The sequence below is a fragment of the Dasypus novemcinctus genome, chromosome 22, assembly GCF_030445035.2.
Source record: "Dasypus novemcinctus isolate mDasNov1 chromosome 22, mDasNov1.1.hap2, whole genome shotgun sequence".
NCBI classification, from domain to species: Eukaryota; Metazoa; Chordata; class Mammalia; order Cingulata; family Dasypodidae; genus Dasypus; species Dasypus novemcinctus.
In genome coordinates this window covers 54543247-54687425 of record NC_080694.1, presented here as the reverse complement: position 1 = coordinate 54687425, position 144179 = coordinate 54543247, and the positions used below count along the sequence as shown (strand labels likewise).

The 144179-nt window shown below is 39.4% G+C and overlaps 1 protein-coding gene and 1 long non-coding RNA gene across 2 annotated transcripts; one reads left to right on the top strand and one right to left on the bottom strand.

Moving 5' to 3' along the window:
- Positions 1 to 63398: 63398 nt before the first annotated feature.
- On the bottom strand, positions 63399 to 137080 carry LOC111765012 (uncharacterized). The gene is made up of 7 exons (XR_011647061.1): positions 136946 to 137080; positions 136707 to 136806; positions 136103 to 136230; positions 133925 to 135677; positions 132921 to 133082; positions 64565 to 65645; positions 63399 to 64165 (listed from the first exon to the last, which is right to left on the bottom strand). It is a non-coding gene; the product is annotated as an uncharacterized lncRNA (long non-coding RNA).
- Positions 85908 to 95035, top strand: PRL (prolactin). The gene is made up of 5 exons (XM_004462053.1): positions 85908 to 85932; positions 88166 to 88341; positions 91142 to 91249; positions 92614 to 92793; positions 94844 to 95035. Exons 1-5 carry the CDS (start codon positions 85908 to 85910, stop codon positions 95033 to 95035), a joined length of 681 nt encoding a protein of 226 aa, XP_004462110.1.
- Positions 137081 to 144179: the final 7099 nt, after the last annotated feature.

The following is a 144179-nucleotide window of genomic DNA, read 5'->3' as shown; positions in this document are numbered from 1 at the left end:
TCCCCCTCTTGCTACATTCTCTACCTTTACCCTTATTTGGGAATACAGTATTTGCTTTCATCATAATGTTTCTTTAGGGCTTCGAGAATTAACTTGAGTGTGTGTGTGTGTGTGTGTGTGTGTGTTGGAGCTATTGTGGTTAAGAACAGCATCAAATTCAATAACTTCAGTTTAAGCAAGCTTATAAGTCTTAAAAAGACCATTCAAACTGCTACTTTAACAGGAAAGGCTAAGAAAGAGAGGGCAAGCGAAGGTTTTTCACGTGCCTTCCTTCGCCTTCCCTTCCTGCTGTCAGGCAGAGGGACTGAGGTGAGAGAGCAGCATACCCCAAGGCCAGGGCTGTGTCCCAGCTGCCACATCCCCCCAGGGCCAGTGAGCAGGCACACACCTCACTCCCATCGGAACCAGGAGAAGGCAAGTCCCTGGGGGAACATGCGCTCCCAGTAGCTTCTGTCCTGTGCCCTGCTCTAGGTGACTCATAGTCAGCTAGGGAAAAGAAAGGGAAGTTTCCAACTCTTCACTTCCCCAGAGAAACCAGAGCATCATTTCCAGGGGTAGTACGCCGCATTAAATAGACAGCTAAGTTTGGTTTATTGGACTTACCCAGGCCAGCTACCAGGGAGGTGAAGAAGGTCAACCACCACACCAGGGAGCCAAGACTGCCTACAACTGCAAACAGAACTGCATCCATCATCCATGTGGAATCTAAGGCCCCTCTCGATAGAGAGGTAGAGTGGACATCACCATCCCAGGGTCCACAGGATGGAGGAATAGAGTATGGATTAGAGTGGACTTACTGATAATTCTACTATGGAACTATTGTGATTAGTAATGGAAGAAACTGTAGCATTGATGTGGAGAAAGTGGCCGTGGTAGCTGCTGAGGGCAGGGAGAGGGAAGAAGAGATGTGATGTGGGGCATTTTCAGGACTTGGAGTTGTCCCAGGTGGTACTACAGGGACAGATGCTAGACAATTGTATGTCCTGCCATGGCCCACTGGGTCGACTGGGGGAGAGCATAAACTACAATGTAAACCATTATCTATGCTGTGCAGCAGTGCTCCAAAATGTATTCACCAAATGCAATGAATGTCCCACGATGATGACAGAGATTGTTGATGTGGGATGAGTGGGGTGAGGGGGGTGGGGGGGTATATGGGGACCTCATATTTTTTTCTGTCTTTATTTTTTTAACATTACATTAAAAAAATGAGGTTCCCACTTCTCACCCCACTTCTCCCCCAATAACAACAATCTCCTACATCATCATTAGACATTCATTGCATTTCGTGAATACATCTCTGAGCACCGCTGCACCTCATGGACAATGGTCCACACCATAGCCCACACTCTCCCACAGTCCACCCAGTGGGCCATGGGAGGACATACAATGTCTGGTAACTGTCCCTGCAGCACCACCCAGGACACCTCCAAGTCCCAAAAATGCCCCCACATCACATCTCTTCCTCCCACTCCCTACCCCCAGCAGCCACCATGGCCACTTTCTCCACACCAATGCCACATTTTCTTTGATTACTAATCACAATAGCTCACAAATAGAATATCAGTAAGTCCACTCTAATCCATACTCTATTCCTCCATCCTGTGGACCTTAGAATGGTTGTGTCCACTCCACCTCTATATCGAGAAGGGGCTTAGATTCCACATGGATGCTGGATGCGATCCTCCTGCTTTCAGTTGTAGGCAGTCTTGGCTCCCTGGTGTGGTGGTTGACCTTCTTCACCTCCATGTTAGCTGAGTGGGGAAAATCCAATAAACCAGAGTGTAAGAGCTGAAGTCTGTTGAGGCTCAGGGCCTGGCTATCACATGGTCAGTCCAGAGATTCAGGTCCCCTGGGTATACATTAAACACCAGCAACAACTACAGTTCTGGTAAAAGTAACAGGAGAGGCTTGTGAACAAAGATCAGATCTGAGTCCAGCTCCATCACACAGAAACACAAACTCCAAAGTAGGGCCAACTGAAATGGCACTGAACTCCATCTGCCATGACCACAGAACCTGTGGGTCTCTGTCACCCTCAGAAGAACCAATGCCTGGGGTTGGGACCTCATATTTTTTGAATGTAACTTAAAAAAAAAAAATAGATGGTAATCAGATCTAGCCCGGGAGACAGGGTGCTTTCAGGAGCTTTCTGTTGGGTGCGTCTGAATTCTATTGCTAAAGCTTCCACAGAACTATCCAAAAGAAAGGCTATGGTGTGAATGTGCATCACCTCCAGATGCTGTACACAATTCAGAGCCTCCCCTGCCAGGCCCTGCCCTCCCTTCCAGTCCACCGTTTGCATGGAGCTCTGCCCCGCTGTACGCCTATGAACCATAGTCACTGAAAAAACTGAAGCCCAAAGAAACAGCCAATAAAAACAGAAACAGCTGTCATAATTTTACACAGCATGGTCTTGATTTCCATGACTTTTGTAATTTTGCCTCTTTTTTCTCGTTTTCTCTCATTCTCTCTCCAGCTCCCTTTTCCATACACAACACCTTCAGGATTGTGACCTGGAATGGAGCAAGAAATACTTTCCCCTCTGCAAAGGCTTGTAATTCCAAAAGAAATGTGCAGTCAGCTTTGAATAACCTGCTCCAAAACAAGCAAAGCAAAGGGGGCAGAACCAGAGCTTGAATTGAGAATCTTGCCACCAAAGACAGGTGCAAAGATTTTTTTTAAACAAAAATAATGGATCCAGCTCCCCAATTTGTTCCTTCTCAGGCTGCTGCTGCCAGCGGGCATGCCTGTTGTTGGCTGGGCCCACAGCAGTGATTATTTGCATTTCAGCTATGTGTGTTTGCCCTTGCCTCGCTACCTAGGACCTGTTCTGAAGTTTTTACTGGACTGCTATTTACAGTAGCCACACTTTAGGTCCATCACAGCAAAACTTAGGCAATACGAAGGGCGCTTGTAAATGCAAAAATCTACAGGGTAGTGATATCGGAGGTCTCAGAGAAGAAAAAGAACAAGGGCTACTCAAAGCACTAACAAGCATAAAAAGGAAGACTCACAGTCGATTGTGATTGCTACTCTTTCCTGTCAGTGCAAGTTCTAGAACCCAGGGAATGTTTCTCTTCTTTCAAATGTATAAAGAATCACAGATTCGTTCATTTTGGTCCTATCTTCAGTAGGTGCTGTGTCCCAAACCCACATTCTTTTTAAAATCTCTCAGTGGGTGGCACTGATCTCTAGAATTTACAAAAGCCCTCTTTAAACTTTCATATATTTTTTTAATGTTATCGGGTGGTGTATGTTGTTTTGGTTTGTTTTACTCCAGCTGCTTCCTTCCTTAACCCGTGCTCTGGGACTAAAGAGCAGCCTGGTTTAGGCTTAGCTTAATGGAAACCCGTTGAAATAAATCAGCTCTGTGGCTTATTATTAATAACAGCCCCTTCCTGGTACCACATCTTCAAAGGGCTGTGCAAACATTAATTCTTCTGTTATGTGCAAATAACAGCAGCAATATCTTCTTAAATGAGTATCCCAGTCTTTTGGAGAAAGGCTAGAAAACGTAATTCTATGTAGAGATGTAGACCCACACCCTGGAAGTCTAGGGTCTGGGTCCAATTGAAGAATACTTTGAAAAAAATCCTGATTTTTTTCTGAACTATAGCATGTTCCAAATCCTACACTCTTTCAATCTCACATGGAAGTCTTTTGAAGACAGGTGTGGTGTCCACAGTCCAGACATAAACAGAATAAAAGAGAAAAAGTAGAGCAGAATCAACATGAGTTTTCTACATTGTTGAGATTTGATCCGAGGTCTCTGGAAGAGAGAGAGAGAATTATTTTTGCCAGTTTGACAAAGCCTGCCCTTTAGATTCTTTTAATAAATGCTTTCCTTATCAAAGTCACCCTTTTTATTAGAGAGTGCCCATTAATATCCCACTTTGCAGAACCTGGAAAAAAAACTGGAGGTCACATCTACATTGTATTTCCCAAATTGACCGTGCAGTTTTTCTTACATTTTAAGTTTGTCCCCAGTATTTTTTTTTACCATACAGCATTTCTTATTTATAAAAGAATGTATGGAATATGTATGTGAGTTATAAACATAATTATAAAATGAAACTAATGGAACTGCTACCCTCCTAAAAACTAAAGCATTACTGATAACCTGGTGTGCACTTGTACATTCCTTCTCTATTCTGCCACCCTCTGTCTCTGCAGACAGGGGTAGTGGTGATCCTGAATTCTATGATTAGTCTCCCTGTGTTGGAGTGATTGCATTGATAGTTCTGGTTAAGGACCTCCCCGTATCCATGGCCTCTGGTCTATAATTTAATCATCCCCTCCCACTCTAATTTCAGGCTTGATCATGTAACTTGATGTTTTAAGGTTCCTAGGATGCTCAAGCAAATACCATGCAAAGGCATGGTTTAAACGGCAGGAATGTAATAGCTTATGGTTCGGAGGGGAGGGAAAAGTCCACATCAAGGCACTGTCAGGGCAACGCTTTCTCCCTGAAGACTGGCATTCTGGGACTGGCTACCGGCCATCCTTGGTCTCCAGCTTATCATGTCGCAGGGCATATGGCGGCATCTCCTTGTCTCTCCCTTCTCTTCTGGTCCCACTGATATTCAGCTTCTGGCTGCTCCCTCTGTGGCTTTCTCTCTCTATGTCTGTCCAAATTTTATTCTGTTTATAAAGGACTCCAGTACTAAAATTATGACCCATTTCGATGGAGGTGGGACATACTTTAACTGAAGTCACCGCATCGAAAGGTCCTGCTTACAAGGGGAATGGATTGACTTTAAGAACATATTTGGAAAGCGGATGTGGCTCAAGCGATCGGGCTCTTGTCTACCATATGGGAAGTCCAGGGTTCGATTCTTGAAGGCCTCCTCGTGAAGGCAAGCTGGCCCAAGCAAAGTGCTGGCCCATGCAGGCGTGCTGGCCTGAGTGGAGAGCTGGCACAGCAAGATGACGCTACGAAAAAGAGAGATGCAGAGGAGAGGTGATGAGAGACAAAGCAGACCAGGGAACTGAGGTGGCACAAGAGATGGAGCTCCTCTCTCCCACTCTGGAAGAAGCAGAAACAGAAGAACACACAGTGAATTGACACTGAGAGCAGCCAAAGCGGGGGAAAGAATGAATAAATCTTTTTTAAAAAGAACGTGTTTTTCTGGGATACATACAGCCTCACACTTGCTTTTGCCAATAGGATGTACGCAAATGCGATGCAAGCCTAGCCTTTGAAAGAACATGCATCTCCTTGCTTGCCCTAGTGTAGGACTGAGCATGCATGCTCTTTGTCCTCTGTGCTCTGCAATGAGAATGCCGTCAGACTAGCCCACTGAAAAATGACAGACACGTGGAGGAGAGTTAGGTCACACTACACCACGGCCATCCTAGGTCAGCTGGTAATCATCCCAGCCCTGAACTGGTGTCAGCCACGATGAGCACAAACACCTAGCCAGCCCGCAGAATGAACCCAACACTTTCCAGATCAGAAGAACCCAGCAGACTTGTAAGCTAGATAAATAATGCTTGTTTCCTTTCCACAGCCACTGAGTTTTGGGGTGGTTGTTTGTGGCATTGCTGTGAAAGGAAATTACTTTAGCAATTCCTTTCCTCTTAAAAAAAATAAAATGAATGCATCCATCCCTAAAAATATGTACTACTTTGTCCTACCTTTTGTTTTTTTTGTTTTTTTAGTGTTATAAAATTTCATCACAATGCCTATTTTCTTTCGTGACTTATGTTTTTTTCACTTGCCATCATGGTTCTTACATTCACCTATGTAGTCGCATGTAGTTAGAGAAATTTTCATGGTCCTTTACTCATTTCCATGTGAATCTAAATTGGCTTCCCCATCCACTGATGGGCACTTAGCTTACCTATTAATGGACATTGGGATGGATTTCATTTGGGGATTTTATAAACAATGTCACTACTCATACATGTCTCCTTATGCACACATGCATATTTCTCAAGAGTGTACGTATACCATGGAGTAGAATGGCAGGGTGTTGGAATTTGAGATTATTCTGATTTTCAAGCAAATGCCAAATTATTCTCCAATTTTTCTCCAAACTGGCAGTAACAACTGTCAGGCCATGGACGGATCTCTTTCCAAGTCCCCATGGCCATTTCTGTTGAGCCAGCAAAGGGAAGAAGCGCATAGGAGGCCCCAGTGAGAAATTCCCAGGGTTGAGCCCCAGAAGGCGCCTACATCACCTCGGGTCATGTCACCAGCTCACACTCAGCCATGTGGCCACCAGACTGCAAGCACGCCGGGAAGTGGTGTCCAAGAGGAAAAGGAAACGAGGTCTCAGACATGGTATCTAATTCTTCTAGTATTAAAGTATTACATTCTCTTAGATAAGCACTTTACAGCCTATACAGCAAATGCATGCAGAGTTTCTTATTTTCATACTCTTACTAACCCTCTAGGGAAATTAGATCAAATATCATTATCCTCATTTTATATATGAGGAAACGAGGGCTCAGAGTGGTTAAATGACTTGCCCAAGGTCACAAAGGTAGCAATTTGCTGGAGCCAGAGTATAATCTCAACTCTTTTTCCCCAAAGACTTGTCCTATTTCTACTTTAATTAGTCTTTCTTTCTCCAAATATTCATTCAACAATTGAAATTAATTCTTATACAACTATTACATGACTACTATTGCGCTATGCTTCCTTTTAAATAGGAAGAAATGAGTGCCGCAAGGTCCCTACCCCAAGAAGTTTTGAGTTTGTAACTTTTCTATCTCCATTTCCTCACCTCCTCACCAGCGTCGTCCAGTTCACCAGATACTGTGGCTAGAGTTCAGTCCTCACCTTGTCTGAATGCTGGCCAGTCATTCAAGACTGTGACCCTTCTCTCCTTGCAATGCTGTCTTGCCTGGCTCTCACAATCCTACGCGCTCCCGGGGTTCCTATTTCTCCTTTCATTCTTCTTGGCCGCCTGGTCCTCCTCTAACCAGTCTTGTGTCCTGAGGACATCCTACCTCTGCCTGTCAAAACCAGCTATTTCTTTAAAGAGCCACTGAATGGTTGTCTTCAAGGTGAATCTTGACCGAATCCCCAGGCAGAAGGAAAGAACTGCTTCCACAGGCTGCAAGGCTTTATTCTTCCCTCTTTCCTGGCACTGACCACATTTCACCTACTATGAGTTGTCTTACCAGAGGAACTAAATTCCTTTGAGGCTCAATCCAGGCATCTCTACGCATCTCACCCTAATTCTCATTCTTGGCCAATGGCCTTTACATGTGCCCTTTCTTCTACCTGGAATGCTCTCTCTCTGTTTTATCAGATTAATTCTTAGTTGTCTTTTTCACATCTCAGTGAAAATCACTTCGTCAAAGAAGCCTTCTCTGATCCCAGGGAGATCAGGCCCCTTGCTATTGTTTATCTATATCTGACACCCTATATTTTTCCTTCTCAGCACTTGTCAAAACAGTAGTTTAACATTTAACTGTGAAATTCTTTGATTTCTATTTATCGTTAAAATTTAAGAACAGAGATTATTGTGAGTCCTTTTCACTACTGTATATTCTCTATATATAGCAAGTCCACATTAGATATTTGTTGAGTGAAATAACGTGATTAGTACAGAATAAAATCTCAGGAACTTTTTGGATGCTACCTCAAACATTATCATAGAGACAACTAAAACCACTGAGGTTTTGTGTTTGTTTGTTTGTTTTCACCACAACTGTTGTTAAGAATGGAGCAGGTGTAGCTCAGTGGCTGGGTGCTTGCTTCACATGTACGAGGTCCAGGGTTCAACTCCTTGTACCTCCTAAAAAAATAAAAAACTGTTATTAAGGTCCTTAGGGTATGCATGACTATTTTGACCTAATTACAGAACTTGTAATTTAGTTTTGTTTTTTTTTAAGGAAGATGCAGATGTATTATTTGGAAAAACACCGTCACAGGAAACAAAACTATGCAAATTGTCTTTTCTGAGCACTTCAAGACCCATTTTCAAACTGGTAAACTTTTTCAAGGTGATGTACTGACATTGTGAAATAATTTCTTTCACTAGTGTATGGTGACCTCAAATTCAAATTTTTATTTGGAAGAGCAATGAGTCTAAAATAGTATTCCAGAACAGTTGAGTGATTATTTCTACCCAGGTGTTTTTTTCTCTACAACTATGTAGACAAATACACTCTGAGGTAGAGCAGAGAGTAAGGAGTACAAGTTATTCAATCGAGGAACCCCTACAAAAGATCTATATATTTTTTCTGTTTGAGAAAGCCACAAACAAAATTGCTGCTTGTGGTCATGTTTTACACAGAGATTTGCACATACTGCAGAAAAGTAAATGATTTTCTAAACTGATTTCCTTTTATGGATGAGAAAAGTTAGTCCTAAAAAAGTGAAAATGACTTTCCCAAATCAAAGAACAGTTAGCATTAGAATTCAGGCTAGAGCCCAAAGTCTGGCCTCAGAGTCAAGTTGCTCATCTTTGCTGCTCTGTCTCGCTCTTGCTCATGGTACCCACAAGTCACGACTTACATATATGTCACTCTAGGCATGACAAACTGGACTCTGAGGGGAGCTTATGTCATGACTGGTCTGTGACATGTTTTCCTGTTACATGGCAATCCTACTTCACTTGTCAAGACAAAGCTTCTTCAGGGTAGGAGCCACGTTTTGCCATCTGTGCTTACCACATAATCGTGAGCCAATCACTCTTCTCTTCAGCAAGATTTGACTAGAGAGAGACTTTTAACAGGAGAATCAGCATGACACGGTGGGCAGGGAAGAGAATGGGCTTTGGAATCAGATAATCTGTCAGTCTTGCTTCTGTTTGTAATATTTGCACAAAAGTCGTAATTTCTTAAGCTAAGCCTGATTCCTCATCTTTAAAATGGGAGAAATAATCGCTAAAGTGCATTGCTGTCATGGGGTCTAAATGAGATAATGTGTGAAGACTGTTTATCACATGGAACATGTTCACCAACTTGTAGTAGTTTGCTGTTATTGTCTTAATTTTTGACTAGACATTCCCACCAGGTTTTTTGAGTTGTCATTTTCAGTGATGCTGTTATTAGATATAGCCTTCCCATGAGATTGGGAAACAATAAATTCCTAAATCATCTCCATACATGCAGAATGACAGAAACAGAAAAGCATTCTATACAGTGTCACCACCCATGATGCTTTGTTTTGTTTCCTTGATTCCAGGAGGCTCAGATCCAGCTCACAGTCAACCATAAGCTTGAGGTTTTTCTTAGGTACCTCCACCCGCAACTTAGAGCCCTCGTTAACGTACCAGGTGTGGGAGGATGAGTGTGTAGACACATGTACAGAGCAAATTACAGAATCAGAAAGAGAATTTTGCAGCTATGTGGGTTACGTTACCATCCGTGTGGCACTTAATTGCTGTCTGGACCTCCTTCACCTCTAAGGGTGGAAAGGAAAACTACAAACTTCTCCCCACTGAAACATGCCCTGTGAGGAGACTGATTTGTCTAAGGTAACCCTGTTCCACATCCACATCAGGTACCCAGTCAAGCTACCTGCCAGCCCAGGTACTTAAAGCAGCTGTGAAGGTCCACTGGCCATGGAACTCTTCTTAGACTGGAACCTCCTTAATGGTCTCCACAACAGTGTACGAGATTCCCAGGTTCTTTCTTGGTTATCAATCAGGCTAAGTAATTCTCCTCTCTATGTGCCCAGTTTTTGTCAGTTTAGAGTTAATACGTGAGTTCCTCAGCAAATTACTGCGAAATCCAAACTGATCAATACAAAATCCTCAAGCCCTACGAGGTTTCCTGAATAGTTGGCCTTGCCTGGGGTTCCCCTCCTATTGAAACTTCACCCTAAAGACTCCTCTAAGTGTGGTTCCACATGAAAACAACATTTGTTAAGCACCGGCTCTGTGCTCATCCATGCTTATCTAAGCATCCGGAAAGGCTTTTCCAGCACTGCCTCCATTCATCTTGACTGAAGCCCTTTCAGATGAGTACTATTTTTAATGGCATTCCATAGATGAAGAAATCAAGGCTTACCCAGAGTTACAGAGCTCGTGAACAGTGGAGTTGGGATATACACAAGAGCTATTCCAGAATCTATGCTCATAACTGCTCTGCTGCATGCACACTACCTCTTCCATATGAAATGGATAGGTACAAGCATGTGCGTAGCCAGGGAAGGCGAAGTTGTTAAAATTGGGCAAGCCCTGCCATCCTGTACCACAATACACAAGAATTCAGAATGTCACAACATGCAACACTTCTCTCTTAACAGCAATAAATAGACGGCATATGACACAAACACTTAACCATGGGCTCACAGTGCCTTGATCCCAGAAGACTTAGTGATCTTTATGTCCCAGATATCTGGGACATGGCACAACAATAAGATTCAGGATGAACGAAAGGCAGGCCTTTCTTCACAAAATGGGATAAGGGCAATTGTGAAGGGGAGCTGGGAAAGAAGACCTGCCTGCATCTTCAAACATGACTAAAGCTTTAGAAAAGTGAACATATGGGTCTAAAAAGTGTTTCCCTTAAAACTCTCCATGCAAGCAGATTCTTTGGAAATGGAATCTTCATGCCCTTCCAGGATATCTTGGTTTGATAACTACCGGCCTGAATCATCCAATTTCTTAAATTAACTTTTCAATTATTGCTAACAATTTCAATTATTTTCTGCATGACCAATGGGGTTATTATAAATAAATAAATAAATAAGTTGTGGTTGGAATCCTACAATGGAGAAGGGAGATGTAAGGAATTTAATTTGCTGTCCATCTGACAAGAGTTTGAAACAGAAAGTGAAAATTTGGTGTTTCTGAGGAATGCTGATTGGTGAGATGTGGCCCTAATGATGCTGTGAGAAAGAAAACCCTAACACACGCCCCCAAACCATGGGAAATGATGTAGCCTAACCTCAGGTAGCATGATGGAGGACTGTTGCAGCCCACAGCGCTTCCTGAAGTGGATGACAGGGTAGCATCTCCTCCATAGCCCAGAGATATGCAAATGCTGATCGCAGTAGTAGCATTAATGACACAGCTCGGGAGGAGGCTCCAGCAATGAGCAACACAGACCAGTGTTACATAGCCAAAGGAGCTGTCCATGGGAAAATGCTGGTGAGCTCCTTCTTTCTAAGTTCTGCCTATGTCTGAGTGTGAAATTTCTGGAAGAAGGTAGAAGAAAGCTCAAGTTTCAGGGATCAATCAGTGGGGAGAAGCCATAGAATGACCATTTGTGTCTAGAACCATTTTTATGACCCTACTGTAGCCCTTACCCCTCAGGTGGGTGGTCTTGGAAACATGATGGTCCCTCATTTTACTGCCTTTAAATTTTGTAAACAGGTAATTTTAATATTTAATACACAAAACTGGCTCACATAGAGGATTATTTTTCCAGGATTTGAAAATAAGTTCTTTTTCAAGAAATTTGCCCAAAATATTATCTGTGCTTCATTGTGCCTAGATTCCAAAAATACCCCCAACTCTGTATTTTTAGCGAGGCATCAAATTCACATCAACATAATGGGTTGAAAAGTGAAAACTTTAGTTAATCAGCTGCACTATCTCCATAAAAATAAATGAAAGCAGGAAGAGGCTCAATCAACTGGGCTCCCGTCTACCATATGGGAGGCCCTGGGTTTGCATCCCAGGTCCTCTTTGTAAAGGCAAGCTGGCCCGTGCCCACAGAGAGCTGTCAGCCCATGTCTGTGGAGAGCTGGCACAGCAAGACGATGAAACAAAGGGAGATAAGCAGACCCAGAAGAACGCACAGTTGAATGGACACAGAGAGCAGACAGCAATCAAGCTGCAAGGGCAGAGGGGGGGGGGATAAATAAATAAATAAATAAATGAAAGCATACTGGGTTTGGGGGATATTCGTTTTGATTTGGGGTTGGTTTATCCCACGGGATTGATGAAGTCACCTTGGTTTTGTGTAGCTGTTGTCTATGCAACTTAATATATCAAATGTTGTGGGGCCATGCTACATTAAGTTCAAATTCAAAATGTATGCTCTAGAAGGAGAACATACACACTTTTCTGGCACTGCTATATAAAGCAACTTTCCAAACTTTCAGTTTATAGAGAGTGTGCACTCCATATTCCCAGAATAGGAGGCTCCATGGCCCAGAAAAGGGACACCTGCATCAGCAGGTAACTTTGGGTGACGTAGAACAAAAATAAAACAAAAACAGAGTTGACTTTCAGCATTTCCCTCAACGAAAGGGGTGTATATTTACCTTCTTTTTTGTTGAGGCTTATTTGACCCCTTGACCAAAGCATGTTGATTTCTTTTTACCTGTAGGGGTCAGGTGGTACAGGGTGGGAGAAGAGGCCTTCAGGCTTTGGATAGGGGAGCTGGAGAAAGGGACAATGGGAAAATGTTTCAGGCTGTGGTTGAAAGAATTTGCCCTTGTTCCCAATTCCAAAGGCTTCTTTAACTATGGCACAGCAGAAACAGAAGACTGAACTTTTACAAAATAAATAAATAAAAGAAGGCAGGATGGTTTCGTTTCTGCAAGTGCCTTGAACAAAGCATGTGTTTCTGTTTAATACTGGATAAGATCCAATTGATGTCTAGATGCTTGTCAGAGTGTTTACTTTTCTGTGGGAATTTTTTTTCTGTGGGGCATTATGAAGCCAAGGCTACATGCTGCACTTCAAAGATGCTGCCAGCCTTCCTTGAAAAGCCATTGTTCCACCATGCCCCACCCCCAACCCACTCAAATGATTTCTTTAAAATCATTTCGTGCCTGAAAATGATCAGTCTTTGTACAACACCAGAAGAAAACTTAAGAAGGAAATCCACCAAACCAAAGTAAAAGGTAACATACAGATGCCATGCATTATGTAGAGATAATAAATGAATAAACTTAGTTTTATCTTACATTTTTACCAGAAAATTTAACCACATAATAAAAGCCACATACTATAATGCAAGAGACTACGGAACAAATATACAAGCAGAAAAGTGTGTCTGTGGGTAACACCTGTTTAGGTAAAAGGATAAAGGAATTCTAGGGGGAAAAAAACTCTAAAAATAACAGCTAATGTAAATGGGTTTGAATTCTCTTTTTAATCTATGTAATGCTTTAGGTCAATTTTTCTGTACATCTGAGTAAAGTACCTACTTTTTCACTCCACAGTGAAGTGCTTAAATTGGTTCACAAAGAGCTGGGTTCTAGGTCTGCCTCTATACCAGCTGACTCTAGGTTTTTTAAGTTAGTTTGCTGCTGCTTAACAAATCACCCCAAAACACAGTGACTTAAAACAAGAATCGAAGACTAGTTCAGAATTCTGTGGCTCTTCCATCTTGGCTGGCTTGGCCAGGGCTGGCTAGTACATCAGGGCTGGTTAGTACACCAGGGCTGGCTAGTACACCAGGGCTGGCTAGGATACCAGGGCTAGTTAGTACAACAGGGTTGGTTAGTATACCAGGGCTGGTTAGTACATCAGGGCTGGCTAGTACACCAGGACTGCTAGGATACCAGGGCTGGTTAGTATACCAGGGCTGGCTAGGACACTAGGGCTGGCTAGGACACCAGGGCTGGTTAGGATACCAGGGCTGGCTAGGACACCAGGGCTGGCTAGTACACCAGGGCTGGCTAGGATACCAGGGCTGGTTAGTACAACAGGGCCGGTTAGTATACCAGGGCCGGCTAGTACATCAGGGCCGGCTAGTACACCAGGGCTGGCTAGGATACCAGGTCTGGCTAGGACACCAGGGCTGGCTAGGACACCAGGGCTGGTTCGTACAACAGGGCTGGTTAGCACACCAGGGCTGGCTAATATACCAGGGCTGACAAGGACATCAGGGCTGGTTAGTACACCAGGGCTGGTTAGCACACCAGGGCTGGTTAGCACACCAGGGCTGGCTAGGACACCAGGGCTGGCTAGGACACCAGGGCTGGCTAGAACACCAGGGCTGGCTAGAAGAGGACGACCTCATCCCCGTGTCTGAGGCCTCAGCTGGTCACCTCCGGCCTCTCTTCTTACAGCCTCTCACCATCCACACAGCCAGGCCAGGCTTGTTCATATGGTGGTCTTAGGGTTCTTAGTTCTTAGGAAGAAAAGGCAAGACCTAAGGCCCAAGTACTTCAGAAGCCTCTGTCTGTACCACATTTGCTATTCCCCACTGGAAAGTCACACGGCCAAGCTCAGATTCAGTTTGGGATGGGTCTACTTCAGGGAAGATACTGGAAGATGCAAACAATTTGGGGGATGTTATTGTAACAATCTGCCACTCTAGGCTAGGCAATTAACCTCTTTAAGACTCATTTTCTTCGTCTCTAAGAAATAACAATAATTTCTCAAAAATTTATTTGGAGAATTAAATGAGAAAATATGTATGAAAACTTTTGAAAAATGTAAAGTACTATATAATTGAGAAATACTATTCCAATGGAGAGAACTAACCTTGTTGTTCTGGAGAGTAGTACTTTTTTCCACTAAGAGTGTTTTTAACTTTTGACATAATATCTGACAGCTAATTCAAAAAATATTTACCCCTATAGAAAATATTTTTGTGTTTTATAAGCCAAATCACTACTGTTTAACTGGATTTTTACTGTTTCAGTCAGTCATTGTGAGTTGTATTAATCAGTTTAGCAGAAAACATTGATATTGTCTAGTAATATGACCTTTATAAAACCTAAGATTTTATCTACACCATGCCAAAATACTCAATCAATTTAACAAAGTTGACTTTTCTAAAGCATCTGTATGTTTTGTCTACCTAACATGAACAATTTAGAAATGCTTCTGAGTGGCTGGACTATTCTATTTCATTTTGTTTTTCTAGGGTGTTGCAGCTCCTTCTTTTACAGCCTTGATTATGTTAGAATATGTCCTGAGATTAAAATGTCATTTGCTGAGAAGAGTGACATTCTATGCCATCCCCAATGCACCTCATCTATATTAAGTTTCCTCTACCAAAATAAGTGAGTTCCATTTGTAAGAAACAAAAGAATATAAAGATAATGAATTATAAAGATTTTTATAGAATATAAAGAATATAAATAGAATATTTATAGAATATAAAGAATATAAAGATTTTGAGTTAATCGCCATAGGAACATAGTTCCTTTCATTTTTTTCACTCTTTAGGACATACAAAATGAGCACTTGCTGGTATAGTATTGGAGTATTCCACTGTCATAATTATCTGAGATTAAAGAGAAAGGAACTTGGAAAATCATTGTTTGATTAGTCCCAATTAAGAGTTGAGAGCTCAGTATTATGCTCACAATTGGGTTCTGAAGCTCAAGGGAGCAGTAGAAGTTTTGGTTTGGTTCTTTTTTGGGTTTTTTTTTTTAATCCATTTTAAAAATTGTACCTATCTATATGCTACTATTTGTTAATTTCTTGACAGCACATCCCATTACCCCCAAGTAGTAGTTTTATAGCAAAATTGGTACCCCGGCCTTCGATATTCTGCCCATCTGTAGACTGCAGTTTCCTATTAGAGGTACATGCCTGTGGTGACGGTTTCACTCAGAGGGAAGTGGAGCAGGTATTACCTTAGGATGCCACACTCTACCCATGGCTTACAACTCTTTCATCTCTCGCCTTTCTAGTGTCTTTTTTTTAAATCCTTTCTTCTGTTTCTCCAGTTCCTGCTTTTAACCACTTCCACACCATTTCTTAGCAAGTCTAGTAGAAACAAGTCGTATCTATCATGTTATATGATGAAGAGTAATCTGAATCATAAATCAGAATTACTAGAACTCACTGCAAATGGGGGAAAATTAAGATAGAAACTCTTGGAAGGTGGTTGTCTTGAGGCTCTACAGCTCTTTAACTGAAGCTCTCTACCTTGGTGGAGATTACCACCTAGGTATATGCTAAGCCACCAAAGTAGAAATTATTGTCTTGCCTCACGCCCGCAGTGCTCTTTGTGGTTTAAATGTCTTTGAATAGGTTCTTCTCCATGCATGAAGTTCCCTCCTCCTTCCTCTCCAAGAGATTACCAGGAGGGAATTCGATGTCCTTTTTGGAAATTTCCGTGACTGCTCCAGGCAAATTAGTTGCTCTTTTCTTTGGGTTAGGGTAACATGATTTACCAACATCTTCCGGAGAATGCAATATACATGACTATAATCATTTATTTACATATTTATCACCTCATGAACAACATGAGGCTGGAAAGACTTAACTTCATATAATAGTTAATATTGCAAACATTTAATAAGCGTTTGTTAATTAAATAGACTAAATATATCATTTATTTACAAAAGTATTTCTCAAGCTAATTTTCCATGCTTAAAATTCTTAAGGCTGGATCTTAGCATGATACTACATATTTATTAATGTAAAGGAATAAAATGGTCAACTAAAATCTGTTTCAAATGTTTTCTGTATGTAAATAGTTCTAAAATTAGTGACTATAAATACAAATACTTGACATGTAATTTAGTTCCTTGATAAAAGCTGAGAGTTATAGTTAGTACAGCTTAAAATGGCCAGATACACATAATCAAAAAGATGACCAAAAAATATGCCATACTCATACACTGCATGTATGAAATCAACTATTACCAAGGGCTTTAGGGTCAAAACAGGAGGTCCACCCAGAGAAATTCAACGTGGTTTATTTATTGTAGGCTGATTCTCTGAAATCCATGGGAAATACGGAGGAATTTCAGTATCATTATTATTTAAAGCACTTAGGTATGTGCTTTTTATGTGGAATTTAATTATGTGGCATAGAGTATAAAAAAGGGCCTCTTTTTATTACTCAAGATTTCAACAAATATGTAAAAGCTTATATTTTTAATACCTTTACTAGGTGCTAAGTACACTTCTGAGCAGTTTTTATGTATCAAATAATTTAACCCCCACAAGAACAACTGTGGGGTAGAAACTGAGGACTTGGGAAAGAAAATTTACTAAGGTCACACAGCTAGACTGGGAACAGAACTATGTCCGTCTGGGAGCAGAAAAAAAATAGAAATTTGGGAGTCACTAAAATATACATGCTAACTGGAGCTGTGAGGGAAAATGATGAGCAGGGCCACATGGTCCATTAGAAAGGAAGAAAAGTGGGTCTCTAAGGGGACCCAGGCTGAAGGGACTGGACAAAGAGAGGAGCCAATGCAGGAGACAGAGCAGGTGGCATCAGGAAAGCTGGGGGAGAAACCAAAGAAGGGATGTCCAGAAACCAAGAAGGGAAGGAAAGGTAAATAATATTGCACCTCATACAAATTGAGATCCCTAAATTTTGCATTAGAGAGTCTTTGCCAAACAATTTAGACACAGATTAAAGCAAGATTTGGTGAGCTGATGAAGGAAGACTGTGACACAGGAGTCTTTCAGAGGGTTTGTTTCAAGGTACCTTGTTTTTAACAAGTCACTCGTTCTTACATTCACAGAAGTAGAAAATACACAAGTAAAGCCATTTGAAGTAAAGGTAAAGTTTTATTTACTTGGATCATTTGCTTCCTAAAACTCCATACAGCAGAATCTAAGTTGTTCCAGGCCCTTGGTGCTCAAAGTTTGTTCATCAGCATCTCTTGGGAGCTAGTTAGAAACACAGAATCTCAGCCTCCGATCCAGAGCTACTGCATCAAAACCTGTTTTATTATAACAAAACCCCCAAGAGACAAATGAGCATTTTAAAGTTTGAAAGTGCTGATCTAGATTCCACTATAGGTAACAATCCAAGGAAAAAGCTTATGCACTGAGGGTATTTAAAATTGCTTTATTTTGCATTATAGTCACACCAAAGTCATATCTAATTTATTTGTAAATATCATTCTGTTCTTTCTTAAGCCCATTAATAAACCATTTTGGAGTTATACTTTCTATCTCAAGTAATGGATATTTTCTTTTTAATTGGAATGCTATCACATTAACAGATGACAGAGGTTTCAGATTATAGAGGCTGGGTGTGTCCTAACCACTGCAGGGTTGTAGCATGTTCTCTCATTTAGTATAAGAGCCAACTTCCAGAGGTAGAAGTTTTATGGCCTTCTCCCAACAGTGATGCTTATTTTCTTCAAACCTGCCCCATGATGTCATTGACACATTACAGAAGAGGAAAGAAAGGGCTTTCCCGGGGGTTCATTCCATTTATATGGAACATAGCAGAAGAACAGATAGCAAAGAGTGGGAAATTTCCTATGGGCTAGAAAGAGAAGCAGACCCTATAGAAGGCAAAATACAAACACACAGATTCCTTGTTTGCACACATTTCACTTAGCATAATTTATTTAAATAACACCAGTTCCAAACAAAATTGCTAAAATTTCAGTTACTACAGTATCTTTCCTGTGAGCCCTCACATGAAGTGAATATTTTACTGTTGGCTCTTCAGTCCACAAATCACTGGGTTAAGAATAGATGCACATGATGCGCCTCATATTTACTGACCAATCACATCACTTCTTTCAAAGTCAGGTGGGGACTGGTCATTTGTTATTCAGTACACGCACAGTCAGCAAAGCATGGGGTTGTGTTGCCTCCATGTCACGCAGCAACAATCCCACATGATATTTTGCAAAAGCATAATAAAAAAGAGGCAACTGACCAATGAAGATAAAAGCACAGCAAAGAAATAAAATATCCTAACATTTAAATAGCTGACCATAGGAATGCTGGCTGCTATTGTCCAAGAGACTCTGGATAATGCAGCCAGAAAAACTTAGTAAAGAACTTACCAAGATAAATGAGGAAAGTGATTGAGATGAAAAAGATGAAGATGGCCCAGAGGAAGGGACACCAGCAAAAAGCTTCACATTAAAAGAACAAACGCTTGGAGATATTTCATGACATTGGATGCACAAAGGACAAAACGCTGGAAGGGGATCCAAACTTAGAAAAGGGTCTGACCATTTCCCAAGGCATAGAAAAGATATTCATTCCATGTAGTAAGTTATATGACAAGAAGGCAAACATCGCTGAAACTACTCTTGATAAGTTATTACAAAGAAATAAAACAATTTTAATTCTCGATATTTCTAATATTTCACATTACAATGTACTAAAAATATCCTTTTTACTTTTTTGAATTTTCTAATACATTAATAGCTGAAAGTAAGAGAATGCTTCTGTCTTGACAAAAAAAAATTTAAAGATCATAGAGAAATTGTAATTTTCTCCATTGATTTATTAAGGTTGCTTTTCAGTTTCAGCTTGCAAGATCATTTTACAGCCCTGCACTTCTGTGCAAAGTGAGGAGGTTTAGAGATGCCTTTGTGGGTGTAACTTTTAGAGAAAGAAAGAGAAAGGGAGGTAGGAAAGGTGGAAGGGAGAGAGTGAGAAGAAAATGCTTAAAACAAACCTAAAAGGAACAGTGATAGCCTTAAAGTACCATTTTGGGCTCCCAAGTGCCAAGGTCAATAAGGGAAATGTGCTTGCATGTGTATCCATAGTGGTATACCATACACACAAGCATATAGGACCCAGGCTTTGGATATGGATCATCCGGGGTTTATATTTAAACTTTCAAGTGGATTTACAAAAGAGACAATTCTATAAAAATTACATTTTTGTATGTAATAGAGGACAGTTTTTTGCAAGTATACTCCCAGATTATTCGTTTATTCCTAATTTTATATAAATTCTATCCTTTTCAATTAGATCATACCTAAATATACAATCAAAGTTTCTAGAAACAAATAATATTGCTATTTCTTATATAAAAACCTATAAAAATTCATCATTATCTTTCCTTAAATTTCCCATGATTCTATAATTTTGTATATAAGGATGAGTAAAACTGAGGTTTCTTTATTGGATATTTTTTTTAAGATTTGTTTTACTTTTTTATTTCTGATTCTCGCCACCCCGCCCCCCCCCCGCCCCCCGCCTCCGCTCAAATTGTTGTTTGTGCTTGCTGTCTTCTCTCTGTATCTATTCGTCTTCTTTTTAGGAGGAACCAGGAACTGAAACCAGGGCCTCCCATTTGGGAGGGAGGTGCCCATTGGTTTGAGCCACCTCCACTTTTTGCTTGGTGTGTCTCTCATTGTGTTTCCTCATTGTGTCTCTTCGTTGCATCATCTTATTGCATCAGCTCTCTGTCTTGCTTGTCTTCTTTAGGAGGCACCGGAAACAAAACCCAGGACCTCCCAGGTGGCAGGCAGGCACCCAACTGCTTGAGCCACATATGCTTTCCTGGATTATTCTCAATTGGGAAAAAAAAATTTCAGTGTATAAGAACACTGAGATAATATTAATAGTTCCATAGAGATTATCAAACTACAGTGTGAGAGCCAATTCCGTAAGAACAAACAATAATGTACGTATGACAAAGATGAAATAATGCAATTACGTGACAAATAAAATTATCCCTTGATCATTAATTGCAATTCCACATAAAATACATGTTAATTTTGCAGAATTTCTCAAATACTGAGAAAATATATTTGGCTTCTCCTTCCATAAGATAGGGCTAGTAGGAAATAGTGCATCTAGAAAGAACAAATGACTGGTTCTTTTTTGTTTGTTTTTTCCTATTAGAGATGTGTGTTTACAGAACAATCATGTATAAAATACAGGATTCTCATATACCACCCCACCACCAGTACCTTGCACTGGTGTGGAACATTTGTTAACAATTGATGTTAGCTCATTTTTATAATTGTACTATTAATTAGAGTACATGGTTTAACTAAGGGTTCACTGTGTAGTGTAGTTACATGGATTTTTTAAAAATTTTATTGTTACTATATACAAAATCTAACATTTCCCCTCTTATACTCAATATATATATATTTCAGTGCTGTTAATTGCATTCATAGTGTTGTGCTACCATCACCACCAACCACTACCAAAACATTTCCATCATGCCAAATAGGAACCCCAAACTTAAATTTTAAGCCTTAACGTCCCATTCCCTATCCCCAACCCATCCCCTGGTAACATATATTCTAGATTATGACTCTGAGTTTGCTGATTCCAATTATTTCAAATCAGTGAACTCATACAAAAATTCTCCTTTTCTGTCTGGCTTATTTGTCTCAATATGATATATTCAAGGTTCATCCATATTGTTGCATATATCAGGATTTCATTCCTTTTCACGGATGAATAATATTCCACTGTATGAATATTTAACACATTTTATTTATCCATTCATCTTTTGGCAATGTGAATAATGCTGCTATGAACATGGGTGTGTAAATAGCTGAGTGCCAGCTTTTATCTCTTTTAGGAATATACCTAGTAGTGGGTTTGCCCAATCCTATAATAGTGCTGTACTTTGCTTTCTGAGGAATCGACAAACTGACCTTACAGCCGCTGCACCAGTTTACACTGCAACGAGCATGGAATGAGTGTTCCTACTTCTCGGCATCCCCTTGAGCACTTGGTATTTTCCAATTTTTAAATAGCAACCATTTGAATAGGTGTGAAATAGTATCTCATTGTGATTTTGATTTGCATTTCTCTGATGACTAATGATAATGGGCACCTTTTCATTTGCTTTCTGATCATTTGTATATCTTCTTGGAGAGATGTCTGCTCAAATCTTTTGCCCATTTTTTAATTGGGTTATTTGTCTTTTTGTTAAATTGAAGGATTTCTTGGTATTTATTGGATATTAATGCTTTATTGGATATGTGATTTCCAAATAATTTCTCCCATCATGTAGGTTGTCTTTTTACTGTAATGATAACGTTTCTTGAGGAACAAAAGTTTTTAATTTTTATGAGATCCCTAGAGGATATTTTCTTCCTTTTTTTTAAAGATTTATTTATTTCTCTCCCCTTCCTCCCTCCCCCCCTTTGTCTGCCCTCTGTGTCCATTCGCTGTGTGTTCTTCTGTGACTGCTTCTATCCTTATCAGCAGCACCGGGAATCTGTGTTTCTTTTTATTGCGTCACCTTGTTGTGTCAGCTCTCCGTGTGTGCAGCACCATTCTTGGGCAGGCTGCACTTTCTTTCGCACCGGGCAGCTCTCCTTACGGGGCACACTCCTTGCGCGCGGGGTTCCCTTACACAGGGGACACCCCTGCGTGGCAGGGCACTCCTTGTGGGCATCAGCACGGCACATGGGCCAGTTCCACATGGGTCAAGGAGGCTGGGGGTTTGAACCATGGACCTCTCATGTGGTAGGCAGACACCCTATCCATTGGGCCAAGTCCGCTTCCCTATTTTCTTCTTTCGTTGCTCGTACTTTGGGTAAAAAGTCTAAGAAACTATTGCCTAACATAAAGTTCTGAAGCAATTTGCTAGATTTTCTTCTGGACCTTTGATAGCCGTAGCTCTTATATTTAGGATTTTACCCATTTTTAGTTGATTTTTGTATATGGTGTGAGGTAGGTGTCCTCTTCCTTTCTTTTCTTTTCTTTTTCTTTTTTTTTACAAATGGAGAACCAGTTTTCCCAGCACCATTTCTTGAAGAGAGTGTTCTTTCTAAAGTGACTGACCTTTCCCACCTTGTTAAAAATCACTTGGCTATATATATGAGGGTTGATTTCTGAGCTCTCAATTCTATTCCATTGGTTTATATGCCTATCTTTGTGTCAGTATCATGTTATGTTGATTACTGAGACTTGTAATAAGTTTTAAGATTGGAAAGTAAGAGTTCTTTAACATCAGTCTTCTTTATCAGGACAGTTTTGGCTATTCAGGGCCCTTTACTCTTCTATAAATTCTGATGACCGGCTTTTCCATTTCTGCCAAGAAGGCTGTTGGAATTTTGATTGGGAAGGTATTGAATCTAAATTGTAGTTCTCTGTATATAAAAGTCCTTTACATCTTTAACTATGCTGTTGAATTCGGTTGGTTAGTATTTTGTTGAGGATTTTGCATCTACATACATAAGAGTTATTAGTCTATTTTTTTTTTCACATTGTATCTTTATCCAGCTTTGGTATGAGGATGATATTGGCCTCATAGAATGAAATGAGGAGTGTTCTTTCCTCTTAAGTTTTGTGAAAGAGTTTGAGTAAAACTGCAGTTAATTCTTAGAACGTTTGATAGAATCCCCTCTGAGGCATATGGTCCAGGACTTTTTTTTGTTGGGAGCATTTTGATTACAGGTTCAGTATCTGTACTAGTAAAAGGTTTGTTGAGATCTTCTATTTCTTCTTGAGTTAATGTAGATAGTGTGTTTCTAAGAATTTATTCATTTCATCTAGGTTTTCTAATTGACCAGCATATAGGTGTTCATAATATCCATTTATTGTCCTTCTTATTTCAGCCAGATCAGAAGTAATGTCCCCGTTTTCATTTCCACTTTCTATTACTTGTATCCTCTCTCTTTTTTTGTCAGTCTAGTTAAAGGTTTATCAATTTTATTGAACTTTTCAAAGAACTAACTTTTGGTTTTGTTGAGTCTATTGTTTTTTACAATATTATTGTTTAATCTCCTCTCTAATCTATTATTTCCTTCCTTCAGCTCACTTTGGCTTTACTTTTCTTTTCTAGTTCTTCCAGTTTTGAGGTTAGGTCTCTGATTTGAAGTCTTTCTTCAATATTAGTGTAAGCATTTCAAGCTACAAATTTCTCCCTCCGCACTCACTGCCTTTGATGTATCTCACAAATTTTGGTATTTTGTATTTTTATTTTTATTCACCTCAAGATTTTCCCTAATTTTGCTTCTCATTTCCACTTTTTTTCTTTTAATTTTTAATGATCTTTTTTTAGAGTTAGTAGATTATACAAAACATTACAATAAAAAACATAAGAGGTTCCCATATACACCACTCCCCATCTCCATCAATTTTTTAAATTGTATTTTTTTGAAATTACATAGACCACAAAAAAATGTTACATGGAAAAAATATAAGAGGTTCCCATATATTCCCCACCCCCCTCACCCCAGTCCTCCCACATCAACAGCCTCTTTCATCATTGTGGCACATTCATTGCATTTGATCAATACATTTTGGAGCACTGCTGCACCACATGGATAATAGTATACATTGTAGTTTATACTCTCCCCCAGGTGATTCAGTTTAGGACATTTAGGACATCATTTAGGACAACTCCAACTCCCCAAAACGCCCCCACATCACATCTCTTCTTCCCTTTCCCTGCCCTTGGCAACTACCATGGCCACTTTCTCTACATCAGTGCTACAATTTCTTCCATTACTAGTCACAATAGTTCTACAGTAGAATATCAGTAAGTCCACTCTAACCCATATTTAATTCCACCATCCTGTGGACCCTGGGATGGTGATGTCCCCTCCACCTCTATATCAAGAGGGGGCTTAGATTCCACATGAATGATGGATGCAATTTTCCTGCTTGCAGGTGTAGGCACTTGAGGTGAGGCAGGCTGAAGTCTGGCTGGCAAGCATAGCCGCGCCCAGTGGGGGATATGCGCAGCCCACCACTCGGGTGTAGGGCGGCTGGAATGGGTGAACTGCCCTCAGCCATGGAATGGGCGCACTGCCCTCGGCCCCGCCCAGGCAACCGACACTAGCTTGCTGATAGCCAGCAGGAGCTGCCTACGCTCACATCCCCCCTCCCACACTGTCAAGCCACAGCACAAGCCGCACCATAAAAGGCAAGGAACTAGTCCCTACCAATCACTCCCAGCCCCGTTCCCCTTTCCTGCTGGTGCCGCCCCTTCACCAACCTAGAATCTGCCTCTTCCCCCCACCAACTGCTCACCACCGCCAATCCAATCCCCCTTTGGCCACAGCCAATCAGTCCCCTGCTCACTCCCCCATAACCCTATATAAACACATGTACTTCCCTTAATAAATTAGACCTGCGTGCTCACCTCGTCTCCGTGGTGGTTTTTCCGCCACGCGCCTTCCGTGCCTGCGAGCCCCCGCAGGAGCCTAGGCCTCTCCTGCCCCATCGTCCACCGGACAGGACGTACTGACCGCAGGCACTCTCGGTTCCCTGGTGTGGTGGTTGACCATCTTCACCTCCCTGTTAGCTGACCTGGGTAAGTCCAATGAACCAGAGAGTAGGAGTTACAACTCTGCTGAGGCTCAGGGTCCAGCTGGCACATAGATAGTCCAGAGATTCAAGTCTCCTGAGTATATACCAACCCTAACACCAACCACAGGTTCAGTAATAGTGACAGAAGAGGCATGTGTAGAAAGGTCACATCTGAGTCCAACTCCATCACACTTAGGAACACAAATTCCAAAGGAGGGCCAAGTGACACAGCACTGAATTCCAGAGCCATCTGCCATGACCATAGAACCTGTGCATCTCTGTAGCCCTCAGGAGACCCAGTACCTTGGTTTGTATCAACTTTGGCTGTCCTTGGGATTCTGCTGAGGTGTACACAAGCGCAACCCCTCTGATGACCTCACAACTCTTTTTGGAAGACTCTTAACCATATAAACTCATTTGTCTTTGCCATTTCCCTCTTTTATTCAAGGTAAAAGAGCAGTTTTTAACACATGGTCTTACATGTAGGCTGAGATATTCTGCTGGTCTGAGTTGACCTTTTTATTAAAGGTCTCTTTCTAGTTCCATCACCAGTTAGTGATAGGTAGTAATCCCTTGGGAGCTCTATCACATTCCCCAGCGGAACAGCAACAATCCCTCAAGTGCAACGGCAAAGACTAATGAAGAAGGATGGTCGAACGATGAGCCCTTGATACTGATGACTATACTTACGAGCCTGTGTCCCTGAAATATGAACTAGGCTTAGAGCTGCAGGGTGCCCAAGAGTTACCTCCTGAGAGCTTCCGTATTGCTCAAATGTGGCCACTCTCTACATCAACTTAGCATGTAAATGTATTACCTTCCCCCCAATGTGGGACATGACTCCCAGGGGTTAGTCTCCCTGGTGCCGAGGGATTACTACCAATCACTAACTGATTTCCTTTTTAACCCATTGGTTGTTGAAGAATATATTGGGGGAAGCAGATTTGGCCCAACAGATAGGGTGTCCTCCTACCACATGGGAGGTCCAAGGTTCAAACCCAGGGCCTCCTGACCCATGTGAAGAGCTGGCCCACATGCAATGCTGATGCACACAAGGAGTGCCCTGCCACAAAGGAGTGTCCCCCACATAGGGGTGTCCCCCATATAGAGGAGTCAAACGCACAAGGAGTGCATCCTGCAAGGAGAGCTGCCCAGTGTGAAAAAAGCACAGCCTACCCAGGAATGGCACCGCACACATGGAGAGCTGATGCAGCAAGATGATGCAACAAAAGGAGACAAGGATTCCAGGTGCCACTGACAAGAATGCATGCAGACACAGAACACACTGTGAATGGACAGAGAGAGCAGACAACTGGGGGGGGCGGGGTAGGGAAGGGGTAAAAAGAAAGAAAGAAATAATAAATTTTGAAAAGAATGTATTGGTTAATTTCCACATATTTGTGAATTTTCCTTTTCTCCTTATGTAAATGATTTTGCACTTCATTCCATCATGGTTGGAGAATATACATTGTATAATTTCAATGTTTTAATTAATTGGGACTCATTTTGTGAACTAAGATATGGTCTAACCTGGAGAATAATCCAGTGCACTTGAGAAGAAATGTGCATTCTATTTCTGTTGGATGCAGTGTTCTATATATGACTGTTAGGTCTAGTTGATTTAGTGTATCATTCACATCCTGTGTACTTTTTTATTTTATTTTTTTATTAAATTGTCTTTTTATTTAAAGATACATAGATCACAAAATCACATCAACAACTTCTTTCATCATTGTGACACATTCATTGCATTTGGTGAATTCATTTTGGAGCAGTGCTCCACTGCATGGATTATAGTTTACCTTGTAGTTTACTCTCCTCCAGTACATTCAGTGAGTTATGGCAGGATATATAATGTCCAGCATCTGTCCCTGTAATATCACTTAGGACAACTCCAAGTCCCCAAAATTCCCCCACATATTAGTGTTAATAAATCACAAAGATCGTTACATTAGAAAACATAAAAAATGTAAGAGGTCCCCATATAACCCACTACCCACCCCCCACCCCATCATTTTTGTAAACAGTATTTTTTGAAGATATATACATCACCAAAAAAATGTTACATTAAAAAATAAAAGAGGTTCTCGTATATCTCCCACTCCTCCCACACCACCAACCTCCCCCATCGTTGTGGCACACTCATTGCCTCAGTGAACACATTTTGGGGCACTGCTGCACTACACAGATAATAGTTTACCCTGTAGTTCACGCTCTCCCCCAGTATATTCAGTGGGTTATGGCAGGATATATAAAGTCCAGCATCTGACCCTGAAATATCATTTAGAACAACTCAAAATCCCAAAAATGCCCCCACATCACATCTTTTCTTCCCTCTCCCTGCCCTCAGCAACTACTGTGGCCACTTTCTCCACCTCGATGTTAAAATTTCTTCTATTACTGGTCACAATATTTTTATAGTAGAACATCTATAAGTTCACTCTAATTCATATTTTATTCCTTCATTCTGTGGACCCTGGTATGGTGATACCCTCTCTACCTCCAAATAAAGAGGGGGCTTAGATTCCACATAGGTGATGGATGCAATTCCTCTGCTTGCACTTGTAGACACTCTTGATTCCCTGATGTGGAGGTTGACCATCTTCATCTCCCTGTTAGCTGACCTGGGTAAGACCACTGAACCAGAGAGTAGGAGTTGCCACTCTGCTGAAGCTCAGGGCCCAACTGGCACGTGAACAGTCCAGAGATTCAAGTCTCCTGAGTATGCACCATCCCTAGTGTCAACCACAAGTTCAATAAAAGTGACAGAAGATGCATGTATAGAAAAATCATATCTGAGTCCTGCTCCATCACACTCAGGAGCACAGATTCCAAAGTAGGGCCCTCTACCATGGCACAGAGCTCCAAATCCATCTGCTATGACCATATACCCTGTGAACCTCTGTAGCCTTCAGGACAACCAGTACCTAGGGTTGTAACTTCTTTGGCTTTTTCTGGGGTCCTGCTGAGGTGTGCATAAGCGTGACCCCTCTGATGACCTCCCGACTCTTTTTGGAAGACTCTTACCCATATAAACTCATTTGTCTTTGCCATTTCCCCCTTTTATTCAAGGTCAAAGAGCAGTTTTTAACACTTAATCCAACATGTAGGCTGAGATGTTCTGCTGGTCTGAGTTGACCCTTTTACTTGAGGTCTCTTTCCAGTTGCTTTACCAGGTACTGGTTGGTAGTAATTCCTCAGCACCAGGGAGGCTCATCCCAAGGAGTCATGTCCCATGCTGGGGGGCAGGTAATGCATTTATATGCTGAGTTTGGCTTAGAGAGTGGCCACATTTGAGCAACATGGAGGTTCTCAGGAGGTAACTCTTAGACACCCTGCAGCTCTAGGCCTACTTCATATTTCAGGCACACAGGCTCCTAAGCACAGGCATCAGTATCAAGGGCTCATTAGTGGACGATGCTTCCTTGTTGATCTTTGCTGTTGCACTTGGGGGATTACTGTTGTTCCATTGGGGAATGTGACAGAGCTCCCCTGGGTAGGAACTCAGCACTCCCTCAGATGACGTTTATAACTGTAACTACTATAAAGATACCCAACATGTATCATAACATATTTATGTCCCCTATATACATGCCCTGGAGAACCCGCCACCCATGTGCACCCCATCAGTAACACCCCACACCAGGTGTTTCTCCCCTGCCATAGTTGAACCTCTCTGTGGTCCGAAACTTCTTTGAGAATGAATCCTAATATATTGCCAAATTCAAATTAATAGGAAATTGAAATATAGTGATGGGTTTAAAGTTTAGAAATAGAACACATAGCAAATTAGAAATACTAAAATAAAGTGAAAATAAATTGGTGCATTAATAAAAGGAAAAATATTATAAAACTTTGTTTCTAACATTTTGCCTTTTGTCACTGTAATAGGTGTTGCCCTGTATGTACAGTAGCAAGGAACTTTTTTTCATTTCTTCCTCAGTGTCTACATCTTTTTCTTTCTAATTTTTAATTTTGTCTTCAAAAAGTTTTAAATCACAGTAATTCACATACACAATATAGGGGACTTCCAGATATACAACATCAAACCCTTTTCCCCTTCCCCCAGCAATGATCCTTTTACATGTTCATGTTATACTTGGCTGCAGATTTTGAAACATAGCTATCAAACATGGTTCCATTTTGGTTTACATTATCGTTTATATTTTACACTGTACAAATTTCTAGATTTTTCATTTCCTTATGTTTTACATTATGGTTTACATTTTAGTTTATAGACTTTTATACACTTTAGTTGTAAGTTAACATGTCCTATATCCATCATTGCATTATCTTGTGGAGCACTTCCACTGACCCCCAGTCGCCCTGCTTCCATCTATGCTATACCTCTCTCCCCCTCCCCTCAAGGCACACTGTGACAACCAATCTTCACTACTTGAGGGACCATATTTACAGATACTGCAACAATGTTAAGGGCTTGATGTACTAGACTGCCCTAACTAATTGGGAGCCAGCAATTCTCTCGAGAGACACAATGCCCTCTATTTGGGAAATCAGGTCACCCCAGGATGTGGGTACACTTTCATACTCAATGTATGGGTCTCCACTTAAATATATAACACACTATGACAAAATGAGAACTCACATACTCCCTGGAAGCTTGCCCTTGTACCAGATGCCCCCCCTTAAGCACCTTAAACACATGATCCCTCATTAGATTTTCTAAAGAGTTTTCACAACAGTATAGCTTCAAGCATATACCTGACATCCTCCAATTTTCAATTGTTCTCCCCAGCCCTCCCTGCAATTCCTTGGGTCATCTGACCCATCCTCTCAACCCTAGCCCCCTCAAGCCCAAAATGCCCACCCAAAGGTATCACTATAGTCTCATCTTATCCCTTCCCTGTACAGATACTTACCTCCAGCTTATCGCTTCACCCATGTAGACCTCAGCTCACAACCTTCCTCTCCCCCCCAAAATCCTATAAGCCTATCTTCGAGTATTTAGCTCTCTGTGACAGCTCTGTTTGCTTGTTTCATATCAGAGAGGTCATGTAGTATTTGTCCTTCAATGCCTGGCTTGCTTCACTCAACATAAGGTCCTCTAGATTCATCCATGTTATCACATGTGTTTGTACTTTATTCCTTCTTATAGCTGAGGAGTATTCCATTGTATGCATATACCACATTTTATTTATCCATTCATCTGTTGATGGGCATTTGGATTGATTCCAACTTTTGGTAATAGTGTGCAATGCTGCTATGAACATTAGTGTGCATATATCAGTTTGTGTCCTTATTTTCAGATCTTCTGGGTATATACCTAGCAGTGGAATTGCTGGGTCATATGGCAAATCTATAGCTAACTTTTTGAGAAACCACCAAACTGTCCTCCAGAATGGCTGGATCCTTCTGCGTTCCCACCAGCAGTGGATGAGTGTTCCCACTCCTCCACCTGCTCTCCCGCACTTGTAGTCTTCTGTTTTTTTGATAGCTGCCAGTCTAATGGGAGTAAGACAGTATCTCATTGTAGTTTTAATTTACATTTCCCTAGTAGTTAGTGATTTTGAGCATTTTTTCATGTGCTTTTTAGCCATTTGTATTTCTTCTTTGGAGAAGTGTCTATTCAAATCTTTTCCCCATTTTTAAAATGGGTTGTTTGTCTTTTTATTTTCAAGATATAGGAGTTCTTTATATATGCAGGATATAAGTCTCCTATCAGATATATGGTTACCAAATATTTTCTCCCATTGGATAGGTTCTCTTTTCACTTTCATGACAAATTCCTTTGAGGTGCAAAAGGCTTTAATTTTGAGGAAGTCCCATTTACCTATTTGTTCTTTTGCTGCTCATGTTTTGGGTGTGAAGTTCATGGAGCCATTTCCTATTACAAGATCCTGTAGATATTTCCCTACATTGTTTTCCAAGGTCTTTTCTGTCTTGGCTCTTGTATTTAGGTCTTTGATCCATCTTGAGTTGATTTTTGTATAAGGTGTGAGATGGTAATCCTCTTTCCTTCTTTTGCATATGGATATCCAATTCTCTAGGCACAGTTTGTGACGAGGCCATTATCTCTCAGTTGAGTGTGCTTGGTGGTCTTGTCAAATATCAGATTATGAGGATCTATATCAGAACTCTCAATTCATTTCCATTGTTCAGTGTGTATATCCTTGTGCCAATACCATGACATTTTCATTACTGTAACTTACTGTACTGTATGTTTTAAAGTCTGGAACTGTGATTCCTCCTATTTCATTTTTCTTTTTCAGTATGTCTTTGGCTATTTGGGGCCTCTTTCCTTTCCAAATAAATATCATAGATAGTTTTTCTAGTTCATTAAAAAATGCTGTGTTGATTTTTATTGGGATTGATTGAATCTGTAGATCAGTTTTGGTAGTATAGACATCTTAATAATATTTAGTCTTCCTATCCATGAACAGGGAATATTTTAACACTTCAGGGAATATTTTTCCATTTATTTAGATCTTCTTTGATTTCCTTGAACAGTTTTGTGTAGTTTCTGTGTGTAAGTCTTTTACATCTTTGGTTAAATTTATTCCTAGGTATTTGACTTTTTAATTTACTATTGTAAATGGTATTTGTTTCTTGATTTCTCCTCAGATTTTTTAGAAATGCTACTGATTTTTGTGCATTGATCTTATACCCTGTGACCTTACTGAACTCATTTATAAATTCTAGAAGCTTTGCTGTAGACTTCTCAGGACTTTCTATGTATAGGATCATGTCATCTGCAAATAGTGAAATTTTGACTTCTTCCTTTCCTATTTGGATCCCTTTTATATCTGGGTCTTGCCTCAGTGCTTCAGCAATGTGTCTATGTGTCTAATACAATGTGTCTAACACAATGTTAAATAGAAGGGGTGATAGTGGGCATCCTTGTCTTTTTCCTGATCTTAGGGGGTAAGATTTTAGGATTTCACCATTGTAAATTATGTTAACTGTGGGTTTTTCATATATAGCCTTTATCATGTTCAGAAAGTTTCTTCTATTCCTCTCTTTTGCAGTGTTTTTATCAAGAAAGGGTACTGTATTTTGTCACATGCTTTTTCTGCATCGATAGATATGATCATGTGATTTTTTCCTTTCAAACTGTTTATGTGGTGTATTACATTCATGGATTTTCTTATGTTGAACCATCCTTGGATACGAGGAATGAAACCCACTTGGTCATGGTGTATAATTTGATTAATGTGTTGTTGAATAAGATTAGCTAGTATTTTGTTGTGGATTTTCACATCTAGGTTCATTAGAGATATTGGTCTGTAATTTTCCTTTCTTGTGGTGTCTTTGTTTGGCTTTGGTATTAGAGTAATGTTGGCATCATAGAATGAGTTAGGCAATGTTCCTTCTATTTCAATTTTTTTTGAAGAGTTTAAGCAAGAATGGTGTTATTTCTTTCCAGAATGTTTGGTAGAATTCACCTGTGAAACCATCTGGCCCAGGGCTCTTCTTAGTTAGGTGGTTTTTAGTGACTGATTCTATCTCTTTACCTGACATTGGTTTGTTGAGATCATCAATTTCCTCTTTTGTCAATGTAAGCTGCTTATGTGTTTCTAGGAATTTGTCCATTTCCTCTAAATTGTCTTTTTTGTTGGAATATAATTTTTCAAAGTATCCTCTTATGATAGTCTTTATTTCAGTGGGGTCAGTGGTGATATCACCCTTCTCATTTCTTACTTTGTGTATTGCATCTTCTCTTTTTTTTTCTTTGTTAGTCTAGCTAAGGGTTTGTCAATTTTATTGATCTTCTCAAAGAGCCAGCTCTTTGTTTTATTTTTATTTTTATTTTTTTTTAGTGCTTTCCTATTTTCTATTTCATTTAGTTCTACTCTGATCTTTGTTATTTCTTTCTTCTTTCTCTGGGGTTAGTTTGTTGATTTTTTACTAATTCCTCCAATTGTGCAGATAGTTCTTCAATTTTAGCTCTTTCTTTTTTTTGATATATGAATTTATGGGTATGAATTTCCTTTTCAGTACAGCTTTTGCTGCATCCCATAAGTTTTGATATGTTGTGTTATCATTTTCATTAGTTTCAAGGTAGTTATTGATTTCTGTTGAGATTTCCTCCTTGACCCACTGTTTTTCTAAGAGTGTGTTGTTTAACTTCCATATCTTGGTGCCAAATCTGGGCCTCTGAACCTTGCAGATTTCCAGCTTCATTCCACTGTGGTCAGAGAAATTGTTTTGTATGATTTCAATCTTTCTGCATTCATTGAGACTTTCTTTGTGGCCTAGCATGTGGTCCTTCTTGAAGAATGACCCATGTGCACTTGAGAAGAATGTATATCCTGCTGTATTTGGGTGTAATGTTCTGTATATGTCTATTAGGTCCAGATCCTCTAGTATATTGTTCAAAGTCTTTATTTCCTTATTGATTCTCTTTTGGGTTGTTCTGTTCAATGGTGATAGTGATGTGTTAAAGTCCCCCACTATAATTTAGAGGCATCTATTCCTTCACTTAGTTTCTCCAGTGTTTGCCTCACGTATTTGGATGCACCCTTTTTTTAAAAAAAAAGATTTATTTATTTAATTCCCTCCTCCCCCGGTTGTCTGTTCTCTGTGTCTATTTGCTGCATCTTGTTTCTTTTGTCCGCTTCTGTTGTCGTCAGTGGCATGGGAAGTGTGGGTGGCACCATTCCTGGGCAGGCTGTACTTTCTTTCATGCTGGGTGGCTCTCCTTATGGGAGCACTCCTTGCGCGTGGGGCTCCCCTACGCAGGGGACACCCCTGCGTGGCACAGCACTCCTTGCACGCATCAGCACTGCGCATGGGCCAGCTCCACATGGGTCAAGGAGGCCTGGGGTTTGAACCACAGACCTCCCATGTGGTAATCGGATGCCCTAACCACTGGGCCAAGTCCGTTTCCCTGGACACATCCTTGTTAGGAGCATAAATGTTTATGGTTATTCTTTCTTCTTGAAAGATTATCCCTTTCACTAATAATAGTGTCCATCTTTGTCTCTCATAATAGTTTTGCATTTCAAGTCTATTCTGTTTGATATTAATATGGCTACACCTGTCCTTTTTGGGTTATTGTTTCCTTGTAAGATTGTTTTCCAGCCATTCACTTTCAATCTCCTTGAATCCCTGGGTCTAAAAAGTGTTTCTTGTAGACTACATATAGATGGGTCATGTTTCCTTATCCAATCTTCCAATCTGTGTCTCTTAACAGGTGAGTTTAATCCATTGACATTCAGTGTTATTACTTTCAAGCAATTACTTATATTAGCCTTATTTTCTGTGGATTTGTGTTTGTCATATGTTGTTTGGTTTTTTTCTCTTTTTGTAGTTATAGTTGTTCTTACACTCTCCTCCAACTCTGTCTCTCCTGTTTTTTTCTTTCCTCCTGCAGAACTCCCTTTAGTATTTCTTAAAGGGCAGGTTTCTTGTTGGCATACTCTCTTAGTTTCTGTTTATCTGTGAATATTTTGAACTGTCCCATCATTTTTGAATGCTAGCTTTGCTGGATAGAGTATTCTTGGTTGGAAATTCTTTTCTTTTTCCTCCCCCCCCCCCCCCAGTTGTCTGCTGTGTCCATTCACTATGTGTTCTTCTGTGGGAATCTGTGCCTCATTTTGATGCATCATCTGGCTGCATCAGCTCTCTGTGTGCACAGTGCCATTCCTGGGCAGGCTGCACTTTTTTCACATTGGGTGGCTCTCCTTATGGGGTGCACTCCTTGCACATGGGGCTCCCCTACACAGGGGACACCCTGCATGGCAGGGCACTCCTTGTGTGCATCAGCACTGCACATGGGCAAGCTCATCACATGGGTCAGGAGGCCCTGGGTTTGAACCTTGGACCTCCCATGTGGTAGACAGACACCCTATCCATTGGGCCAAAATACACTTCCCAGTACTTAATCTTATGGAGCTTTCCTTGTATGTGATGGTTCTCCTTTCTCTTGCTGCTTTTAATATTTTCTCTTTGTTTTGTGCATTGGATAGTTTGACAAGTATATGTCTTGGGGTAGGCTTGTTGGGATTTATGCTGTTTGGGATGTGATGTGCTTCCTGGATATGTACATGCATCTCCTCATAGGTTTGGGAAGTTTTCAGCCATTATTTCCTCAAACACCCCTTCTGTCCCTCTTCCCTTCTCTTCTCCTTCTGGGATGCCTATAATGTGTATGTTTGTGCATTTTGCATTGTCCTTCAGGTTCCTAAGTCCCTGATGGATTTTTTTTCTATCTTTTTATTGATCAATTCCACTATCTGTTTGATTTCAGATGTACTGTCTTCCACATCACTAATTCTTTCCTCTGCCTCTTCAAATCTGCTGTTATTTGCTGACAGTGTATTTTTTATTTCTTTGATTGTGCTATTGCTCCCCATCATATCTGTTATCTTTTTGTACATGATCACAGTTTCTGCTGTATGTTCTCCAAGTGTTTTTTTAATATGCTTAATCTCTTCCTTCACTTCATTGAATTGATCCATGATACATGTTTTGGGAGCTTTAATTACTTGTTCAATGTTCCACTTCTCTTCCTGGTTTTTAGTTTGCTCTTGGATTGGGCCATATTTTCCTAATTATTGGTATGGTCGGTAGTTTTTTGTTGCTGTCTGGTCATCATTTTATCATGTTAGTTTTATTCTGTTATCTTCTTCATCTAGTCTTGGGGTTTAATTAGTTGTTTTTGTATGTGTGTTAAGTCTTTTCTTTGTCACTTTGTTCTTTTTATTCTATTTCCTTGTTGTTGGCTAAGTTCCCTTGAAGGAAATTGTTAGATCCAGAGAAAGTAAAAGGGGTAAGAAAAGAAAAATATAATAGTAGTATTGATAGTGAATGCTAGCAGAAGAACCATGTGAGATCTAGGAGAATGGATATTTAACTCATTAAGTTGTGTATAGTTATAACCATAAAAAAATGGGGTACCTATAATGAGATAGAAAACTGAATATGGGGAGGAATATATATGAATTAAAAGGCCATTGTGGTCAGAAGAGATGGAAAAAGAAAAGAAAGGACAATAATATAAAGAGTGAATAAATTATAGAAAACAGATTAGAGGTATTTGAGATAAAAAGTCAGAAATATTAGGGGCTAAACAAAGAGAAGTGGAATGTAACAGAAACAATAAATGATGGAGGAAAAATGATGTAAAGGACAGGGTATGGCTTTGGTAGCCAAAATCAGGACAGACAGAAGAGAAGAAATTGAGGATGAGGAAGCACAGCAAATAAGAAATGTTGCCTGCTGCACTACATATAATGAAAGGGGGAAAAAAGGAAAAAGAAAGAGAGAAGAGGAAAAAAAAAAACAAGAAAAAGAGAACAAAAAAAAAAAAAGGAAAAGAAGGGCAGTGGGGGGATAAAGAGGAAGGAAAACAAGAATACAAACCAACAAAAAAGACCAGACAAGGCCTCAGGCAAGGAATTTTCTTTGCAATTTAATAAACTGCTTAGGAGTATGACCTTCCCCCTTTCTCCCTTCCTCACTTCCCTCTCTCACAAGGCAGCAGGAAGGCTGCATGAGGGTTCCTGTAGGAATTTCAAATGGGTCCCTGATAAGACAACCCACCTCAGAAAATAATGTCTCAATTTCTTGAGAGCACCCACCCCTTGCCAGGAACCCTAAATATGCTATTGGAAGCCTGTAAACATGTCCTTCTGTCCTTTCCCTTGAGTGTCCTACAGGGGGGCTCATTAATTTTCTGACTCCACCTTCTCCCAGACCTAGTTTCCTATGCCAGGGCACTTAGGTAAATTGGCTTTCTCAGCAGATTTGCCTCTCCTCTCTTCCTAGGCTCTCCCCAAGTCAGTTGATATGCTCCTCCAAACTCAATAAAAGGGGGGGACCAGAAAACTGAACCTGCACTCCTGGGCCCCTCTGCACCTCTTGCCTAAACCTTCTCACTCCCAGAGTTACTCCAAGACTGGAGGGGTAGGGCAATGCCACATTTCCAGGAATGCTGGGCTTGGGAGACAGAGGCCCGGGAGAATGTGGACTTGGGGTACGTAGGTCTGTAAAACATGGGCCGTGGGGGTTCAGGGAACATAGGCTTGGGGTTCATGCATTTGAGGAACACAGGGTTTGGAAACTCCACCCCATGATGGGCAGTTCTCAGTGAACACCATGGCTCTTGGCCCTAGGGGGAAGGGATTTACCTTTCCACGCCTTCCAAGTTCAGTGTTATAAATCCGCAGTTCTACCCTGAGCAAGCACCAATTCTGCTGGAGTCTCTCCAGATTGACATCCAGATACCTCCTGCCCTGCAGGTTCCTGAAACAGCCTGCCTGCTCTGGCAAGACTCCATCACCACACAGCCGGTCCTTTGTAGGAGAGATGGCAACGGTGTACTTACTCAGATGCCATCTTCTCAGTAAGTTCTATTTTATTTTTAAAGAAGCTTTGATTACATAAATGTTACATTGAAAATAGAGGGGATTTCCATAGACCTCACCCCCTCCACGTCCCACACATTTCCCCATTAACATCTTCAATTAATGTGGTACATTTATTACAATTAATGAACACATATTGAAGTATTGCTACTAACCATGGTCTATAGTTTACATTATGGTTTACACTTTGCACCACACAGTTTTATAGAGCCTGACAAAATGTATAATGGCCTGTATCCATCATTGCAATGCCTTGCAGAAAAATTGCCATGTCCCAATAATGCCTTATGTTACACCTATTCTTCCCTCTCCTTCCCCTCAGAACTTCTAGTGATCACTGTCTTTATATCAATTTTACAAGTTCTTCCATCACTAAAATAAAAATAAGTCTACTTTAGTTCATAGTTGCACTCCCTCTTAGATATATTCATTCTTCAGTCTTGACGATTTGGGGATAATGATACCCACTCTGGTTCTGATTGAGAGGGGAATTAGATCCCATGGGGCAGATGGGTGGAACTCTCTTACTTGCAATTGTAGATACTCTCTGTTTTGGGGGATGGGTGTTGTCCATCATCATCCTTTGATCAGTTGTCCTGGGCAAGTCCAATAAACTGGAGAGTAGGATATTGGCCGCCAACTGTGCTGAGATTCAGGGCTCAACCAATATATGAATGGCTAGAAGATTTAAGTCTCTGGGACACATATTTAATGGTCATAGTACTAATTATAGGTTCAAATAAAAGGGGCATAAGAATGATGTGTGGGAAAATTATGAGTCTAACTCTCATACAGTGGGGGAGATAGGTTATCATCTTTTCCAAGGTGAGGTCCACTAGCAGGGTGAAGAATTCCTGGAGTTGTCAGCCCTGTCTAGTGTCCAGATGTCTCTGGAGCCCTCAGGATCCCCCCTGCTTGAGGCATTGTTTACTGCAGCAGTCAGTAAGATCTGCTTATGATGAGCATAAGTATAACCTGTGGCATGACCTTCTGACTCACTTTGAAATCTCTTAGCAATAAAAAGTCATTTGTAATATTTCCCCCTTTTGAAGGTCTTATTCTAATGCATCACTAGTTGGCACTTGATAATAATCCCTTGGTGCCAGGGTGGCTCATCCCCAAAAGTCATGTGCCATACGAGGGTGAGGGAGGGAAAGGCATGAGTGTATATGCTGGGTGTGGCTCAGAAGAAGTCCACATTTGAGCAATAAGGATGGTTTCATGAGGCAACTCTTATGTAATATATATAATAGGCTAAGTTTGAATTTCACAAGAGCAAGGTTCCTAATACAAGCATCAATATCAAGGGTCTGTCCTCCTTTCCTAGGCACTCCCCATGTACTCTAGAGATTCTTGCCACTCTATGACAGAATGTAGCAGGACTCTCCAGGACCTCCTGTACTTCTTTATTGGTCTTCTAACTAGACTGTCTATCTTATTGAGAGTGATGTGTTAAAGTTTCCTACTACTACTGCAGAACCCTCAATTTCACCCGTGAAATCTGTCAGGATTTGCTTCATATATTTTGGTGCTCTGTTGTTAGGTGCATATATAATTGTAATTGTTACATCTTCCTGTTGAATTGTCCCCTTAATCAGTATGTAATGACCATCTTTGTCCCTAATAACTGTTTTTTACCTAAAGTTTATTTTATCTAATATTAGCTCCCTTTTAGTTACTATTTGCATGGTGTTTTTTTCCATGCTTTTACCCCCAACCTACTTGTACCTTTGACTTTAAGGTGAAAATTTGCAGACAGCATATAATTGGGTCATGCTTTTTTATCCATTCTGCCAATCTCTGCCTTTTAACTGAAGAGTTTAATTCATTTACATTTGAAGTTACTACTGATAATACAGAACTTTTTTTCTTAGATTCTTTTTATTTCTACCACCCCCCAAGTTGTCTGTTCTTTGTGTCCATTCACTGTGTTCTGTGGTTCTATGTCCACTTACATTCTTGTCATCAGCACCAGGAATCTGTGTCTCTTTCTGTTGCATCATCTTGCTGCATCAGCTCTCTGTGTGTGCAGCACTACTTCTGGGCACGATGCACTTTTTATGTGTGGGGCGACTCTCCTTGCAGGGTGTACTCCTTGTGTGTGGGGTTCCCCTACACAGGGACACCCTTGTGTGACACAGCACTCCTTGCACATATCAGCACTGCTCATGGGCCAGCTCACCGCACAGGTCAGGAGGTCCTGGGTTTGAACACTGGATCTCCCATATGGTAGACAGATGCTCTATCAGTTGAGCCAAAACCACTTCCCAATACAGAACTTTCTTATCCCATTCTGCTATTTAGCCTTTGTCAGTCTTATATTTTTATAGTTCCTCACTTCCATTAAAGCCTTCTTTTATATTTATTTGCTTTCTTGTGTTGTATCATATTGGGTGTTTTCTCATTTCTATCTGGATAAATTTTTCATCTGTTTTCTTTGCAGTTACCATTGAGTTAAAATTTAACATCCTAAATATACAAGTTATATTTGGTTTGATACCAACTTAAATTCAATGGCATTCACATATACTTTTCCTATACTCCTCTGTCCCCCCACCACTTTTTTCATTTGTTACCATTTATATATTTTACATTGTATGCCCCAAAATCTAGATTATTATTTTATGCATTTGCATTTCAGCACCTTTAATAAGTATAAAGTGGAGTTACATACAAAACAATACAATACAATTATATTGGCATGTGTAGTTCCCCAAATGGTTACATTTACTGAAGGTCTTTATTGATTATGCAGCTTTGAAGCACTGCCTAGTGTCCATTCATTTCACTCTGAAGAACTTTTAGTACTGCTTGTAGAGCAGGTCTAGTGCTGTTGTACTCTCTCAGCATTTGTTTATCTGAGTATGTCTTAACCTCTCCCTCTTTTTTAAAGTAGAGTCACACCAGATATAAAATTCTTGGCTGGCAGGCAGTTTCCTTCAGCACTTCAAGTATTTCAACCCACTGCTTTCTTGCTTTCACCATTTCTGATGAGGTTATCAGCACTCAACCTAATTGGGAATCCCTTGTCTATAACATGCCAATTTTTCCTTGCAGCTTTCAAAACTCTCTCCTTGTTCTTCATATATGATAATGTAATCAGTAAATGACACAGTGTGTTTTTCTTCTTGTTTATCCTGTTTGATGTTCTCTGAGCTTCTTGGATGTAGATATTCATGTCTTTTGCTAAGTTTGGGAAGTTCTCTGTCATTATTTCTTTGACTATTCTTTCTGCTCCTTTCTCTCTTTCTTCACTTCTTGGACTCCCATAATGCATATATTGGTGCACTTGATGGTGTCCCATAGCTGTCTTTGGCTACTTTCACCTTTCATTTTTTCTTATGCTCCTAAACCTGACTCGTTTCAAGTTCACTGATTCTTTCTTCTGCCAATGCCAATCTGCTCTGAAACTCAGTTGTTGTGGTATTCCACTCCAGTAGTTCTCTCTGGTTCCTTTTTAAAATTTCAATCTCTTCATTTGGATTCTCATGATTTCTCTCTTTGTTTTCCTGAAATCCATTCATTCTTTTTCTATACTTTTCTTCTTCTTGAGTAGTTTTAAGATTTTTAAAGGTTTTGTTCAGTATGTCCACGTTCTCATCTTCTTTGTTGGTGTTTTCTGTATTTTATCATCTTCCTTTGGATGGGCCACCATTTCCTGTTTCTTTGTCTTGTACCCTTAAGTTGCACACTGTACATTTTAATATTTTAAAATGTTAACTCTGGGATTTATGCTGTAGGATGTCTGTTTCTTAGTTTTGAAAGCAGCTTGTTATAAGACAGATTCTCTTGAGATTCAGCCCTCCTATCAGGAAGGTCTTCCCAAGGCAAATGCAGTGTGCAGAGTTTCCTTGTCTTTCTGGGGCTCTGTCTCATCCTGAACATTTGCTTATTTGTTTTGGAGTTCCCCTGTTTACAGAGTTTGGTTTCCCCTCTTTCGCTGGGAACAAATCTCCCTCTCCTGGGTTTATGAAGCCAGCAGGTCTTTGTCTCAGAATGTCCACCTCTGCAGTTTTTTACACTCCTTTCCTTGTCTAACACTGCTTTTGTCTGGAGGGCACATCCTGAGAGGTGTGTCACCCCTGGGGAACATTCCCAAGTCAGCCTTTTTCCAACCAAAAAAGGGCCAGGGAGCCATGAAGAAGGGACAGATTAGCTCCAAAGTGCACTGTGGAGGGGTTCAGAAAGGGTGCCTAAAACTTCCCCAATGACTTCCCAAAGCTGAGCTTTCCTGGCCTTCCCACAACTGCAGCCCTTCCATTAACTTAATTTAACTTAAAAAATTAATTTAAAGGGCTGTCTTTAGATCTCCACCACCAACATCTTTAGATCTCCACCACCTCTGCTCCTATCAGGGTTGGGGTAAAACAACAGCTGCCCTCAGAGCCGGGACCCAGTGACCCAAATTTGCTAACCAAGAGCCATGATCAGTGATCAGCCAGGATCATCACTGTTCTTGGAAGAGAGGATTTTTATGTCTCTTTCTGTCACTAGCAGCTATCCAGAGACTGGACCCCATGGCGGCCTGGCATGAGAATGGAAGGTGGGGATGCTAGCCTCTGCACTCTGAGAGAACAATTTACAGTTCTTCACCATACTTTATCAGCCTCTTCTTACTGCTCTTCCCTGGAGGTTGTACAGTGTTCTTCTGGCCTCTTGAATTTCAAAATAGTTATTTCAGATAGTTCCTGTCTGTTTAATAGTTTTTTTGGTGAAAGGACTGAGTCCTGGAGCTCCTTACTCCATCATCTTCCCCAGAAGTTCTAAACTGTTTTAATTCAAATGACTGCTTCGTAGTAGTGTAGTAGGCAGAGAGTTTATTACTTTCAGGACAAGATGTAAAATACTATTTTCTAGGCAGCATAACCATATACTTTCTAATCTACTGTAGTCCAATTCTTTTTTTAATTATTATTTTCAAATGATAAAGGTGTCTATAATGATGAAAATGTTCCTGCACTGTCTAATATGGAAGCCATGAGCAAGGACTGAATTTCCTATTTTACTTAATTTAAATTAAGTTATGCTGATTTTAAATAACCACATGTGACTATTGATTCTAATCTTCAGTAATAACACTATGATTTTTTAACATTAAAGAAAGAATACAAGACTTATTTTAGCATAACTTCCTACCTACTGGCATTCTGTGGTCCTGACTCTTGAAAAGTCTGACAAGAGTGAGTAGGAATTTTGGTTAATTAAATTAACTTCTATAAAAGTAAAGGGAAAAGGTAACAATTATCCACATCTATTTTCTCTAAAACAGATTTTATTCCCCTTTGCGGGTATATCTGAAGGTAAATTTCACTGTTAACCATTAGAACAAAGGGCAGAAATTTCATCAGGAAAGTCTGGAAAATCCTGTATTATGCTAGTCAGGGTCTAAATGCCTGTTGAACAGATAGTACAACATATAAATGATCCCTCTTCAAAGCCTCATGATGGCAGTAATGTCTCAAGCCATCAAATTAACCAGAGCTACATGGGCATAGATTATTACGTCAAGTAATATGGGCAAAACATGAATTTGAATGACCAAAGAAATCCATATGGCCAAAGTCTCCCTCTACCTTTTAATGGTTATTTCCATAACCAATACACAGGGAGAACACATGTGTAATCCTGGAGTACAATGAGCACACTGCTTATAGTGCTTTGATGTACTCATCATTCCATGTTTGGCCAACACATACCAAAGAACTTGAGAATGTTCTTGCTCACTGTAGACTTGCCCACCATTTTGCCTCACTCCCACCCATCCCCAAGGTGCAGTGCAACAGGCAGCATCACTTCCCCCAGTGTGAATGTTCAGACATGAAACAATTTCGCTACCCTGGCAAAGACTATTACTATAGAGAGAAGTCTGGATGAAACAAATCAAATTTCCTCTAGAGACACACTCATAAAATAGCAGTATTTGAATCAAATGATTAATAACATATGTAAATTCTGCTGATTTTAATGCTTCATAATTCCTTACTATTTTTTTTTCCTGGTAATTTCAGATGTGAAAAATTATTTTAAGAAAATATTGTTTATAAAAGTATATCACAAACAAATCTAACCAACATGCTATCCAAAAAGGGGCAAAAATAGATGAGACCTTTTCCAATTTTTATCAGCAAAGTGAAAAATATATTAATGAAATTTAATTAAACCATTAAACATTTAAAATGCATTTCTAACTCAAGCTTATTGAATGAATCTTTTTGTGTATTTGAAACCCTATTATGAAGTCTGTACATAAAGCAAAATCAAATGTAAAACCAAACAATTTAATGTATTCACCTCAATCAGAAATTCTACTTCATTTATCCTTCTGAAATTTCAATCACCTCAGAACACTGTATCACAATTTATATTTCCTTCACATCAGGAAACACATAATAAAACACTGCTGCAAATACATTGCCCACAAAGTGGTCCCACCTTATAAAATATAACTCATTCATTTTACATGTTTCATTTCATTTCAATAATAATATATAATAATATTGTCCAATTTACAATAAATGTCAAATTTCTGGGAAAAAATATAATCATATTTATTAATTTCATTTTTATAGCACTCACAACCAACTATCCAGACATATATACATCTTCAAATTCCCTCAGACAAATATTTCTTATAGTAAGGAATAGGTATTTGCCAATATAAGACAGGCAGAGATACATTATTACTTTCTTTGGTAAAAATGCAATATATCAGCTTGTTACATGGATTTGAATATAACTATTGGGAAACTACATATCCTTTTACATAGCACTATATATATATTAAAAACTTAGCATAATGATGTTAGGGTACCAAAGCAATAAATAATCAAAGACATTTCAAAAACTCACAAGTATATTTCTGGGTGGTTTCACTTTGGCCAAATCAGAGTGGAAAAGTACATATTCACTTTCTGGTTGTACACACACTAAAGCTTTAGCAAGAAGGCAGCTTTAGCAAGAAGCTAGAATCCTAGCCCTTGATGGAGACATAATTTTGGCAAGTACAGAGATCTTTTGATTTTACCTTTGACCCTATGACTAGAATTATTTAGACTCCATAGTCTGTAAGAGAAATCCAAGCAATCAACTTCCAAGTTACTTTTTCCCTTCTCTCTGATCTAACTTGTATTCCTCTCTCACCATTCAATTTGTTGTCCAGATCACAAACTGGACTACTTATTTATTTCACTGTCTCCTAGGGTCATCCAAATCAGCCAATCCTACCAAAACTTCTTTTGAACCTGGGCACTTTATGTCCATTTAGCAACTTCTTTAAATACAGCTCACCATGATCCCATATCTGGATTTCATCCTGATTTCTCAGATCCTTTGGTTTCTCCTTCTCCAGGTCCCATTATGCTTTCAACTGACTTATGGCCCTGTTTAAAACGTACCTTTTCTCAATATTCTCAATATTCTCTTTGTCTCTCATGAAAGGAAGGCAATGTGGATCTCTATGAGGAGGAAGACTGTCTAAAAGGACAAAAATCTGCTTCCATGCCATCACTGCCCTACGAATATACCATTTAAAGCAGCAAATTTACCTTTAAAATAAACAATTAAAATACAAGAAAAACAAGATGAATTTTCTTTCCTTCTTTTATATACTTAGCAGGCAAAGTAGTTACACATAAAGAATGGTAAAAGTTTAGATGTCTAGATTACAACTAAGAAAATTCATAGTCTGCAGTCAACATATGAGATGTGCTTGTCTGTCAAAAATATTTTCCTTTCATGTTCCTCCTAAAGTTTTCTCTAACTTCAAACCTCCTTCAGAGTTCAACATCCCTTAAGGATACAATCCAAATTCGACATGTCACACTAGTCCCTTCGCAATCTGGTCCTCAATTATTTTACACAGGCTAACCAACATGCCTGTGCTCTGAGCAAGATCTACTGGTAGAACATTCAACTTGCAGCTACTCTCCAGACAAGTCTTACTCACTTATGCTTTGTACATGCCATTTCTACTAATTCCAAACTGCTTAGTTATTCAGGCATTCCTCAGACTTCACTTCCCTTCAAGGAAATAAGGAATATGCTTAAAGCTCTCGGATTGTATTTTAAAATCAAACAGATTTTCAAAATATAAAGAAGCATTATGACATTAATAGAAGGCTTAAAGTAAAAATCATGAAATAATGAAAAATCCAACTGTGATGCTTCAAGATTTGAAGGCTTCATATTCTCCAATTTTATAAACTGAAAATATTGATTTTAAATGTACATTATGTTTGCCCTTAAAATATCTATATAGAAACAAGACAGCATCTGCTGCAAATAACATTTTAGGTATGAATATTTTTCTTAAATCATTCTTTCTCTAGCAAGAAACTTTTACCACAGTGAGGAAAAAAAATAAAATATTATACTGTGACTTTTATAAGTTCATTGTTAAAGAATAGCCATTTCAATAAATAACCATTATAAGTTGTCTAAGAATAACCATTTCAATAAAAAATAATCCCTAAATATAGGCAGATAGATCACTTTAAAATTATCTATATTCTCTTCTCTGTTCTTTTAGTCTAGTAAACTAGAACAAACTGGCTTTCCAGAAATACTTTTTTCAATAAGAGACCACCTGTTCTACTCCTAGATATATCAGACATGGAAAATGAGCCTTCCATTGTCTTAGCCACACATAGTTTTCTATATATTTCAGTAAAACCTCAATACATGCCAGCTACCTTGGGGAAGGGAGGGAGTGGATATCCATCCCAGGGCTGCAGGGTGGGGGAGGAGTTTGGACATCTTATTGATGAATATTGCTAAAAGATATATATATATATATCAGTTACTTTTTTAAAAAAATATTTTTTTATTTTTAAAAAGATTACACAGAGCATCACATTAAAAAATATATATGCTCCATTCCCTATACCCCCCACCTTTTCTCACATCAACAACTTCCTTCATTAGTGTGGTACATTCATTGTAACTGAGGAATGCATTTTGGAGCACTGTTACACAGCATGGATTATAGTTTACATTGTAGGTTATACTCTCTCCCAGTACATTCAGTGGGTTATGGCAGGATATATAATGTCCTGCATCTGTCCCTGCAATATCATTCAGGACAACTCCACAAAGCAAAATCAGGAATTTGAGTCAGTGATAAAAAGTATTTTTAAAATTCAACTCGGAGTTAAAATTAACTAATTTACCTGAAAACTATGGAAGCTTCCAGCATATTTCTTAGCATTTATGGATCTATTTTATACTATATACTTTAGGTCAAACTGAAAAGAACATTAGACTAGGCATCAAAAGTATCAGGATTCTAATTCATGCTACAACTCCCAACTTTGACTAAAATACTTAAAACCTCTGTGCATCCATTTTACTTACAAGTAAAATCAAGATATTTGTGTCTATGTTACCACATTTGTATCTGCCTTAGTATAATACAATTAATTATGAATGTGTGTGTTTTCCAAATTGGATAGTAAACTCCTTGCCAGTTAAGGTTTTGCCTGAATCATCTTTGTCTTCTCCACAGGTCATAGCATAGTTTTAACACTGCTGATATTTCACAATTAGTACAAAATTCAGATTTTTACTTTGGAATTATAATTCCCCAAAATATGCATCAGAAAAGAGTTGTGAAGTCCAAAAAGTCTAGGAAACACTAAGTCAAAGTTGAGTTTGTGTGTGTGTGTGTTAACATACATATAACATGAAATTTCCCACTTCAACCATTTGTATGTGCACACTTTGTGATTAATTATATTTACAACATTGTACTCCTATTACCATTATGCATTACCAAGACTTTTCCATGACCTAAACAGAAGCTCTATACCTAGTAAGCAGTAACTCCCTATTACCTCTTCCCCCGGTCTCTGGTAACCTCTAATTTAATATCTGCCTCTATGAATTTGCTTATTCATACTTTAAGTGGAATCATACTATTTGTGTTTTCATGCCCAGCTCATTTAATTCAGCAAAATGCTTCCAAGGTACATCCATGTTGCAGCGTGTTTAAGAACTTTGTTCCTTTTTACAGCTGAGTAACACTCCATTCCATACTGCACTGGTATCAAAAACATCAAGCAGCAACTTCTAACAGCTTCTGACACCAACTGTAAAAAGTAATTTAATCCAATTCAGTTCCAACTATAACTACCTGGAGCTAGGCCAGACTCCACAAACGAATCTTTTCTAAGATTGCCCTTTTGACTCCAGCAGCAACACTGGGGGCCCAGGCCACCCACACTTCGGACCAACTGATTACAAGTTTGGGGATTCCCACCACCGCCTCCGAGGTGATAATTTGCTAGAACAACTCACAGAACTCTCCGAAAGTGCTTTACTTACAATTATAATTTTATACAGTAAAAGGACAGAAACGAGAAGCAGCTGAAAGAAGAGACGCGCGCAGGGGTTCTGGGAAGTCTCACAGGCATCACACTCCTGGCAAAGCAAGGCCACTTTCAACCATTCAGAGCTTCGAGGTCCCCAGTTTCTGTGGGGTCTCATTACATAGGCAGCAAAGACGGACTCAGTGCCCTTGCAGTTTGATTTGGGCTGCAGCTTCCTCCCCTCCCCTCCCAGAAGTCAAGGAGGTAGGCTGGTGAGATTTGGCCCAATGCCCCAACCCCTCATCACTTGGCTGCTCTTGCTGGTATGGCCAACTGCCCCACCCTATAGCTGCAGGCTGGTCCCCATCAGGTGTGGTCCTTGGCCCACCAAGGAGAAGAGAGGACGCTCCTACCAGAGCAGATTCCAAAGATTCAGAGGTTGCTTCTGATTAGGAACTGGGGACAAAGTCCAGCCAAGTTTTTCAGTATATCCATTTATCTGTGGATGGACACTTGGGCTCTTTCCACATTTTGGCTGTTGTGAAGAAGGCTGCTATGAACAGTGGTAGACAAGTATCTGCTTGAGTCTCTGCTTTCAATTCTTTTGGGTATATGCCTTGGAGTAGAATTACCAAGTTATATGGTAATCCTATATTTAACATTTCGGGGATCCCCCAAACTGTTTTCCATGGTGGTTGTACCACTTTATATTCCTACCAGCAATCTATGAGGGATTCAATTTCCCCAAATATTTGCCAATGCTTATTTTCTTTTTTTTTTTTTAAGTAATAGCCATCCTAGTAAGTGTGAAGACTTACCTCATTGTGGTTTTGATTTACATTTTGCTAATGATTAATGAACATCTTCTCATGTGCTTCTTGGCCATCTGTATATCTTCTTTGCAGAAATTTCTATTGAAGTCATTTGCCCTTTTTTTAATCGGGTTGTCTTTCTGTTGTTGAGCTGCAGGAGTTCTTTATGTATTCTGGATATTAAACCATCTAAGGTGTACGATTGTAACTATTTTCTCCCATTCTGTAGGTTGTCTTATCACTTCCCTGATAAAGTTCTTTGATGCACAAAAGTTTTTTAAGTTTTATGAAGTCCAGTTTATCTATGTTTTATTGCTCACAATTCTAGCATCATATCTAAGAAATCATCACCAAATTCAAGATTATGAAGATTATCTATGTTTTTTCTAAGAGTTTTATGGTTTATGCACTTGTGTTAAGGCCCTTGATCCATTTTGGTTATTTTTTGTATATAATATGAGATAGGGATCTTGAATTTCTTTACTGCAGAAGTTATCAGAACCTTAACGATGCAAATGTACATGATGATTAGCCAAGAGGAAGCAACAGCTAACAGTAGAATCCCTCTGTATCAAAGTGACCAGTACCAGCAGCTTTATTGTTAACTGATAAAGTCCTTCAAAAACAGTAATCCTAGCCACAAAAAGAAGGAAACGCTTCCTTGTTATGTGGCTATGGTCTCTACTCTGAATATGTCTCCAGTGAGTGGAGATTCCAACCCCTTCTTTTTTCGCAAAAATAACACATTACACATCACCTATGATTTCTAGATTCAGCTTCTTTAAAGTAGAATATAAAGACACTGGACGAGAAATCCTAGTACAGACCCTAGGTTGTCGGGGTTTTTTAAATTGTTTATAGTTGGCAGAACATTCCTAATTTGATAGTAATATTTTTAGACCCAAGGGTCTTACCAAAAGCATTCCTGGATCTTATCAGTGCATTTAAGTTTATTTTATTTTTTAGATTTATTATTTATTTATTTCTCTCCCTCTCCCTCCTCCTCCCTCCCCCATTGCCTGCTCTCTGTGTCCATTCGCTGTGTGTTCTTCTGTGTCTGCTTGCATTCTTGTCAGTGGCACCAGGAATCTGCGTCTCTTTTTTTTGCGTCATCTTGCTGTGTCAGCTCTCCGTGTGTGGCACCACTCCTGGGCAGGCTGCGCTTTTTTTGCGTAGATGGCTCTCCTTACAGGGCATGCTCCTTGCACGTGGGGCATCCCTACGCAGGGGACACCCATGTGGCATGGTATTCCTTGCACGCATCAGCACTGAGCATGGGCCAGCTCATCACATGGGTCAGGAGGCCCTGGGTTTGAACCCTGGATCTCCCATACGGTAGGCAGATGCTTTATCCATTGAGCCAAATCTGCTTCTCTAGGTTTATTTTAAAAAACAATTCTTTTCATATCAGATGTCTGATTTACAATACACCATTACATTACATGATAACAGTAGGCACAATGGGCCTACTACAAAGCCAGTATGAGGACAAACTCACCTGGAGGGAGGAGTGCACGACAAGCTTCAGAGTGCACCACAGTGGTGGCGATTTGGCCCATGGTAAGCTGTGGGCAGCATTGGTATATATGTTTTAGAGAAGGAACAGAAGGCATCCCTATATTTGCAGGTTAAATGGGGGCCATTTAAATGATTGCGGGAAACCTTGATGTGAAATGTCATAAAGATCCTTCCAAATCTAAAGTCATCTGTGACCACCCAGGAGAAAGTCTGTGAAATTTCTTTCACCATATGTCTCGTTTTTCCAAGAAGACTATAAAGCACATTAGTGTAGAAAACAGGCTTTCTGCTTATTTTACATCCCATGGAGAAACAAGATATGCTGTATAAAGGAAAGGTATTTACAATATGTATTTACACTTTAAATTTGAACAAATTGGTATATTACAGTATAAATGATGGAAAGTTGTCTTCAACATAAGATGATCCTGACCACAATCCAGTATTTTCTCAGTGTCCACCTGAGTCATACAAAAGTTTTCCTCAGATAACCCAAACTCATTTTGCCTTTTACCAAATAAGATGTAATAGAATAGTTTGGGAAAGGCATGGCCCCATTCACAATGAAATACAAGCTGACTGTTAGGGTTTGTTAAGAGTACTACTTGTGATTTATCCATAAAGGGGCCACTTTCATGGGTTACCTGAAAGCATGTAAGTAGGTATAGATGACTTATTGATAGACATCTGTTTTTGGTCCAAAATAAAATTTGCCGTTCCTGAGGCATTTATAGAGCTATGCCAGGATCTAAATAATGGTCACGAATCTCATGGTGACTTTTCATGCCACTCATCCCAAGATCTTTAGGGCTTTTTTTCCTAATAACGACAGTAGGCAATAAGGCATTTCAAGAGGTGTGATGACATACAAACTCCTCATTTCTAAATCCAAGAGAGAGGAGACAAAGAGAAGTGTTTATACTGGCTGCCATAAAGATGAGAAACCACATAACGTTATTGCTGCAATCAGTCTTTTCCCTGTCAACTCACACACCCCCCTTGTTCTTCTGCCTCTTATTACCATATTTGCACAAGATGGCAGGCCTGGTTTAAAAAAAGTTGTCTATTGCAGATAGCATTTATCAGATTAGTATTAGAATCATTGTTTCTACAGGACATATTAATGATGTCTAGAAACTCCATGCAATATATACACAGTTGGGGTTTTTTCCAGGAAATTCAGATGTACTTAGAACTTTCACTTTGCTTCGTTACAAAATAGTGTTTCATTTATTTGAGAACTGATTTGTGAAACATACCAAGAGACTCTGTGAAGAGCATCACAGGCAGCACTTTTATTTATTTGAAAGCAAATAGTATCTCAAGTTCTTAGGAAAAATGTCATTTCCAGTGATTATTTTCCTAAAAAAAAATTCCTTTTAGTTCTAAAATTGGAAAAGACAAAAATTAGTTAAAGAAATGTAAATATTAAAGGTTATTTTACTTTAGAGCACCTGGTAGATAAAAGTTAAATACTGTATTGCAAATATTCAAAGCCAAGTTCAACTTTGAGTTGAACTACAACAGCAAATTTTCTTCTACAAGCATGAGTCATTTGAAGAGCTGCTGTAGTTTCCCAAATGTCTAGCTCTGCAGTCATTACCTAGTAATATTTCATATGGATTGGGAGAGTCTGAAGACGGCTCTAGCTCATATAAGTTTATAAAATAAATGCCACCATAACTGGTCCATTATATAAATTAACTAAGGGGGGGTGGCACAGTTGGGCTACATATTCTTAAATCTCAAACAACAAACAAAACCCTCAAAGACTGTCACTATTTCTACTACACAGCAGACACCACAAATGGTTCTCACATCTGCCTCATTCAATTTGGACACAAAGGAATGTCTATGGAAAGTTACCAAATGTACACAGGCAACAAGATAGCCAGAAAAAAGATAAATTCCACTTGCATTCAAGTAGTACTGGAAAGCAAATCTCTCCTCAACTGTTTCTCAAGCCTTCTCCATTAACAAAGCTGGTTTCACTGGATTCCAGAAAGCCTTTCTGTCCCAAAACTTCTATCTTGCACTGGACTGACACCAGCCTGAAGTAGGTCACCGCTGGGCAGCACACACCAAACATCAATTACTACTGCATGATAAAAATTAAAACAAACTAAATGCCTACTCTCCCACCACTAGCCATGCATAGATATTTGTTTCAATGTCTTCAGATACTCTGACCCCATTAGAAATGCTGGAAAAATAAAGGTCTGAAAACAGGAATGAAGGCTGTGTCTATATGGTTTTAGGCAATGTGTAATCTTTGTAGGTTGCTAACTAAAGAGGTATTTATAAATATCAGTAGAAATAAGGTAAACAAAGCCAGGGCCAACATTTACACTTCTATCACTCACTACAATTTGGACTGAGAATTCACAAATTTAACAGCTAGCTAACTACTGACAAACACAACTAACTAGTGACCTTCCACCTGCCAAATGCTTACTAACAAATTAATTTCTCCACTTTTCTTAACTGATATAAACAGTTACACAGCACCAATTTACCTTTCCTTACCTGTTAATACATACAGAATGTAAATACCCAAGCAGTATTTTGATTTTAATGTAAAAGCAATCTTTCAGGATAATTTTATGAAAAACTAACATAAATTTTAACAAAAAAATTATAAATTAGTCTATGATAATTTTTGGAGGAAAGGGTTGTAGATTGTATAACTTTTCAGAGCATGCAGATATAACCCTAAGGCGTCAACTATATTTTTCAAAAAGCTACTTTAAAATATGCATTCTTTTGTGAAAAACCTAGAGAGTTCAACCAGTCCCAATATATCACATTCACTTCCATTGTCGGCAAAGCGACATTAACGCAGGCTATGCCTTGACTTTCCTTGTTGAAAACCGAGTCCAAATGACTTTTCCTAATGAAGAAAACATGAAAACAATATAAATGAATGTTCTCAGCCACACAGCGCTCTTCCACTGGCAGCAGCAAAATGGAGAGAAAGATCTGGGGTGATACTGACCAACACACCAGGGTTCTAAGCCAAGGGATGCCACATTAACTTGTGTGACCTTGGGCAAGTGATTTAAACTCTCCCTGTAACTGTTTCCTTTTTTTAAAAAAAAAACAAAAACCTTTTTTAATTCAACAAATGTTTACTGAATATTTACTCTGCTCTATTCTGCATTGTAAGATGAAAATGGCCTCTTAAACAAGGCAAGTAAGGTCACTGATTTCATTAAGAAGACAGGACAGGTATTTGGACAATAGTTGCAATCATGAAGAGTACCTTGAGAGGGGAAAGTAGGGGAGCTGCAGGAGCATATAACAAGGGAACCTCATCTGAGGGGTCAGGAGCGAGGGCCAGAAATCGGACATGTAATGTAAAACCGGGGGGTAAATGGGAGGAAGCTGCTGAAATTAAAGGGGATAGTGTTCTAGACACAGGGAAAATAAAAGGGGGCAAGGCAGTTGAGGCTCATGGTGTGCTCAAGGAGCACAGGGTGTGCAGACTGGAGAAGGGCAGTGGCAAGACCAAGGCTAGAGCCACAGGTAAGGGTCCCACCCAGCAGAGACCTACAACCGAGTTAGGGGAACTTGGACTTTATTGGAAGGACAAGATGAAGCCATCCGAAGATTTAAACACAATTATTAGAGTTGTATTCTTGAAGGGAAGTCTAGCTGAAGAGTAAAGCATGCCTTAGAGGAGGTAAACTGGATGCAGGGACATTAGTTAGGGGACTGCAGATTATCCAAACAAGACATAGATCAGGCCTGTGGCTGAGAGACAATTAAGAAGGGGGGAGATCTGTGAGAGATTAAGGAGAAAAGGACTGGAAAAATTTATAACAGATTATGTATGAGGGGATAAGGAAAGCAAGAGAAAAAGATTCTCCAGCTGTAAAGCAAGGATATTAATGTCTACCAGGTATTGTGTGACTAACAAGGTAAAAGTGACAACATATATTGAACACCTCTGATACCGCCTGGTTCAAAATAAACATTCCACAAGAGAAAATGGCTGTTTTTATAGTGCCACCAAACTTCATGCTTCTCCTGAATAATATAAGCTGGATTTTTTTTTCTGGGTCAAATCCAGATATTCTTGGACAGACAATAAAATATTTTTATTGGAGAATATATCTAATTCAGTTTGGCATGAGTTCTAATTTAAGTTTTAAGAACAATGAAGGCCATAAGTCTGCATTCTTGTCCAAGAAGTCTGTTTTTACTGCGATGGACTGAATTCACAGTGGAACACTCTGGAACTAAGTAAAATCTCCAGGCTTTGCCTCCGAAAGTGGTCAGGACAGAGTTCTCAGGGGCTACAGAACTGGGGTAGAACCATGCACAAGAGGCACACTGAGTAGGCACTTCTTCTGATGGTCACAAATGACATTTCTGGAGGGCAGCACAGGGAAAAGGGCAGCAGTGCTGCACTGACACAGGAGAGCCTGGCCGGTTTGTTTTGTGAGGGATACAGATCCTCAGACCACCAAGAACGAGGGTGGACCTTGCTGCACGTTGACACCCTTACTTTATGCTTCACATCCACAAGGACACTGTGAATCAAAGAACAGGCATTGAATAGGCATTTTCTAAATGAATAAGATCTGCATATTATTATACAAAATTGTTATTTTCTCTCTGAATATTCTATGGCACCATACAATTGAGTCACCTCTTACTCAACAATTATGTTAGTGGGGGGAAAAATTGCACGGTGTCAAAGTTCCTTTTGAACATTCCTTAAAATGCCCCTGAAGAACAGTATACAGTTTGTACATATTTTACTGTCTTGCAATAAGGCTCACACAGTCATCTTTTCTCCCAGCATTGGAACAAACTGCTGTTTCTCCAGTTGAGAAATCAAATGAAACACCAGGTCTGCATTTAGCCACTGTAGGGTAAAAACATATTTTTTTGTTTATTTTCTGCTTTTTCTTTTAAGCACCTGTAGTTAAGTTAAAGGCATACAACTCCACTGTTCACAACAGAAAATTACTCTTTTACTCAATTTTCAAAACTGAAATTTACTTAAAGTTCTACTCTGATTATTGAAACTTTCAAGAACAATTGGAACGTGCATTATCTAAATTAAATAGTGAATTAGGTAGTCTTTTCCACCCGTATTTTTAGAAACAATAAAGTAACATTAACCAAAACTACTTATGTTTTAATGAACTGGAATCCTAAATGTGCAGGAGACAAAAAAACTTTCCTCACCTATAATGTACATATAAATCCAAATTGTTCATGAAGTCACCTCATTACAATTCCCTCACAGATTCCCATTTAATTTTAGAACTGGAAGTTCAAGATTACATAGCATGCCAGCTATCTTCTCTTCATCCTCCAGATCCACTCTCCAGCCACCCTATTCTCTCTCCCCTGAGGCTAAGGAGAAGGGGCCATGGCAACAGGGCCCCTTGTCCTCTGCCTTTGATTGGGTTTGGTCCAATGAGGAGCCTTAGTATGACAGAAGAGAAGAGAATTTGGTCAATGCATTTATTCCCACTCCCTCCTATGAAGTGTGCCCCAAGCACAAATCACTGTTCCTTCAAGATTTCCTCATCTACAAAACTCACTCTCTTCAGGCACTAGATTCTTCTTCCCTCTCACCCCTTTGGACATAGGGTGGTAATAGCTGATCTAATACTGTCCCATTCCCACATTTCTGTAAACACACACTCTTGAAACACTGGATTTTGAGTGTGACATCTGTTTTCTGTTTGGACCCTGAATGATACAATTTAATTTTTCAGATGAAAAAACTGAAACTAAGAAAAGTTTAGTGGCTTGCCCAAGGTAGCACAACTACCTAGCCAGTAAACAAATGGCAGAGTAGGAGTACACCAAAACATTTGGATGTAAGAGAAACTTCTCTGAAATTAGACAAAATGGTAGAGCTACTCATTGGATCACATAATTGGGATGTTCAAGAAGAGATGAGATGTGGAGGCATTTTGGGACTTGGAGTTGTCCTAAATGATATTGCAGGGACAGATGCTAAACATTATATATTCTGCCATAACCCACTGAACAGACTGGCGGAGAGTGTAAAATACAATGTAAACCATAATCCACACAGTGTAGCAGTACTCCAAAATGTATTCATCAAATGCAATGAATGTGCCACAATGATGAAAGAGGTTGTTGATGTGGGAGGAGGGGGGGTGGTATGTGGGAACCGCTTGTATTTTTTAATGTAACGTTTTTTGTAATCTATGTACCTTATAAAAAAGACAATTTAATTTTTTAAAAAAGTGATTTTGAGCATGGGTAGATGCAAGAGCCTGTCCTTCTTTTCATCAAGAATGTGTCTTTCCTCTATCCCTCCACTTTGCTTTACTCTCCATTGTTGACTAATTCATTTTCAGGTAGTCTGTCCCTACATGATAGAGAACATAACTACTAGAAGTTTGTAAGATTTACTCTTCCAACTGATTCTAGCAAGACTTTTAAGATGATTATAACTGAGTTGGCATTAGTCATATGACTACCCATCAACTAATGACCGAATTCTAACTGGTCAGATTAAGAACACTGGCCATCCCTGGAGTTGGATAATAGGGCCAGCCCCCTCCAAACGACATGGGCAGAGGTAGGGCCTCAATGACTTCTGAAAGAAAAAGAGAGGAACTTTTCTCAGCAGTAGGGACAATGGAAATGTTGGACAGGCAGAGAGAACCAGGGCAGTGTAACACAGAAGCAAAAATGGATACAATTACTGTGAGCCTGTGAAACACACCCAAACCAAATAACACTCACCAAGGCCAACCTTGTTTCACAGAAGCAAAATAAAATGATCAAACTACACACATCCACAATTGACATCTGTGTGGTTGTTATAAATTACAGAGCCTGTTCATGTACATTATCTCATTTAACTTAGTTTTTTCAGTTAGGAATTCTGAATCCCTTGCCTCTGGCTTCTTTTCCAAGATCAAATGTTTATGAATTTCAAGACTCCAGAGAATATTTTTAAATGTTTCAATTGTGTTCACATGTAGTTAAGAAAATATAGTAGAAACAGAAAAAAAGATCCCATGGTTATCAGTTTTATTGTGCTGAGACTCTTTGGAAATTCAGCCAGAAACCCATCAAGATATATTTCTGGGCCAAAGGCCAAAGTTCCTCTATTGGTCATGTCTTCTTTTCTCCAATCTGCATTTTACCCAGGACCCAGGGGTCACTTCACTACTAAAAATACAGCTTCCCACCCCCTTTAAAAACAACAGAACCAAGACTTTTACCACAATGTTGCAGAAAAGCATGGGATAAGTGTGCTCACTTATTCATAAATGTGGGTTTACTATAAAATCTCAAACAAATGATCAAGGAGGCAAGGCTGGCAAACTCTTTTTCCAGCTTTGAAGCAAACGGTGGGTTTGCACAGGTGGAAGTCAGTGATCACCCAGCACAGGAAGAAGCCCCATGATGAAGCATTTAGCAAGGCAGGGAACAGTAACAAACTGTGTGTGTGTGTGTGTGTGTGTGTGTGTATGTGTGTGTACACAATTTCGGGACTTTAAAAAAATCTGTGAGCTAGGACAATGATGACTATTTTAAAATTTCCTTCAACTAACAAATGATTTAAGAGGAAGAAGCACTGAGTCAACTCTCTGTAATTCAGAGTCATATCACAGGATTTTTAAAAATATGCTTTCTAAAAAGCAGTGGCATCTACTTTTTTAAGTCTGCCCAGCAGACTTCAGGGCAGACAGGGTTTATGTGGTGCTGTAAATAAGAAAAACTGAAGTTATTTCTGTCAAAACTCAAAAATACTTTGATAGCATTTGACGTGAGAGTCAAGTGAAAATACCTACTCTCTGGAGGAAAAGTCTGCAAGGACTAGAGATGAACACCCTCTTGGGCCAAAAAAGGAGGAGCAAGTGAAAAGTGACTTTCGGGTCAGGGGTTTCTGTCTGAACATCACCTCAACAATGCTTAAGGGCATCTTTCTTTCTTTCCTACCAATTGCAAAATGGTAGAAAAGAAAGCGGCCCAAGTCTCTGCCTATTTACACCAATCAGTTACTGAGTCTTATAAGAAGAAACCAACCCAGGGAATATAATTTCATTTTGTAAAGAGCTGGATTTTTGTAGTTTATAAGCTGCATTTGGGGGATTTCTCTGAGATAAAGTCAGAGGAAACTGACAAAAATCTTTGATGCATTCCTGGAGTTTACATTGAATGAGATGCAGTCTGGTTATCAAGATTCAAATCAAAGAGGAGTCAGATCTTGGATCAGTTTGAACAAATATCTGAGTGCATCACAACAGGTCAACCTGGTGTTCCCCAGTTTTCTAAACAAATAACTGTTGAGTATCATTTAAAATCCACTGCTCAAATAGTGTTAATCTCAGTCTCACATATGAACTTTGACATGTTAACACTAGATTTGGAAAAGGTTTCAACTGAATAAGTTTAACAGAGATTAATAAGCAAAATAAGAGCTAGTTTTATGAAAGGGTCAACACTGCCTCGCCTAACCTTGGACATGACATCCAACAGGCTAAAGCAAGGTTAAAAAACAGGGCAGATGTCAAGATTCAATCTCTGGATCTCTTTTGTATTTTACATTCTGAACCAATGGAATGCCATGATAATTTAGCTATTACAGTTCACCATCACCATTTCAGGAAAGAAACACAGAGGGGGAAAAGGCTTTTTTATAAAGCCTTCTATCACAATATGGTTAATATTTACTTTTCAGCATATCAGGTAACACATACATGATACAGGCGTCAACAAAGTATTAATATTATACAGTAAATAGTTACATGCAAAAATGCATAAATAACACTACTTATCCTAATGATATCATACAACGTGTTTAACATGGAGGGAAAAAAAGTCCTACCCCAAAATGGTTGTGTAACGTAAACTAGGGACATATCCAAATTATAACTAGAAGAGTGACCGACAGCCATACAATGCATCCTTAACAAATACTGCAACTACTAACAATGGAAAATACCTACAGTACGTACCAATTTTCTGGGCAAAAAAAATAACCTAAAGGTTAATTCATGTTAGCTCTGTGTTTCTCATTTTATGGTCTCTCCTAAAACGCTACTGCTCCGATAAAGTGTCAATAATTTGCATTCCAAAAGGGTGGGGTGGAAAAAAGCCTGCACTCTGGTAACCTAAGTGAACAAGATTATCACAGGTGCAGGCAATTAATAAGCAGATTGCCCTGCGCCCCAGGGCCCTTGGGGACCCGTCAAAAGGCAGAAAAGAGACATTCGAGATCTCAACTCAGTTACAAGCAGAATTAAGTAGAGAAAACTTATGCACCCTGTTCTCATTTTCTCAATTTTCTTTTGAAATTGAGAACACACATAGGATTCACTTTGAAGTTAGGGTTGCCTGAATATGATATTATTGATTTCCATAACATGTTTTTTGCTCTGCAATGCGGATGTGCATTTTTCAAACATATTACACAAGGCTTTGATCTAATTTGTTCCACCAGAACACTGTATAGAGGCTGAAAACCATTTCTATATAAGGGTTTGCTGTGCTGAGGGGAAGACTGCTCTGGCTTGAAAGAGGTTGGAAATACCCCATCTGAAAGCTCTTTTCAGTCCTCCCCAGCCTAAACATTTTACTGAGAGGGGTCAAAGGTCACCAACTGTCAAAACAAAACCAAAATTGCACAGTGCTCCTGCAAGGAAGCTAAGCAGAAGGGAAACTCAGAGTTCACCAACCGGGCTCCTTAAGGCAGCATGGAACAAACAGTAAAACTGCCATTAAAAAGTAACAGGTATATTCTTCTAAATCCTACGAGTTTTACAACTTGTCCGGTAAGTTTGAAAGACTAGCCACTTAGGTATCAATACAGAGACTGAGTTGAACTAATCTAGAGAGGGGAATGGGGGGACCCGTCCAAATTTAGCTGTCAAAGCAACCAGCCTGCAAACTCCAAAGCACCAGATGGTTTCATAAACATGAAGGTTCATAAATCTTCCTTTAAAGTTTCCAATTTCAAAAAGAGCTTGTTTTCATTGTGGGATGGGGACTGGTGGAAATTTTTGCCATTGGGTATCTGACCCAGAAACCCTAAGAGTCTTTTAAGCTTTCTTGATGGAAACACCCCAGAACAATCTAGCAAGCTCAAAGCATCATATCATCAACCAGCCCAGTCACTGTAGAGAAAAGACCTGAGCTTCTATATTTTCATCTTGACTGTCTTGTCACAGCTTAAAGAAGTTCTGAGAGGTAAAACCTTGCAGGACAGAGCCCATTACAAGTTTTTTTGTTGTTGTTCATTTCTTTGTTTGTTTTTGAGGTACCAGGCCCGGGGATTGAACCTGGGACCTTGTATGCAGGAGGCTGGCACTCAACCACTAAGCTATATCAGCTTCCCTGAGTTGCTCCCTTGTGTGTTTGTTCATTGTTTTTTCTTTGCTGTTTGCTTGTAGTTTTGCTTGTTGTTGTGCTCATTGTTTTTTGCTAGTTGTTTTACTTACTGTTTTGCTTGTTCTTTGTTTACTTTAGCGGGCACTAGGAACTGAACACAAGACCTCCTATGTGGGAGGTAGATGCCCATCTGCTCCCATCATTTTGTTTTTAACAAAACACAACACTTCAAGATTGTATATCATACTTAGCAGTGATCAGAAAAATGGGGGGAAATGACTTCTCTGTGGCCTACGTGAATGTTACATCTTCAACTTTTTGTGAACCAATTTGTCCCTACATTCTCAATAAAGCTGAGTGTTTGAGCTCACATCCTTCCACACTTACACAGTGGAAGAGGGTCTACACTTCAGTGGAGGAGCACAGAGAGTTGGAAATAAGGGAGAAGAGCAAAGAGCAAATGGCAGCCACAATGATTTTGGGAAAATGGCTCATTTGGTTTATAAGGGCCTGAGTGTGCACTCAGCATGCTATACATTTGTATATCAACAGTCACAATGGGATTTGCTATCTATCCAACCAGCAAAGAATCTGCAAAAAAAACCCAGGATGCTTGATGCTGATATGCAAATCAGTGAAACAGAAAAAGGAATCTCTTCTAGGCAGATACATTGCTTTGCAGTGGAAATATATAAAAATTGCATTATTTTATGCTCTTCTTCTCTGACTCTTCTTCATCTCCTGTCAGAATACCTTCACCCTGCTCCCAGAACTACTCCCTCCTTGCCTCAGAGTATAAACACGCCATCTCCCAGGTTATCACAAGGTTCTGGGAAGGACCAAATAAAAGGCAATCTGGATATGAAAGTGCTTTGTACATAAGGAAGCATTATATTAACATTAGTTGAGCATTAATGTAAATACTGAAATGTACAGAAGATAGAGTAAAAGGAAAGATACCTGAGAAATATTAATGCTTAAGATGGTTTTTCTTAAGGAAATTGAGGTTCGAGGTCACTTAATAAACTACCTTTAAGCTTAGTAAAGTTTACTACAGTAAGGAGGTTCTCAAGCTATGTGGAGAATAGGAGAAAAAAAAATACATGAGGTGAGTTCAAGATTCAAGGTCTATGTAATGAGAAATTCCAGCAATCTGGATTTATTAAGCATGGAGATGGATGAATCACTGAAAGAGACTGTCTTCTGAGCTTCCCAGGGATTGTAGAAGGGGCCGAATGGTCACTGTCTGACACGGCTCATTCTTTGTCCAAAAAAAGGAATGAGAGATTAGGTCACCGCAAGCATCTTTTCCACCTCCAAAATACTCAAAGTATTATTTTCTTTAAAAAACCATGTGAAGGGAAATGGACTTTGGCCCAGTGGTTAGGGCGTCCATCTACTACATGGGAGGCCCGCGGTTCAAGCCCCGGGCCTCCTTGACCCATGTGGAGCTGGCCCATGCGCAGTGCTGATGCGTGCAAGGAGTGCCATGCCACACAGGGGTGTCCCCCGCGTAGGGGAGCCCCACGCGCAAGAAGTGCACCCCGTAAGGAAAGCCGCCCAGCCCGAAAGAAAGTGCAGCCTGCCCAGGAATGGCACTGCCCACACTTCCCATGCCGCTGACGACAACAGAAGCAGACAAAGAAACAAGACGCAGCAAATGGACACAGAGAACAGACAACCGGGAGAGGGGAGGGGAATTAAATAAATAAAAATAAATCTTTAAAAAAAATAAAAATAAAAAAAATTAAAAACCATGTGGAGTCCTTATAACTTTAAAAAATATATAAAATAAAACCTCCTAATGGGAAAAGCCACTTTAAAAGTCCATCCATTGTGCTGACATACGATAAAGATATTTGAAAAATAAAACGTGCTCCCAAGCTGATGCTTTAGCAGCAGCCATTTCAGACTAGACTCCTGTTAGCCAGACCCTCCAAGGGGTACACATGGAGGTGGAGAGAGCAACATGACAGCAAGGATGGCTGTGTTTGCAGCACCTTCAGCACCTGAGGTGTCCAGGAAGGCCCTTTCACCCACATGAAAAATGCCTGTCCTTTGGGGCCCAGTGGCCATCAACATAGCCGCAGGTCTATCAGGCTCAAGCTCATGGCGTGCTTGTCAGAAGATCCCTCAATGACACTTCATGTGTCTTTTCACTTCTTTCTTTACATATATATATATATATATTTTTTTTTTTTTTCCTCTTAACTTCAAGGTTTTGTGGTATGGTGGTTTCACTTTTCTCATTCGTATTTTACTCTGAAAAGATGGGAATGAAGGCAGCAACAAAATTTAACTGGAGTCTCCAGGCAAAACCGTCGGGCCATATTTAGTTCTGTGCCGAGACCTATAACTACCCAGCTCCACCGTGGGATCTGAGGTCGGTACCAAGACCAAGTGTGCGCGCATATGTACGTACGTGGTATGCACAGACGCACGCACAACTTCCACTGCTGCTCAAGCAGCTTGAAAAATCCCGTATACATGCCCTCTACTCCTGACAGGAAACCAAGCCCCTCCCTCAACACCTCCACAGTCTTTTTGCTGAGGGAGGGTGGCTCTTTTCTACACAAGCTGCTTCAAACGATAAGGGACCTGACACCTCCGAGGACCAGGCACCCAATTACACGGATGACCATTACTGTGGAGGCGGCCTTTGACTGCTCCTAAAAGGGATGGCGCCGACAAAGATATTAGAAAAGCGGAAAGCAGAATCCCCCCAAAACTGAAGCAAATTGCCAGGGACAGACTTTTCACCCACGGTAAACTACTTAAATCATTTACGCTTTTGCTTATGTGGTACTTAAACCATTGAATAACTTTCCAGTTCTGCCTCTCTCAGAAAATACTGCCAAAAACGCGTTTCTTTTTTCCCTCCCCAAATGCCAACACAAAAATACCTAAAGTCAAAAATCACAACTAGTAGGAAGATCAAGAGTGTTGATAAGTCTGAAGTTTCACCTGCAGATGACAGGCATGGCCAGCTCCTCCTTCCAAAGCAACAAAGGACCTTCAGGCCTGCCTGGCGCTGCTTTCTCTAATCTCCTGCCATCTGCTCAGTGCTTGCCGTCCATGGTGTACGCCCTCCACTCAGCAGCAATCGGCCCACAGTGAGCTATAGCGTTTGACCACAAAATAGCCCCAAAGTAGGCAAAAAAACCATTCACATAGTCATGAATGAGGCATTTGAAGAAAAAAAAAAAAAAAAGAATAAGAATTTCAAAATTTAATAATCCATTTGTTACCTAAAGTCTATTTCAAAACTGAACACTATCGTCAGGAAAAACAAGCTGGGGGACCTCAACAACGTGTGGATAGATAACTCTGTGGAGGGACTTTATTATTACTGTTAAATATTTTTCTTTCAATTCTCAGACACATCAGGTTAATGATACATTGTGAGGATTAACACCAAGGTAGAAACACATGGTATCGCAATTATAGTGGGCAGAGAAAGACAAAAACAGACAGGAAAAGAGAGACAGGAAATGGAGCTACAGAGCAGTAGCAGTGGGGTCAAGGCGAGGAGCGGCAGAGACTAGAGGCAAAGCAGAAATGGGAAAAGCTTCCAACAAGCTGGAACTGAGGCACCAGTTTAGGCTATACTCCAAAAACGGCACCGTAGGGAAGCTAGGTTGACAAAAGGTCTGATGAAGTCACCAGGTGAAATTTAGATGAGAAAGAGAAGCACAGTAGGGTATAATAAATACTGAAATTCAGAAGTAGAAGCATTCGAAACCAAGGACGCTAATGCAAATCAGGAAAATCAAAGAGCAAATAGGCCTGAAAAGTCAACCATTGAGAGCAGCTTGGTAGTCAGACTAGAATGTGAAAGAATAGAGAAACCAGAGAGGAAAGCCAAAACACAAAGGTTTATGCAAACCATAGGAACCAAAAGTTGCCCAGGAGCGAGGGTTCCAGACTCAGTAAACCAGAGAACGAAAGAGAGGCCCCAGCAGCCAAAAGCAAGAGACTCTGAGGCAGGTTTCATTTCTGTGGGCTTCTTCCGGGAGCGACACCGAATGTGAGGCTTGGGCACTGCAGCACACGCCAAGGGAAAGCAGACAGGTTATATCCTATTAACACAAAGAAAATAGTGTCTGTCATCTAGGTTTCTCACTACCTATGAAGATAACGCATAATTATCCACTGATTTTTGAGGCCTTCCATTTATAGTTTAGATATATATATAGTTTATATATAAACTATACCTAAAGACCCTCTTAGGTAATACACTGGATATACGTATACTTCATTTGATCACAAAATAACATTTTAATAGAACAAAATCATACATTTCCTGATCTACCCAGGAATGATTGATGACACTAGGACTTAGGATATTCTGCTACATATAAAACCTAACTCAGTTAAGGCACAAAGTGCTATGTAGAGAAATAAATGTATATTTATGCACAGCAGAAATATATATGCACAAACATATCTATGCTCTATACACTATCACACCCTTTTACCTGCTACGATGCTCTCAGTGGAGAAATAGAGTCACACACTTCTCCAATTCGTTCCTTCTTGTGGTGCAGAAGTCGAGAGAGGTTCAATTATTTACGTATAGGAAGGCCGGGACTCAGGAATAATTTTGGGCAAGGAAAAATGATTTATTTATGACATGCCTAGCTCAGAGCTTCTCATTCCAAAATCTGAGCCCAAACAAGATATTTTAGTTCTTTTTATACAGAGGAAGGGCCAAATGGTTCTTTGTTTCAGTGCTCAGTAGGCTTGAATTAGCATATATCTTCCACATCCTGTAGCAGTGGGCTTCATACATTCTAGCATGTACTTTTATACATGGACTTCATAAATTCTAGATAAGCTTTTAGCACATTGGTTTGCATTTTCCCTGCATATTTAAAGTTCATCAAGTTTGCATTGCTTAACTGTTTCTCCAGGACTGGAGTTGTTGTCATAGTTACCGAGGGCAGGGCTGCAGTTCTCACTGTCCCAAGTGCACAGCTCAGAAAACATACTGCTCAGGTTATCTACGAAAATATGATATGAACAGCCCCCCACCCATAGCCTGCATCATTTCTCCCCTTATGCCGAGGCTGAACTTGCTAAGCTTTAGCATAATTACTATTGGAGGTATGAGGTGGGTGGCTGTTTGATTGATTACTCCACTTATCAATTTTCAGTGAGGACCTCAAGACAAAGTTCCTGGGTAGCATCCAGGGTTTATCCTGGGTAGCATCCAGGGTTTATCCTGTTTTTAGAAGAAATTTTCGTCCTGGACAGTAGAATCCTGGGGCGGGACCCCCTGCAGTCATCCTGGGGCCACCGGCGCTCACCTGGATTTCCAGTCAGGCTCCACATCCATCTATTAATTTTATTTTACCCTTAAAGAGTTTGCACCTTTAATCTTAAAGGGGTGCTGAAGGGAGATGATCTCTTTTCTGCAACTACTTCCTGCTGGCCATGAGTTGTAGTCATTACTTAACAAGGTGTAAAAACTTTATTTTATTTTGACTGGAGGAAGATGGATCTCGCATTCTGTACGAAGCTTGATGACGTTTTCATATGGTTAATAAGATGTTCGTTCTGAAAGAAACAAACTTAATTAAAATTTTGGAATACCTGCTTTTAAAAGAGGATATTGGATTAAAGAGGTAGACAAGGTAAGGTGCCTATAAAGATGGCATCTTTTTTTTAAAGTTGGTAGGAACTATATATATATATATATATTTTTTAAGTTATTTACTTTCAGAGAGAAATTAAAACAGATACTTAGCTTTGTTTTGAAGATGCATTTAAGGCTGTTTAATGATTGGCACTCATGTGCTCTGTCAGATGCTCCTGGTGAACTGGCAACTTTTGGGTTGGTTTCATTCAAGATTAGTGCACCAAGTTGGAAATTTTCTTAGTTTTAGCTATGGGAGCTATCACAACCACAGAATAAAGTTTTTTTTACACTTCGGTTTTAATTGTACAATTTCTGGTAATTTTGACTGTTCAATAGGTGACCTATTATTAGCAAGCAAGTCTCATTTTTGCTACACAGGGGAATAGAGTAGAATAGTAGGTTGGCTGAGCCTGGCACCAATTAACCAGCTACCTGCAAGATACTGGTGGCCCCATTGTTTTTTAGCTAAGACTGCCACTTTATTTTATAGACATATTTATTAACTATTTAGAAAATGAATTTACCAGAATTTAACATGTCTAATATACTTTTGTACCTGATCCAGAATAGAAAAGATAACATTATAATTATTAGGCATATATTTAGTACAGGAAAAAAGTACAGTACTTAATATTAATTAATGTATTACTTAATGCATAAGGATTCTGAGTTGAAATTAATAGTTTTAAGTTTAAGGTTTGTAATACTTTACATGTTATCTCTCCATGGGAGCAGGCCATAATGCCAATTGTGTTTAAGTTTTACTTATAGTACCCTGTTAATCACGGCTCCACTTAGGATGTTCTTCACACAGTGAGCAAGTCACAGCATTGTTGATCCTAGAGAGAGTTTCCAGTATTCTACCAGCCTGGTACATAGTGCTTTCTGGCACTTGGAACAGTGCCAGTCTGGAGGCGATATCCATTGTACACTTGGCTGTACCGAGTCATCATTGGCTGCTGCAGGAGCTTGAAACTGCAATGTAGTTTCTATCAACTTCAGGAGCATAACCAGAGACTGATATAGCAAATATTTCTATTTGAGGGGTCAGTGACCAGCCTAGCCAATAACTCACATGGAGAGGCAACCTGCAATGTATTCAAGGCCTGGTATGAATACACAAGAGAGTTTGACAATGTTAAAGTTTATTCCTTGTTTTTATATATTTTAAACATTTTAATGAACACATCATATATCAAATGGCTGTGCTTACTTATACAATTTTACCATGGAGATAATAGTAGGCATTTTACTTTAGTAATAGAGGGAAAAGAAAAAAAAAAACAGTTTTTCATTGTTAAAATGAAAATGGAAGATTCCCAATAGAATCAAGATAATTTTTCATTACTATTTACTTAAATATGCACCTTGTGGTGACTTTCAGACAGGTTTTATTACCACAAAGTTACTTTTTGCCATCAATACCAATCCAGGTTTTCGAGTTAACAATGACTTCAAGAACTAGAACCATTTAAATGTTCCAGTTTGGAAGACGTTTTTACAAACTTTTTACAATTAATCACAACCACATAGGCTATTTAAATAAAATTATTAAATTACAATTACCAACCAAATAAGTTTATTCATTTAAAAGAGCATATCTACAATTTTCTTTAGCTTAATTTCATGAACATGAACTTATAATTTTTATTACTTTAAAGATTTTGTACATATAATGTTAATTTATTTAATGGGCATTTTATAAACAAAGGGAGATTACACCCAAGCTAAATAAAATTGAAAACATTATAGTTTATGCAAGGAATGTTCTCTTTCCTTTCTTTACAGGAAGCTAAAACCTCTTTCTCTGTTTAAGTTCTAAAACTATGAATAATTTCAAAAGCATTCTGAATACTAGGTTCTGAAATAGAATTGCATAATTCATTTAATCATAATTTAGGAAGACCTTTCCATAGCTTTTATGGACTTTTTTTTACTTATTGAAATTTGGTAATAAAATTATTAATCCCCTTTATTTTAAGGCTGTTAAAAGGCTTAAACTGGGGAATTAGAGGGCAAACTGATTCTTAATTCCCTAGCCTAGAAGACAGTTTGAATTTGCCACACCTAGCCCCTCCCTCAAAGCTCTTGACAAGAGAAGACCCTTTCCCAATAATTTCTATATGACCTTTTCATCCTGCTTAGCCTAATTGGGCTCCAGGAATATTTATCCACATATATAACTGCATATTTAATTTTTGACAATTTGAATAGAGCTCTTTTAAGAATTTTCATTTATTAATTTGATATTATTATCCCAGTGTATGAAGATATACGCTGAGCAAATAGGCAGGCACGAATACAGTTAGACGCAGAAACACAACTCATTGATGTTACTTATAGTATGAATTATTTTATATACCGTTTAGTTTAATTTGGGTTCTAGAAATATATATTACTTACATAACTACATATTTAACCCCAACAATTGAGCAAATAGGCAGACATGAATAGTTTAACATGGAAACATAACTTAGTTACTTAAAACTTTCATTTCTTACAAAATAAGTGTGACTGCAAAACATTTGAAAAGGCTCCTGAAAGTTTTTCTTAATTTGCACTATGACCATGCAGTTTTGCACATGAATTTTGTTACTTAATTAATGGCTTGTCACCAAAATGTTCCCAATGCTTTAATACAATTTTCCTTTGTTTCAGAACCTTATATTTTACTTTGACTTCAGTAGAATTTTGGATGAGCAAGGCTTATTCTATGTATATTCACCAAAGCTATCAAAGGCTCAGGGAAACTGGTTTCTCTCATGAATTGCAACTCTTAGGAACCCTGACAGTCAAGGCAGAAGGTCTCCTTTACTTATTTATTTATTTTTTTGGTCCTTGATATGAAAAAATTCCAGTGGATGTTTAACCTCGAGGGTTAAGAATTCTACCAGGCAGCAATTTAGTTCACACTAGGAATCATGAGGGAAAGCAGAGTTACTAATACCAGTAGGACAGGAGACAGGGATGTCTCACGTATGCTTTTCCCTGGGCTATAGGGGCAGAAGCTGTTATGAAATAACCATAAGCAAAGGCAAGGAGTGAGCCTAGGTTTGAAGTGACCATAAACGAAGGTAAGGTTGGTTTAGAATTTACACTTAAAATAATAGGTTCAGGCTAAATTCACCCAGTTATAATTTTAGTAATTATTTTTCCACTGTTTTGTAATAGAAATGCATCTATAAATTATCTTAACTCTTAGTTACAGCTTTCATTAAGTTTTTTTTTTATTGACTTTGTAATAATATTACATTAAAAATATATATATATGAGGTCCCATTCAACCCCACCAACCCCACCCCACCTCTCCCCCCCCAGCAACACTCATTCCCATCATCATGATACATCCATTGCATTTGGTAAGTACGTCTCTGGTCAATGGTCCACATCATGGCCCATACTCTCCCCCATTCCATCCAGTGGGCCCTGTGAGGATTTACAATGTCCGGTGATTGCCCCTGAAGCCCCATCCAGGGCAGCTCCATGTCCCAAAGATGCCTCCACCTCTCATCTCTTTCTGCCTTTCCCCATACCCATCAGCCACCATGTCCGCTTTTCCCAATCCAATGCCACCTTTTCTATGTGGACATTGGATTGGTTGTGTCCATTGCACCTCTATGTCAAGAGGAGGCTCAGATTCCACATGGATGCTGGATGCAATCCTCCCACTTTCAGTTGTAATCACTCTAGGCTCCATGGTGTGGTGGTTGTCCTTCTTCAACTCCATCTTAGCTGAGTGTGGTGAGTCCAATAAATCAGATTGTAGGTGCTGGAGTCTGTTGAGGCTCAGGACCTGGCTATCACATTGTCAGTCTGAGATTCAAATCCCCTAAATATATCTTTTTTTTTTCTTTTTTCCCATTTTTATTATCTTTTTAAAAAAAGATACATAGATCACACAAAATATTACATTAAAAAATAAAGAGGTTCCCATATACCTCACTCCCCACACCCCCCACTCCTCCCACATCAACAGCTTCTTTCATTAGTGTGGTACATTCCCCTAAATATATCTTAAACCCCAACACTAACTGCAACTCCAGCATTAGCATGAAAGTCTTATGAAGAGAGATCCCATCTGAGTCCAGCTTTCATTAAGTTTTAACCTTAAGGTGAATTGGATACCTTTATTAATTAAGTTACAAGAATTTTATTAGTAACAATCCTGTGAAGTTCTGCCTTTTCCTAGTAAGGGAACAAATTCTCATCTGCGAGTTATGCATTTAATTCACCAGCAAGAGAGTATTGGCGTTTAAAGATTCATTTTTAAACTACCTTTTACCATGAATTCTTAGGCACCACCAACTGACAAAAGCCAAATACAGATTTTAAAGTGGAGGTGTAGGGAAACGGACTTTGGCCCAGTGGTTAGGGCGTCCGTCTACCATATGGGAGGTCCGCGGTTCAAACCCCGGGCCTCCTTGACCCGTGTGGAGCTGGCCATGCGCAGTGCTGATGTGCGCAAGGAGTGCCGTGCCACGCAAGGGTGTCCCCCGCGTGGGGGAGCCCCACGCGCAAGGAGTGCGCCCGTGAGGAGAGCCGCCCAGCGTGAAAAGAAAGAGCAGCCTGCCAAGGAATGGCGCCGCCCACACTTCCCGTGCCGCTGACGACAACAGAAGCGGACAAAGAAACAAGATGACAACAGAAGCGGACAAAGAAACAAGACGCAGCAAATAGACACCAAGAACAGACAACCAGGGGAGGGGGGGAAATTAAATAAATAAATAAATCTTTAAAAAAAAAAAAAAAAAAAAAAAAAAATAAAGTGGAGGTGTATCCCTTTTTTTCCTCTGTAGTTTTACAACCCTGATGTTCCCAGCCAGACCATTAAAAAGGTTATCAAGTGATTAGAGGTCCATTGTTTTCAAGCAATAGCCTCCCTTCTTCAGACAAATTTACAGTTCTAAAAGATTTTAAAGCATTTTGCATAGACTCACAGAGAGATTCGGCAAAGCAGAACCTGGGCAGGATGCAAATTTATTCTGGCCTTTGACACCTTAGGGAAGGAACTTTATTGCATTTGTTTTGATCCTGCTGTGCATCCCCTTCACCTCCCTCTTCCAGGCAGCCAGGTGCATAGCGATTAAATAGGAATGTGGCTTATGAATAGAAGGTGTAGACTCACTAGAAAGGGGCAAGCTGCTCCCCCCTTTCCAGGTCTCCACTAAAATGATTTGATTTCAAATTCGGCACCTTTCCCAGGGACCCCCTGTCCAGGCAGGGCTATGATTCAAGTTACTGGCTCCACCAGCCACCCTGACTGGGCCGGCTCCAACAAACTCAGGGGCATGATGCAGACACAGACACAGATTACAACCCCTGAGTTCCTGCAGATGGGACAGACCCAGAGAGGCAAGACAGCAGAGCATACGCACACACTCTCACGCCGCGGTTTTGCCTCACAAGCTATAATCAATTCATTCCTCCGCCAACGGCAAGGGAGGGTGCCAGCTCAACCAAATTCCACCACTCCACACAACCACACAACTCCAACACCAGCATTGAGCTGACTCAGACAGAAGCACAAAACTCATTAATCTGACCCACAACTTCTCTCTCTATATATATATATATTCTTCAGCCCAGCTGCCCCCACAGCCATTACAAACTTTAGAAAGAGAACACTTAACATCTGATATAAAGCGAATTCATTCACAGTTCAGCACCATAACAAAAGATTCCAGCTAGACCTTTTTCATTGTTCAACTTTACACCCAGACCAAGCTCCACTAGAAAAGCCAATTCATTTTCCTATAACCAAGTTTTCCAAAATCCAGACCAATTTCTAAGACATTAGGACCCGAACCTATAAACATCCTTTCTTATTATAATCAAGCCTCCACTCTTTTCAGCAGAGACAAAAGCAGTACCAAATTCTCACATGCAGTTAGACAAACCCAAAACACCAGGCTTTTTTCCTTTTTTCTCCTTTTTCCAGACCTAGAGAGAATGGCTTCCCCCCAAATTTCTGGAGGTGCTGGGGTTCTCTCGGGAGTTGATCGGCCTCCCACCCTAGCAATTAAAGCTAGGGTTCTCCTGACTATGCTCCTATGGGGAGTCTTACCTTCTTCCATGTTTGAAGTTTTCTCATTCCCGGAATTTTTCTTTCAGACCTTCCATGCGCTCAATTTTTGTCGGGAAGATTCCGGTGGAGCCCACATCTTTTCTGAATTAAATTTAATCCAGGGGCACCCAGATTGGTGTTCATCTGAGTCCTCCTGGCTTTCTCGGGGACTGGAAGGATAGTGAAATGCTACTTTCTCTGGTCTTCATTTGCAAATCCTGGGACAGCCCCCAAAAATGTTGTAGAAGTCGAGAGAGGCTCAATTATTTATGTATAGAAAGGCCAGGACTCAGGAATAATTTTGGGCAAGGGAAAATGATTTATTTATTTGGAGCTTCTCATTCCAAAATCCAAGCCCCCAACAAGATTTTCGAGTTCCTTTTATACAGAGGAAGGGCCAAATGGTTCTTTGTTTCAGTGCTCAATAGGCTTGAATTAGCATATATCTTCCACATCCTAGGTAAGCTTTTAGCATGGACTTCACGCATTCTAGATAAGCTTTTAACACATTTGGTTTGCATTTTTCCTGAATATTTAAAGTTCATAGAGTTTGCATTGCTTAACTGTTTCGCCGGGACTGGAGTTGTTGTCATAGTTAACAAGGGCAGGGCTGCAGTTCTCACTGTCCCAAATGCACCACACAGAAAACATACCACTCAGGTCATCTATGAAAATATGAACAGTCTCCCACCCATAGCTTACGTCAGTAGGCCATTTGTTTTGTTTTCATCACCTAAATATAAATAACAATTTTGTTCTTAAATATCATACCAATTTCCAATTTACTGAAAGCAGAGAAAAACTGGCAAATGTTGATATTTTATCCTTAATTACCCTTCTTTTTATATAGTAGAAAAACAATCACGTTCAGATCTCATTCAGGATGATAAAATCTCTCTCATTCATTGGTCTTTGCCTACACTAAAACTTCTTCACTGCATTCTTGAATGATGCTTATTTAAAAGAACACTAGCTACATTATAGTTCTGCCATAAAATCAAGTTCTTGGTACATATTTTTTTCTAGCTTCAAGGCAAAAAAGTATACTGAGATTTATTAAAACTGGTGACAGCATGGAAATTAGAGATGAATGTGACAGGATGTGCAGTTATGTTTGTATATTTTCTTCTCAGAGACATTTAAAATACAGATATTAAAAATTCGTATATTTAAAAATAAATAAGGATGTTATAACACTTTAAAGAAGGACATTTACCTTCTGATTTTTTTAAATAAAAAGTGAGAAAACACTTTTGTAAAATAATATTGGGCATTATTTTTTATTCAACTGAAAAAAACCTATTTTTACATGGAAAAGAACATAATTTATCTTATAACCATGGGAATGTTTATATTGTTCAATGTAGAATGTCAAAATATTTGTGTTTTTGGATTTCCAAAGGCACTTTATTTTAATTATTCTCAAATTTACATGAACTTGAATTTCCTACCATATACTATCATTATGCTGATAACAGCTATGATGGGGGGGAGGGGAAAGGGAGAGAGAGAGAAAGACAGATTGAAGTGGGGTAAGGGTGGGAAGGAAAAGATTACAGAAGGGAGAGAAGAAAACCTACTTGAATACATGGCAAGCAACTCCAGAATCTGGGATTTTCTAGAGGAGAGCCAACAATATGAAGAGAGGAATGGCATGAATGTATTTCCTGTATTCTAGGGATTTTAGCCTAAGAACAGACCACAGTAATGCCATGTTGAGTGGCAAAAACTCTAATACAAACCCAAGTTATTCTGGGCAACAGTAGTCACTGGGAAGTGAGAGGAGAATCCTGGAAAGCAAAGAGCAAGACAGAGAGCACCCCAGATTTGGATATAAACTCTGTGCAAATTTCTGGCTGACCCCTGTGTGTGTGTAGCAGATTCCAAGCAGCACAGCCAAGGATTAAAGAAGAGAACTAATATTTAAGAGTTTGAAGTTTGAATTTTACCAAGTTTATTGCTAGCTAAAACAAACACATCAATCACAATGACAAGAGCGTAATCCAAAATTACCTGACATATGATAAAAGAGGGAAACAGTCCTCATTAACAGAGTTCAACCTTGAGATGACTGAGCTGTCAGACAAAGCAGACAAGAATTTAAAAACAATCATTATACCAATGATCAATAATAGGAAGGAAAATATTGTCAAAATAAATGAAAAAGTAGGAATCTCAGCAGGGAAACGTAATTCAAAAAATAAATGAAAATTCCACAAAAATACAGTCTCTAAATTAAAACAAAAAACACAAAAACTGAATGGGCTTACTAGCAGAATGGGGATAACATAGAAAAGAGTAGGCAAATATGAAGACACAGCAATAGAAATGAATCAATCTGAAGAACAAATTTTAAAATTTGAATAAAAATGAACAGAACCTCAGGGATTTATGGACAGTACAAAAAGGTCTATATACATATAATTGGAATCCCAGAAGGAAAAGAAAGAATGAGGCAAAAATATTTGAATGAACAGCAACCAGAAAGATAGCACATTTGCAGAAAATAAATTTAAAAATATAAGAAGCTCAATGCCACCAAAGAATTTTTATAAAGCCAAAGAAAATCATGCATAGGTACATAATAGTCAAACTCCTAAGAAGCAAAGATAGGAAAAAATCCTGAAAACATCAAGAAGAGAAACTAAATTGCACAGGGAGGAACAATGGTTACTTAACAAATGATATCATCAAAAACAATGGATGCCAGAAGACACGGGACTGGCATATCCAAGTTGTGCTGAAGACAGATCTAGTGTAGCTCAGTAGGTAAGTGGCTGCTTTGCATGTAAGAGGTCCTGGGTTCAATCCCCAGTACTCCCTTAAAAATGTTTTTTGCTGAAGAGAAAAAACAATGATCTAAGAACCTTAAGCTAGTGAAGCAATCCCTCAAAAATAAAGGCAAAATAAAGACATTTTCAGATTAACAAAAAATGAGAGTATGTGTCACCAGCAAACCTGCCCATAAAAATTGCTAAGATTATCCCAAATGTATATTCTGATATTCAAAGTACATTCTAAACATTACTGATACAATGTCAAATCAATCCTGTTCCAAATGAGTTAGCTGGCCTACCTGACTTCATGATAGCTTGGCAGGGTTAACTAGAACTGGCAGTCGCTGGCCAGGGCTGGTTCACAGATGCAGCACATGAAGCAGGGAACATGGTGGAATCCGAAACTTTCACAAACCATGACAAATCTTACTCATCAAATGTGGCAATAAAGTAACTATTTTGTCACAATCATGTAAGTACAGTGCCAGTAAAGCAATAAATGGAGGCAATGATATAATTTAATATAATTCAAAGAGCCTTTTCTTTAGTCAATGATTTGTGCATATATATGTAACTCCTTAACAAACAATGACAGACAATTTGAGGAATAAGTATACATCTTCATCCTAAATCCTGGAGCTGACTCCCATATAGCCCTTTCTGAAAAGATAAGGCTTAAAATAAAAACATGGAACTTGGGATTGTAATGAAAGCAAAACGATTTTAATGTCATCCTTTATTAACTTTGCTAAAATCTATTAAAGGGAGAATACATTACAAAATACCATTTTTAGTTTTATGTTTAGGATGATAAAAGTTTCTTATGCTTGGAATGCCACGGAAGTAAACTACAAGGAAATATATGAGAGATTTTTTTGACAATGACAAACCCATGACATCTCACAGAGCATTTGGTCTGAACCTTGGAAAACTGGCTGCTTAGGGTAGAGGAAGAGAAAATGAGCAGGAAAGCTGCAAAGGTGGGCTGCGGTTATTAACTGCAAATATATTCATTAAGGATTTGGCCAGATAGGAAGGTATATTCCACTTTTAATGAATTTTTTAAATATGCAAATATTCTGCAGGTGTGCATTTTTAATTTAATTAACCTTTGAAGCAGTGGTTATTAGTGGAAATGTGTGTGGGTGATAAAATGTTATCTGTACCATATTTTTTCACCTTTTATGTTATATAAATATTACAAGGAATTTTTAAATCCATTAAAAGCTGGTTCATTTCCACTTTCATATCCTTGACCTTCCTGCAGCATCACTGGAAGCATCAATGGAATCACTTTTTTTGTGATATTTATTCTGAGTTGTTTTGCTAGAAATGGCTCATAAGATGGGACTATTACATGCAATTTTTTTTTTAAGATTTATTTTTTATTTTTATTTCTCTCCCCTTCCCCACCTTACCCCCAGCTGTTTGCTCTCTGTGTTCATGCACTGTGTGTGCTTCTGTGTCCACTTGTATTCTTGTCAGCGGCACCAGGAATCTGTGTTTCTTTTTGTTGCGTCACCTTGCTGCATCAGCTCTCTGTGCGTGGGCTGCCATTCCCAGGCAGGCTGCACTTTTTTTGCACTGAGCAGCGCTCCTTACAGGGTGCACTCCCTGCGAGTGGGACTTCCCTACGCAGGGGACACCCCTGCGTGGCAGAGCACTCCTTGTGTGCATCAGTACTGCGTGTGGGCCAGCTCCACACGGGTCAAGGAGGCCCGGGGTTTGAACCTTGCACCTCCCATGTGGTAGGTGGACACCCTATCCATTGAGTCAAATCTACTTCCCTACATACAATTTTTAAAGATATTTTTTCTATAAATTTTAAAGTACTGATAAGGAATTAAACTATATTTTGCCTGTAATGTATTTTGGTGATATATGTTGAGAATTGTGACAATTTTCTGAGTAATTCCACACAGACAATACACAACTACTGATACACACACACATGCAAGCTGAGTAAAAGTGACAAAGAATTTTTTTAAGTTAAAATATTCACATACTATTGACAAAATATACCCATCAGTTTATATGACATATGATTCTGAGCAGAATATAAAAAAGGGTCCTCACTCTTTTAGTCATTAGAGCACTGAGGTATTTGAAAAGTGAAAATTATTAATGATTTCACCAACTGTTGCTTAGAGTCTATGAAGACTACCACATAATTTGTTTTTAACTCATTTGCTTAGATAAACACAAAAATTTAAAAGGTGCTAAAAAATAACAGGCGGCGGACTTGGCCCAGTGGTTAGGGCATCCATCTGCCACATGGGAGGTCCGCAGTTCAAATCCCGGGCCTCCTTGACCCGTGTGGAGCTGGCCCATGTGCAGTGCTGATGCGCACAAGGAGTGCCCTGCCACACAGGGGTGTCCCCACGTGGGGAAGCCCCACGCGCAAGGAGTGTGCCCCGTAAGGAGAGCCGGCCAGCGTGAAAGCAAGTTCAGCCTGCCCAAGAATGGTGCCGCACACACGGAGAGCTGACACAACAAGATGACGCAACAACAACAAAAAAGGAAACACAGATTCCCGTGCCACTGACAACAATAGAGGCAGACAAAGAAGATGCAGCAAACAGACACAGAGAACAGACAACCGGGGTGGGGGGGGGAAGGGTAGAGAAATAAATAAATAAATAAATAAATAAATAAGCCTTTAAAAAAAACAATAATTAAAAAATAACAGATCCAAAACAGAGCTACACAAGCAAAAAGCAATGCATATCTGCTGAAATTACTTGAAAAAATAATAAGGAAAATACCACTCTCTTTTGACACTTTAAAGTTCTCTTTAGATTGAATCATATGAATAATTATTTCATTTCCAAATTTCATTTAGGCAGTCAAGAGTTTAAAATAATTCATTACTTCACATACCTATATATTTTTTTTATCTTAAATGATAAAATGTGTTCTTATATATCTGACATGACCTTAAAGCAAGGATAATGCTTTCTATAAGCCAAACATGAAAACATTCTCACAATTTCAGAGCTGCTCCCAACATATGCAGCTATGATTTTAATTTATCCCAATGAACATTACCTTGTTTTCAGATAGAGTTGAAGACCAAAGTATTTGGCTCTAAGTAAAGACCATCTCTTATTCTGTAATATTTCCAGAATTTTCAACTTATATCCATTCTCTTTCTTTCTGAAATTAATGGCCCTTTCTGTAAGCCACACACTTTTCTCTTCTATTAAGTTAATCTTATAAAAGATGAGTATAAAATGGCTTATAGAAGAGAGAACATTCAAATGCCACAAGTAATAGTGATACAGATATTGCTTCTCCCAAGTAGTTGACAGATAACCTTTGATTTTTTTTATCTGTAAGAATTCTTTGGCTTTCATTCTACTAATGATGTAGAAGTGACAAGTGATAAAGTTAAATGAAAATTCTATGGCATATACAAGATTCATACTAGTGAAAGAATTCTTAAAAGATCAAAATGGTAGATAAACACCAATTCAAAGAAAAAAAATTTAATAGCTCTTCACTCCTTAATCACACAACTCCTTAAGAAATATTCTAACATTATTTTTATTACATGATTTTTAATCACACTTAAATTCTCCTTGACATGGTAATGTTTTCTTAAAGTTCCCACTGTTTAAAACATCCCATTTCTCTGTACTCCCTCTTTGGGAATCCAATTACCTTGGCATTTTTCATTGAAATAATAATGCGTTTCTCGATGTGTCTTCAAAGTCACATCACCAATGCTTACTAGGAGCTGCACAAAAAGCTCAGGGAGCAAATGAGTGTGCGTATGTAAGACAAGAAGAAATAGTACCAGTCTGGCAGGCAAAAAGAGCTGGCATTCCAGCGATATTTGTCAATAATTAAGTATGTTTACCTCATTTTCTTCACTTGTAAAATGTAATATTTGGTTAAACTAACTCTGACTCCCAAATACTATGACTGAGACAAATGAGAGATGGTTCAGAAGTTGTTCTTCAGGATAATTCATCTTCCTGGATGAAAACCAGCTTGAAACTGAAGTGGACACAGTCAGGAGAAAATGGAAGAGAAGCTATTATAAATACCCAGGTCAAGATAACCTGGATAGAAGAGGAAAGAGAATTTTAGGGCGGTTATGAAGGCAGAATAATTGCGACACAGCAACTGCCTGAGTGTGATGCGAGGGAGCCGAAGGAAAGGAAGTAAACATGCTCTGGGATATTCGCGGTTTGAGAGAAAAGATGAAGAGCTAAGGATTTTCTTTTAATAATTCAGCATACCTTGGGACACATGGGTTGAAATGTCTAGCTCAGAAGAGAAGTCAGGGCAAGATAAAAAAAACATTGGGGTCAACTTCATGGAGATGACAGGTAAAGGAGTGACTTTGAGTAAGACCGCCGAAGGGAGAGTACAGAGCTGAATGCCAAAGAAGTTAACACAGATCAGAATTTGGTGTTATAGTTTGAACAGCTGAATAATAATCGGTGACCACTAAGAGAAAAACATAAAACAAACTGAACAACTTGCACAATCTGACTGCTAGGTATTCTAATTTTTTAGAAAAGTGTTACAATCCCATTATGGCCACATATGTCATTTATTGCCGATGCTTCACGGGTGCTTGAAATAAGCACACACACATATCCTCTCCTATGCTTGTGCCTGGGTTAATTTTTCCTCACATTTTCTTACTAGATATTTTAAGTTTTTGAAGCTATTACTGAGGGCCTAAAAGATTGTTAACAGCTATGCCCCCATTGTTGCTCGTCTGTGACATCAGAAAGCTGGCCTCCTTTGACACGTTTGGCCTTCGATTTAAACTTGGCTGTTTGTAATACTACTACACTAGCGATTTTAAATAGGGCACTCGATGTGGGGTTTTCTGGACTTCATTTAACTTTGCGTCGGCATTTCCTTATGGATCGGGATTTCTCAACAGCAGTGCTCTTGACAGTCTGGATGGTGTATTTTGTCTCAGGGGCTGTTCTGCGCATTGCAGGATCTTGAGCCGCATCACTGGTCCCTCCCCATACACACCCCATACACACTTCACTTTTGATGATCAGAAACCTCCTCCGACACCACCAAATGTCCACAGGAAGAGTCATTACCACCACCACTACCCTTTGAGGACCACTGTTTTAGATCCATCAGTGTACAGCACCTAATTAGAATCTGACAGGTTTACAGAAACTCTTTTACTAAGTAAACTTACACCACCATAAAACGTTTCATCTTAGCCTGGCAGTTAATTTTCTATTTTTACTGTTTGTGTTTTCTTTGTTTTCTACCTTTTGTTAAATGGAACATGCTATATTTATGTGATAATGGATGCATGTGTGCTGTACACTGGTCATATTTTCTCCTTCTGGCAAATTAGAAGGTTTATGTTTTCTATTTTTCTAGTAGCTATAATCATAACTTTCTATCATATAATTAAAGCTTTCCCTTTTAAAATCAGCCATGAATCTACTCTTTCCCAGATACAAACCATGAAAAAAATTAATATATTTCCTCTCACCTTTTTTTTTTAAGATTTATTTCCCCCACCCCCTGTTATCTGCTCTCTGTGTCATTCGCTGTGTGTTTTTCTGTGTCTGCGTGTATTCTCATTAGGTGGCTCTGGGAACCAATCCTGGGACCGTCCAGAGTGGGAGAGAAGCAATTACTCCCTCGCACCACCTCATCCCCCTGTTCTGCTACGTCTCTTATCATCTGTGTTTTTGTTGTTGTTGTTGCGTCATCTTGCTGTGTCAGCTCTCTGCATCGGCAGGCACTCCTGTGCAGGTGGCACTCCTGCGCATGGCTGGCACTCCGTGTGGGGCCAGCTCGCCTTCACCAGGAGGCCCTGGGCATCAAACCCTGGACCTCCTACATGGTAGATGGGAGCCCAACTGCTTGAGCCACACCTGCTTCCCTCCTTTTGCCTTTGCTAGTTTTTTAGGCTTAGTTTTTATTCATTTTATTTGGAATTTGAGAAAGTAAAGTATTTGTTATCGGCCTTACCTCAGAAGTCCTCCACACAGCCTTGTGCCTTTACTTTCCTCCATCATTTGAAAATCTGTTTATATGTATCTTTATTGCTTTTGGCCAAAAGAGGATTACATCAAGGAATTAGTTCTTATTCCAAACCCCCAGAGGGTTCCTTTGTCTGTTTGCTCATTGTTTTTGCTCATTATCTGTTCACTGTCTGTTTGTTTCTTCTTTAGGAGGCACTGGGAACCAAACTTGGGACCTCCCATATGGGAGGTGGGTGCCCAAGTGCTTGAGCCACATCTGCTCCCTGCTTGTTTTTGTTTTTGCTCACTGTCTGCTCATTGTCTTGCTCGTTGTCTGCAAGTTGTTGGGGGTTTTTGCTCATTGTCTGTTCATTGTCTGCCTGTTGTTTTTGCTCATTGTTTGTCTTCTTTAGGAGGCACCAGAAACCGAACCCAGGACCTCTCATGCAGGAGCCACATGAGCCACATCTGCTCCCAGAATTAGTTTTTATATTTCCATTTTCTTCTATGTGAACCCCAAATGACAAAGAGCTTCGCTAAAAAACTGTCATTTAGTTAATTCCTGACTATCAAAGTATATATTGCACTAGTTAAGACATGCTGCATACAATAAGGGGGAAATGATAAATGGATGCATCACAGCTAAGATAGACAAATTCTAACATTTAGGAAAAACATATTGGAAGATGAAGATGAAAGGTATGTAATCTGGAATTGGAGTAGTTCCTCTGAAGACCCCTGCTTCTCACTCTGTGTACTTTTAATATATTCAAAATAATTAGCCATAGAGGAAGGCAGGGGTGACAGTGTGCAAGCACATACATGAGCCCATGCATTGTGGAAATATTGAAATACGTCCCTACAGATCAATACAGATTTGCTACCCTGCCCTCCCAAGTGCTGTGGCTCCTCTCGACTGCTTCCACCACCCCCCCCCCCAGTGCCACCCCAGTCTCACCACGACTGAACAATGAAAGAATTAATGCCTGTCAGTTGAGGGAGCCTCTGGGACTGCAGTCTATTGCTATAGCTTTCTCTTCTGTTTGATGGTACCTGTGCTAATTATATAATTTTAAAGCACCCCTGAAAGCACTCATGGCTCGGATTCCCAATTCCTATTAGACAAAGATGGTATATATACCCACACACAGACACAGATGCTTCAGAGGACCATTTCCCATTTGACAGAGTTAATGCATGCGTGTGGGAACAATGTGTTATGGAAATGATATCATCTGCCCCACCCAACATTAGCATGCAACCAAATATTTGATGCTTGTAACCTAAAAAGTGGGTAACTGCAAAAAGTCAAATCTGTGAAGTCTCTGGACACATCATCCTTAGATGTGACAGTGCCTTATATCGGGCATCAAAATTTCTCCAAAGGTACAGATGGTTCAGAACAAGTACATGACAAGAAACTCATTCGATAAATTAGCACATAGAACTCACAGAGCTAGTTCAGAGGACATGAATACTGTATCAGTTTGGAAAAAAAAGGAATGACAGGAAATTTCCAAATGCTGTCATTATGACCTTCTTATTTAAGGATCATGTGTCCTCAAGGCATTGTCAACAGATTAAGAATTTAGGTTCCGGGGTCACTTATGGAAGCCGATGATCTGTAAAACCAGCAAGAAATAAGCATTGAACATAGGGACTTAAGGAAAATATATATGTTTTAATAAGCATGAAGTTAATCTAAACAGTAGGATGTAATTATATCATTCGATTTTGCTCACCCTGAAAACAGTGGCTTTCAAGGAAGCACCCTTGTGACGCTGCTCCTTTCCCCAATGTGTCCTTTACATTTTTCTGATATTTTAGTTTGAAAATAATATATACCTTGATTTTTCAGTCCAAGTTTTGGAAGATGGCTATTTAGAATTTCTGAAAAAAATATACAATATACATTTTATTGTTTGCAAATTTTACTTTATTAGACAATTTGTTACTAAATAAAATTGAAATATCCACGTGATATATTTATTCTGAGAACTTTTTTTCCTATATTTTTATTTATTTTTAAAAGGTACTTAGAGTACATAAAATGTTATATAAAAAAAGAAAAATAAGGAATTCCCATATGCCCCACTCCCCACACCTTCTACTTTTCCCCTCATTAATAACTTCTTTTATTAGTGTGGTACATTCATTGCAATTAATGAACACATCTTGGAGCACTGACACTAAGCATTGATTATAGTTTACAGTGTAGTTTACACTCTCTCCCACTCCATTCTGTAGGTTATGGCAGGATATATAATGGCCTGTATTTGTCATTGCAATGTCATTCAGGACAATTCCAAGTCCTAATAATGCCCCCATATTACACCTCTTTTTCCCTCTCCCTGACTTCAGCACCTCCAGCAGCCACTGCCTCCACATCAATGATATAAGTTCTTCCATTGCTAGAGTCACAATAAGTCTACAGTAGAATACCAATAAGTCCACTCTAGTCCATAGTTCATTCCCCAGTTCTAATTGAGAGGGGGCTTCGATCCCATACGACTGATGGATGGGACTCTCTTGCTTGCAACTATAAACTCTCTCAGTTCCTTGGTGTGGTGGTTGTCCATCCTCACTCCTTAATAGTTGTCCTGGGTGAGTCCAATGAACTCAATGGAGAGCAGGTATTGCAACTCCACTGAGACTCAGGGCCCAGCTGGCACATGGACAGTCCAGAGATTCAAGTCTCTTGGATGTACACTTACCAACTCCAGCACCAACTATACATTATTCTAAGGATTTTTTAAACCACCATTTTCTTTCACCCTTAATATTCCTCACATCTGGCAATAGACATCTCTCAAGGTATATGAATCATTCAAATATTTTTTGTCTTAAATACAAAAGAAAATGCAAAATCATTCCAATCTTTAAAATAAACATAAGAAACTATAAAGAAAATACAAGCTTCACTACTAATTAAGGATGTCACTCAATTTTACTGATTAAAATCATTTTTTAAAAATGGAAAAATTATTGAGGAGAAAGAGCATGGATACGTTAGCACCATTTGAGTGACTTAGCTCCTAAAAGAAATCAGACAGAAATTAATCACCAGCTTTTAATCACAAGTCCTCATATCAAAACTGGAAAACAAATGAATTTTTGAAAATAAAACTACACAAGTCAATTCTTAGTGAGTTTCTTTATTAGTCTGAATTCAAGGCAAGATTTGATAAAGAGAAAGCCTACCAAAGAGCACACACAGAAATGAAGATGAAATGTAGGGACATGTATAGCAGTTAGAACACAGAGGGCTATATCTTTTTACATAATATAAGTCTTTTGCATTATTTATATATTTCAATAGCCTGTTAGGAAATGTGGCACTGTGGAGCAGCAAGGAAGCACACAATAAATTTTACAGAGAAACACAAACCTCTTTGGAGTCTGATAAATCAATTGGCCTTTACTGAATAAACACAACTTGGGTTTTTGTAGGTTACTCCTATCCTGGCTATGTACAAAAGTTGTAACACCTTTAAATTTTAAGATTAAGCTGTCAGTTCTTATGGCAGGTTTTCTTACTCAAGTTTCTACAAGAGGAGGGGAATGTAGGACAGCATTAATTTCTCTACCATACTGCACTGCTCTTTTAATTCAGACTTTCACCGTCTAGGGAAAAAAAGGATAACTAGGATTAATGTATGGTGTCCTGACCCAACTTACAGATTGATCGCACCTATAAATCATCACATTGATGTTTATGATTCAAAGATCTGGGACTGCTTAAGCAATTAGGAAGGCAGTTTTTCAGAAATCTTTCTGCAAAGATTTCTAGGTTGCCGTAAGAGCATTTAGTTAGATAATTGCTAAAGCACATATGTGGCACTAGCAACTATAGATAAAGTAAATGCCATAGAAAAAGATTTTTTAATTACCTCATCTGTCATAGCCTATTACTACAAGAGAAATAAAGCACAATCTAAATTAAAGGTCACAGACTGCTTTACGTGCCCACCACCTGGACTTAAAATTAGAGAAAGTCGTCAACAACTTAGTTCTTATTCATTATAATCATTTCATTCAGGAAATCTTTAAATGGTGAATGGAACTTTTGAGCCCATGAAAGAAGCAGCTTTGGCACTTTAGTCTCATAGGGGCTTTTACCATCAGAGATGGTAAAAGTGACCATAAGCTAATTGTTTGCCTATTCCTATCCTTGAGGGCAGCAGAAATAATCAGCTAGGATTTTAGATACTACATCATATATCAGGATTTGTGTGAATGTGTGTGTGTGTTTGCCTTTGAAGACTACTATGTCACTTCCTCAAAATAAAATAGAAATGATGTCTTGTTCATCTTAGAACAAGATGTGGGTCTACAGCAATATTTGTTAAATGATTCATTTTCCAGTCTTCCTTACATCCCTCCTGATTTCTTTTGACGTACTAATCTTTCCAGGGTCTAATCTGACAAATAATTTCTTTCATATCCTTGCATTTAATCTCTCTAAATCTGTTTCTTAATCTATAACATGGAAATAATATAACTGTATATATATATATATATATATATGTTAAAATCAAGAGATAAACAACTGGAAACATACATCAAAAACATTCTCATTTTATGAAGGACAAATCAGAATCAGTAAAAGCAGGGGAAATATAATGAGAGTGTAATACAGAACTGAAAATACTATTTTCTCAATCCTTACCCTACCTTTTATGGTTTAGTGCGTAAATTTTGAAATCTTGACTTCACCTAGCAATCCTGATGTAGAAAAAGAATACCCTTTAATAATACATGAGATTATTATCTAAGTCAGGGGTTCTTAAAAAGGGGTCCTTGAGCTTGAATTGAAATTTTAAAAAACCATTATTCTTATGGGGAAGTATTGATGTGGATGTGATATATTTATTAAATAATACACAGTATAGAGTGGACTTAGTAAGGGGCCCATGGTTTTCACCTGACTGGCAAAAGGGTTTGAGGAACAAAAAATGTTAGGCATCCCTGATCTAAGTGAAATATAATGCTTATATTCAAGGAATTGCAGAGAAATAAAGTAAATGACTTCTGTAGTTTTACATATCCTCTAACCCAAACTAGTCTCTAAATTTCATCTTCATCATTTCTCTCATTTCCTTTTGATCTAATTAATCAAAATCCTTCCTAGAATGTTCATTTCTTCCCAGTATGTCTTCCTGAATATGAATAAGATATAAAATACCATTTGATGTTTGAAATTATGGAGGTAATCTCAATGACGGAAATAGATGACCAGGTAGAGAGAAGGGAATGCCTGATTAATACATTCATGAAGATGTCAAAGGCTTATAAAGCCAGGATCTGGGATAGAGAAAGCTATCAGACTTCCAGATCTTCTCTGGTGAAGTGTTTTCTGCAATTATCACCGCCATGGACAAGAAGTCGTCGCTGAAAGGTATGAGCAGCCACTCACCCAACTGTGTGGGTACTAATTTGAAATTTTAGCAAATATGCCGTTAGCAAGAGACTTCCAGTTTACAACTTTTAGAAGAGGTAACTAATCATTAACTCTGGAAAATATTCTATATGGGCACAATAAAGCAGAGCAGTGGTACTCAACAGGGGGTAATTTCCCCCCAAGAAGACTTTCGGTAATGCCTGGAGATGTTTTAGGCTGTCATAACTGGGCAAGGGGATGATACTGGCATCAAATGGGTAGAACCCACAGATGCTACTAAATATCTGACAATGCACAGGAAAGTCCTCCACGGAAAGGAATTATCCAGACCAAAATGTCAATAGTGCTGAGGTTGAGAAACCCTGGACTAGAATAAGACCAAAAGAGTCCAATTTGTCCCAACTCCAGAAGGCAAATATAACATTTTCCAGTTCCCAGGACTCTTATGTGGATTGGTCAAGTTAAATCAGTCTGATGAAAACTTTCAATTCTGAAATCCATAATATATAGGCAATGACAGCCGAAGTGTCCTTTGTACTACACTGTCAATTTGGTTTAAGCCAAATGACATTTCAAAAGGAAAAACAGGTTAATAATAACTAATCACCTTAACTTTCTTGGTTAGTATTTACAAGAAACAGGAACGAGTAAAAATCATAATATTTACTTCAAGAAATGAAGAACAAAAACTTTGTCTATTTTTATCTCATCTTGGACTACAAAAATTCCTCACAAGAGAGATATTAGATAAATGTACTCAGAGTTAAAGAACATCTAGCCCATTATGAATTTCTTACAGCTGATATTCCAATTGATATCAGCAAAGCACATTTTATGTACACTTGTAGATAAAATCCATTCAGCTGCATTCTATGTCTAAAGTATGCATAAAATATATGTTTTGGAACTATCATGATTTTGGAAAATTAAAAATCTCTTATATGAATCATCTCACATCATTATTTTTTTGCACTTAAAAGGTTATTTGACTATATTTTATACCCAATTTATTTTAGGTATTCTTATTACACAGAATCTTTAGCATTTGCCTAGTTTTACCTTGGACATTTTCAAGTAAATTTTTTTTTCAGGTGAATTTATTAAAGTTTCCATGGAAACTTGGTTTTCTGATAAATACATTTTTATATCAGATATTTTTCTGGAATAGTCTCACTGAAGTTAAAACCTGATGTTAATTTGGTACCTAAATGTTGCTTCTTTCTTCTGAAAGTAAATTATTGATATATTAAAGGTGCTGTCCAACAGAAGAGACAGCAAATTTTTAATTAAACCATCTCTGATCATTGTCTAAGATATAAAAACTGGGTGTTTACAGAGTAGAAAAAGTGGGTAAAATCAGCTTCCTAGGACCCACGTTATCATTGTTCTTTAACAAGTGATGGCAAATAGCTCTGCAAACCCTGAGCTGCCATGACTCTGAGGCAACCTGTGCTACTCATGCGTAGATAGAGGCCCGGGGTGTGTGTGATGCCACATGGTGAAGAGGAAAGGGCCAGCACTGGCGCCCTGGCTCCTCTGCCTCTTGATAACGGGCATTCACTTAACCTCTCCAAACCGTCTGTTTCATCATTGTAATTTGATGATAATAACCAAGCCTGCTCTACTTCACAGGGCAACTGTGAAGCCCAAATGAGAAAAAAATTTTAAAGGCATTTGGCAAAGCGTCAAACAAATGCCAGGGATTATTATGGTGAATTAGCAGGTACATTTTTATGGTAGCATTCTTTCCTATGCAATATCAGTATGTGTTTGTTCATATCAGTCATAGAGATAAAACAAACAGATCAAGTGTGCTAGTCTTGTCATTTCAGTATCTAAAACGCAAGTACTGGGCTACGAAGAGTTGTAAGTCTACTCCTAGAGAGCCCCACTGCTAAAAATGCTTCAGGAACTCCCAGGAAATCAGTCTTAAGAGAATGACCTGAACACCCTGGCTCAAGCTTAATTTAAGCTCCAAACGTGTTTGCAAAGTGCAGAAGCACTTCTGGGAACAATACAAAAATGCAGCTACCTCCTTCTCAAATGATCTATCTATGCAAATAAAATTCTATATCCAAATGTACACAGCAGCAGGTGTTGATTCTTCCCCTCAGCTACTACAGTAGCCAGTCCTGCAGCAGGGGGCAATGGGGAGCCAGCAGGCTTCCCGAGGCGGGGCGGCTTTGATAACCTCAGCTGAGCAGATCACCTCGTGTTTCTATTTAAGCAGGGTCCCTCCTGCTGCTGCTGGTGTCAAACCTGCTCCTGTGCAAGAGCGTGGCCTCCCTGCCCATCTGTCCCAAAGGCACCGTCAACTGCCAGGTGTCCCTCAAGGACCTGTTTGACCGCGCAGTCATCCTGTCTCACTACATCCATAGTCTCTCTACGGAAATGTTCACTGAATTTGTAAGTATGGCATTTCTCACTTCTTCCCAGAAGGAACCTTCTCGTGAACTCCTGGGCTACCAAACTTTAATCATGAAACCCTCGAGAGCCTAATTTCAAAATATACATCTTATACATTAAAAAGGCATCAGCTAATAAAATGTGGAACAAGAAGGGACAGTTTCATGAAATCTCAGTATCCCAATTTTCACAAAATGTAATGATTTTTTTAAAAATTCCTTCTAATTCACTTTCCTTATAAAAATCAAAATACTTTTTACACACTTGACACAAAGCACTTTCCGATGGGGCTAAGGAAAAGGAAGGGTGTTGATTTCTCATCTTGCACGCAAGGCCATTTACATCTCCCTAGGTATTCTTCCCCAGCATGCTGTAGATAGCCAAGAAATGAGAATTGAACTGCAGTGAACTGGGCGGACTCACAAAATTAAACTAAGCTGAATCCCAAGGCCAAGAAACAAACAAATAACATCTCAGAAACCCCAAATGCTAGCTAGGAATCACTGTTCTAAGATTTCCAGTGTATCAGTTCATCAATACAATAAAAGTAGTGGCTTAGACTTAGAAACACTCATTTTCTTTCTGATTAAGGTACTTAGAAAGTTGTATGCAAACTCCTTTGTCAAGAAGCAAAGAAAAGATCAGTGCTTCAGTAAATCAAAGGGCCTCCAAAGAAAATGGGGCTCAATGTTTGTAATGTGTATTCATATAATTCTTTTCACATGCTGGTTTTTTTTCTGTCATTCTTTTTTTTTTTTTTAATTTTTTTATTTTTTATTGACTTTGTAATAATATCACATTAAAATATATATATGTGAGGTCCCATTCAACCCCATCTCCCCACCCCCCCCCTCCCCCCCCCCAACAACGCTTGTTCCCATCATCATGACACATCCATTGGATTTGGTAAGTACATCTTTGGGCACCTCTGCACCTCATATACATTGGTTCACATCATAGCCCATACTCTCCTCCATTCCATCCAGTGGGCCCTGTGAGGATTTACAATGTCCGGTGATTGCCTCTGAAGTACCATCCAGGGCAGCTCCATGTCCCAAAGACGCCTCCACCTCTCATCTCTTCCTGCCTTTCCCCATACCCTTCGTCCACTATGTCCACTTTTCCCATTCCAATGCCATCTCTTCTATGTGGACATTGGATTGGTTGTGTCCATTGCACCTCTATGTCAAGAGGAGGGTCAGATTCCACCTGGATGCTGGATGCAATCCTCCCATTTTCAGTTGTAATCACTCTAGGCTCCATGGTGTGGTGGTTGTCCTTCTTCAACTCCATCTTAGCTGAGTGTGGTAAGTCCAATAAATCAGATTGTAGGTGCTGGAGTCTGTTGAGGCTCAGGATCTGGCTATCACATTGTCAGTCCAGAGATTCAAATCCCCTAAATATATCTTAAACCCCAACATTAACTGCACCTCCAGCACATTGGCATGAAAGTCTTATGAAGGGAGATCCCATCTGAGTCCAGATTCATCACACATAAACACCATTTCCTAAGAGGGGCCATCTGCCCTGGTAGTTACCCCATCGGCCATGACCATAACTCCCATGGGTCTCTTTAGCCCTCAAAGGAACCAATATCTGGGGGTTGTATCTGCTTTATCTGTCTCTCTGACTCTGCTCAGTTGTGCATGAGGGCAAACCTTCTGCCAGCCTCCAGACTCTTTTTTAGAAACTCGTAGCCATATAAACTCATTTCTCCTTTCCATTTCCCCCTTACTTTAGGTCAAACAGCATTTTAAAGTCATGGTATTTTATGTAGACATGGATATTCTGCTGATCCGCATTGAACCTTCCGTATAAGGTCATTTTCCAGTTGCATCATCAGTTGGTAGTTGATAGTGGTCCCTCGTTGCCAGGGAGGCTCATCCCCGGGTGTCATGTCCCACGCTGGGGGGAAGGCATTGCATTTACATGCTGAGTTTGGCTTCGAGACTGGCCACATTTGAGTAACATGAAGGCTGACAGGAGGAAATTCCCAGGCACAAAGTTGTTCTAGGCCTGTTCTTATTTTGGGTTTATCAGCTCACAAGCATAGTCATTAGCATCAGGGGCTCACTGTTCTGTCATTCATTTTTGACTGGCCATCTTTTCTCTTCAAATCTCTTCCAAATCAATATTTTGCTAAAGATTAGTTTTTCTTTCTTTATATACTCGATACTTCTCTTCTGTTCTTATCTTCAGTCAGTTGCTTAGTACTTCCTAAAATGTTATATCCTGCTTTTCTCTGACCTATTTTGTTGCAATGAGCAAACTTTTGTTCAATATGTTTGATGAACATGGTAAGGTACAAAGTGTATGGATTCAGGGGCTAATCAAAGAAAAATGATAATTTCACAATATTGTTAAGACAGGCATTATCAATTCCAACCCAAAGCAAACAAAAGAGATTAAGCAGCTAAAGACCATATATACTATGGCATTTGGCTCAATTACTGAAGAAGGATGATACTTAATAATTGATATTTAATGCTTCATACTTTTGCTACTTTTAGTGTTTGCTTTCCAAAGAGTAACCTGTGTGAAGGGTGAACTTAAAGATGGGAACTTCAAAGAAGGGAAGAGCTTGTAATTTAGAAAAGTTTAATGAAAAAAAAGAATTTACAGAGATAATGGAAAGAAAGGGGGAGAAGGTTACTTTCTTAATACGTTAATTTCAGTTTTTAGGTAGTGCTCTTGTTTTTCTCAATTACACATCTTTTAAAGGTATCCACATTCTGATACTGGATTCATTTATTCAATGGCCCAACAATTTCAACTAACCAAATTTTTCGATCATCTCCAGGATAAACAGTATGCCCAAGGCCGAGAGTTCATAGCCAGGGCCATGAACAAGTGCCACACTTCCTCCCTCCCTACTCCCGAAGACAAAGAGCAAGCCCAGAAGATAAAGGTGAGTCTTTTACTCAGGCTTTCTACCAAGACAGCTGAGGCAAGACCCTGATATTACCATGTAGGTAATAGGTAATGGAAATTGCATATGCAGAGAAGAGCAAAGGAGGAATAAGCACTTAAAGAGAAATTACATACATAGTTGATGAGTTACCAATCAAATCAAAATCAAATGCTAATTAAAGATTATAGCAGTAGAATAAATAGATGCAAACTGCCCATGCAGCCAAAAATGTCTTAACCTATGCCCTGGGTCTCAATACAGATAGTATTCTATATGAATGTGTGAACTAGACTTCCTTATGTAAAATATGAGGTTTGCAAAACTCATGCCTATGTAAGAAACTCGAATATAGTTCTATTCATTAGACGTTCCTAAAGACTCCTGCATTGGCAGCATTTAATACTGCTGATCACTGCACTCTCTGAGTCAGCTCTCCCTGTACCTTCAAAGTTCTCCTTCTAGTTCTACTTCTCCTTCTCTGGTGTCTCCTTTATTCTTCGTTGATTCCTCTGCCCTACCTACTTCTCATGGCCATGTCCTTTAATTCTTCTCTACTTTTCATTTGTTAGTTAAGTTCAGGGGCATCGACCCAGCAAGCATTGTAAATCAGAAATGATCAGCTACTTGGAGTTCCATGTATGAACCTGGTAATAAACATAAACTTGGGGACAAAAATCTCCATTGCCAACTCCACTGATGCTGTTTTTAAAGATCACATCGGGCCACTTTATCCACCTGCATGTTAACAAAATCGACTGCTCTGATGGCAGGGCAGTGGGAGGCAGAGAGAGAGTGAGGAAAGCATGTTTGCGAATGCCATGTCTTCTTCCCTGCCTCTTTTTCCTAATCTCATAAAATAAAACTACAAATCGCAAATGATTACATTGACACCCACTTTGCTTCCTTAGTAAGAATGAATCCTTGGATGGAAATGACTTGGGTCCCTCGTCCTAGGCATTGGTGAAAACTGTCTTTCCCGAGTCAGGTACTATAGGCACATACCGAGTTCCAACAAAACTCTTCAAATTTCCCCAATGGACAAAACAGCCACATACGACAGAACTCAGTGAGTGGGCAGATGGGAGAATTTCAGAAGAAAAACAAAACTCTTCATGTTGTAAATCACAACTCTCATTAGAAGTGGTTATTTAAATAAGCTGGATTTTTTGTTTGTTTTAGCAAACTATAAGCCAATAGCTTAAATTTTACATTTTTACAATTTTTATCATTTACAAAAAATTTTGCATGCAGGTACAAATAATAGCTATTTTAGATCAGCCTTTCTGAGCAAGCATCACACATAATTCAACCAACTGTATTAACATTTATTTTCACACAATGTTTTTGATCTGGCTGTGTAGCATGAAGACCTCCTGAACCTGGTACTCCAGGTGCTGCGCTCCTGGGACGACCCCCTGGATCACCTAATCACTGAAGTGCGCAGCATGGAAGAAGCCCCAGATGCTATCCTGTCAAATGCCTTAGAGATTGAGGCACAGAACAAACGACTTCTAGAGGGCATGAAGAAGATAATTGGCCAGGTAAACAGTCTCCTGATGCTTCCTTCTTTTTCTCAGTAATAAAGAGATTACCAATGAATTTTTAAATATCTCACTTTGCAAGAATGAAATTTAGGCATTCTAGATTCTAGACTGTTATTAACTAAAGCAAGTGCTACATGACATTAGCAATTCATAGTAATAGATTCTACTGTTAAGTGAATCTTAGGATTCTACCATGGTATTTGACAGGTGCAGGCTTTCCTACATTGCACAAAAATCCATCAAAGGCCTGCTCCTTCCTAAGGACTGATGGTTCAGATATTTTCAGGGATGAAAACTGGAGAGCAGAATCTACAAGGTGAATGTTTCTTCAAAGTATCCCAGGATACCCACTTTTGCAATTCTGGTCAGTCTTTCTCTTTTCTCCCCACACCAAAGGATGTGAGTGGAAAGGGAGAAAATCAAAATCAGATTGGGTGGTGTGTCCAGCCACCCTCATCCCCCAAGATCTGCTGGAGGTAGGAAGAGCTTGGAAGGAGGACACCAAAGCACCTATGCTGCCACACAAGCATGGCACTACAGCGGGCCACAAGTGAAGGGAATGCACTTTTCTGAATAGTTGTTTTGTAATTTACAGAGAGCTGTCTCATTCTAAATTTTATTTGGGTTGGCACTCCACAAATCACTGCATTTAATCTCCCCAAACAATGTGTTATATTTAGATTGGGTTCATATTTGCAACACAGGTCTCCATTCAAATGGGATAATGTCAACATCAGCTAGAAGGTGTGAATAGCTTTCTGAAGTTCTCAGAAATAATGCATCATCTAAAGAAAAATGTATGATTATAAAAATAATAAAGTGAGCAATTTCATATTTCTTTTATTGTGTACTAAGTATCTGTTACCATAATTCATTTTTTCATTTTCATGGGTGAAGAAAATATCCAACCCAAATACAAAGCACATTTTAACCTTGAAAGTATGAGAAAAAACACCTGGATTTTCAGGTTATTCTCTTCATTACTGAGATAGATAGATAGGTAGGTAGGTAGGTAGATAGATAGATAGATAGATAGATAGATAGATAGATAGATAGATAGATAGATAGATAGATCAATAGGGAATCACAGATTTTAAAATATTCTTACAGTGTAGGATAAAGTTTGGCAGATCAGGTTCTACAATTAACCTAGATGTGTGTCTGCTAGCTCTCCAAATTAGCTGACATCCCTAAAAAGTTGTCAGGCAAGTTACTCAGTCTCTAAGATCTCCAGGTATTCCCAGCATGCAAAGCTAATAGAATGCACAGCTACATAGCATTCTACCTCTCCTGTTACTCAGTATATTTTTGTTATCAAAATCCTGCCTCCACCTGTACCATGGAGCCCTCACCATTGAGGAGTTGCTACCAACATGCCCCCTTCTTACAGGTGCTTTTCCCAATACTTCCCACCCCAAGGACCTCGAATGAAGGCAACTGTTCCTCATACAAATTTGGGGGGTAACTGTCCTGCATGAAATGTGAAAACCCCCTGACTACTTCAGCAGATCTTCTTAGTCACAGGCATCACTAGATTATCTGCACCTTAAAACACCAACTACATCCTTGATCATTCCAAAGGTCTTTGATATCTATACTGTGTAGAGACTAGTACTAAGTTCAAAGCAAGAAAAAAATCAATGTAATTATGGTGACTTGTCAAGAGAAATAAAGTACAAAATGCATATCTGGGACAACAATCAGGAAGTGAAAGGGCTCATCAAGAGAGAGAATTAAGGTTAGCTCTTCCATTGTTCCCTGGTACCATTCAGGTCTATATTCAAATAGCAACTTTCTGTTCTCCAGCTATCTACTCTTGCACAGACATACCTCATCTGTAATCACACACATGTTGGAAACTTCACAGGCTTTCTGCTTCTGGTTTTTTAGAGTACTAGTAGAATTCTGATGCACTGGCCCAATAATCCACGCTTCTTGCTAGAGTGTCTGGCATTCCTATCTTCCTCAAATTTTAATTCAACAATTAGAAGGAATAAAGATAAGCAAATACTACTAACTGAAGAGTTGTCACTATTTTGGTGCTTAGGTTCATCCTGGAGTCAATGAAAGTGAGGCCTACTCCGTCTGGTCGGACCTTCCGTCACTGCAGATGGCCGATGAAGACACTCGCCTTTCCACTTTCTATACTCTGCTCTACTGCCTACGCAGGGATTCGCATAAGATTGACAGTTACCTCAAGCTCCTGAAGTGCCGAATCATTTATGAAAACAACTGTTAAGCCTGCGGCCAGGCCATCTATTTCTGTAATGCTTTCAGAATCCATCCCAAAGCAAGCTTCTTCTAGTTTTGCAGCTTTTTAATGTGTGCTTGGGTGTAATGGGTCTCCTCTTGAAAAATAAAAACTGACTTCTTAGAGATGTCGAAATCTGCCAAGCCAATTTGTCAATGTTTCTTATCTCCATGTAATAGAAAATTGAAAGAAAATTCATCACTACCATTGATAAATCCCCATCAAAATTTGTCACAAAAAGCAGGAGCTGGTCTTGCAAATTAGACAATTAACATATTACTTTACAATCACAGTATATTATTGTGAGCCAAGTTACTAGAAGTGAAAAGTTAAATAACTATTAATCATGTTAATCATGCCACAAAGAGTGATTTCTCTGGATTCTTTATGAAAGTCAACCCCATACTACCAGCTAAATTTCACAATATTGTAACAGACAATTTAAGTTCTATGAAACTGTGATGCACCCAAATACCATGAGGTTTACTGAACTACCTAAAACTTGTTAGGATTCAAATATGAAATCGCTTTATCCATCTCCAATAGATGTCTTCATGCTCTACTAAATTTTTATCAACTTAGCATCACGTTGGACATATTCAATAGTGTTCTAGTCGCTCTGGGGATAACAAACCTAGTCCAGTCAAGTTTCCAACTCCATCTCAGAGTCCATAAATTTAAAGGTTTCTTCTCCCCTCTTGGGGTTCAAGGTACCTAATGGGGAACACAGACTGTGTTCAATTCCTGCAATTCTGCTTCCCCCTCTCTCCTCTGAATCTCCATTCCTCTGACTATATGGGAATGAGACGGAGGATTAGGAGAGATGGAAAAGTTCTAACACTGCTTACCTCTGTGGAGCCTTCTCAATGCTGCCACAGACCAACCTTGAATTCCCTGGGTGCCATCTCTCATGGAGCCCACTTGCGATTTTTTAGGACACCCGGAAAAGTGGACTCCCTAGTGCATAGTTTCTTTACTTGGGGTTGTGCTCCAGCTTCATTATTTTCTCCACCCTGTTTTAGCTACCTACAGGCTGCCAGAGCAAAATACCAGGCTGGCTTTTATAATGGGAATTTATTAGGGTAAAAGCTGGCAGTTCTGAGGCTATGAAAATGTCCAAATCCAGGCATCCTCAGAGATGCTGTCTCACCAAAAATCGATTACTGGCAGATCCTGGTCTCCTGCCACACGGCAAGGCAAAATTGCAACCAGACTCTGCCTTCTCCTCCAGGCTCACGTTCTCCCTGAGCTCAGTAGTGGGTGATCCGGGATATGGCTCCTCTCTCCAGCTTCAAGTTGCTCTGCTGGTTTCTCTTTCTCAGCCTCTCAGGGTTTCTCTGTCTTTCTGCAGCTTTCTGTGGCTGCAGGCAGTCCAGGAGTCCTTTTTCACATGGCAGGGTAAAAATGACAGCTCTGTTTCTCTGTGTTCCATTTATATAAGACTCCAGTAAAAGGTTTAGGACCCAACCTGGAACCTGCCATCTAATCAAAGGCCCCTTAACTGAATCTAACCAAAAGGCTCTATATACGATAGGCACATACAGGAGAGGGTTAGCTTAAGAATATAATCTTCCGAGGTCCACAAAAGACTCAAAACAGGACGCGTCCCATAGCTCTGCCATTTTCACAGTCTCTGCTGCTGTTTTTCTCATTCACAGTCACCCTATTGAGGAAAAACATTTCGAGCTCAGTTCTCTGTCAACTGCTCAGCAGGAAACTCATACATCATAACCGCCCTGAACAATAATACTAGAGCACTGCTGATTCTGCTCTTAGGTCTCTCACAAATTCTCTTCTCCTGTTCACACAGACAAAGTGGATTCAGAAAGTTGGATTCCTAAGCAGATATTCACTTAAGGACTAGGATGCTATTTTCCCCATTCTTAAGGACCCAATCAATAATTACCCCAATCAGCAATTATCTTGAAGACTCTACAGACATTCCCTATAAGGCCAATAAATCACCATCCTCTTCTCTATAACTAGTCTTCTGTTTATTGAATCTGGAGAGAGGTTACTAGATAAAGATAGCTCAGCTAATTCAACTGCCACTAAACCAAACTGAGAGGGAAGTCAGTCTCTGGCAGCTCTCTTTAGAAGGCAGTGGTATTTCCAGGTTATTTTTGCAGCAGCTTCAGGGCTCTAGAAGGAATTTCTGGACAACAGAAAATGGAAATTATGCAATTCAACAATCTAACAGAGATGAAATAAAATGGTGTGGATAACAGTGGAGAGGAAGGAAGGGGGATAAGGAAAGAGGAGAGGAAAATGAATAAAAGACTTGGGTTGTGAAGAATGAAATGCTATTATAACAATGCATTTGGTGAAGAACTAAATCTATTGCCTCAATTTTTATAACCTACAAACAAATAGCATCTCATATTCTCCTTTTACTTCCTTTCCTGTTCTCCCTTCTTTTCCTGAAATTTTCATTTGTATTAGGAGTATTCTTTGTCCTTCCTTGCCAATTGAGTTGTTACAGCCCTAAAGATCACAAGAACTTAACACCTCTTCAGATTAGAAATCAAGGCAATTTTCTATCTCCATGCAAAGAAATCATTCCCATACACATAAGAACATTACACAGCAAAACCAATCTCTCCCCTCATAGCCAGAGATTTTTTAACTAAATCCTTTTCCTGCCTCTAGCTGTGCTGATCCAAATCTTCTAGAACAAAACAAAATATTCTGCTCCCAAACCCATCTATCATACCCTCCATTTTCTTCTGCATGCAAACAAAATGTCAGCTCTCTCATTTCACCCTTTTTAAGAAAAGAGTATGGGGAAAACCTATACATACTTTATTTCTATTTCATTTATTGCTAAAAATATTTAATCCTAGTGTACTTCCCAATTAACTTCTTTTCTGCCAATTTCTAGATATGTCCAACAGAAAAGATGGTATTTTCAGGGGAGAAAATAGGCAAGAAAGGGACAATGCAAATGTATGAAAAATAATTTCACCACTAGCCCACACATATCTTCATGTGTTCTTCTCTTACATACATTATTCCAAAGACAAATTTAACTTCTAGTAAACCATTAAGGTGATGATATTAAAAAATCTATTCCTGCTTAATGGTGACATATGTAACAGAACTGAAAATATAATGTCATTTTCAGAAAAATGAATGTCATTTTCATTTCAAAATGAGCAGAGCCTAGTGTTCTAAAGTCATCAAGTGGTAGCTGGTAAAAGGATTTTTAGAAAGAATGCACCACTCCCATTTTAATTAAAAGGGAACTATTTTTTGCATCTTCTACACACAGTCTTTCTATGTAAGAGATTAAATTTGAAGAAATAGCTCTGTGATAGCAGTAACAACAACAATGGTAACAAAAACAGAAACAAACAAAAACTGCAAAATTCACTGATCTCATTAGATTTGTAAAGAATGTGCCATGGACACTACATGAGGTAAAAATAAAGATTAAAAAAAGTTTCTGTCCTCTGGGAGTTTGCTCTCAACTTATACACAGAGAGAGGGTTACACAAATATGCAAATTATTATAATTTATGGAAGAGTAAGGTCAGTATAATTTTTAAAAGTGAACCAAAGGGCAGCTAAGTGACATCTGGAAGTGAGAACAAGGCAAATTTTTCTGGAGTGGATAGGGTTGTAATGGTTTGTGATTTTAAAGGCTAGATGGGATACCCGTAGGCAAAAATGGGAAGCATTTTTGCCAGTTCATTTAGAATCATTGCATGATGCAGGTTATCTTCCACATTCTGAGCAAAAGAAACTGATGTTAGTACATATAGCATTCTGAGGTATCAGTAAATAATCAAATTTGGCCAAAATATAAGACATGTTCAGGGAAGCAGACTTGGCCCAGTAGATAGGGCATCCGTCTACCACATGGGAGGTCCACGGTTCAAACCCTGGGCCTCCTTGACCCGTGTGGAGCTGGCCCATGTGCAGTGCTGATGCACTCAAGGAGTGCCCTGCCACGCAGGGGTGCCCCCACATAGGGGAGCCCCACGTGCAAGGAGTGCACCCCGTAAGGAGAGCCGCCCAGCGCAAAAGAAAGTATAGCCTGCCCAAGAATGGCGACACACACGGAGAGGTGACGCAGCAAGATGACACAACAAAAAGAGACATAGATTCCCATGCCGCTGACAAAAACATAAGAAGACAAAAGAAGAACATGCAGCAAATGGACAAAGAGAACAGACAACTGGGGTGGGTAAGGGGAAAGAAAAAATAAATCTTAAAAAAAAAAAAAAGACATGTTCATATTATAAAGAGACATCTAATATTGCTCATTAATATGCTCCCATAGTGTGCTATGCATTTTCCTGTGGAGGAATAATGGAGGGAAACCTGAGAGGGCTTATTTATGCACTGTGGAGGGTCATTTATGCCAATTTGTGGATTCTGTACTCATTCAACAAAGTAACAAGAGACCAGCAAATTTTAGTGTGAGAGAATCTGTCCACAAGAATGAAACAGAACAGTTAATTTGGCTTGGAGGATTGGAGGGGTATGGGATTGGTTGAGATAAAGAAGAGGTCCCAAAATAAGAATATTAGTATTTGGAATATTATTATGACAGTCGATAAGAAAACCAAAGAGGGCTCTGCCAAGTGGAAAGAAACAAAAGATGTAAGACACAGAGGAGCTCTAGAAGCCTTAACTATAGGAGGGAACAGGCAGGCAGAAGAACTCAGTGGTTAGGGCTTCCATCTACCACATGGGAAGTCTGCGGTTCAAACCCTGGGCCTCCTTGACCCGTGTGGAGCTGGTCCATATGCAGTGCTGATGCGTGCAAGGAGTGCCGTGCCACGCAGGGGTGTCCCCACAGAGGGGAGCCCCATGCTCAAGGAGTGCGCCCCATCAGGATTGCTGCCCAGCGCGAAAGAAAGTGCAGCCTGCCCAGGAATGGTGCCACATACACAGAGAGCTGACACAACAAGATGACACAACAAAAAGAAATACAGATACCCTGCCACTGACAACAACAGAAGCGGACAAAGATGACGCAGCAAATGGACACAGAGAACAGACAGCCGGGGTGGGGGTGCGGGGAATAAATAAATAAATAAATCTAAATAAATAAATAAATAAATCTAAAAAAAAAAAAGAGAGAGAGAGAGACCTCAGACCTTGTGACTAGATGAGTAAATAAATGATGGGGAAGTCAGAGAGAGGAGAGGATGAGATCAAGTAAGATTTTGTCCAAATGAGTCTTAACTTTGTTTTCCTCTCTTTCACTAACTTTGTATCAAAAATCATCAAAAATTTTAAGTTACTATATAGCCAATGTTCCATAGTGCTGCTAATCTATATCACATACAAGAACAGAAGCATTTTACACTCCCCAGTAATACTAAGTCATAAGTTACTTGTCTCCTGCAACACTTAAATAGGACATGCATTATAAAACATAGTATACAAATAAAAATAAAAACGAAAACGATTCAATTTTTTCCAGAGTCAGACCTAAACAAAACTTTGAGTATGTTCCCCTTCAGTGTTTTTTCCACTTTCTCCAAGTTTTTCATGCTTACTTCTAAATCCACCCCACAGTGAATTGTCCCTTCTTCATTCTCTTACTCTCAACTGATGGTCAATTAATTATTGATCAAATAAATAATTTAAAGGTGCCCATTCCTAAGATAATATTCATATTTAAGGACCCTTGAAACAGAAGAGCATTCTACTCTTGAAAATAAAACCCTAACAGGGGAAGGACTCCTCTCCAGAATCTTTCCAAAAGGCAAAGGAGGCAACCAGGAACAACTCTGCTGCTGAGAAATCTTCTGCAATGATTAGAACCAATTTGGAGAATAAAGACAGAAAAGACAAATGAAGCAAGGAAATACTGAAAGCAATGCATGAACAAGTATAAAAGATCACATCTGTTTTAAAAACATCCCCACACTCGCACTGTCATACCAGAGTGACTGGAGCCAGGTAAGCCTAATGGTGGGGAGCAGGGGCACGTCTTCAAGGAAGGCCCTGAGTGAACTGGTACTGAGAGGTCCCATTCGACTCAGTTGTTTAAAAGTGATTCTTTGATACCAAGACTCAGAACCACTCATCACTTAGATGTACACTAAGTCACAAAAAGTAATACTTGGAATAAAGAAAGCAAATCAACTAATAGTTGTGTTTTTTTTAATGTACATTCTACTAAGCACACTAACTCTAAAAACTTATCCAAATGAAGTTGAGAAAAAGTGTCCTAACCTCATAACGTTAACTGCAGAATAGCTTAGCTTTACGGGCTAATAAAATCCACTAAACCCTAAATTTATAAGCCAGCCCGCTACTCTGCTATGACTCATTTATTATTTGTTTGGTTACTGCCCACTTGACGCATATCCTGTGGTAGGTGACTTGGTTTTACATCAATGAGAGAAGCAGGTAAAGACATTGCCCTCATGGAACTTGGAGTCTAGCTGAGGGAAGACAGACAACCCACAGAAAATATGAAAAAAGGGGCACTGCATAGTATGTTAGCGCGTAATCCCTGCTATGGAAAAAAGAAACAGTAAAGCATGGTAAACAGCCCAGCAGTGCAGATGGAGAAGGATATGATTTCTAAGCACAAGTTTAGAACCCACAGAGAGCAGAAATAACTGATTCTCCTTTTTACATCCTGCACACCTGGGCCCTCTCGCACCCCACATCCAGGTTTTATCATTTCCAGCCAGATTGCTCTCTTCTGCCTACCTTCAGAAACGTTTCTTTCTCTGAAGCGCTAAGATTGATGTGCATTCTTCAAACTCATGCAAACATGAATATTTTGAATATTCTACTTCTCCTCAGTGGAACTGATTTTGTAAATTATGTGGAGGTAAAATCCCCCAAATTAAGTGTCTTTTGAATGGCAAACTTTGAAACTCCTGTGTGACGTAGTAATTGCCACATTATTTTGATTGTAGCACGGCCCAAATTTTATTAATTTTTAAATTTTATACCTGTAGTTGCTGTTCTAACAGATTATGACACTTAAAACTATGCATAAAGCATAAATTAAAGGAAATGAGATTAAAATAAATACAAATAGAAGTTGTAATAGTGTCTTCCCAAACCGATGAGAACACGCACTTATAAGGCCACTGGACTAATGGATTCTGTATGCACAAACACTTATACCACAACTGCGTAACTATCCTAATAAAATAATTTTTATATACCATTCAAATCAAAGCTCTCAGAATGCCACAAGGGCCTGGGGATAAAATTATATGTGAATATCTCTCTTCATATGATATCTAAAAGATCGTAAGCTCAAGGAATCAACATTAGCTCTTTTATTATTCATCAATTCATCCACTACTGTATAATAATTAAAATTTTACGATGGATTACTTCCCTTCAAGAGGCGAAATCTTAAGGCATGTCAAAAGGAAAGCAATAGCCTACACAAACAAAATTTAGTATGGTTATCATTACGCATATCATCTGTACAGGAATCAGTGGAAAAAATGCAAAAGTGACTTTGCATTTGGAAGAAACAGCAAAGAAAAACCCAACGATGAACATGCATATTATCAGAGGCCACTGTCCAAGTCCACAGCACCCAAAGGACAGCGCCCCATGACTTCCACCTCTGCCAGCTGCCGGCTGCAGAATCCTCAGCACCTTCTTAGAGCTCCTTTCAGGAAAACGTCTTTGTTAGGGGCTTGCAGTAATTAACAAGCTATAGCTCAGTTTCCTCTGATATGCACTGGGAAAAGGCTAACCCCACCCCCCCATAAGCCTACATGTCCAATGGCATGGCACTTCCGCACAGGTTAAATAAAAAAACCACAGAGAGATGGGAGTAAAGGGAAATGGAAACCTTCCTTACCTGCTTATCAGAGGGAGATAAAATCCCTATACAACAAAGAAACATCTGCTCCTGCAGCATTCCAGGGAACCATAACTCCCTAACCCACTATCCTCTAATCACTATCAGGGAAAGTTTCCACTTCTAGGGCTTCCCTATTGGTCCCACTTGGACCCTCAACCCCCTCCCACCAACTCTCATTTCCCCACCTAGGAAAGTTCTGAATAAATTCAAGTTCCCACTTTCCAGGAATGGGCTGAAGTCTGTTCTTCAGATCCCCTCCGCTGGGAGAGCTTCCCAATAAATCTCTCCTCATCTACGGTCATATCAGTCTCCATGTCCGAGTAAGCACTGTATTTTTCTCCAACAGTCTTTTCTTGGTTTAAAACTGACCCTGGACTTCCGGGACATCAAGATGGTGTGCACACATTTCTCCTTACCCTCACTGCTAAGTAAAACTAGAAAGCCTGGAAACGGCAAGATAAGCCAAAGGAGAACTCTGACAGTTGGTAAGAAAAGGGTGTTTTAATTCCCCAGCAAGATAAGAAGGCAATTTGGGCCCAGCGTTTCCAGACCCGAGCTCAAGGGGTGCCATTCCTGCCACCGGAAGTACAGTGCGGCGCTCCGGAAACACCAGGAGCCAGGGCCGGCTCGGCCAGGCGGATTGATCCCGACCGAGGGACGAGCCCTCCTTATCGCGGAAGGACACAAGGACGCCGCCCCTTCCCGTGAGGCACCCCGCCAGCGGCCTGCTCCTGGGTGCCTCTGTCAGCCGCGGCCTGGTCCCCTCAAGTGGCACCTGCAAGGGGCTCCTACTGCAACAAGCGGCCCAGCCCCGGCCTGAGGAGGAGGAACTCCTGCCACAAGCAGCTGCCCCGGGAAGACCCTGCAATCTGAGGCGACGTTCAGCACCTGGACGTGGGGAGAACCGTCTGGGAGGACCAAACCACAGTGAGCAGCGGGGCCTGCAAAGTCTCACTGTCCCCACGGGCTTGAAACTCCTCCCGAAGGCTCGGGGGCAGCTGGGGTGCACCGTTAGGGGGATGCCGCCGCAACAAGTTCAGTCCAGGGAAGCCTCTTTTGATATGGACGGGGATTGCTTTCCCTGCCTACAGATGCTCAGGGCCGGGACATAGGGAAATTCCTTTTGTCTTTTCAGGCAGGATCTCCTCAGCAGGGACCATTGAGAACCCAAGCAGCATCTGATAAATCAAACAGACCAAAATGACATACGACAAAGGCTTTGAAAATTAAACTGTCATTGGAAAAGCTCACAAGGTAGGCCAGGAACTGAATACTAAGGCTAAACAGGATAACTTCCTGCTAAACATAAAAGATTTTAAAAGATCCAGTCTTCTACCATACTAGAAAATGTCCAGGAAATAACTGAAAATGACCTGTCAGTATAGGAAGAGCCAAGAAATTTGAGACCTTCCCTCGTTTCTAATGTAGGTAGACCCTGTGGAAATTCTCAAATCAATAATTTAAATTTCTACCTCAGAAACTAGAAAGAGAAGAGCAAAATAAACTCAACATAAGCTGAAGGAAATAATGAGAGTCTAAATCAATGAGACCAAGAATAGGAAAAAAAAAGAGAAAATAAGAGACATAAAGCTGATTCTTTTAAAATATCAATAAAATTGATAAACCTTTAGCAAGACTGACAAAAAGTGAAGACAAAAATCACAGTATTAATAATGAAATAGAAGATATCCCTATAGATCCTGCAGCCATTGTAAAGATATTCTTACACTCATAAATTCCACAACTTAGAAGAAATGGATTAATTCCTCACAATTCATAAGCTACCACAAATCAACCTAAATGAAATACGTAATTCCAAGTCTTAACAACTGGTAATGAAATTGAAGTTGTAATTAAAGAGCTCCCAAATGAGCACTATCCAGGCCTAGGTGGTTTTACTGGAGAAGTGTACCCTAGTGACTTGGAGCTATGTACCCCAGAAAAACATTTTTAAACTAAATCCGTTCCTGTGGGTGTGAACCCATTGTAAATAGAGAGAAAGCCACAGGGAGCTGTGGAAGCTGGAAGCCAATGGAACCGGGAGAGGCCACCATGTGCACTGTCATATGGAAGAAAAGACTAAGGAGCAAGGCTCACTGGCAGCCAGCCCCAGAGCACCACAGTCCTTAGGGAAAAAGCATTACCTTGATTCTGACTACTTCTACCCTCAAAAACCATGAGCCAATAAATTTTTATTGTTTAAGATAACCCACTGAATAGTGTTTGCTTCAGAAGCCAGGAAACTAAAATATGTACCAAGCATTTAAAGAGGAATTAAAATTAACTTTATGATAAACAGGGTGACATCATCAACATGGTGACATAAGACATCCCCTGAATAAACTTCCCTAGAGATTCAGTGAATAAAAGGAAAATCCTGGCTTACAACTCTGGATAATGGTAGACTGGAGAAGGACTCCACAAATGCTGAATTAAAGTAAGAGAAAAATATCAGGTAGAAAACTTCTGCCCTGAACCCCCAGTTTACTCCCTTTCCAGTCCCATGCAGCATGGGAGACAATGGCCTAGATCCCTCCTACTTCTCCCCAGGACAGAGATGCATATGCAGGCACAGGGACCCAAGTTCATAGAGACCCAGGCTGAGCACAAGCCTGCTAGGAGTGTTGCATACAAAAAGACCCCCAGGAAGGGGGGGGGGGGGCGGGCGAGGCTAGGGGAGAAAGAAAAGAAAAGAAAAGAAAAGAAGAGGGAGGAGGAGAGAGACAAGAGACCAGGGTAAAACTGCAAATGGAAAGTATACTGCATTCACTCAAACCAGTTCTGTTGGCTGGACCACCTAAATAAATGCAACACAGACTTTTCTGGATTGACCCATCTTTCTCTACTGACCCCATTTGGCTCCTTGGGACAGGATACCCTAATGGGAAAACAACAATAAGAACAAAAATGGGGGTTAAACTGAACTTCCATGAGACAGGAGGGTCCCAGAACCAAAAAGAGAAGAGTAAGGAAAATGGCACAGTGAGTGAGGCAAATAATTTAAACAAACCATAGGAGATGGGGAGGAAATTCTGCACAAAGAAAAACAGAGCAGAGCAAGATTCCCAGAGAAAGGAACAGAGGAAAAGAACTAGTTTCTTGGAAGTGAAACAATTACACAAAAAGTGCAATCTTAAAAAGTATACCACATCTCCGGGGCCAGAGCAGATGACAAAGAGTTGAGAAAATCTGATCAATGAAACACAGGCTATTCTAAAGGTCTAGAATAAGTTGAAGAGTCTTCTTCAAGCATTGAAGAAGATTCTTAAAACAAAACCAATCAACAATAAAACCCAAGTCAAATGGGAGAGACTGACGATCAGAGTTAATTCATCGAAATAATCAGATGCCTAGACATCAGCAAAATATTACAAGCCATACTAAGAAACAGGAAGCTATGGCTCAGTAAGGAACCAAATTAAAACTTCAAATGATATGCAGAATTTGTTACAACTGATCAAATAAGTTCAAACAAATCAATCAGTTCAAGGAGATGAAGTAAACATGCAAAAAGAGATAAAGGATATTAAACAGATAATGTGTGGGCATAAATAAGAATTTGAAAGTATAAAAAGAAACAACAAAAATTATGGAAATGAAAAGTCAATAGTAGAGATTAAAAATACACTAGAGGGAAATGGACTTGGCCCAGTGGTTAGGGCGTCCGTCTACCACATGGGAGGTCCGCGGTTCAAACCCCGGGCCTCCTTGACCCATGTGGAGCTGGCCCATGCACAGTGCTGATGCGCACAAGGAGTGCCATGCCACGCAGGGGTGTCCCCCGCGTAGGGGAGTCCCACGCGCAAGGAGTGCGCCCATAAGGAGAGCTGCCCAGCGGGAAAGAAAGTGCAGCCTGCCCAGGAATGGTGCCACCCGCACTTCCTGTGCCGCTGATGACAACAGAGGTGGACAAAGAAACAAGATGCAGCAAATAGACACAGAGAACAGACAACCGGAGGAGGGGGGGAATTAAATAAATAAATAAAATCTTAAAAAAAAAAAAAACACTTAGAGGTCATAAGTTACTATGAATAACTGTGTGACAATTAGACAACCTAGATTAAATGGACAATTTCCTAGAAACACACAAACAACTTATACTGACTCTAGAAGAAATAGAAGACTGCAACAAACCAATTACAAGTAAAGAGTTTGAATTGGTCATCAAAAACCTACCAACTAAGAAAAGCCCAGGATCAGATGACTTCACAGGTGAAGTCTACCAGTCATTCCAAGAGGAATTAATATCAATCCTTCTCAAACTCTTACAAAAAAATTTGAAGAGGAAGGAACATTACCTAACTCATTCTATGAAGCCAACATTACCCTAATACAAAAGCCAGATAAAGATACTGCAAGAAAAGAAAATTACAGCCCAATTTCTCTAATGAATATAGATGCAAAAATCGTCAACGAAATTCTCCCAAATTGAATCCAACAGCCCATTAAAAGAAGTGTGCACCATGATCAAGTGGGTTTTACCCCAGGTATACAAGAAAACTGATTAATGTAATATACCACATTAACAAATAAAGGGGGAAATCATATGATCATCTCAATTGATGCAGAAAAGGCATTTTACAAAATTCAGCATCCTTTCTTAATAAAACACTTCAAAGATTAGAATAGAAAGAAACAGCATCAACATGATAAAGAACATATAAGAAAATCCACAGGTAACATCATACACATTGGTGAAAGACTGAAAGCTCTCCAAGACCTGAAACAAGACAAAGATACTCATTGTCACTACTACTATTCACACTGTGCTAGAAGTTCTAGCTAGAGAAATCAGACAAAAAAGAAAGAAAAGACAACCAAATTGGAAAGGAAAAAAAAAAAACTTCCGCTATTTTCAGATTACATGATCCTACATTAGAAAGTCCTGAAAAATCTATAACAAATTACGAGAGCTAATAAATGAATTCAGCAAGGTAGTGGGATACAAGATCAACATGCAAAACTCTGTAGTATTCCTATACAATTAATAATGAGCAATTGGAGGAGGAAACCAAGAAAAAAATGTTCATTTACAATAGCAACTAAAAGAATCAAATATCTAGAATAAATTTAACCAAGGATATAAAGGACGTGAACACAGAAAACAACCAAAACATTGCTTAAAAAAAATCAAAGAAAACCTAAATAAATAGAAGGATATTCTGTGTTCATGGATTGGAAAACTAAATATTTTTAAGATATCAGTTCTTATCCAAGTTGATTACAGATTCAACACAATCCCAATCAAAATTCCAACAGCCTACTTTGCAGAAATGGGAAAGCCAATTATCAACAGGTTTTGGAATGGAAAGAGGCCCCAAATAGCCAAAAACATCTCGAAAAAGAAGAAAAGTTTGAGGGCTCACACTTCCAGACATTAGAGTGTAAGACAAAGCTGCAATGGTCAAAACAGCATGGAATTGGCAGGTGGATAGAAATTGAACAATGGAATCAAATTGAGAGTTCAGAGATGGACCTTCACATCTGTGGCTAATTGATTTTGACAAGGCTGCCGAGTCCACTAACTGGGGAAAAGAATAGCCTCTTTAACAAATGATACTGCTTCAGGACCAGGCTGTTTCGGGATTTTGCAGGGCAGGAGGTGTCTGAACATCGATTTCGCGGGAAGGTAACAGAGAAAATACGTGTTAAAGATAAAATTGAGGCTCTCTTACACGGAGTTAGGGGCTGCGCGTGGGACGCTCCCCTCTGGGGCGGGTGGAATCGCAGCACCGGCACCGCAGTGGCGATTCCTGGAGGCTCTGCGGTACTGGGGAATTCATAAGCCCTGAGCAGGCTATTAAGGGGCAACAGGGCAGGAGGCCTTCGCAAACTAATTTGGTGAGACAGACAGGAGTTATTTGCAAGGTGGGGAATTTTTTATTTCTGACACGAATAATAGCACTTCCGGCTAGAGCCCTGCACCCAAGGCTGACTGCTGATCTGCAGTGGCCTTAAATTGCCCGCAGTAAAGAGACATCACCAGGAAGCTATTTCAGGGGATTGCAGAGTGGGAGGCGGCTGGAAGCCGATGAGGGGAATCTTTTGCGAGGCGTGTGATTTTCAGTTTTGGACACTGATACAGTGCTTCCAGCTAGAGCTCCGCCCCCTAGGCCTGGCTGCGGATCTGTAGCGTCCTTAAATTGGCTGCAATATAGAGGCACCCTGAACTGGCTGTTTCGGGGGCTTGCAGGGTGGGAGGTGTCCTGAAGTCGAATTGGTGATACAGCCACAGAAGAAACCCTAGTGAAAGGGGGAATTATGGGTTTTGGACACATAGGTCAGAGTTTGCGGATGTGAACTCTCCCATAGGGCTGGCACCCAGCTGCGGGGATCCCTGAAGGCTGTGCTGTACTGCGGTGCTCCCAGGCTCCCTGTTAACCGGATTTGAGGTTGCCAGATCTGTGTTGCCTAAACCGTGGTGGCCTACACCCCAGAGACTCACACATCTTGAGTCTGCAGTATCACAGACTTTCCATCCCTGAATCTACCACACCCTGAGGCCCATCTGAGGTCCTTGATTGTCCTAGCCCTCAATGTTTGCGTTTTTTTCTTTTAATTTTAATTTTTTATTTTTTATTGTCCTGGTTGCTAATATTGCACTATTTCCTAGTCTTTTCTCCCATTGTATCCCCAAGGTCTTTTTTTTTTTCATTTATTTAAGGGTTTTTTGTTGTTGCTGTTATTGATGTTCTATATCTTCTTTTCTTTTCCTTACTTGTTCCCCTCCCTTTTCTTTACCCACCCCCCTTTTTCTTTCTTTCTTCTCTTTTTTTTTCTTTCTTTTCTCTTGTCCCTCATTTTCTTCTTATTTTATTTTATCCTAATTATACAATAGGTGCTACAGGGAACACCTCACATTTGCTGGGTTTCCTCATCCTCCATTGGCTCATTTCTGTGTGAATTGACTTTGGCTACCTACACTATCCCCTTTCCCCCACCTCTTGATATCCTCCATCATCTACTGTCTCTCCTACATTCCACCTCCCTTTCTTTGATCCCCAAATTGTCTAACTCTTAATTTCTAATACCTTTGTTTTGTTTTCTCTTTTATCCACTCTTGAAACTATTGCCTTTCTTTTCTCTTTCCCTCTCTCACAAAAACACTAGCTTTTTAATTCATACCATATTCCTCCCATATTCAGTCGACTTCCTCATTATAGGTACTCTACTTACTGCTATAACTCTACACAACTTACATGAATCTAATATCCATCCTCCCAGATCTCATACTGTTGCTCTCTTAACATTTATTACCAGTACTACTTTACACATTTTCCTTTCTTACACAATTGCCTTTGCCTGGCCCTAATACTTCCCTTCAAAGTGAACTCAGCCAGCAATAAGAAATTAGAATAAGAAGAACAAAGTGAAACAAAGTGAAAAAGAGAAGATATAACACTTACGCAAAAACAACAGCTAATTAATCCCCAAGACTAGACAAAGAAGCTAAGGAACTGGTTAAACCCATCAAGATAAAATGATGACCAGACAGCAACAAAAATATACAAACCACACCAGTAATCAGGAAAACATGGCTGAATCCAATGAACAAACTGAAAACCAGGAAAGGGAGCAGAACTTCACACGAGTAATTAAAGATCTCAGAACATATATCAGAGACAAATTTAATGAAGTAAAGGAAAAGGTTAACAATATGAAGACAACACTTGGAGGGGAAATTACAGACATACGCAAAAAGATAACAGATATGATGGGAATGAACACCACAGTTTAAGAAATCAAAAATACACTCGCAGCAAATAGCAGCAGATTAGAACAAGCAGAGCAGAGAATTAGGAATGTGGAAGACAGTATATCGGAAATCAAACAGAGAGTAGAACTGATCGATAAAAAGATAGAAAAAATCCAGTTAGGACTTAGGGACCTGAATGACAATGCAAAACGCACAAACATACATATTATAGGCATCCCAGAAGGAGAAGAGAAGGGAAAGGGATCAGGAGTGTTGCAGGAAATAATGGCTGAAAACTTCCCAAATCTACTGACAGAGACAGATGTACATATCCAAGAAGCACAACACACTCCAAACATCATAAACCCCAACAGGCCCACCCCAAGACATATACTTGTCAAATTATCCAACGCTCAAGACAAAGAGAAAATTCTAAAAGCAGCAAGAGAAAAGAAAACCATCACACACAAGGGAAGCTTCATAAGATTAAGTGCTGATTTCTCATCTGAAACCATGGAGGCAAGAAGGCAGTGGTATGATATAGTCACGGAACTAAAAGAAAAAAAATTCCAACCAAGAATACTCTATCCAGCTAAACTAGTATTAAAAAATGATGGAGAGTTCAAAATATTCACAGATAAACAGAAATTGAAAGAGTATGCCAACAAGAAACCTCCCCTTCAAGAAATTCTAAAGGGAGTTCTGTAGGAAGAAAGGAAAAAACAGGTCAGACAGAGTTGGAGGAGAGTGTAAGAGCAACAAAACAGACAAAAAGAGAAGAAAAAACAAACAAAATATGACAAACACAAGTCCAATCAAAATATGGCTAACATAAATAATTCCTTGAAAGTAATAACACTGAATGTCAATGGATTAAACTCACCTATCAAAAGATTCAGACTGGGACATTGCATAAGGAAATATGACCCATCTATATGCTGTCTACAAGAGACACATCTTAGACCCAGAGATTCATGGAGGCTGAAAGTGAATGGTTGAAAAACAATCTTACAAGCAAACAAAAACAAACAAACAAAAAAAAAGGCAGGAGTAGCTATATTAATATCAGACAAAATAGACTTTAAATGCGAAACAATTGTGAGAGACAAAAAAGGATACTACATATTAGTGAAAGGGACACTCTCTCAAGAAGAACGAACAATCATAAATATTTATGCTCCTAACAAGGGTGCCTCCAAATACGTGAGGCAAACACTGGAAAAACTAAGTGAAACAATAGATGCATCTACAATTATAGTGGGGGATTTTAATACACCACTATCAACTCTAGACAGAACATCTCAAAAGAGAATCACTAAAGAAACAAAATATTTGAACAGTATATTAGAGGAGCTGGATCTAATAGACATATAGAGATCATTACACCCAAACACAGCAGGATATACATTTTTCTCAACTGCACATGGATCATTCTCCAAGATAGATCATATGCTAGGCCACAAAAAAAGGCTTAATGAATTCAGAAAGATCAAAATCATACAAAATAATATCTCTGACCACAGTGGAGTGAAGCTGGAAATCTGCAAGGGCCAGAGGCCCAGATTTCACACCAAGATATGGAAATTAAACAGCACACTCTTAGAGAAACAGTGGGTCAAAGAGGAAATCTCAAAAGAAATCAATGACTACCTTGAAACAAATGATAATGATAACACAACATACCAAAATTTATGGGATGCAGCAAAAGCAGTACTGAGAGGGAAATTTATAGCCATAAATTCATATATCAAAAAAGAAGAAAGAGCAAAAATTGAAGAACTAACTGCATATTTGGAGGAATTAGAAAAAAAACAACAAAGTAATCCCACAGGAAGAAGAAGGAAGGAAATAACAAAGATAAGAGCAGAACTAAATGAAATAGAAAATAAGAAAGCACTTGAAAAGATAAGCAAGACCAAGAGCTGGTTTTTTGAGAAGATCAATAAAATTGACAAACCTTTTGCGAGACTAACAAAGAAAAAAAGAGAGAAGATGCAATACACAAAATAAGAAATGAGAAAGGAGATATCACCACTGACCCCACAGAAATAAAGACTATCATAAGAGGATACTTTGAAAAACTATATTCCAAAAAGACAACAATTCAGAGGAAATGGACAAATTCCTAGAAACACATAAGCAGCCTATATTGACGAAAGAAGAAATTGAAGATCTCAACAGACCAATCACAAGTATAGACATAGAATCAGTCATTTAAAACCTCCCAACCAAGAAGAGCCCAGGGCCAGAGTGCTTCACGGGTGAATTCTACAAAACATTCCGGAAAGAACTAACACCAATCCTGCTGAAACTCTCCCAAAAAACTGAAACAGAAGGAACATTGCCTAACTCCTTCTATGATGCCAACATTACCCTAGTACCAAAGCCAAACAAAGACAACACAAGAAAGGAAAATTACAGACCAATTTCTCTAATAAACCTAGATGCAAAAATACTTAACAAAGTACTTGCTAATCATATTCAACAACACATTAAATGAATTATACACCATGACCAAGTGGGATTCATTCCAGGTATGCAAGGATGGTTCAACATAAGAAAATCAATCAATGTAATACACCATATAAACAGATTGAAGGGAAAAAATCACATGATTATATCTATAGATGCAGAAAAAGCATTTGACAAAATACAGCACACTTTCTTGATAAAAACACTCCAAAAGATCAGAATACAAGGAAATTTTTTGAACATGATAAAGAGTATATATGAAAAACCCACAGCCAACATCATTTACAATGGAGAAATCCTAAAATCCTTCCCTCTAAATTCAGGAACAAGACAAGGATGCCCACTCTCCCCTTCTATTTAACATTGTCTTAGAAGTACTTGCTTGAGCACTGAGGCAAGAGCCAGACATAAAAGGCATTCAAATTGGAAAGGAAGAAGTCAAAATTTCATTATTTGCAGATGACATGATCCTATACATAGAAAACCCTGAGAGATCTACAACAAAGCTTCTAGAACTCATAAATGAGTTTAGTAAAGTCACAGGTTATAAGATCAATGCACAAAAATCAGTAGCATTTCTGTACACCAATAATGAGAAAGATCAGGAGGAAATCAAGAAACAAATACCATTCACAATAGTAAACAAAAAAATCAAATATTTAGGAATAAATTTAACTAAAGATGTAAAAAACTTATACACCAAGAACTATACAAGACTGTTCAAGGAAATCAAAGAAGACCTAAATAAATGGAAGAATATTCCCTGTTCATGGATAGGAAGACTAAATATTATTAAGATGTCTATCCTACCAAAACTGATCTACACATTCAAAGCAATCCCAATAAAAATGAACACAGCCTTCTTTAAGGAACTAGAAAAACTAATTATGAAATTTATTTGGAAGGAAAGAGGCCCTGAGTAGCCAAAGACATATTGAAAAAGTAAAATGAAATTGGAGGAATCACACTACCTGACTTCAAAACATACTACAAAGCTACAGTAGTGAAAACAGCATGGTAGTGGCATAAGGAAAGACACACAGACCAATGGAATTGAATTGAAAGTTCTGATATAGAACCTCATATATATATAGCCATATAATATTCGATAAAGCCACCAACCCCTCTCAAAGAGGAGAGAATGGCCTATTCAACAAATGGTGCCTGGAGAACTGGATAGCCATATGTAGAAGAATGAAAGAGGATTACCATCTCACACCTTATACAAAGATCAACTCAAGATGGATCAAAGACCTAAATATAAGAGCCAAGACCATAAAGACCTTGGAAAGCAGTGTAGGGAAACATCTACAAGACCTTGTAATAGGAAATGGCTTCATGAACATCACACCAAAAGCACAAGCAGCAAAAGTACAAATAGATAAATGGGACTTCCTCAAAATTAAAGCCTTCTGCACCTCAAAGGAGTTTGTCAAGAAAGTAAAAAGGGAACCTACACAATGGGAGAAAATATTTGGCAACCATATATCTGATAAGAGACTTATAACTTGCATATATAAAGAACTCCTATATCTTGAAAATAAAAAAATAAACAACTCATTTTAAAAATGGGAAAAAGATTTAAACAGACACTTCTCCAAAGAAGAAATACAAATGGCTAAAAAGCACATGAAAAAATGCTCCAAATCTTTAGCTATCAGGGAAATGCAAATCAAAACTACAATGAGATAACATCTTACTCCCATAAGATTGGCAGCTATGAAAACTGCTGGTGGGAATGCAGAAAGATCCAACCATTCTGGAGGACAGTTTGGTGGTTTCTCAAAAAACTAACCATAGATTTGTCATATGACCCAGCAATTCCACTCCTGGGTATATACCCAGCAGAACTGAAGGCAGGGACACAAACCGATATATGCACACCAATGTTCATAGCAGCATTGTTCACTATCACCAAAAGTTGGAATCGACCCAAATGCCCATCAACAGATGAGTGGATTAATAAAACGTGGTATATACATACAATGGAAAACTACTCGGCTTTAAGAACAAATACACTACAAACACACGTGATAACATGGATGAATCTTGAGAACCTTACGTTGAGTGAAGCAACCCAGGCATTGAAGGACAAATACTACATGACCTCAATGATATGAAATAAGCAAACTGCCTCAGAGAGCTAGAGACTGGAAGATAGGCTTACAGGAAATTAGGGGATAGAGGAAGGATATAAGCTGACATCTACATGGGTGAAATCTATGATAAGCTGGAGGTAAGTATGTGTACAAGGAAGGGATAAAATGGGGGCATAGGGTTACCTTTGGGTGGGGCTTTGGGGGTTTGAGGGGGGCTAGGGATGGGCGGATGGGTAATATTGCCCAAGAAATTGGGGGGAGGGGAGGGCAACATACGGACATAGGAGATTGTCAGGTGTTGGTTGAGAGTATAATGCTGAGAAAACCTTTTCAAAATATAATTAGGAAAGTTACCTGTTTAAGATACTCAAAGGGGATAATCTGACACAGGACAGACTCCTAGGGAATATCTGAATGTTCATTTAGCCAGAGTGGGTTATACCATTGGGTAGAGACCCATATAATGAGAGTGAAGGTAGACCCACAACCTGGGGAGGACTAATGCCATCAAATAGAGGGAACTGTATCTCTCAAGAGAAATGGTGGCTCCCAGGGCTTTAGGGCAGTTGAGCAAGTCAAGCCCTCAACACTGTTGCAAGTATCTCTGAATATGGCTCCTCAAAAAATGAAGATTGACTGTCACTGTGGGCCCCAAGGGGAGGGGGAAATAGATATTGAATAGATGGAACCAAAGTAAATGTAAGGGCAAAAGAAGTGTTTCACAAGAGTACACAAGGATGGATATAAAACATGTAATATTACACCAAAAACATATAGGGGACAACAGACTAATAATGTAAACCATAATATAAAACATAGGATAACTAAAAAATTTAGAAAACTGTATAGCCTAAAGTATAAACCACAATGTAAACACAAATGTTACCTTGTTTGAAAGCTATTGTCTCAAATTCTGTACATCAGTTTCAGTAAATATGATATGAATAAGTTAAAAGATTATCGCTGTGGAAGGGAAAAGGTTTTTTATTGGATATGTGGGAGTACCGTATATTGTATATATGAATTACTGTGATCTAAGGCTCTTGTGAAGAGAAGCTCAATAATTAGGGAAAAAAGAATAGAAAAAGATAGGATGTAGAATTTTTCCAAATCAATATGTGTTCTATATCGAACCTTTAAACTCATCGCTATATTCCATTTTACTATTAAGGGAACCTGACATTATATTGGGCTTCACTTTTCAAGAAGTTTTGGATCACAGAGTGGTTCAACAATGGCAGCGGAGGAATACTGGTATGGGATGTTATTGACAGGGGACATATGGTTGACAGGGAGTTAAACAGGGCATGTATCCAGAGTGCATGGAAATGTTTGGATATACTCATAGTGGAAACAATTAAAAACAGCTGGGGGGGTACTGGGTTCCTGGCCAGGAGGGGGGGGGCTCTGTCGTGGTCCCTAGGGGAGCAGCAGCAGTCCCCCAGGTGCAACGGCAAGGACGAGGAAGGAATGAGGGTCCATCAGTGAGCCCCTGATACTAATGACTATGCTTGTGAGCCTATACACCTGAAATAAGATTAAGGCCTAGAGCAGCACTGTGCCTAGGAGTTCCCGCCTGACAGCCTCCATGTTACTCAGATGTGGCCAGTCTCGAAGCCAAACGCAGCATGTAAATGCAATGCCTTCCCCCCAGCGTGGGACATGACACCCGGGGATGAGCCTCCCTGGCACCGAGGGATCACTACCAAGTACCAGCTGATGACGTAACTAGAAAATGACCTTGAATTAAAGGTTCAATGTGGACCAGCAGACTATCCCTGTCTACATATAATAACAGGAGTTAAAAATGCTGTTTGACCTAAAGTAAGGGGGAAATGGAAAGGACAAATGAGTTTATATGGCTATGAGTCTCTAAAAAAGAGTCTAGAGGTTGTCAGAAGGATTGCCCTTATGCACACCTGAGCAGAGTCTCAGAGACAGATAAAGTAGATACAACCCCAGGTATTGGTTCTTTTGAGGGCTAAAGAGACCCACAGGTTCTACTGTCATGGCAGATAGAGTTCACTGCCATGTCAGTTGGCCCTTCTTTGGAACTGGTGTTTCTGCATGATGGAGCTGGACTCAGATGTGATCTCTTTTCACAAGCCTTTCATGCTACTTTACTGGAATTGTAGTTGGTGCTGGGGTTTAAGATATATCTAGGGGATTTGAATCTCTGTACTGACAATATAGCCAGGCCCTGAGCCTCAACAGACTTCAGCTCCTACACTCTGATTTATTGGACTCAACCCACTCAACTAACATGGAGTTGAAGAATGTCAACCGCCACACCATGGAGCCTAGGGTGCCTACAACTGAAAGCAGGAGGATTGCATCCAGTATCCATGTGGAATCTAAGCCCCCTCTTGACATAGATGTGGAATGGACACAACCAAGCCAAGGTCCACAGGAAGGAGGAATACAGTAAGGATTAGAGTGGACTTAATGATATTCTATTCATGAACTATTGTGCTTAATAATCGAGAAAATGTGGCATTGGTGTGGGAAAAGTGGCCATGGTAGCTGTTGGGTGTGGGGAATGGGAGGAAGAGATGAGATGTGGAGGCATTTTCGGGACTTGGAGTTGTCCTGAGTGGTGCTGCAGGGACAATTGCCGGACATTGTATGTCCTCCCATGGCCCACTGGATGGAATGTGGGAGAGTGTGGGCTATGGTGTGGACCACAGGCCATGGGGTACAGCGACACCCAGAGATGTACTCACCAGATGCAATGGATGTGTCATGATGATGGGGGAGAGTGTTACTGTGGGGGAAGTGGTGGGGTGGGGGCAGTGGGGGTGAATGGGGACCTCATATTTTTTTAATGTAATATTTTTTTTAAAAATGAATAAAATAAAATAAAATAAAATAAACAAATGATACTGGGAGAACTGGATAGCCACATGCAAAAGAATGAAAGAGGACCCCTATCTCACACCATAGACAAAAGTTAATTCAAAATGCATCAAAGACCTAAATATAAGAACCAGAACTATAAAACTCCTAGAAGAAAATGTAGGGAGGCATCTTTGGAATCATGTGTTAGTTTCTTAGACTTTATACCCAGAGCACAAGTGATAAAAGAAAAAAATATATGAGACCTTCTCAAAAGTAAAATCATTTTTGCATCAAAAGACTATCAAGAAAGTGAAAAAACAGACTACACAATGGGAGAAAATATGTGAATACCACATATCCAATAAGGGTTTACTACCCAGCATATACAGTGCAATCTTACAGCTCAACAACAAAAAGACAACCCACTTTAAAAATGGACAAAGACTTGAATAGACACTTCTCCAAAGACTCTGAAGAAAAATAGCTAAGAAGCATATGAAAAGATGCTCAACATCACTAGCTATTAGGGAAATGCAACTTAAAACCACAATGAGTATCATTTCATACCCACTAGTGTGGCTACAATTTTTAAAAAATCAAACAGAAAACTACAAGTGTTGGGGAGGATGTGGAGAAATAGGAACACTCATTCATTGCTGGTGGCCATGTAACATGGCGCAGCCACTGTGGAAGACAGTTTGGCAGTTCCTCAGAAAGCTAAGTATAGAATTTCCATATGACCTGGCAATGCCACTACTAGTCATAGCCCCAAAATAACTGAAAGCAGGGACTCATATAGATATTTGCTGACCGATGCTCATAGTGACATATTCACATTTGCCAAAAGATGGAAACAACCCAAGTATCCATCAAACTGTGAATGGATACACAAGATGTGGTGTATATATAAACAATGGAATGCTATTCAGCTATAAGGAGAAATGAAGTCCTGGTGCATGCAACAGCATGGATGAATCTTGAGGACATCATGTTGAGTGAAATAAGCGAGACACAATAAGACAAACATTATATGATCTCATTGATATGAACAATTATAATAAGCAAACTCATAGAGTTAGAATCTAGAATATAGGTTACTAGGGGATAGACTGGGGTTACAGAAAGGGAAGTTGATGCTTAACTTGTATAGAATTTCTATTTAGTTGATTGTAAATGTTTAGAAATGGGTGGTGGTGATGGTAGCACCTTATGTGAGTGTAATTAACAGCACTGAATTATATAGATGAATGTAGTTAAAAGGGGAAACTTTAAGTCATATACGCTACTAGAAAAAAATTAAAAGATAAAACATAGGACTGTATAACACAGTGAGTCCTATTGTAGATGATAGAGAATAGTACAAGTATAAAAATGTTATTCATGAATTATAACAAATGTATGACAATACTAATATAAGATGTTAACAATATACCTAATGTAAACTATGGACAGTAGTTTATAGTACTATTTTAAACATGTTCATCAACTGTAACTGAGGTAACTACTGTTAAAAAAAATAGTACAATCACAAAAAAGTGCTATCATCAATTCTAACAAACATTCCACCCAATGTAAGGTAGGGTGGTATACAGAAATCCTGCATTTTATGCATGAATGATCTGTAAACCCACAACTTTTCTAATTAAAAAAAAGTTAAGGTTAACTTTACACAATTTCTTCCAGAAAATAGAGAAGGAGGGAATACTTCCCAAATGTTTTCATGAGTTTAATATTGCCAAGACAAAGGCAATACAAAATACTCAAAACTATAGACTAATTTTTCATAAAGTTAGATGCAAAATTCTCCAAAAAATTAGCAAACTGAATCAAACTATGTGTAAAAATAGACCCTGAACTATTTCGCCTCACTTTCTAGGTCTGGTCACAGCATGTGTCAATTCAAATGGTTTAGGTAAGTTGGTGATACAGTCAAATGACTGTATCAAGTGACAGTCAGGTGATACAGTCAAGTGACTGTTCCCTGGCAAAACTATCATCATTGCAGCAATATGATGACAGATATTTAAGCATTGGCCAGAGCAGTTTTTCATAAGTTTACATCTTCCATTAAAATTAAACATTTCAAGAGTCACTGTACATGTCAATCAAAAACATATTCGGAAACGGACTTTGGCCCAGTGGTTAGGGCGTCCGTCTACCATATGGGAGGTCCGCGGTTCAAACCCCGGGCCTCCTTGACCCGTGTGGAGCTGGCCATGCGCAGTGCTGATGCGCGCAAGGAGTGCCGTGCCACGCAAGGGTGTCCCCCGCGTGGGGGAGCCCCACGCGCAAGGAGTGCGCCCGTGAGGAAAGCCGCCCAGCGTGAAAAGAAAGAGCAGCCTGCCCAGGAATGGCGCCGCCCACACTTCCCGTGCCGCTGACGACAACAGAAGCGGACAAAGAAACAAGACGCAGCAAATAGACACCAAGAACAGACAACCAGGGGAGGGGGGGAAATTAAATAAATAAATAAATCTTTAAAAAAAAAAAAAAAAAAAAAAAAAAAAAAAAAACATATTCAGGGAAACGGACTTGGCCCAGTGGCTAGGGCGTCCGTCTACCACATGGGAGGTCCGCGGTTCAAACCCTGGGCCTTCTTGACCCGTGTGGAGCTGGCCCATGTGCAGTGCTGATGCGCGCAAGGAGTGCCGTGCCACGCAGGGGTGTCCCCCGCATAGGGGAGCCCCACGCGCAAGGAGTGCGCCCCGTAAGGAGAGCCGCCCAGCACGAAAGAAAGTGCAGCCTGCCCAGGAATGGCGCCACCCACACTTCCCGTGCCGCTGACGACAACAGAAGCAGACAAAGAAACAAGATGCAGCATATAGACACAGAGAACAAACAACCAGGGGAGGGAGGGAATTAAATAAATAAATAAATCTTTTAAAAAAATAAAAATTAAAAAAAAAAACCATTCATTAGAGTGGACTTACTGGTATTCTACTATAGAATTCTTGTGACTCTAGCAATGGAAGAAATTGTATCATTGATGTGGAGACAGTGGCCGCAAGAGTTGCTGAAGGCAGGCAGAGGGAAAAAAAGGTGTGATATGGGGGCATTTTCAGGACGTGGAGTTGTCCTCAATGATACTGCAGGGACAGGTGCAGGACATTATATATCCTGCCATAACCCACTGAATGGACTAAGAGAGAGCTACAACATAACTATAATCCATGCTGTGTAGCAATGCTCCAAAATGTACTCATCAAATGCAATGAATGTACCACAGTAATGAAAGAAGTTGTCAGTGTGGGAGGAGTGGGGAGTGTGGGGAATCAGGTATATGGGAACCTCTTATATTTTTTAATGTAATATTTTGTGTGATCTATGTATCTTTTAAAAAAATAAAATTTTTAAAAATTTTTAAAAAAGCATATTCAACTAGTTTTTTTAATAGGATGAGAAAAACATTTCTATAGCAGAAAATAACAGATGTACTTGATATTCGCTATTTGCTCCCCCAGAACCACTCTTGAGCCTTCCCCATGTTCTGGGAGGTTAGCTGTACCATATTGCATCAACCTGGCTCCCTTGTCCTCTGGACTCCACTTGAGTTTGGTCAATTGGAAGGCACTACAAAGAAATCAGAGAATGTGAGCAGAAAGAGATTAGTGTATTTATCCTCCCCCGACTTTCTTCCTGGGGGAATGTGGCCAGGTTTCTCCATTGAAGCCATCAGCTCAAGTCAGATGGCCCTCTCCTACAATTACAGCTAGCTGCTAAAAGTCTACATAGTTTCTAATATCCACTCACCACTTTGTCCCTGCAGGCCTAGAGGTGTAAATGTTTCCCTGCTCTTGCAGGCCCCAAAGATTTTTACCGTTCCTTTTGGTTTACCCTTAACTCTGATCCCAGCTTCCAACAAGCTCATCATTAAGTTCACCGTACTTTCCTCACTCGAATATACCATCTTGTTTTTTGACAATGAATTAGGTGGCTACAGGAGTACTAAATGAAGATAGCCCTTCATGATGTATCACTAGAATGTCTGCGTTAGGAGGGTGACATCTTTCTTCCTAATTCCAAAGTCATAAATATAGAAACATCTAGAGGTGCCACAAGATCAGGTAAAAATAACAAGAAAAAAAAGAAAATATTCAGATCTTTTTATTTACTCTTATACATAGTTTCCTAGATAATTCAGTCAATAATCTTGGCCAAAAAGGAGACACTTCTTATGCAGATAACTGCCCAATAGCATGCACTAGATACTTAGAAAAGAAAGGGACTTGAAAATCAACTAGACAACCCTCCCATTTTAGAGATACATAAATATATTCAAGAATGATCAAGTCACTTATCTAAACTCAAAAAATTTAATGGCAGAAGTAGAAACAGAAACTAGGTTTCCTTATTTCAACACAATGTGCATTGTAATAAGCCATGCCGTCTTTCTAAGCTACTTTTCAAATAAATGTCACTTTGGGCATGTCGTGCTACAAATCTTGCCCTCCACATTAAATCTATTTGCCTTATAACTCATGCTATAAGCATATGTGACATATGCCCCAGAGAGAAAATTGCAGTGAACAAAGAAATGTCACACCCTAAGCAGCCCAGAAACAAAAATTCAACTGCAGATATAGCCCCCCTCCAAAAAAGTCACATTTTGTCATGACTCCTTGGGGCCTAGCAAATAACACCTATCAGAATTTTTTTTTTTAATTGGAAGACTTTATTTCTAAAACCTTCTCATGAATTATATTTGTAATTTGTATTGGTACATTCCTATGATTTGATTACCAAATAAATTCTTCACATGATCATTAACATTCCATAGAGCCCAGCATTTCTGGGTTTCATTGAGGACCCCAAGACTGATAATCAGTCCTCTCCTAAGCTATGTAATTACCAGCAAAGTTCATTTGGGCAGGCTCAAAGACCATCCGTCTCTGCCAAATATTACATATCATATGTCAATATTTCTGCCTATATGTCCTAAATGTATTTTCAAACATTTTTTATTTGGAAGTTAAAGTGACTATCAGAGAACATTTCAGAAAATCTCATTTCCTCTGGGCTTTATGCCCGTGTTTATAGATGTCCCTCCTTAATTGAACATAGAGGGGGAAATGTACTTTTTATGGTAGCAATTTTTTTTCTTTTTTCCCCCCATTTATTCAGCTGGGAAGCAGAAATGAAAAAAATACGAGCAATGGAGTTGAACATACTATAAACTGCATCTGTTTTTGGCAAGCAGCAGACCCATGTACTGTCATTACAGTGGAGGGGGACAAATTCACTGCTTCTGTTTGCTTTCGCTTAGGCTAGGATTTTGTGTAGTTTATTTCTCTAGGTGACAGCAAAATGCACGAGGACAATATAGAGAACAAAGCAGATGCCAAAAGCAGGCTGAACTCAAACTAATCAGTTAGTACTGATATATTTTTTCAGCCTTTTTCCCACAAGACTAAGCTTACCTTGAGTGAAATCTCCCAGATTTTTGAATCCCACATACCATCCCAAAGTGAGAAGCAAGAACATTCTGACTGAGCAGAAGGTGTTAAGGTGCAAAGGGAGATAACTCTGAGAAAATAAACTCTTGGCCCTTTAAAAGCAGGGATTTGGATGAAAACTAACAGAAATCATTCAGACATTGTAAAATATCTATTTAGCATCCTGAAAATAAAATATCCATCAACTTTGTTATTATTCTGATAAGACAGAACATAGTGAATAGGGAACATAAATTTTTTACTGAAAAAAAAAAAAAAATCCTGGAGGCCTAAAAAGAGAAGTGCTATAGGGAAACAGGTACAGAAATGAAGATAAAATGGGACAAAAGACAAACTGCATCTGCTTTACACATGGACTGGATCTGGTGGTTTTTAATCAGGGAAGGAGAGAAATGTTCCTCCTTTGTTTACTCTTCCCAAACCAAATTGGGTAACTTTTCAGTTTCAAGAACAGCTAAATGAACTTCATTGAACTGACATTTGAAACTAACAACCATGCCAAGCACTGCTTCTATGGCTTACAAATACACTTTTAGAACAAAACCCTTCCCAAGTATGGGTCTTCTCATAAAGAGGGGTGCAGAAGATTTTCCCAGCAACCAACTTTCCTGTGTTTAGGAAATTCTATAAAGTTGTAGAAAGTGACAAGTTAAAATGTAAAATTAATTTCATCTGAGCCATGAGATCATACACTTTCTATAAAATAATGTTAATTCTATACAAATGTTATGACAGCTTTATAATACTCAACATTCAGTAATGCCACATACAGAGTTCCCCTGGATTTACATAAACGTGAATTTGTTTATTGCTAAGTGCTGAGGCTAGAGAACTAAGACTTGAAAAGTAAAAAAGTTTCAAACAGTTAATCATTTAAAGTGTGATTAGCTCTTCTAATGTCAGTGATAATTCTAATGTCTTAATGACAGCCAAATCACCGATTTCCTGACTTTCCCATTTAAAATATTTTGGGGGCTGTGTTGTAATGATCTCTTTTAGTTACTTTTTAGTTCATTCACGTGTTTATTATCTGCCTGCCTTCACAGGAATATAAGCTCCTAAGGATAGAGACTTTATATTATGACCACTAGTACCTCTAGTACCCAGAAAAATAAAGGCAAAGAGTGATCATTGACTGAGAAAATGAATAATTGAATGAATGAATAATAATAGTATAATAATTTCCCTACATTCATCTTATTCAAAAAGTATGAGAGCTACAGCTACTAATTGGATATATTGATTCTCTTGTTCATCTGTTAGCTAAAACAGAATAATATTAAATAGCATATATTACTATTTTACTATGCATAAGTGCTATTAGAAACCTCATGACAAAATTCTAATTACTTCCAAATATCATTCAATTAGCAGTAAATTATTAGTGTGTAAATTAACTACCAATATGGTAACCATCTCAGTCTCCACAAAAATCAGATTCACTAATATTATTCTAAATACAATCCCATAAGGCAAGTGCTAAGGGAAATAATTCTAAGCCATTCGATTGAAAACTAAGGGCGAACACCATCTAATAGCAGAAAACTCTAGGCCTGAGAGTCAGAAGACCAAGAGTTGAGTCTAAACATTGACTTACCACTTGTGGGAAATTTGTGTAAACCATTTGACATCTCTGAGCAAAAGCCTCACCAGTTACATGTCAAGATCTTATATGATTACTAAGATCTGTTCTAGATTTACTATTCTTTTGGGGCTGCTAAATTGTTAGATGGAGACTGTACTGCACATGCATACCTGCTACTAATAGCTAAACCCTTCACAGTACTTACTAAGGGCCAGCTATTCTTCCAAGAACTTAACATTGATTAACCCATTAAATCTTCACAAACAGGCCTATGAGGCAGCTCGTCATTTTAGGGAAGGGGAAACTGAGGCCCACACAAGTTAAGTGACTTGCTCAAGTTCTCACCAGATAGTTGACATGAACAGCTGAAGACCTCTGACTGATCTGCACCTGCTGGCCCTCATCCCCTGGTTTACCTCTTCTCCTGACATTCCCGTGTTCAAATCACACTGAACTTCCCTTTGGGCCCTCAGCACACAATCTTTGTTCCCTCTAAGACCATGTGCACTCATCATTCCCTCTGAGTGTGGGGCTATTTCTCCAGAGCTCTGCATGGTTCATCCGGGTGTCACCTCGACATTCAGAGGCTTGCCCTGACCCCGCTAATCAAAGTCACCACCACCTTTATTTATTGGGTCACCCTATTTACTTGTTCACCTTTACCTGCCTTTATTTTTCTTCTTAGCCTCCACAACCCTGTGAAATTATCTTATTTAGCATCTGCCTCTCTTACTAGAGTATAAGTTCCCTGAAGGCAGGGACCGCCGTTGCATTGCTCACTAGTGGATCTCCAGCACCTAGAATAGTTCAGGGTACAGAACAGTTGGCTGAGGGAGTAAGTAGATGGGGCGACCAACGATAGCATAATTAAGATGTTTCTGTCATGTTCATCTTTGGTATTCAAAAAGTATGAATGCTAAAGTGACTCACAGGATATAGTGAGTCTCTGCTATGCCATTTAAGCAGGAAGTATTTTCAGACAAAGAAGAAATGAGTTTACTGACAATATTTAGTACCAGCTTTTCTCAAATCTTCCGCTTTATTGTCAACTTCTATCAAAACAACTGAGTAAACATTTCATTTTTTTAATTAAATGATGGTATTCATTTCAGAGACGAGTTCAGATCTTTTACTGAATCACGCAAGAAACTGAATGACGATATGAGTCATCAAAAACGTGATGCTCACAGAATCTAATACTTCCAAGAAGCCTTACATTTTATATTAAAATGTATATGCTTGAAGTGCATAGCGTGAGAGGGACAAAGACAGACACAAGGCCAGCGATGGACCATGTCCTCCCAGGGAAAGGTGGTGACACGTCATTTTATCAGCACAGAAAAAGCCCGTAGAGGGAACACTGAGCGAATCCGGAGCAGAGGTCTGACTGCGCATTGGAGCAGTTTGAAGAACACAAGAGTTCCTAGACCTCGAGGTCATGGAACAATGAAAGGTCAGTTCTCCCAAGACTTGGATGGTCACTTTCATAAATTACATATGCTAACTTTTAAAACCCATGCAATAGACTAAGATGAAATCAAATAAAAATAAGTGGATGAAACCTGGAACCTAAGGAAAATGACAACAGAAATGGTTAGCTGAAGCCAGGACTGAAGTGAACACACAAGATGCAGGTGGATCTGGATCCTGCTAGAAGGAGTTAATATATGAACCCACATTTTCTGGCAGCCAGTGCTCAGAGAGTCGTGGTAATGAAGGTAGTGGCCTTGGGGACAGAGCCAGGACGCTCAGGATTCAGATGTGGCTCAGTCAGGTACATTATTCATAGCATGGGTGAGAGGTGAAACGTGTCGTAGGACAGACCTTCCTAAATCCTAAGTCTTGAAATCAACGAGACTCTTCTCCCACGGGTCCTCATAAAGATGACACTGTTTGATGTAACAAACTCAACAATGTTCTTGTAAGCTACAAGCAGTGACGTGCTCCCTAGGACGGTTTGTTAAAGAGTCAGTGACTGGGAAGTGGATGTGGCTCAAGCGATTAGACTTTCATCTACTATATGGGGGTCCCTGGTTCAGTTCCCAGGGCATCCTGATGAAGGCAAAGCTGGCCCTTGTTACGGAGAGCTGGCCTGTACTATGAACTGATGCAACAAGATGATGCAACAGCAACAAAAAAAGAGACACAGAGGAAAGACAACGAGAGATACAACAAACCAGGGAGCTGAGGCGACTAAGCGATTGAGTACCTCTCTCCCACATGGGAGGTTCCAGGATCAGTTCCCAGTGCCTCCTAATGAGAAGACAAGCAGACATAGAAGAACACACAGCGAATGGACATGGAGAACAGACGGGAGAGCGCAGGTAGCGCGGGGGGCTGGGGGGAGGGAAAAAATAAATCTAAAAAAAAAAGTCAGTGACTGTGGGTTGGGACACTGTATCCAAGAAGCAATTCAACACAGGTCATTACACGATGTGAGGGCTAACAGCAATCTGCAGTCAATCAACACAGCTCTCTGCGTCCTTCCAGGGACCATGGGTGTGTGTGTGTGTTATGGATTCATGTGAGCTTTTCATAAAATTGGGGCAGCAGGGAACTAAGGCAGTACCCCTCAACATTTACCTGGATGAGAGTTGGTCCAGTCTCAAGCTGGAGCCATGTGCCTTCTGGCCAGCCAAGCCGGGAGGGACAGACCTCCTCTTAGGAAAGCTGAGGCACCTCACAGGACAAACGGTGAGTAGCAAGGCCATCAGTCCCTAAGGGCAGAGGCTGGGTGTTCCTCAGGATCTCATTCTGGATATACAGGTGAAGGAGACAACAGGACCCCAGAGGTCTCCAAAAGAGGGTAGGGATATGGCAGCAAATAAATGCAGCCTAAAATTATACAAGTAGGCCAACCAATCACGCCCTTTGGCCTTTTGGAAATCTCAGTAAAGCCACTCGGCATGGCTAATCTTGAATAGCAGGCCATTCTCGGATATGGTAGAGAATTGATTACAAAATAAATGCCTAGAAAGCTGAGTTAACCTACTGCATAAGATAATAAATTATAAGCCAATTGTATATTACAGATAGTTGACGAAAAATAATGATTTTTGCTTTTTGAGCGGGGTACCCGAAGCCCATTTGGCAACAGGTGAAATAGTCAGGCGTCTGTTAAAGACAGTGCTAGTCAAGAGCCCCCGAGCCATGTTACTTCCACAGAGAAGATCTGCCTTCCAGGCTCTGCTTTGTTATCACACCCTAAGATGACATTGAGGGGAAATGTAATTTTGAATAAAACGCGCTCCTTGAACTCCTCATCAGTAGGGATGTAATGGAGGCCTGCATTCTCTGTTCTTTCAAGGAGAAACCTTGAAAGAAATTTCTTTCTGGCATTAGCATACAGAATAATTAACTTCTCAAACAATTGCTATATTTTTAAACACATAAACTCTGTGAACTAAGAAACTGCACAGTTTACAATTGCTTAGTTGATTGCTAGAAAGCCTAGCACTGACATTAGGGCCTATTTGTAGCACAGATCAGGGTATATTTGTTTTTAATATCCTTTCCTGTGTTTTCTTTCTTTTTAAATTTATTTTTCATTTAATTTAACTAATGTTATACTTTCTTGTTGTGCTTTTGGTTCTTCTTTAGAGCGACAATTGTGGAACAGCCATGACTAAAATCTGTTTCTACTTCCTGTACAATATGATATTGAGCAACCTGACTTTTTATTTTATTTTAACAAAAAGCTCATACATATTTTAAACTAATCAGTCTAATATTTGGAGGGGGGAAATAAATCTATTGTAGACTTAGGTTTTTGTTAATCTGGAGCAGAATTGAGGATGAGAGCATAATTCCCAAATATCCTTAAAAGTTTAATTACAAAATTAGCTTGATTTTCCTTAGGTTGTTTTTAACCCAGGACTATCAGAGAAAAGTCTAATTTTGAAATGAAATTTTAAAAGTTTAGTACAGATGTAAACTAAATAAACCTATTATAAGATGTCTTAAATCATTCTTTATGGAATTTGGACCTTTGGTAAGTTTACTACTATCATTATTTTTTGCTCTATGCCATGCAGAAATCATTTTCTTCAACAGATATATTCCAGAATGCCCTATGTAGATTTATTGTTATATTATTATATGTTTTGCACCACTAGAACATAGTAGCAAGAATTTAACATGGAAATGAGTATGGTGATATTTTTGTATTATTTGGTAACCCACAATGCTCCCATTTACTTTGAGTTTTAATAGGAATAGGAGGGAAGCAGATGTGGCTCAACTGATAGGGCATCTGCATACCACATGGGAGGTCCACGGTTCAAACCCGAGGCCTCCTGACCCATGATGAGCTGGCCCATGCGCAGTGCTGATGCACACAAGGAGTGCTGTGCCATGCCGGGGTGTCCCCCGCATAGGGGAGCCCCACGCTCAAGGAGTGCGCCCCATAAGGAGAGCGACCCCATGTGAAAAAAAGTTCAGCCTGCCCAGGAGTGGTGCCGCACACACAGAGAGCTGATGCAGCAAGACAACATGACAAATAGAGACACAGATTCCCGGTGTTGCTGACAAGAATACAAGCAAACACAGAAGAACACAGAGCAAATGGACACAGAGAGCAGACAACAGGGGAACGGGGGAGGGAGGCCGGAGGGGAAGGGAAGAGAAACAGAGAAATAAATAAAAAATAAGTGTAAAAATAGGAATAGGAATTATTTGAATAGGAATATGTAAATAAATTTAATAGGAATCGTTTAAAAAGATTCAACTTCTTTCCTTAAATCTAATTCCAAAACTTCAATGTGGAAATATTTTAAAAGTGTTTATAACATTAATTTTCTATTTCAACATGTTTTGTAGTATATGTTTGATGATTTGTAATGATTTTGCTTAGTTACTTGTGTTTTTACTATTATTTTAAGATTATGTATTCTTATTTTCACCAAATGTTATTTTATAAAAACTTTTAAACTATCAATGCTGTTTCCATATATGTTATTAACATACATGGGCATGCATATAGTTTCACATTAGAAAATGAGATACAAAATAAAAACTTTTTTGTGAAATTGATCTTTAGATTAGAGAAGCAAAATAAGCAGCCCAAGACCTACAGGGCAAAGAGACTGCGAAGAAGGTACGTGTAGGATTTGTGATTTTTCTAATTGAACACTCTGTTGTTTAAATTTCTTGGCTCATCCAGGGTATGGGCATTTGTGTTGTTAAACAGATATTACCCAGCCATCTTGGAAAAGAAGGAAACTTGTAGAGAAGAAAAAAGGAAAGCGTGTGCACAAAATAAATTGTGAGAGAAAATTCAATTGTTACGCAATTGTACTTATTCTCCAGAAGACAAGCAACTGTCTTCTATGTTAATACCTTCTAATGGCAAAGAGGTGGCATGAAATATTTTCTTCATTAATAAAACAAAGCAGCAAACTAAAATATCCTTGCTCCTCTATTGAGACATGACTAGTAAAGGTGTGAATTTAAAGTAATGAGACTAATTCCACAATCATATATGAAAATCAGCCTGATTGCTTTGTAGTCATATTTAATTCAGTACACGAATATCTACTTTTGTGTCATGCTTTAGATCTTTTACCCAGAAGATTTGTTTCTTTGTTTTAAATCTTGTCTCTAAACAAAAACAATATGGTAGGGGGAAAACAAGTCTATTTTGGGTAATCCCATGATAAGTTGAACACATATAGTGCTTTGGTCTTTGTAACCCAGTCATCAGCAAGCATGAACTTTATGCAATGCATTCATTCCCAGGCTCAGGAAGTGATCAAGTGACCTATGAAGGAGAGAACACATTGAGAATCACCTGAGATCCAAGCATACTGGGTGTAGAGATGAAAGGCACTGGATAAATAAAAAGTATTATTATATTTCATTGTAATCACAGCCAGCAAACACAAGTGGTGCTAAAAAATGGACTTGCCCCAATGCCAGTAATAGAACTTTGGGTGTAAATAATGATTTGATTATTCTATCACCTGAAAAACTATGTGCCTTTGCTTAGTTCTTAACTAATTACTTTAAAATGGTTAGATATAGTACATATTTTTATTTGTCTTCAATAAAATTAAACAATGAACTAAAGTACACAGTGAAAAGAAAAGTTGAGTTTTTTCAAAAGAGAACAAAACTGAAAAATCAAATAGACTGTACTAGCATTAACAGAATCTCCATCTCAATTTTTCTGCTAGCAACCATCATCTCAAAAATTTTCCTTACTTTTGTTAGTGATCTCTTTTTTTTTTTTTTTTTGACTCTAAGATATTCAAAAAGACAAGTCTGGAGATGGAAATATGTTAGTTATTGTAGTCTTATCCATACCAAAATGATAACTGAGGCCCTGACAATACATACTCTCAAAGAAGAAGGAAAACAACAGATGTTCTGGAGCTGGGCATTAAAGATCATGTACATTTAGAAAGCTGGAAAAAGAATAGGAGTGAAATAAGGACGAGTCTAGGTGATAGATGATGACTCATTCTCAATGCCACAAAACAAGCTGTTTCAAGGAGCAGGGATGGTCAATGATATTTAAATCAACAGAGATGTCATGAAGAATAAGCATGGAGCAAAGTTCATTGTATATGGTTGCAATAATTTATTAGTGATATTCTATAATAGTCTCAGTGGGGGCATAAGGAAAAAATTCACATCATAAGGATATAGGGTACTAATGTATGCCCTAGATTTTGACTGTTCATTCTGGAAGTAAAGGCAACAAAAATGTTAGGGCAGCAGCCAGACTCAAAAACAACAACAACAACAACAAAAACCCATGTAATTGTTAGATATTATACATTTCTCTCCTCAGTATAGGGAACAGTAGGTTTATCAGCAATTTATTTATTTACATCATTTTTTTTCTATTTAGTTACTGGTCTAAAAATAATACTCTGTGTTATTTTAAAATATGTAGTTGGATTTATCCATATAGATGCAGTAGAAAACCCAAAATAGTGGAACATTTAAAAAGACGAGCACTTGAACTATTTTCATTTAAAATCAGTTCAACAACTACAGCTATCCTTTACTAAACATCTAGCACAGGCACAGGCTAAGTAAATATTTTTCATAATTATTTATTGCTTTATTAAAATATCATGGTTGACACTCAATTTAAAAATTTAACTCAAGACTTACATGTGCTGCTTCTGATTTATCATCAAAAATTCAAAATGGAATGATAAAAATTATATTATAAATCAAATCCATAGGATATTAAAATTGTACTTGACTATGTACAGTGGAGGAAGCATAGAGAGATTGAGAAGTGAGGAATTTTCTTGTTTGTCTCATCTGTGTCTATTATTATTAAAATAATGAAAATACTCTAATAATTATTGAAATGATGAATGTACAATTATGTGATTATAGCAAATACCATCGATTGTACACTTTGGGTGAACTGTATGCTTTATTAATATATATCAATAAAATTGATTTGGTTAAAAAATTGTACTTGAAAGGAATTGTTTAACAATAATTGTATTAATAACATAGTTAATAATAACCCACATTTGTACTACATTTAGGATTTCTCTAATAGTTGTAAAATATCTCTAAGGATCCCTCCAACATGCCTATTGTGTAATCCCATGGGTTCTAGGTCCTCCTTGTAAGAATTTTAATTTTAAAAGAACCTGGAATTTAGATGAGTAAGCATTTAACAAAATTCTTAAAATTAATAGTCATATTATTTCTGTAATTATACATTCATATACAAATACTATAAAACAGGTATTTTAGTCTATGTTTGATTGTGATGGAAGGGTGGGGAGAGTGACATGGTGGGTAAGTAGGAGAGGCACTGAGAAAGGTAAACTATCAGTTGTGAAAGGGACGGGTAAATTATAGTTGCCCTTGACATTTGTTGCTAATTATAACAATCATCTTCCCAGGCCACAGGAAGATACCAATACTCAATTGGGAGCAGCTACTCACAATTTCCTCCCCAGGCTCCACAGCCCCAGCTGATTCAGCTCTTGGGTCCTCCTCCAAGTGGGAATTGGATTGTTCTTTCTTGGATTGGTTCTAAGCCATTCCTTAACTCCCTCTTCTATTCCATCATCAAAGAGCTCTTTGTCTTGGGATCGAGCAATGGGACTGCAGAAAAAATGACAAATGAAGAGAGTAAAGAAGAAAAGGGATTTGTGGAAATAGCAAGATACACATAAAGGATGAAAGCAAAAAGTAGATATGAATCACCTGCAGAAAATAAGACATTTGTCTCATAAATAAGTAAAATACAATAAGAACATATTTGATTTGATTTGTGCTATGTTAAATAATTCTTAAGAAGCAGTACACAAGATAACACCTCATCTTTGTCTTTGACGTAAAATATGTTTGAAGCCACCAATTTCAATGCTAAGTATTTCAATTAAAAAACCCTCCCCAAAACATAGTAATTGAAGACTAGAAAAACAGCACTCTAAATAACATTGTTCCCAATTTTCCAGTAGTTATATTGTATATTTTTATAAAAAAGCAATTCTTAAAGTATATAACTAAGTAACAAATTGATCAGATACTTTTATCAGGCTATAAATAACCTTAAATGTATAAACTATGAAAAATCTGCATGCTCTGGTTTTTTTTGTTTGTAAAATGTAATCATCGCAGGTATTGGCCACAAAAATATATATATATATTAAATGCCAACCAGAGATTCTCATTGTGTTGTGTGGGTAGATCAAGACGAAATATGTTTAAATCACAGCAGGTAGGATTTTGAGAACTCTTTGATGTATCAGAAGAATATATGATCTGACAGAAGAGATAGGTTTTCCCACCACTTCCATCCCCATCATTGTCGTGATTATTGTCAGTATTGACCTGACTTCTATACAGTCTCTGATATCATAAATGTTATTGTTTTCATTCCCCAGCTGCTAAAACAAACACACAGCATGGGTTGGCTTAACAACTGGAATTTATTGACTCACAGTTTCAGAGGCTAGAAGACTTGCCTCCTCCTGGGGTTGGCATCTTCTGGCTGCCTGCTCATCTTTGGGGTTCCTTGGCTTTTCATCACAAGGCAATACACATGGCACTTTTTCTCCTTTCTCTTCCTGGTTCAGATTTCTTCCAGCTTCTTGCTGCTCCCTGTGGCTTCTCTCTCTCTCTGAAACTTTCACTCTGCTTAAAAAGTACTCCAGTAGTCTGATCAAAACCCATCCTGAGGGAAATGGGTATGGCGCAAGCAATTGGGCTCCTGCCATTTGGGAGGTCCCAGGTTCAGTTCCCAGTGCCTCCTATAGAGGACAAGCAAGATAGGAAGCTGGCGTGACAGGCTGGCATGGCAAATTGATGTAACAAGATGATGCAACAAGGAGGAAAAAGAGAAAACACTATGAGAGACACAAAAAAGCAGGAGCAGAGGTGGCTCAAGTGATTGAGTGCCTCTCTCCCACATGAGAAGTCCCAGGTTTGGTTCCTGGTACCTCCTAAAGAGAAGATGAGCAGACACAGAGAGCACACCACATATGGGCACAGACAGCAGACAGCCAGCGCAAACAAGGGAAAGAAGGGAAGGGATACATTTTTTAAAATAAATCTTTAAAAAATAAAAAGCAACCTGATTCGGTTGGACCACACCTGTTTCAGTTGGATCACACCTTAATTGAAATACATTTCTTCAAGATGGTTCCACATCAGCCAGAATATGGACAAAGACCAAGAGCATGTTCCAACTGGGGTACAAAATTAAATCCACCAGATACCATGAAGAATTCATTTACTGGGACATGTCAAGTAAAACTATGCTTAGAGACAGAGGCAAATCCAGGTTTTGTGAGGCCCAAAAGCTTGTACAATTTGGGGATCCCACTTTAAGAATAAAATACAAAATCATGCATCTTAACATTTTCAAGGTTAATAGGTATGTTCGTTCTCATCACTACAGTGATGCTTTTCTAGATGTATACATATTGCAAAACATATTGTTGGGGAACTGACTCATGTACCCCACAAAAGATCACATTCCTGTGGGTACGAACCCATTTGTAAATAGCATATTTGAAGATGTTATCATCAGTTAAGGTGCTGACTCATTTTGGAATAGGATTTTCAGAGACCCTATTTAGATGGGGCCAAATCGAATCAGGATGGGTCTTAATCCATAAGACTGGAGGCCTTATTATTAAAGGAAATTTGGGTATAGCCAGTCAGCTGAGGCCAGAAGTCAGAGTAAGCCACAAGAAGAGGTCATGCGACAGATGCAGAGAGGTAAGCCAAGGATCCCAGGGACTGTGGCAAGCCAGGGTCAGAATACTACGACTCCGGGTGAAAGCATGGCTGGTCGAGACCGTGATTTTGGACTTTCAGCCTCCAAAACCAAGAGACTACAAATTCCTGCTGTTTAAGCTAAGCCCATGATGTGTTGTCATGGCATCCCTGGCAAGGTAAGACATATGTCAAATTTTGCACTTTAAATATATGCCGTTTAATATATGCCAATTATATGTCAATAACTATTTAAAAATGAACACATCGGGGAAGCGGCTGTGGCTCAATCAGTTGGGCTCCCATCTACCATATGAGAGGCCCTGAGTTTGCGTCCCGGGACCTCCTTGTGAAAGCAGGCTTGCCCACACGCCATGAAGCACCGCCCAGCCCAAAAGTGCCACAGAGAGCCGACTCAGCAAAGTGACACAACAGAAAAGGGAGACAAGCGAAAAAAAACACACACACAGAAGACTGTGCAGCGAATGGACACAGAGAGCAGACAGTAAGCAGACCACAGGGGAGGAGGGGAAATAAAAAATAAATAAATACAAACACAGAAGAACGCACAGCGAAAGGACACAGAGAGCAGACAGCACACACAAAAAAAGCCACAAAGGGGGGGGGATTAAAAAAAAGTTTTAAAAAAGTATAAAAAATAAAAATTTTTTTTTTAAATGAACACATCAGTCAGTGTTCAATCAGGATAAAGAAAACACAGTAATTTGAACAAGAAGTTTCGATACAAAGAATTATTCATTTTAACAGGGGGTAATGATAAATATATAAAGAACACTCTAAAGAATAGTGTAAGTTTGAAGGCAGTACCCACAGAAGAACAAATTTGGAAGGGGGCGCCCTCCTCAGGGTAATACCTTATTGGGTATTACCAATAATACCTTATTGGGAAAGGTGTAGTTCCAGCCAAATGCATGGCAAAGAAGTTTGATGGATCTTCTGAGCCAGAGCTGATCCAGAGGGGTTGGCCAAGCAGAGAAAAATCCTTCCAGGTATAGATGAGGCAAAGCTGACAAAAGGGAGCACAGAGGGAGTCAGGGTATTGGGAGCCTTCTCTTTGGTAGTGTGTTATGCAGTTGGGGCACCAGTGTTGACATCAGGAGGATAATGGGGAACAACCCTACAGGCTGCAGATAGACCATGCCAGGTGGGTAATTGTGCAGAGGAGGTTGAGGTACAGGAATCCTGCTGACCAACAGGGCAGAACAAGACCTGGAGCACGCAGTGTCCTGTCAGGAGGGCGTCTGAGGGCTGTGGCCAGGACTGTGAGCTTACCAAGGTACTGGGTGCTCTGGGTGTGTAGCTTGGGCAGCCCACCGCCAACAAGTCATGCAGCAGGGGCAAAGAAGCAGCAAAACAGCCCCACACTGGAACTGTTAAGTCTGAAACTGGGAAGGGCTGAGATGTTACCTAATCTACAAGCTAAGTTAGCCGGCCACAGACAGAGGCATGTGTGTGTGTGTGTCCTCTGGATCAGGGACAGACCTTTTACACACAGAGCAGTTTGAGTCAGTTCCTGGTGCCTCGATTCTCTCACGCTGTGATGTGGCGGAGCCAGATGTACCTTGTGTGTGTGTGGTGAGGTCTGTAACATAGGAAAGGAACCGCAAGATTATGAAACTCGAAACTTAGAAAGTGCAGGTGGCACATCTTCCCATCCTCCCCTTCAGAGACACCTTTCCTCTGGAATATAAATAACTCCTCTGAAAGTCTCTCTTACCAACCTTGATGTAAACAATGGCTCTGGAGAGATAAATCTGTGTGCCTTTCCAGATGGTTCCATCTTTTTAATTGCTATTCAATCTTCCTTTAACCCAGGTGCCAGAGCTCTTCACTTAGAAAGGCCTGACTGCGCAAAACTGTGAAAATATTCAAAAAGCATAGTCTCCTAACAGGAACAGGGGCATAAAAGCCCCTCCTCTATCATGTCCCTCCAGCACTTTCTACTGACAAAGCTTATTATCATGCTTGCTGTAAAGGAGAAATTCTTAAAGCTACATTTTTAGTGAGCAGGTACAAAAGGATGGACTTGGAGTTGAGAGGCAATAAATTGATAACTGGAAGAGCTAATAAGGGAATATTATGAGCTTTATGTCAATCAATTGGACAACTTTGATAAAAGGGGAAAAAGTCCTTAAGAAGGCGCAAACTACTAAAGCTCACTTAAGAGAAAAGAGATAACCTATATAGTCCTACATCTATTTAAAAAGTGAATTTGTAATTAAAAATCTTCTCACAAAGAAATCTCCAATTCCAGATATCTTTACTGGTTAATTCTGCCAAATACTAAAGAAAGAAATAATACACGGTTTATTATTATTGTGTCTCAACTGATTGGGCTCCCATCTATCATATGGGAGGTCCAGGGTTCGATTCCCAGGGCTTCTTGGTGAAAGGCATGCTGGCCCACGTGGAGTGCTGGCCCACACAGGAGTGCTGGCCCACTCAGAGAGCTGGTGCAGCAAGATGATACAACAGAAGGAGACAGGGAGGAGAGATAATAAGAGACACAGCAGACCAGGGATCTGAGGTGGCTCGAGAAGATTGAGCTCCTCTCTCCCACTCCAGAAGGTCCCAGGATTGGTTCCCAGTGCTGCATAAAGAGAAGACAAGCAGACACGAAAGAACATACAGAGAGCAAACAGCAAGTGCAAAACAACAAGGGGTGGGGGGAGAAATAAATAAATTAAATTAAATAAATCTTTTTAAAAAAAAGAAAGAATACAAATGATACACAAATTCTTCTAGAAATTTGAAGCAGAGTTAACACTTCCCATCTCCTCTTATCATACAAGCTTTACTCTGATATCAAAATCAAAAAATGTATTACAAGATAACTACAGACCAATATCCCTCATGAATACAGCTGAAATTTTTAAAAACATTTTAGCAAATCAAATCTAACAATATACATAAGAAAAAGGTAATATATCATGACCAATTCAAGTTCATCCCACTGGTTCAACATCCAAAAATCAATGTATTCACCATATTAATAGATTATTACATGTATATACATAAACACACATATGCACACAAAATCTCAATAGATGCAGAAAAAGTATTTGGCAAAATCCAAAGTCTATTCCTAATTAAAAAAGAAAAACTCCTAGGAAACCTGTTCAACATGATGAAGGGCATCTACAAAAATATATATAGTAACATCATAGTTAATGGTGAAATAGTAAATGTTTTTCCCCTAAAATCAAGAAAAGGATGTCTGCTCTCAACACTTCCACTCATTGTTTTACTGGAGGCTCAGGCTAGCTTAATAAGGGAAGAAACAGACATATTATAAAAGGCATCAAGGGAAATGGATGTGGCTCAACTGACTGGGCTCCCATCTTACCATATAGGAGGTCCTGGGTTCAGTTTCCGAGGCCTCCTGGTGAAGGCAAGCTGGCCTGCACAGCAAGCTGGCCCATGCAGAGCTCTGACACGAGATGATATGACAAAAAAGAGACAGAGGAAAAGACAATAAGAGATACAATAAACCAGGGAGCTGAGGTGGCTCAATGAATGAGTGCCTCTCTTCCATATCAGAAGGTCCCAGGATCCATTCCTGGTGCCTCCTAAAAGAAGACAAGCAAACACAGAAGAATGCTCAGTGAATGAACACAGAAGACAGTGAGTGCAAGCAGCAAGGCGGGGGTGGGGTGGGGTGTGGAGGGGTGGAATAAATAAATAAAATAAATCTTTGAAAAAATAAGGCATCCAGAGTAGAAAGGAATCAAATTGCATTTTTCACTGATGACATCATCATCCATGTAATAATCCTATGAAATCTACCTCAAAAAGCTATTAGAACTCTTAAATGAATTCAACAGTTTCATGACATAAGAGCAATACTAAAAAAATGAATTTTATTTGTATAGATGAGCAATGAAAATCAGAGATTGATATTAAAAAAGCAAAACCATTTATACAGGCATCAAAAATATGAAATACTTAGGGATGAATCCAACAGGAGAGAGAAATTAAAGAATACTGAAATGAATGGAGAGATAGACTATGTTCATGGGTCAGAAAACTCAATATCATTAAGATATCATTAGTTCTCCTCAAACTGATTTGAAAATTCAATGTAATTACAGTCAAAACTTAAGCAGGTCTTCCTATAGAAATCGATAATCTGATTCTAAAATTCACATGGAAATTTAGAAGGCATAGAATTGCTGAAACTACTTTGAAGGGAAAAAAATTGGAGGACTTACACAATTTAACTTCAGGAACTTATTATAAAGCTATAGTAATCAAGACACTGTGATGTTGACACAAAAAAGAAAGATAAATATATCAATGGAACAGAATAGTGATTTTAAGGGAGTGGATTTAGCTCAGTGCGTGAGTGCCTGCTTTGCATGTACGAGGTCCCAGTTTCAATTCCCTGGTACCTCCTAAAAAATATATATATTTATCTAAAATGAATAAATAAATAAAAGTAAATCCATATGTATATGGGTAATTGAATTTTGACAAAGGTATAGAGAAAGGATAGTATAGTCAACAAATTGTACTAGAATAATTGGATATCCATTATGCAAAAAACTGAAGTTTGGTCCATACTTTTTCCACAAACAAACTTGCCAAGGTAATGCAAAGGAAACCAAGAAAGCTTTTTGACATAACATTACGGTTATTAATTTGGTTTTGGTGATGGCCGATGAGTATATAATTGTATCATAATTTATTAAGCTGTACACTGAAAATATGTACAATTGGTTGCATGTCAATTTTACATCAATTTTATGCTCTTAAAAACCAGGACACTATGTGTGTGTGTCAATTATTTAAGAGTCTTTTCAATGCATTAATATACACAAGCATGGGAAGTGGACTTGGCCCAGTGGATAGGGCATCCGCCTACCACATAGGAGGTCCGCGTTTCGAACCCCGGGCCTCCTTGACCCGTGTGGAGCAGTGCTGATGCACTCAAGGAGTGCCCTGCCATGCAGGGGTGTCCCCCGTGTAGGGGAGCCCCATGCGCAAGGAGTGCGCCCCGTAAAGAGAGCCGCCCAGTGCGAAAGAAAGTGCAGCCTGCCCAGGAGTGGCGCTGCGCACATGGAGACCTGACACAGCAAGATGACGCAACAAAAAGAAACACAGATTCCCATGCCAATGACAACAACAGAAGCGGGCAAAAAGAAGAACACGTAGCAAAATGGACACAGAGAACAGACAACTGGGGTGGGAGGATGGGGGAAGGGGAGAGAAATAAATAATAAAAAATAAATCTTTTTTAAAAAAGTATACACAAGCACAATCTAGATATATTTAACAGACTCTTCTAGTCATAAAATAGTATAACCATTATCACCATTTGCTGGTTCTCACCACAAATTTTCACTAGCACATTATAAAAGATGAAATACTTCCACACGTGGAAACAGTGTTCCAAATGGAAGAGCTCTGTTTGGTGGAAATCAAGAAGAGCATTGGTGTGCTTGGGCCTCTGCGCTCCTCATTGTCTGACTTCCTGTCAAGAGAGAAAAAGAGAGCAACAGGCCATCAGAGACCCAACCAGTCAAGACCTTGAACATCTAATCTTCCCACCCACATTTCAGTCGTTCCAGGTGTAGGTCAAACAAGCCCTTGAACCCACGTTTCAGGAATGTCAACTCCCATGCCTTGGTCTGTGCTACGAGATCATGTGACTCAGAGTAAATCTGATTCTAAACTCTAAAATATTTTTGATCACATCTTATTCACACCCTTCACTTCATAATCAAAGGCACCGAGACCAAGAGGGAGGAAAAAATGACTGGCCCAAGTCTTGGTAAAAGCAGGGTCAGGTCTAGAATGCACATGCTGTGCCTTTTCCTTAATATCACAGTACCTCCCTTTGACTATGTCTTCCCCAAAATACCCATTAACAATAGCTTCATATACAGCATCTTCCTCTTTACATTTTGCATTACTTAAGTACATTTTTGTTTAACTATAATGAAAAATACCCCTGCAGTCTTTTCTTTTGTCAAACCCAGCTGCAGACTCCAGATTTGACCTTTATGAAAATTGCTATTTAATTTATATACACTTGGGACAAAGTCACCTGATTTTGTTCCTACCTCCTTGTAACTCATTTTTCATTACCCATGGTGAAGACAATAGTCTCTGTCCTTCATCTCGAATAATTGTTTTGAATCCCCTTTTTAAACAAAAGTACCAGGTTAAGAGTAGTTTCTGTAACAATAGGCTCTTCAGATACAAGGAAAATTTGCAAAATCCTAGGGACCTCGTCATCATTTTATTACAATCAGGTAGCATTAGAAGAGTTTAATTTTATATTTAAATGCACGATTTGTCTTTCTAATTTCAAAAGCATTTTATGCTCACTAAAGAAACCAGAGAAAGCAGAGAGAAGCTTTAAAAAGATAAAATTCAACCCGTAAATTGACCATTCAGGCATAACCACTATTAGTATTTGGCAATTTTATAAACAGATACACATATAACTAAAGAAATTTAATTAACTGAAGGGATATAGGCATAGCTATAAAGACAGAGGTCCTATCACATATAAATTTTTATCCTTTTTTCAATTGACATATTATAAACCTTTCCCCTGTCACTAAAATTTATAGTAATATCATTTTTGAAAGATGCATATTATACAATCATCCTCCTATACCATAATTTAATCCTTCCCCCATTGTTAGGCATATATGTAGCTTTCAAGCTTTTTATTATCTTTACAATAAATGTGAAGATAATTGTGTGTGCATATAAAGATTTATTAGCATTTTCTATTTATTCCCATAGGTTAGGTTCCTAGGAAGGTAACATTAAATTTCAAAGTTCAAAATTTCCCAATAATAGATGATCATATAAGCCAAGCATTGCTTAAAGTTCATCTTTTAAAAGATTGTGTGCCAAGTGTACTTGGAAAGTAAGAATGTCTTTTTCCACACATAAAGCAGCTCGCAGGAACAGCAGCTAATTTTAAACAGTTTGCCTTATTTCCCTTTACAGTAATAGTGGAATAATATTTGCACACAAATTCCTAGTATCTGGAAATTATGGTGGATTTGAAACTGAAAAACTGTCATTGCCTAAAAGAGTAGTTCCTAGAAGATCTATTTAAGATAAATTTTTAATAAAGGCACAAGCACATGGTGTCACCATGGTGATAAAAGGAAACTGGGAATACACTCTGATGGAATACAGGTTGAATGAAAAAATAGGTTGAAGATACAGTAGAAGTGATTCAGCCAAAGAAAAGATCAGAAACCAAAGCAGAGGATTTTACTAATGAAGGACAAATAATCACAGGCATATTCATTTCAGATTAAATCATGTAAATGCCACATTTCGTTTTCTTTCACAGTTTGCAGCTACTCACAAACCCTTGGGCTAGCTAATCAGAGTTTATAGTCCGGAGTCTTAGCAATCAGTGGGCAAATCTCAAAAACAAAAGAGACAAAGCCATCCTTCCCAAGAATGCTTCTTACAAGGTACAGCCTGGCTTCTTGTTGCTGAACACTAATTCTGTCGGGACGATGGGATGGGAGTGGGTGAGTGTAGATTCCTCACGGCGAGCTGTTTGGCTACGCTCAGACATTCTCCAGGTATAATGAGACCAGTGCCTGGGAAGAGAGAACAAGAGACGGCTTTAAAGAAAAATAATGGTTCTCTCCCCCTGCTCATTCCTGGAGTTGTTGAAGCAAACCCCGCTTAGAGAAAATGTTCATTATCGTTTCTTCTCCCCTTTCTAGGAAAGCCAGACCAGAGAGTGGAAAGAACAGGGCTTGGGTGGTGGCTCTCTCACGTCCTAGAAAAGTGTTGTGATCAGGACAAAAATATTTAATGTCTCTGAGCTCCTTCACCTATCAGATGAGGCTAATACCTCCCAGGGTCATTGTAAGGTGTAAGGATTAACACTCCTAGTAGGCCACTTGGTAATTAACAAACCCCTGATAAATTATAGTATTTATGATTGTCAGTGTTATTGATGGATTAGCTTAGAGATACAGAAATACTTTCAAAGTACTGTTTTGGTTTCTTTAAGATTTTTTTTTCTCTCCCCTTTCCTCCCCCCGACCAGTTGTCTGCTCTGTGTCCATTTGCTGTGTGTTCTTCTGTGCCTGCTCGTATCCTTGTCAGCAGCACCGGGAATCTGTGTCAGCGATCTGTGTGTGCTGGGCCACTCCTGGGCAGGCTGCACTTTTTTCACGTGGGGTCTCTCCTTGTGGGTGCACTCCTTGCACGAGGGGCTCCCCTACACGGGGGACAACCCTGAGTGGCACAGCACTCCTTGTGCACAAAACAGCACTGCACATGGTCCAGCTCCACACGGGTCAAGGAGGCCCAGGGTTTGAACCCTGGACTTCCCATGTGGTAGGTTGATGCTTTAGCCGTTGAGCCAAATCCGCTTCCCTCAAAGTACTATTGATTTATCTTGGTACAGTATGATGTGGACCCATATCCAAAACATGATGATATTTACTTGGGGAAAAGAAAATATCTTTGAACGGATCATGCACCTTTATTTGTCTGAAATATTCAATTAACTTGGCTTCAAATATCTTCTGCCAGCGTGTGCATCAACTTACACAGACTGAGAAGTCTGCTATGCTTACGTTTCTTGTACTTTAGCGATAACCTTGGAATTGTGCTATCTCAGCCTGAGAAATAAACATACCCAGGCTTCTGGCCAAGACAATGGAGTAAACCCGCCCCTCTCGCTCATGCATGTGCAGAGGATGTCCCCTGGGGACCTTGTTCAAACACAGGGTCCCTCTTCAGTGGGTCCGAGGTGGCCACGCTTCCAGGAAAGGGGCCTAACCAGTAGTTCAAAATGGCGGCATGTTGTCCCCCCTCCAGAGGTCATGTGGAAACATCAGAAGACATTTAGGGTTAGAACAACTGGGCTAGGGTGTGCCGCTGGCATCTCGTGAGTCAAGGCCAGCGATGCTCCTGAGCATCCTTCAGGGCAGAGCGCAGAGCCGGCGACAAAGA

What these genes read in the sequence shown, in the direction of transcription:
- PRL (XM_004462053.1), top strand. Translation starts at nt 85,908, where the DNA reads ATGGACAAGAAGTCGTCGCTGAAAG. An exon ending in AGCAAGCCCAGAAGATAAAG is followed by an intron (nt 91,250 to 92,613) that starts GTGAGTCTTTTA and finishes CTGGCTGTGTAG; the next exon opens with CATGAAGACCTCCTGAACCT. An exon ending in TGAAGAAGATAATTGGCCAG is followed by an intron (nt 92,794 to 94,843) that starts GTAAACAGTCTC and finishes TTTGGTGCTTAG; the next exon opens with GTTCATCCTGGAGTCAATGA.